General features: G+C 42.7%; 1 protein-coding gene and 1 long non-coding RNA gene across 3 annotated transcripts; one reads left to right on the top strand and one right to left on the bottom strand.

The window, feature by feature from the left end:
* Positions 1-25,451: 25,451 nt before the first annotated feature.
* PAG1 (phosphoprotein membrane anchor with glycosphingolipid microdomains 1) lies at positions 25,452-142,217 on the bottom strand. 2 transcript variants are annotated; one of them, XM_076329496.1, is made up of 9 exons: positions 142,174-142,217; positions 116,365-116,424; positions 74,791-74,855; positions 48,702-48,913; positions 46,124-46,175; positions 45,498-45,594; positions 41,917-42,515; positions 37,168-37,227; positions 25,452-35,225 (listed from the first exon to the last, which is right to left on the bottom strand). In XM_076329496.1, the coding sequence occupies exons 4-9, from the start codon at positions 48,824-48,826 to the stop codon at positions 34,875-34,877; spliced, it is 1,284 nt and encodes a 427-aa protein (XP_076185611.1). In that variant the 5' UTR covers positions 48,827-48,913; positions 74,791-74,855; positions 116,365-116,424; positions 142,174-142,217; the 3' UTR covers positions 25,452-34,874. The 2 variants fall into 2 exon arrangements, with proteins under 2 accessions (XP_076185611.1, XP_076185612.1); XM_076329497.1 differs by lacking the exons at positions 116,365-116,424; positions 142,174-142,217 and adding an exon at positions 77,334-77,447.
* LOC143157355 (uncharacterized) lies at positions 49,207-50,082 on the top strand. The gene is made up of 3 exons (XR_012994766.1): positions 49,207-49,397; positions 49,544-49,646; positions 50,027-50,082. It is a non-coding gene; the product is annotated as an uncharacterized LOC143157355 (long non-coding RNA).
* Positions 142,218-142,743: the final 526 nt, after the last annotated feature.

The raw sequence follows: 142,743 nt of genomic DNA, 5'->3' as shown, positions 1-142,743 counted from the left end.
CCCATTCCTATCTGCCACATACTGGGATAAATGCTGGGAGACTTCCTTGAGGTTTTCAAAGGTCTGTATGTTTTAATTGTAGCGAGAACAGAATCAAAATTAGAAATTATATACACCGAATGTGTTACCACTGAATTGGATTATATGTGCTAGAATGAACTCCGCAAATAACAGGATGGAGACCAAGGGATCTCTTGTAGAAAACAGTGATAATAAAGGATAGCTGGGCTTGCACAGACATCGCTGTTAACCTCCATGACACTTCACACTTCAGCCTCTATTTGAACTCTGCATTCAGCCCTTTCGTCAGGTTAGTTCCGGGACCCGCTGTAAGATACAGCTGACTTGATGCCTCTTGCCCTGAGGTTTTGGGGGATGAACATAAAAGCAGAGATTTTTAAGCAATAATCAGGCTTTTAGTTGTCAGTTTAACAACAATTGTTTCAAAAATTACTAACTGGGCTCTCTGATTTGGGAGCATGGTGGCAGGAGGCAAAGAAGAGAGGCTCAGACAGGTTCTTAGGGACACATAAAACATCCCAGGCCTGCCTGCCTGCCTGCCTGCCTGCAGGAGGTTGCTCCATCCTCTGGGATGCTGCCTCTTCCTTGGGACTCTGGCAGGTCATGGCCCCTCAGCTCTCAAAGTAGAGCAGGACAGCAGGTGAGCCCTGCAAAAGTTGGGGAGGGTGACAGAGGAAGAGCGTAACCAAATTCTGGTGGAAGGAGAGGAGGCAAAATAGTTTTGGGATCAGGAGGCAAAAGGAAGAGTAGTCCAGAGTTCACTGGGCTGGTGGGCAGGGCAATCCCGGGAAGGGGTTTAGAGAAGAATACTGACTTTTGATTAGTAATCTGAGCTGCTAATGCTTTTTACTCCTGCTGGGTTATCAAATGCAATGAGAAGCCAGTGTTGACAACTCTACAACAGATTGGTTAAAGATTTCTAGCACTTCCCAGGCAAGCCAGATTGGAGCTGTAGTAAGAATAACTTCGCTCACAATATTTGATACAAACAAAAGATAGAAATGTTTGCTCCATTTCTTGCAGTCTGTCTGACTTGCAGTATGAACGGAGCTGAAGCTGAACCCCTATTGCCCTTTCAGTGCTTCCCAGAGGAGTTAAATTATGGAGAAAGTTTTCTAAGGACAGTCAGGGAGTCCTAGATACAGTTCTCTTCAGTATCTTTACATTCACAAATAGTTAAGAGTCAAACACAAGCCATAATCCACTATCACCCATCAACATTTTTTCCCTGAGACTCAGTCTTAGCACTCTTGGGGTGAACTGCTGAACAACTCTGGCCCATAGCCATGTCCTGACATCGAGTAAATTCTTGTGATATACGGGGTAATATGGTAACACTTAGCTAAACAGAGGTATCTCATGATTGTACTACAGCATAATATGCCTCTAACGAAAGTACAGGCTTTGGCTGTAATAATAACTGTTTACATGTCAATGAATTCCAAGCTTATTAAAAGTTAATGTGCACATTCGCACTCCCTTTATGTATACAGCTTTCCAACACAGCAGAAGTGTTTCCGATCCTTCTTTCCCTCTAACCTTAGCAATCAGTTCGTATTTCCAAAACAGAAATGTCTCTCTCTCTAAAGACATACGCGACAATTCGAAGATAAGTATATATAAGCATATATCCCTCCAGAAGTTCTTCTAGAACAATCTGTGAAGGTCAATTACAGTGACAGCTTTGCAGTTCATCTTGACTAATTATTGTCTAACTCCTTTCAGTAAATCCACGGGGCAGTTCCATGCACTAGCCACAGAAAAAATCTAGCTTTCCCTGGCACTGCCTTAACTAGTCTATACTGATTAATGTCTGGTGGAGTTTTCTTATGATACATACTTTTCCCAAACATTTTATACAGCCCATCTCTCAGTTAAGTATTCCTCTCATTTTTAATATAATTATTTCCTGATCTTTTTGACACCTTGTTCCATTCAGCTACTGCTACTTTACACTGTGATCGTGACTGCAGGCAAAGCTTGCCTGACACCAAGTTGGGGAAAGAGTCCCTTTTGCTTTGAAAAGTGGAGATTCTTCCATAATGCTCGGGGAGGCACTACTCTGTAACCACGTCGCTTGCCGGTCCCAGGACTGCTTCCTTCAAGGACGATCAGTCAGCAATGCAGCTGCCAGCAGCAAGAAGCACTAGCCACGGCTAACAAGCACTAGAGCCGGTGTGCTTTAGTTTGCCTCACGGGAGCAGGTGGATACATTGCAGCGTGCATTTTGCTGGACCACCCAGAATCCTGCCTCAGCTATCGCCGCTTTTTTTTCCCCCTTCTTTTCTCCTGATGTGCCTGCAAGGAAAGAATACATTTCTTGATTTATTTTCTTTAGTCTCTGAATATTTCTTCCCCTTGTCCATGAATGCCACCATTTTATCACTAGAGGTGAGATCCCCTCCGCTCCTACCTCCTCCCACACTGATGCTACACTTCAGTTCCTTACCTTTAAATAAAGTCTAGCAGCAATAGGAAGCAAAGAAACCCTCAATTTTCCGCGCATTTAATCAACACTTTTTTTAAAAACATAACCTGCTCGAGTAGTTGTTCACTTTTCACTTTTTAGTGTGCAACAAATGTATTTGTGTGAGCTTTAGTATTCAAACCAGCATGTGCACTAACCATGTGTGTGTTCCACTTCTCTCATAATCCCAGGCATTTGAGCCCCTGCCAACTTCTTTATTTGGGGACCTGCCTTCTCCACACTCCCTTTGTAAACTTTGCATTTGTTTTGCTTTATAGTGATCATTGAAGTTCTCACTCCAGCTGGGAGGACAGTCAGGCACCTTCAAGAACAAGGCAATGATTGACAATATTAGGCAGAAAATTGTCTACCAGATGCTGCTCAAAAGGAGAGGTGGCAACCTTCCGACCCCCTTCTCGGGAAGCGAAATCGTCGCTTCTGTGACATGCCTCTGCCCCACTCATCAACTGCGCGGGGAGCAAAAGGTCACTTCTGCGTCTGGCTGTTGTGCAGCAAAATGCCACCCTGCAGACAAGGCTACGCCTTCTGCTTGAAGGAGGTTCCAGTGCCAGCCATGCATTGGAATGAAGTGGCAAAATTCATCAGCCATTACGCGTTACTCTTTTCAGTTACTGCTCTGAAACATTTACCAGTTCTGAATAATCTTACTGGTACGGAAAGGAATTCCGGATAGTCCATCCTTGGAATGTGAGAGAACGAACATCAACCAGAACTGCACAGCTTTTTTAAGAACCCTCCCCAAAGTTTTTGCTGTTGTCCAGAAGTAATTTCATGCAATTCACATGTTTATGTCTCTTAAAAGGCTTTGTTTCCCAGAGAAAGAGGTCAGCTCATCTGAGTTTCATGCTAGTACTAACACAATACTTACAGTTCCCCTTTTTTCAAATTGACTTGTCTGAGGAAGACAAAGGGATGCATTTGAAAAAAAATAACACTAACATTTTCCTACTTAATTAGCCCAGAGTGACCATCACGGGGGGGGGGGGGGGGGGGGGGGTAGGAGAGGGGAGGGAGAGAGAACAATTCTCCTTAACAAAAGCAGCACAGGGGAAAAAAAAATAATCGGTCTACACTGAGGGCAGAAACACAAAAAGCACAGGCCACTGTCATGCAAATGCTTGAGCACATACTAGAATTAATTTTTTTCTTTTTTTACACAAAAAAAAACTATTTGGGGGAATTTCAAAGTTGTTTGTGCTCACTCATATGTGGTAACAGCAACGTGGTGAATAATGACCCCTAAAATGACACCAGAATTAAAGGAAGGATATAGAAAAGGAACAATGATAATTGAAATATTATTTTAAGTAAGTGTATTCATTAATTGTCTTAATTTAGGTGGAACTTTCTCTGTAAGTTAGATTAAACATAAATCAAGAAAAATGCAAGACTGGCATGTTAACTTCCTCTTTCTCAGTGAAGTGTCAAAGAACTCAGCTTGATTTCTTAAGAGTCAAGGCTGAATTTGCAGAGGTAGCAATTACGAAGAAAATAACTAGCTGTTCCTTTCAAACTGAACAAATTAGATCAGGCACTCAGGAAAACATAAATATTACAGGACCATATAAAACAGTACTTACAGACTCACTTTTCACACGGAAACTCCACTGTAAACCTTGTGGAACCAAGAAAAAAAATTCTATAGCTGTCCATCAATGCCAGCAATAAAAATATTTACTCCAATAAATTAAGCAATGGGTACAATTTTATTTTTATCTTGCTACCTATCATAAGATAGCATAGTTTTACTTGCATAAATTCTTAATGTTGGCGATGAATACTCTGCTTTGAAAAGGGCACTCCACATTTTTTTGGCTTGCATACCACACTGACATTAACCCTAAAGGCTCTTTAATTAAATACCACTGCAACCAAAATTTAAGGGGAACACCAGCCAGCCAGAAAACTTGAGGATCACCCACACCTCGAAGATTTTTTCATTAATCAGCTGAAAGCCAGGTCACTAGCTTGAGATGTAGGAGCCATTTTCTGTGTTGTGCATGTTCCTATTTTCTAGTGAGAACAGAGTTCATAAAAGCTAATTTTTGGTTTGGTTTTTTTTTCGGGAAGTTCCCTGATGGCAGTTTCTGGGGCGGTGCTGCTTCCAGTGAACTCCTTAGGAGTCTTCATAAAAATTGACACTTTTGATGGCCCGTTTTCCCCTAATAAAGCTGAAAAGGACAACTCTAGATTGTTTGTTGTGCTTTTCTCCTCTGTCCCCTTGCAGGAACGAGCCGCCCCATTCTCCATGGGGAAATCCGGCCGACCTCTTCCTGCCTCTCCCACCCTGCTCTCCTCCATAACCCCCCCCAAATGAAGAAATAAAAAAACCCTCCGCTCCCCCCCCCTCACACCCTCGCCCCCCCCCCCCGGAGCTGGAAAGGCGCAGATAAAGCGGACTCGCTTGGAAAACGGACTTTTCCCCTCCAGGAACGTGCCCTTTGCTGCCACACCGAAGATGAACTGAGGCAGGCACCCGGGTTACTGACAGGCCGCTCTTCCCGCACAGCCCCGCTCGCCAGCCGCTCGCAGCGCTGACCCTGGGCGTGTGAGGGCCGGGCGAGCTCCCACAGCCCTTGCTCCATGCTCCCGCCCGCGATCCTGTTCAGCTTTTGCCTCAGATTTCTCCTCCTGCCGGCAGAGCGCGGCCCGTAAACATGTGCGGCCCTGTCAGCGGGGTCCGCCATGCCCGGCCTCCCGCCCGCCCTCGGCACCGCGGCCAGGCTGCCGCCGGCGGGGCGCGGGGCGCTCGTTGCGCAGCAACACGGGGGAGAGGAGAAGGAGCGGGGGACGGGGGGGGCGGGGGGGGCGCGCTGAGGGGAAGGAGGCGGCGCCCCGCAGGGCCGCGGGCTGGGGCGGTGGGGAGGGCGGGCAGCGCCCCGGCACAGGCGGCGGGACGCCCCCGGCACCGCCCAGTCGTTCCGAAAGGGGAGGCGTTAGGGCTTGGGCTGCCGAGGGCGAGGGGGGCGGGCTCGCCTTGGGCGCCCGAAGGGTGCTGTCCCGCCGTGATTAGTAACTGCGTGTTTCCTACGCGATGGCGGAGGTGGGCGGCCAGGCTCTGCTCCTGGCTCCGGCCCGCCCCTCCTCTGCAAACGGCGTTCCTTTAACCCCGCTTCGTTTTCCTCCTAAAGTACGGTCTCTGCAATAATCAGTTTTACGCTTGGTTATAAATAAGCATCTTAAAGCCCCCATTACCGAAATCGGAGGATTGTGTAAGACTTTCGGCTTCCTTAAAAAAATACCCAAATAAACCTTTGTAATCTTCCTCTGTGGAAGGGAAGTTGGGAAACCTGATACAACTAAACGGCTCATAAATCAGCAAATACATGAAGTGACCCAAACTTGGCTCAATCACACCTAATGATTGTTGAGCTAAAATTGATTAACTGGGAACCGATGGCTTGAATTAGGTTGGGACAATTTGTACACCAGCACTTACCTGTTCTACAGACATAATACAAATGTAAGCATGTACTATTAAACACATTGTGGGTTTTGGGTAGAATACACTTAGTATAAAATGCAGTCAAGGTCGCAACTAACTGCTCTGGAAAGTTCAGTTCTTCAACTGCAGCAACCCCCCCAGGAAATAGCAAAAGCTCTTAAATTTCACATACTAAATCGTATTTATTTTTCTGGCTGCTGGTTGGGGCTTTGGTTTTGTTTTGAGAGGGAAGATGTAGTAAAACTCAAAAACTGAATTTTGAAGTGGCAGTGTTGTAAGTATTTTCTTGTGATTATTTTTTCAAGTGTAATGTTTTGGCTTGAATTTCTAAGTTCTTTTAATTAACTTTTGGTTTCTAAATGGTTGGGTTTTGTTTAGAAACGCTAGAGCTATTCTGTTTTGCTGGCTTCCTTTGGTAGAGGTGTGTTGTATTTCAATCTATGATTTGTGTAAGCAAAAAGAAAACCTTGCGGGTACTGAAAGTGTTACTAAATACAAAGGGTTCTTTTCCAGTGTTTATAGAACAAACTTATTTGTGTATAAACATATTTTTTTTTTTTAATGTGAATGAACTGCTACTCCAGGCTTTGTTGTGGGAGGAATGGAGCAGCAGGGTGGTGGAAGGAAGAGGGGAGCACAGGGAGAAGCCAACCCGAGTCCTCCTGAAGGCTTTCCCTCCTCTTGGTGTTAAAGATACTCGGTCAAAAGGTGCTAACACAATGCAGAAGTTTGGTGTAGATGGCAAGATAATGAATTTCACTTGAGCTACAGTTTAATGAAGCATCTACTGCCTTGTCTGAGTTAGTCATTTGGAAAACGTTACTTAGATAAACACAGTCTCAAAGCAGAAAACAAAGGCAGAGTGAAGTGGCTCAGGGAAACACAACATAGAGAAGGAGTAACAAGAACGGCAGAAGATGGCTATAGTCACAGAGGAAGGACAGCAAAAGGTGGGGGTGAGGGCAGGGTGATCAAGTAGTAGGAATGGGAGAGTAGCCCCGGGGCAGTGAATGATAGCAGAGATATTGATGAAACCAAGTATTTTGTCTCTAATTATTTCCTCGCAATGTTCCCTTGAACACAACTCTTCTTCACAGGCAGTTTACTGGGACAGGAGAGAAGTCGGTAATGAAACTGACATTACACCCTTGTGAAAGAGGCTTGGGATAATTACGCATGACACAGGTAAGTGTCCTGAAGATACCTGATACAGCTTCTTGTTAAAAATTTGGATTATTTTCTTTCTGTGTCTCTATTTCTGTGGTCACATTGCCCCTCGTGCTGCTCACAAGTTCAGCTGTCTGCAAAACCCAAACTTACAAGACTTGGGACCTAGATTACTGTTTTCCTACAGTAGCATGAAGTTCTTCTTACAGAATAACAGGCACTGATTTTAGAGGAGAATTAACCTCTTCTGCCACAGAGCATTAGGTGAGTAGCCTGTCACATGAATTATTATTTTGAGTATTTTAAGTTTAATAACTAAAGTGTAGCATAGTTCTTTCAAAAAGGAGATTAGTTAACCGACACCATCTATCCTTGCTAGTTATCTGCAAGTAGATTACAGAGAATGATACTCCGTTTGCACATGCATTTTGCAAACTTACTCCTCGTTTGTACTCTTTATTTTGCAAATCACAGACATTGAGATGAAGGGTCTATAATTTCCTAGCTTGCCTTTCTCTTGGAACATTGGTGCTGCACTGGCACACATCCACTTTGCTGTGACTTCATTTGAATACAGCAAATTCTTTATTATGATTAACAAAGGGTTGCTCTCTGGTCTGCTTTGAATCTCAGTCTGCTCATGGAGATTAGTGGGTTTTGAGCAATGCCAACTCACTAAATATCTCCGCTTCACTGATCTCAAAGACATTTGTGACAATGGATTTAGTAGTCATTTTCATGCATGTTCTTGCCTTTGAATGGATAATACCTTAGTAGTTCTGCTTTCCGTTGCTGTTTGATTCTCCATCCCATTCAAAAGGTTTTAAATTCAAAACCTCGCTTTTCTCTTATGTTGCTTCTTTGAGATACATAAACACATCTGTTTGTGGTTTTAAGCCTTGAATGCAACCCCCCCTCTTTGATTTTCTTTTGGGTGAATACATTGCAAATGTCTATGTATTATCTCCCTCTTCACGGTAGAAACAAAACTTTGTCTCCCAAGGCAAGATTAACAGAAATTGTTCTTCAGTTGAGCAGGAAGAGGCCAGTGGCTTTAAAGTAGGGGCATCCCAGTTACATGTCCTGATGTGGCCATATGTCTCATTTGGCCACAAGAATTAGAGAATGGGCAACAGTAAAACCTTAGGTGACATCAGACCAGCAGCACCTTTTATTTTTTCATGCCAGTGTCTCCATTAATCTCTTCACCTGTTAGCAGGTAACACATACAGACCTCATTTAGCTGTTAAGTCTGACTGAAGTATTTGTGTCAAGTATGCTTTTTAAACTGGGATCATTTATCTTCAAATCATCTGTTCAGTATTGTTTTCTTGTAAAGGTTTCTCTCAATTCCACTGCAACATAACAAAATAATCTTCTTCCTGCCCCAGACACATGCCTCAACTTTGTCTGAATTACACAGAAAGAGAGAGATTAGAAATAGATGGGTATTTATTTTTTATGATGTAATCACAAAATACATGCAGTGGAATCTAGAAACATTAGAGATATCCATCATCTTAATTTCTCATTTTCCAATTAAGGTCATGGGCATGAGCCACATTGTATGTTGCCACTTACAGAGGCTTTCTTTAATACTTGCAGTCCCTAGTCTTCTCTAGGGACTCCTGACCACTAGAACATTTGGATTTTAAAGTTGTTCTTACCCCCGGTTTTAAGATTTATTTCTTTTCTGAAATGAAGATACTTAACAGGTAAAGTGCTCTTGTGTAATCAGAGCTCAGTGGTTCTGAATAGCTTACATTTAAAAATAAAACAATTGTTAGCAAACTCATCCCTGTTTTATACTACTCGCTGCAAAACAGTCACACAGGTAGGATTTTCTAATGGGTAATTATGGTATGGTATGGTGGTCTAGGTACAAAAAGATTTTCCATTTGTATTTCTCTTACTCCAGGTGGAGCAGGGCATCAACATTATCATTACCTAAATCATGAAAATGTGTTCATTTAGAGAAATCATGTGTGGAAACAGGGCCTTATGATGCTCATTTATTTCAATGAACAGAACTAATAATAGAGAAGTAGTAATAGAGAAGTAAACCAGGAGTTAAGCTTTTCTGAAGAAGGAGTATTTGCAGTTTGGGGTTTATTTTCATTCATGTTAGTAAGAAATACCATGTGGCTAAACAATATCTTATATTGATGTTTATCACATTACTTCTGTCAATGCATTGAACACAACCTTGTATAATAAAGCAGGATCCTGGAATGACAAATTTTAAATTTTGTCAAAGGTGATCAGCTTCTTTCTCCTTCCCAAAATTTTCTTGAGACAAGGAGTATTATCTTATCTTGATGTATTAGACAGAAAATTATAAACCCTTCAAAAATACTGGGGTTAAATTTCTGAAAGCAAACAGACCCCAAAAGCCTTGTGTTGCTGCCAGGTCGAACTGTAGACTTCTCTTTTAATTGCTTCAGGAGAACAGCAATTAATCTCCAAAGCTGGGTTTGGTTTCAGAAAATGGATGAGCACAGTGAATTCTTTATTAAACTAAAGAAATTTACTAAACCAACTTTCTCAATAAAAGCAAAAGTGTTCCAAGATTTTAGTTCACAGAAAATCCAGATCCACCAACACAGACATAAAATGGGTAAGAGAAGTAGAAAGTATTAAGTAATGCTGAAAAAAACCCCAAATAGACCTTGATGGTAGTTTCTCTACAGGGAAGTTGCTCCCAGTTCAGGATTTGGCTGTTGTACTCCCAATCCATGTGCAGCAAAGGATATAATTTATTCATAGTATTTCAGAGGCTTCTTCTAGGCCAATCTTTGAAGATCTGTCCTACTCAGTATCTTTACCTGCATTCCAAAGGGCTATACTGTCCTCTGAGGTACAATTTCCCACTGATGAATCCAGTGGATCAGTCAGGGCATTTGCTTCTGTACGTAACACACACTCTGGCATCAGCAGCACAAAACCGAAGGTGGTGGCATAAAAATCTTGCAAGAAAGCTATGTCAGTGCTGTGCTACACTCACAGCAATAAGCCATGAAGAACATGCTCACCGGTAACAGCCTGCCTGGGAGAATTGCTGTCACTTCTCTCTCGCTCCAGGTGCCAGATCAGCCTGAGCTGTGAGCCACTGATCACTTCCACCAGATGCTCATGATGTTGGGTAGGAAAGATACTGTAACCTTGGACTGTTAAATCTAGGGCAAGGTTTCAGTAAAGGCAGTGTCTGAACTGCCACCCAGCAATGTGAGGTCGCCCCTGCGTCCTTACTTGCCCAGGGATGTACTAAATCTTACCATAGAATGGTTTTGGTTGGAAGGGACCTCTAAAGGTCATCTAGTCCAACCCCCCTGCAATGAGCAGGGGCATCATCAACTAGATCAGGTTGCTCAGAGCCCCGTCCAACCTGACCTTAAATATGTCCAGGGATGGGGCAAATCTTGCTCAGTGGGATTTATAATCATATCATTATAAAGTGTTAAAAAACTGGCTTTTGGTTTTGTACTCAAATAGATGTTTTCCTGCAGTGTGCCCCTGGTCTTTGCTATTCAGGTAGCCACCTCCAGCTCTTTTTACCAGACGCAGTGTTTCCACATACTTGTTTTGGGCTGTGCTCCACTGGGATCACACCACCTTACAGGTTTACATAGCTTCCAGCACAAGTCACAGTGTAGCTAAAGCATTTTTCAGCTGCCAGCATTTCCATCTGAGGTAAAAAACATACAGACCTCTAGTCCTTGAGTTCTAATTATGCTGCAGCCACCTTGATTCTGGTACGCTGACCTGGCCTGAAGATACCAGCAATGGCAGGAGATATTATTGTTTTGGTGCATTTGTTCCCCCAAAGCATAATTAAGCTACAAGTTTTGCATATAGACGTGCACCAACAGGGGCTGGCCCTGTTGAAATTTTTCATTGATCAAACCTGAATTCCATTCAGAGTTACAATTAGGGAAGCAGCTTCCAATGCATGCACAGAACATTTGCTTGATAATGAAGAACTTTGAAACCTGTCCATGAAACTAGGTAGCACTAGATGAAGCCAGAAGGATTGTTAGTGAATCCGCCCAAAATTCCCACTGCTGAAAAAGAGCAAGATGATTGAATAAAAGGCAAGATTTTCCAGTTTGCCTGTCAGCAATTGTGAGGAACAGGAGATAACGAGGAAGAAACTAATGGCATTATTTTGGGGCCAGAGCTAAAAAAAAACAGTGCAGGTTCATCACAGGGCTAATACTGTATAATGGTTGGTGATTCTGTAATCAGAGCCCACATAGAGGCTGTAAATTAAATGATGGAATATTTCACAAATGGCTTGGAATTGTAATGCAATGATCAAGAATTTACAGAGGAAGACTTTATGCCCCTTTCTTAACAAGCTGCAGCATTTCTAACAGAAATAATTAGGATTCTGACAATGTATTCATTTGAATGAAGGATTGAGTTTGACAATAAAAAATAGCCTGTAATCTGTGTGTCACATGCACCTTTCTACTGACACACAACCTCATGGTCTAGTGCACCAGCATTCACAGCAAATTAGTCTCAGTTTTACTGTATTCTTTAACCACACCAAGTGGTACCTGGAGAAATAAAGTTCTTTTACTATGTCACTGCTAGTTAGGTAGCTCTTACAACTGAAAAATTGGAGAATGATTCAGTGATAGACTTAAAAATCAATGTCTCACTGTGGTTAGAAGTTTCTTTTTTTAGACTTAGTAGCAAAGAAAAAGGAGGAGGAGGAGGAATCCATTTCTCTTTCCCTTTTGAAATCCTCAGGTTGGCAAGCCAATTGGCAAGCCAATGGTTCCTCGAGCAATTCATTGCAATTCCTTCCTGGAAATCTCCTCTCTAGAAGCAAAGCACCCCCCCTAGCTTTCCACAGAAGTGGAAAAGTGCATATTGAAAGCAAATTACAGCATGCATTTGGGGAGATGAGTAGAATTATGGTTAGGAAACTGGACTAACGTGAGCAAACATGCACCAAAGAGTCCATGCTGATTTGAGCTAAACAAAACTTCTCCTCTTTTGGTCAAAGTCAGCTATATCCATCACATGGGCAGATCAGCCATGCAGTACACATAATGCCTCTGACACCTCTAGGAAACACAGGGTCTGTTGCAGCCTTCCAGAAAATTTGAGATGTCCATGAAGTTTTGAGTTTCTTGCCTGTGTTTCACATGGCATATGTACATATTCTATTTGGGAAATCCCACTGTCAGCAGCCCTAATTCTTTCTAACGTTAGGTGGCACAGTGCAGCTGACCTCTTTCTGGAGGCAATGTAAGATGCACTACAACTGCCAGTTCTCAGAGGTTCTGGACACAGTTTTTCACCAGCTCATCAGAAAACTAGACAGTGTTATTAACCATCTCTTAAGCAATTGGCAAATAGAAAGGGATCTTCCTTTCTGTGATGGCTTGTGTAATCACGCAGTCTACCAAACACCATTTCTGAGTTATTTAACCATTTTTGGAGCCAGCCTAATCGTTTCAGATTCAGGGGGAGGTAATTCCAGCAATGACTACTTCTGGGCATTCAGAAATTGCTCTCAAAGAAGTCTGAGTGTGTGTTCAAGTTGGGGCAGCTCTTACCTTGGGGACAGTGGCATCCATCCTAATGAGAAATTTATAAGCCTGGTTAATACCTTCCTTTGTCATTCTGTTGTAATAATGACTTGTAAAAAATTTCCTAGCTCTTAAATACATGACAGTGTTCTTGTCCATTTGTGGTGGCATATTTGAGTCAGATTTTTCTCTAACGCTGAGAAGAAGGTGCACGTTACCATGTAGAGGAAATGAGACGCCCATTCAAAAGACCTGTGTTTCTTGGCTAGCTTTTACACCGGTGTGGTTATGACAACAAATGAAAACGTGTCTGTGTAGTAGCCATCAGTGAGGATTTCAGTGGCTGTTCCCAAGCTTGCAGGGATGAGCATGTGACAACTCTAACTGTGAAAAGGAGCACACAGGAGAATGTCACAAGCTCCTGTCTGCTGGCCCCTGATTTTGGTCATGAAGCTAGTAGGGAGAATTTACAGTATAACTGTATGCTTCAGTGCTCTAAAGATGATTTTTAAAAAATATTATTTTTGTGCAATATTCTTCTCTTAAATCTCCCTTGTGTTATACATATACACTTGCATGCATGTACCAAATTTTCTGTTGAGATACCCACTAGATAAGAAGAACTAGAGCTGTCACTGGTCAGGGTAACGCATCCATTAAGTAGCATTCCTTTTCATGTAGACTGGTTGAGGAGGCCTTCTGGGCCACACTCTTCTAACTTGAAGATATTCAGCAGTTCACATGTGGCCCTCTCATGGACAATTTTGCCTTGCATGCTTGTTTTAATCTTTTTCAGTATTACTGTACTCAGCTTTGTTGTACCATACACACACTCACCAAATAATAAGTATACCATAGAGTTAGGGAGATAAATGCCATTAATGTTCATGAAACAATCAAATGCTCTAATGATGGGTAGGACAGAAGCACCCGACAAGGGACTTAATCATTAGGTTTTCATAGCAGGATTTGAGCAGTGTGTGGTAAATAAAGGATGGGGCCACATGCTAAGCAGCAAGCAAAAAATAAAATAGTGACTAGCTGCTCATTGAGTATTGTCCATTCTGTGCACTGAATGAAACAAAGGGCTAGTGGGAAAAGACAGCACGTGACTGTACAGACTTCTATATGACATAGGCACACAAGGAGGCCAAATTAAGGTTGCACAGGCAACTTTACTTCAGGCTTCTTCTGACTTTCCAGTGTTCAGCTTAGAATCACTACAATGCTCTTCTGATACAAGGTTGTGTATGATGCATTCAGTACGTGTGGATCCCTCAGAGACATCCTGGCTGGAGCTTTCTACTAGCAGTACTAGTAGTAAACTGCTAGATTTGCTTCACCTTGAATTTGTTTGTCTGCTCACCAGTGACTGAGTGGCTTATCTGGTTGGAGGATTAGGAGATAAGCCATAGTGGGTGGTGAAGAGATGACAATGATATGTGATCCCCAGCGCAGCATGTGCAAATGGATGGGACATGATGGGCAGAGTCTGCCAAACCCAATGAGAAAAGAGCAACTCTGGCACGTGATGCAACTCATCCTTCCCTTATAGCCTAAGTGGTGGGTTTGCCCAGCCACAGACTGACCCTCTTTGGTACTGTATTTGGTACATAGATTGGCTGTGTTCATTACAGCGCCTTCCAGGAGCAGTTTTAGGTAGCAAAGAATGGCTAGCAAGGGATGGTCCTAGCCAGGGGATGGTCCTTACTGGCGAGTATTACAATGGTGGTGGTGGCAGTAGGGCGTTGGGGAGCAGAAGCATTCAGTAATTTGTGTATGCCCATTGTGAACCACTTTGTGAACTGTGCTTGGTCTTATGTTGGTCTTTCTGAAGCAAGGAGACAAAGTTCTTCAGTGCAGCTTACTAAGTTAACAAGCACCAACTTCACTGTGCTTTGAAGCCCAAATCCTGGAAACACGTCAGAGCTAATGATGCAGAATCCTTGTGCCACCTGCAGAACCGTTCTCTAGGGCTACAATCGGGGAGCAACTAGAAAGCAGCAGCTCAAGATCTACATAAACTGCCCTGTTCAGTTCCTGGGAACCACCTGTAGGATATGTTGTGGGAGCTGGCCTACTATCACCACCAATAACTGGTTTACTGGTATGTGTGCTGTTAGCCCAGGGAGATTCTTCTTTTCCAGTCCTGCATTGTCCCCACTCTTCTGTGGTGCTGGAAAACATTTTTTCCCCTTTTAACCTTCAGACAGTGGTTCTCAAAACTTCTTTTCCTCGCAGAAGTAGTGTCTGATGAGGGGACCACAGTGCAGGACTGGACTGGTGGATGTGCCTGATGTGTGTGTGGTGGATTACATGGCTGGGGACAGGCCATGGTGCTGTGCTGTAGCCACCTACCAAGCCATCTTTGAGGGTGAGGGAACTGATAACAAGAGCACTCCCCGTTGCTTCACTCTGCTTGTTTCTTTGGAGAACCCCTGTCACAGTGAGGCATTGTATTGCTTAACCCTCTCCCAGGGAAGTTTAATTAAAAAGTTAGCAAGCCACTGTCTTATGACCATAAGGCACTCCCAGGTGTGCATCGAGTGAGCTAGATAGGCCTTTGTAGAGAACATGAAAGCACCATGGAACAAAGCACTGCTGCCACTGTTAGGTCCCAGATGTGGCCAGCTGGGCATGGCTGCCCCAGAAAAACAGTTTCCAGCTACTGCAACCTGAGAAGTATCTTCCAGCCCTGAAATCAGTGGTCTCAGTCATGTCGGTGGCAACAACAGCTGTGACCGCAGTGTGCTCAGCAGAGTCAGAGTGAAATCTGGGTAACTACCAGAGTCTATCCTAAAGACACTGAAATTAGAGAAATCTGTTCAATTCCAGATTTGCACAAATAAAACAATCCTTTAACATTGAATCCAAGTAGGTACCTACTGTGCTTCTGACTTGTCATGCGTGTTTCATGCTCTCCTGACGGTTTTAGGGCTAGAGACAGTTTTGAGGGGTGTTGAGCCAACACTTTTCACACATATTAAGTTTATTTACACTGCAGCTTGTTTTGTACGTTGCCTACAAAATTATGCTTCATAGAAGAAAAGCCTGGCAACACGAGGGAAATTGTTGTAAACAACCAGAGCAAGCGCTCCAGCCTGTGTACAATAGACATGCTAGAACTCAAAATAGCACCAGAGGACAAAAAAAAACCCCAACCCTTAACAAACAGTAAGAACATTGTTTGTTTTTAAGAAACACTGAGCATTGTTTTCAGTTTCTAGATTAAGCCCAATTGCCAAAAAAGCCTTTGTTACTGCCTAAGCCAAACTCAAACTGGGAAGCATAGTCAATAATTATTTCACTTATGAATGTACCGCCAAAAACCTAGGGGTGGGAATACAAGAAGTGAACAGTTGTTTGAAATGAAGAGCCTCATCCTCTCCCTGTCCTTTGTCTCTCTGTTTTTCCAGGTGTAGGAATAGCAGCTTTAATGAACAGCAATAGAAACTGAGTTTCTGAGAGAAACTGAGTTCAAAACGGAGAGCTTTTGGCAGCAGTCCCCCTCCCCCCTCTTTTTGAGATCTTTAACACATGCCAAAGCTTTCCTCTCAACGCTTGCCAGGGCTATTGAATACTGAAGTCAGTGTTTTGAACTTAAAACCTCCCAGAACTCTGAGACATCTGTATGGAGGGTGCTTGCTGCCCTGCATATCTGCCAGAACCCAAGACTAAAATTTTAATTGTAGATTCAGCTTTGGAATCTTAGAAATGAAAATTAATCCTGACCGTGTTCTGTCTCCTGTCCTTTTCCCTCCCCTCCTGGCTCTTCCACCTCATCAGGCACAAACAATTCAGTTTCTTGTACCCTCCAGTACTCACCTTCTTCCCGTTAGGAACAGAAGACTTGGCAGTCTCCCTGGATGGCCATGCTGGTCCAAAATTGTCTCTGGGATGCATGCTTTCTTTTATGCTTAGTGGAGTGAGGGGTACATCCCTTGCAGCACAAATATTGCTCACAATAAAATGGGCGGGACCAGAAGTTGTTCACTAGCGGCTGTTACTGCAAGCAGATGTATGTTGTATAAACAGTAAGTACACTAAAGCTGTCCAAGACCATGGACTCTGGGGATTGCCTCTTTTCATCCTTTTGCTACAGAAACAGTTCCTCAGGTACAGAAATGGGTTAGGAAATTATTGGCAGCTTAATGGCAAGCTTTTTATTGCTGCCCCAACATGGAGCACAATTCATGAATTAAACAGCCAAGGTACCTTTCTAGTGCATGAGGAAAGCTATGTGGGGGCCCCAAAGCCTACATAACAAGGAGGGTACCACCCTCAGGATTGCATTGAGAAGAGCATCTGAAGTCCCGGAGCCTGTGGAGACCATTGATGGATTCAGAGCCAATCATGCCAAGGGCTTTCAGCTGTCTAGGAAAGACAGAGCACTTTTTCAGTATGGTGAGGAAAGGCAAACATACAACAGCAGTTACTGGTTAGGCCTTTAGTGTCAAATCCACAAGCTGTGGATGTAGTAACATGGCCTTGTTTCAACAGGAGAGGTGAAGCATTCCCTCATGTCGGGTAACACAGAGGTTGGAGATCTCTTCTGGAGGCAGGGAGGTGGGTTTAAAGCCTCTTTGCCTGGGAATAGAGCACATCACCTTGCCTAGCATTTAACCAGAAAACGTCCCGCCTTCTCTGAATGTGCCTGTGGCTGTTTTTATGCTGAACTCCATGACATTGAGTTGCATTAGGTGTGCTCAGAGCATGCCTGCTGGATCAGTGCCCTCAGAATAGGATCTGTCTAGGTTCTGGAACCCAATGGCACCAACATAATTAAATCAGGCACCTAATTACTTGAATTAGATTACTGCTGGGATGGTCCATTTGGTGTGCAAGCAAGTGCTCAGAGGACTTGCAGGTCATACAGGGGAGCATGTAGTGAATTTATGTATTTCTAGGGCTAACCAAACAGCTGCTAAACAGCAGTAGGTCTGGATTACACTTCCAGATCTGGGGCGATTTTTGACATCTAAGTCATTCCTTGGCTCTAGCCCCAAGCCTAACATGACTGAAGTCTACCAAACTGGATCTCTCAAGCCAAGAACAGGAGCTGCCAGGTTAGCAGTCCCCCTCAGTGAATGTGTACTTAAAAAAAAAAAAAAAAAAATCAAGCAGATGTAGGCAAAGTCTGTCTGAAGAAAATTCCTGTAGTTTGTTCACCTACCTCAAACTGTCCTCTCTGGCCGTGAAGAGTAAGTGTAGCAGTAGCAAGAACCCCTTGTGATGTGATAGCATTCTCATTCTTTCTCCTCTGTTGAAAATGTACTTTACAGAGGAACAGGTGAATTAACTTCATCATTAATTAACTACACTTCAAATGGCACTATTTGACTTGCCTGGCTTTCAGTGCTGCAATTTTCTTCTTCCTGCAGTATGAAAATTGCGTGCGCATCACTGGGGACAAGTCCCTCAATGGGCAGTTTCTGTTGTTAGTTCTGAAACACTAGAGGGAAATGTGGACTTCATTGAAATCAATGAGGGATGTCCTGGCTTGACCAGATCTTTGTCTCGAATGAGTTCAAGCACTCCTCTAAATCAATTATGAATGCAGTCTGAAGTGTTACATAGCACTTTACATTTCTCGATATACTATAATGGAGATGACACGTGCTTTAAAGCGTTGGGTTTATGCAGATTTGCCAAGAGGGCGAGGGTGCACAAATAGAGATGTTTTTAACTGAAAGGACATGTGCTCCCCATACGGATGCAGTCATGGTTGTTTAGTCTATGAATGAGTTCATATTTGCATTTTTCCAGAAGAGAATATGTGCTAAGTATTTCTTCAGGCTAATTTTTTCATGCTACAAATAGTAGTTGTCATCATCTCACCCAACACACAGGTTTCAAGACACAAGCTGTCAAAACAAACTGGAATGGTTTGTGTCTATGAAAGATGACTACCAGGAAGTACCTACCTATCTTAGGTTGGTCCCTGAAAGGGGCTGGCAAACCCTTAATATTGTCCTCTGTGTTCCCCACTGACTACCTCAAGCAGTTTGTTCTCAGTACATTGCCTGTTTGAGACTCCTTTGAAGGCACCTAACTCCTTTAATGCTACAGAAGATCCAGACACTTAACTCTTCTTTTGTGTTAGACATCTAGGGCTATAACATCCTCACAAGTATCCACCATACATGGTAAAGTATTTTTTCATGAATGCAAATGGAAAGTTGCTCAGCTTGGGTCCAACAAGTGATAATTTGCATTTTGAGGATTTTTTAGATTAACCTAAAATTACTTAATTTGTTAAGAACGTGCCTGTAAGCCCCCTCAGGCACCGGGATGGTCATGTTGGTTTTAATTTTGCCATATATGTGGCTGAAGGGTGCAGGATAACCCCCAGGCCATCTTCCATTCATGAATGGGGTTTCTTTTGCTGTAGCACCTCATGGTGGTGGTGCCTCCAGCTCACACATTTCCAGTGGTAGAGTTCTGTGCTTCCAAACTCTCTTCTGTGAACCACACTGAACTGACCACAAACAACCAGGAATCTTTCTCAGGATGGGAGGCTCTTCCCCCATTTTCATGCTATCTTGAGTTTTCTGACAATTTTCACTATAGGCCATTGCTCAGACAATTCAAAGTGGAAAAGTGCGTAAGAAAAGCTTTGAAAAGGGAAGTTACGTGCTATCAAACCTGTGATTGCCTGTCTTCTCCCCTCCCCCTTGACATACATGCATAATTAAACAGATAAAACCAAACCACCTAATTATCTCCCTTATGTGTGGTAATTACCTAGTTTGTGGCCAAACCACAATGCTGGTGCAGAGACATACCAGTACCCTCTGCACAGGCTTGCTTGGCTCCAAGGAGGCTCATTAGCTGGGGCTTGGTGCTAGACCTGCAGGATGAGGCTGGAGCTTTGCTGAGGCAGCTCAGAGGATGTTATGCTGTGTGCCAGAGCCGACTGTATGTTCTGGTAACATGGGCTGCAAAAGCAGGCTGTGTCTGAGCTAGGATGCTCTCTAGACACCACATGTATTGGAGAGCACTGTAGATGATCCCAGGAGGACCTAGCAAGGATTTGGAAGCCATGGAAAAAAATAATCTCACTGTCTAGAGTATCATAAGGATCCTATTACAATGAACAATGGAGAATGGACTTTACTCCCACTCATCTCTTCACACTTATCTGCCCAATGAGTATTTTAGTTGCAAATTACTAAGGACAGGATCCTTGTCATCTTCTCTTTCCACTTAGTAGTCTTTATAGTGTCACCTACAGACATGTCACAGGCATGTGGCAATCAACATCTTTCAATCATGTACCAAACCTTTATGTGATACCTAGGCTGCAAAATCTGGAGGGAAAGAAATTTCAGGTTTACATATACCTTTACACACTTCATACAGTTTCTTGCTGTTTTTATGCTTAAAACTCACTGACGCAGTTTCTATGGCTAAAAAAACCCCACACCTGATCAAGCAATTAAAGACGAAGTCATTGAAAATAAGGTTACAGTACTACTTTTCCACAAGAATCCCCTTATTTGGTGAATGAAGTGGCTGGATGGGATCTGCTTGAAAGACTCCAATGTGATAAGGCCCTGGAGGGAATAGGGGTCCAAGAAAGCTGATTCTTTCCAAGAATTCCAAGACCCAATAGGGGTCCAAGAAAGGTCCAATTCAAGCCTCACCTCCTCCAAGCTCAAGAGTCGTCCATCCCGAGGAGTGGAAAGTCAGACAAAAATGCCAGGAGGCCTGCATGGATGAACAAGGAGCTCCTGGAAAGCTCAAACACAAAAAGGAAGCATATAGAAGGTGGAAGCAGGGACAAGTAACCTGGGAGGAATATAGACATACTGTCCAAGCATGCAGAGAGACAGTTAGGAAAGCCAAAGACCAACTGGAATTAAATCTGGTGAGGGATGTCAAAGGCAACAAGAAGGGCTTCTGTAAATATATTAGTGGCAAAAGGAAGTACTAGGGAAAATGTGGGCCCGCTGCTGAAAGTGGCAGGGGCTCTGGTGACACAGGACATGGAAAAGGCTGAGGTACTGAATGCCTTCTTCACCTCAGTCTTTATCAGTAAGACCGTCCTTCAGCAATCCAAGGACCTGGAGACAGAGGGAAAGCTTGGAACGAGGAAGACATACCCTTGGTGGAAGAGGATCAGGTTACAGAATACCTAAGTGAACTGGACATACGTGAATCCATTGGGCCCAAAAGTGCTGAGGGAGCTGGCTGATGTCATTGCAAGGCCACTGTTGATTATTTTCGAATGATCATGTTGACTTGGAGAGGTGCATGAAGAGTAGGGGAAAGCAAATGTCACTCCTGTGTTCAAAAATAACCTGAAGGAGGACTGTCGTGGTTTAACCCCAGCCAGCAACTAAGCACCACACAGCCGCTCGCTCACCCTCCCCCCGCCCGGTGGGCTGGGGGAGAGAATTGGAAGAGCAAAAGTAAGAAAACTCGTGGGTTGAGATAAGAACAGTTTAATACCTGAAATAAAACAACAACAATAATAATAATAATAATAAATTCTAATGAAAAGTAAAACAATGAGAGAGAGAGAGGAACAAAACGAGGGGGGGGAAACCCAAAAAGCAAGTGATGCAACCGCTCACTGCCTGCCAACCAATGCTCAGCCTGTCCCCGAGCACCGACTGCTGCCCCCTGGCCAACTCCCCTCAGTTCATATACTGAGCATGACGTCATATGGTATGGAATATCCCTTTGGCCAGTTTGGGTCAGCTGTCCCAGCTGTGCCCCCTCCCAGCTTCTTGTGAACCTCCAGCCTTCTCAGTTGGTAGAGCATGGGAAGCTGAAAAGTCCTTGACTTAGTATAAACACTGCTGAGCAACAACTAAAACATCGGTGTGTTATCACATTATTCTCATCCTAAATACAAAACACAGCACTGTACCAGCTACTAGGAAGGAAATTAACTCTATCCCTGCCGAAACCAGGACAAGTACCCAGGGAACTACAGGCTGATCAGCCTCACCTTGATCCCTGGGTGATTTATCCTAGAAATGTGTTCCAGGCACATGAAGGACAGGAAAGTGATTGGGAGTAGTTTGCAGATGACACAAAACTGGGAGGAGTGGCTGGTACACCAGACAGTCATGCTGCCACCCAAAGGGACCTTGACAGGCTAGAGAAATGAGCCAACAGGAACCTCATGAAGTTCAACAAGGGGAAATGTGAAGTCTGGCCCCTGGGGAGGAACAACCCCAGGCACCAGTACATGCTGGGGGCTGCCCATCTGGGAAGCAGCTTTGCAGAAAAGGCGCGGGGGCCTTGCTGGACACCAAGTTGAACATGAGCCAGCAATGTGCCCTTGTGGAAAGAAGGTGAATGGCGTCCTGGGCTGCATTAGACAAAGCATTGCCAGCAGGTGGAGGGAGGTGATCCTGCCCCTCTGCTCAGCACTGGTGAGGCCACACCTGGAGTGCTGGGTCCAGTTCTGGGATCCCCAGTTCAAGAGACAGTCCAGTGAAGGGCCCCAAAGATGATGAAGGGACTGGAGCATCTCTCCTGTGAGGAAAGGCTGAGAAAGCTGGGACTGTTCAGCCTGGAGAAGAGAAGGCTCAGAGGGGATCTTATAAATGTGTAGAAATACCTGAAGGGAGGGGTAAAGAGGACAGAGCCAGGCTCTTTTCAGTGGTGCCCAGTGACAGGACCAGAGGCAATGGGCACACGCTGAAATACAGGAGGTTCCCTCTGAACATCAGGAAACACTTTTTCACAGTGAGGGTGACCGAGCGCTGGCACAAGTTGCCCAGGGAGGTTGTGGAGTCTCCATCCTCAGAGACATTCAAACACCGTCTGGACATGGTCCTGGGCAGCCTGCTCTGGGTGTCCCTGCTTGAGCAGGGAGGTTGGACCAGATGACCTCCAGAGGTCCCTTCCAATCTCAACCATTCTGTGAATGCATTGTAGAAGGAATTAAGCTTATATGAACAACTGGAAACCTAGTATTTCCTCATGTCTTGGATGATTGAATTTGAGACTTAAATTTTAATACAGGCCTTTTTCATATCAGTTCCTAGGTGTTTTAAAGACAGAAGCTACTGATAACTGTTCTCCAACCTGTTACAGCCTCAGCCCTCTAACCCAGAAACAGCACAATGCTGGTTCCACTGCTGGATTACAAGACTAATTACATTACTTGGAACAGCAGCTGTTTGCTCCTTTCAGATCCAATTCAGACTTCTTTTTGCCCAGATCTTCTTTAATTTGTACTTTGCTGCTGAAAATAAGCTGCAGGAAAGAGAGGAAAAATACCTCTGAATGCTAGTTTGAGTGTTAGCCTTCGAGTATCTGCTGGAGAAGGCTTGGTTCTCTGCTGTTTGATTTGAGGCACAAGCGCAGCCTTAGAAAGTTCAGGTTCAGGGGGTTTTTTTTGGAGCATCCCATCATTTCCAAGAAAAACTAAAGAAGGGAAACAAGGACTTTTATGATAATCTGGCTTTTGTAGCTCAGCCAAACCCTTGCAGAATTTTATGGGACAAAGGGAAACCACAAAGCTAGCCTTAGAGTTTTGTCCTTGCCAGATTTCAAAGATTAACTACATAAATGTGGAGCATGTATGTGCTTCTCAAAACAGGTCACAAAAACCTTTTGCATAATAGAAATTGTCCAGCAGTCTAAATATAGAGGTTGCTACCAGATCTTCCTTAATTTTTCTTCATCTTATGGCAACTGTAAACCTTAATAATAATGATCCTTGTTATTATTATATTATCCTAATAATCCTTAATTCCATTAACTGATAATGGGATTTACATTCCATTTCAGTCACATCTGTAAATATGCAGATCTTGACTACTTCGGTCAATAAGCTCTTTAGCAGGGACAATTTCAGAAGTATCTATTGTAGCTCTAATATGCTTTCTAGCACCATGACACACATGGGATCCCTGGTTTGTGTCTGAACTGGCAGTTCTCTGTTCTTGCCTATCAGTCCTTCCACAAAGGCTGCACGGAAATTCCGGTTGATGTGAGTTACAAGAAGGGTCAATCTCACTTGTGTAATAACCAACTGAGAAGAAGTAGTGGTAAAGTATCTCGTCAGCTAGAGTGCTAGGAAGAACAGCCATTCATGAAAGATCATGTCACTGCAATTTTCGGCTTTTGAAACAAATCTGTCAGATACATTTTCTACCAAGTAATGTCAAGCCACTCTTTAGCTCCAACCCTTTGTAGTTCAATATAATGTTATGCTCCATGAACACAGGGTGAACTGCGAGTCTTTGAGTGAATATCTGCCCAATTAAAAATAAATTGAGAGTCACACTTCACAAGGAATAATTCTATTTTAAACACCAGGTGTCACTGCAGTATACTCCTGATTGCATACCAAGCTCCCGTTAGGTTAAAGCTTTACTTTTAAGCGATGTCAAAGATCAGTGGAGAACAAAGATGCTCATACTTTCTATTCCCAAGTGTGTGCATGCAGCTACATGATTAGCCAGAATCTGGGCAAATTGTTCAATACTTCAACCAGCCACATTTATAGTTCTGCATGGTTGGCCTCAAGCGTGAAGCTAGCCATTGTAACAGAACTATTTTATGGTTGATAGCAACTGTTTGGAATGAAGAATGAAAAAAAATTAGTAGCTGTGATACAGTTCTCTTGATAATAACAATGCATGCATTTTTCAGCAGAACAGCCTGTATTGGGTAATATTCAACAAGTTACTTCATAAAAAAATTATATCAAATTACATATTTTGCAGCTTCTTGGTCCATGAATGAATGTTCAGTAAAAAGCAATCTTCTTTTAAACTTATCAGATCCTGAATGATTTTTCACATTAAATTTTCCTTATTTTTACAAGTCCCCTATTTGACCTATAACCTTATAACTTTGAGTATTAAAATATACTTACCCAGATTAAACATTAACGAGACATTACCTTGACAGTGAACAGATACTATTTGTCTGCGCCAGTCTAATTTTTTAGCCTCCCAGCTCAGCATAACTAATCTGTGGCTGCACTGTGAATTTTCCAGGAACCTGTTATCAGTAACTACTTGGTATTAAATGCGTGAAGCTGCTCTTCTCTTATCTGTAATTAAAGATAATGAGGGGGAAGGTGCAACTCATGGAGAATCCAGGTCCCAGCAGGCTAGGTACCATTTCAGCCTCATGCTGTAGTGTACAAAGAAGCCTTACTCCAGTGGCATGCTTAAAAGATGACATTTCCTTGTGTTAGACTTACATGCAGAATCTGTGTTATATATTCAGCAGTGGTCCTAACTGAGCTGCCTCTGAAATGCTTCAGGATGTTCTCAAAGTATTTCTACAGAAATTAGAGCCTTGCCATTGACAGAGCTGTGCAGCAAATGGCTGGGGAACGTTGCCTAGAGAGCATCTTTAGCAAAGAAAAAGGAATCAAATGCCCTGGCAATTTCAGAAGATGATCCGTAAGGCTGGTAATTGCAGCCCCTTAAAAATGCTGAAAGCTGCACAACTTTCAAAGGCTCAAATCCAATATTCTTACCTGCATTAAAGAGCACAGTGCCACTATATTCATGGGAGTTTCGGCTTTAGTCTAGAGACAACTTAAAATTGGTGCTGTTCTGTGCATGCTTGAATCTTGACAGGATTGTGGCTTTGGGAGGAGTAAGGTGCTATATAACACAAAGAAGACTTAATAGTTCTTGTCATATAATGAAATCAGCACAAAATACCTGGAATAGACAAAATTCTATCAAATAATGCAGATTTTAGGATCTGCAGGAGGAAGCGACTACAAGGACAGAATAAAACGTTTGTTAAGAAAACAACAAAAAGAGGCACAGGTTAAAAACAAACAAACAAAAACAATAGACAAAGCTTATTTATTGTGTTTTATTCTGTCTGGCTATTGAATTTATATATAGATTTCAATCCACTGAATTTTGCCAGGATTTTTGAATTGAATTCATTTCATTGCAATGTAACGTGTTTCCCATTTGAAATCATTTACATGGATTTCCAATCAATTCAAAAGTTATTTGCAAATATATTAACCAGAGAAAATGGCAGAGCCTCTCTTAAAAGCTTTCAGAGAATACAGTACAGAATCTTAAGACTTTTTTCTGCATATAAGCAAGTAAATATTAGGATACTACTGTACATAAATAAAACCTGTATTTTATATTATTGACCTATGTTCTTACTTTTAGATAACTGCCTCACTTGTTTAAGTAGCATTTTTTCCCCTGAAATATTTACATAAAACTTGTCTACATTTACAGTAAATAACAATAATTACCTGCTGTGCTTTCAGCAGCCAAAAGCTGAATTGGCTCGAAACATCAGATGAAGATTCTTGGAATAACGGTATGACTAAATTACATCACCTGGTATATACTACTACAAAATGTTGAGAGGAATTTCATGGCATTTATCAATTTACAAAATGCAACTTAGTGTTGGATCTGAACTGCTCTACCAGTAGGATAAACCCTGCAATTACAGTCAAGCTACAATTTATGGAACATACATTCTGCAAAACTACAGTATTTCAGTGTCTACAGTGGTGTTAATAAAACTATGTTGATTTCAAAAAGGTAGAAAGCCAAATAACCCATCATGTAGCAAACAAGCCTCAGCTAGTGCCATCTCAGAAGTCTGCATGCACTGACTTCAGGTTTATATAGTAGTCATTTCTTTGAACTGCTGTCACTGCCTACAGATCTGAACTACACAGTATATTTAACTGTATCAACACTAAGATAGCCGTAGACAGTTCTAATCCTCTCTTTTTAGAAGATCATACTGGTTCGAGGATGTTTTGCAGTTCTGCGTCAGTGACTGGAGAATCAAATGGTTGTCCAGAAAACACAGTTTGTTGCTAGAACATTATGTAAGAGAACATTGCTAGAAAACCATTCCACTAATAAATATTTTTTCCATTATAAAACAATGGATAAAATAAATGAAAGTGTCTGTAATTACAAATATTTATCCAGTATGTTCTAAGTATGCAGTGTTCTATATATAAAGCATTTTTATGCTAAAGCTCCTACAGCATCCAATTTAAAGTGACTCCTACTGAGGCATGATTTTAATAATAGCTATTAGAGATAATTATCCATATACTAGACTATTTTTTGTTGTTCCTATGGAAGTCATATCAATTCACTAACATAAAAGAAAGAAAATATATTTCACTGAAAATACAAACAAAAATACCTAGCACCAAACCAAACTTCTTTTAAACTTTGTGTTAGGGTCCAATCCTGCACCCTTGTCTCATGCAAATAATTCTATTTAAATAAAGTGATCCAGGTTTTGGTTTGTTTTGTTTTTCTAAAAACCATCTGTGCAACTCTAGATCTGCACATGGTACTTACATTAGTGCATCTACATTTGTCCATTTTGTGTTTATGATAGAATAAAAACATGTATTTAGAATTTATCATTTCATTTCTGTTGCTATGGAGGCCTGATAAAAGATCAGCAAACTGTATCATGGTGGGGCAGAGAGGACTTGCCCCTGCCTCTTTGGGTATAGGTAATACTGAGAATAAACAATTCCATCCATCTCCTGTGAGATTCTCGTCAACATGTCCCTTAACTGTAACCTCTTCTACTGTAAAAATCTTTCTAAACAGGTAGTCTGTGACATGGCTGAAGTGCAAATGAAACTTAGCTATTGTTCCTTTCACCTCTCTCTTCCTAGCTGCTGCAGTAGGCTATACCTGTCTTGCCCTGACAGTAAATGCTCTTTTCTGAGTTTGCAGGTGGGCTCTTAGCACACTTTCATCTGGAAAGACTAGTCAGACTGAGGAGAAGCGGCTCACATTCCCCTTTCTTAAATTAAAGGGGTCAGGACTGTGAAGCAAAGGGCCGTTCCTAAGTAGTCATCGCCACAGAGCAGAGACAGGCCCTGCTGGAAATCATGAAGGCGGTACATGTGGAAACTCAGGAGCCACCAGTGATCCAGATGCTCATTCAAAGACTTGTCTGCTGGTAGGATGTTCTTTGGAGACTGGTTACGTGACCGTTCTCAAATAGCCTCAGAGATAAAGACCAAATTCCAATATCCTCAGGCATCTGAGAAAGAAGGTTCTTGTGCTCTTAGGTGGTTTTTTACTAATAACATTGAAACATTGTACCAGTTTACCTCTTACATACATCTTTCCATGTCAGTTGAGTGCTTGCAAGCTACAGAACTTCTTGCCTTGAAAGAAAGTGAAGACCTCAACAGAAGTCTGCAAGACGGGATGCGATTTCCCCAAAACATCATAGAATCATAGAATCATAGAATAGTTTGGGTTGGAAGGGACCTCTAAAGGTCATCTAGTCCAACCCCCCTGCCGTGGGCAGGGACATCTTAAACTAGATCAGGTTGCTCAGAGCCCCATCCAACCTGACCTGGAATGTTTCCAGGGATGGGGCATCCACCACCTCTCTGGGCAACCTGTGCCAGTGTTTCACCACCCTCAGCGTAAAAAATTTCTTCCTTCTATCTAGTCTATATCTACTCCCCTTTAGTTTAAAGCCATTCCCCCTTGTCCTGTCGCAACAGGCCCTGCTACAAAGTTTGTCGCCATCTTTTTTATAAGCCCCCTTGAGGTACTGATAGGCTGCAATAAGGTCTCCCCAAAGCCTTCTCTTCTCTAGGCTGAACAACCCCAACTCTCTCAGCCTTGTTCAGGCTCCTAAATCCCACAGGCACATTAAAAAGGTCCCATTCAGAAGTGTTACGTGATGCAGTTTCTGTGCCCTCTGTTGCCGTATTTCATCAAGGACAAAAGAGATACTCAGATGGTGTCAGCTGAAGATGGCAGGGAGGAGCAGTTCCATAAATAAGAGGGTAGTCCAAGTCCAACCTATGCTGAAAGTTAAAATATGAGAGTCTCTTCACAGACATTAGGAAGTCAAAACATTAGCCCTGTATTTTTTTTTAAAGTAGTAAGATTTGTAAGGTTTATAAACCGCTCCCCAATATTACAAGATATTGTAATTTTAACAAGAGTTGGTAACATTGTCTTGTAGTGAACGGGAGGCATTCTGAAATCTCAGGTGAAACATTTTAAAGTCAAGTGATACTTAACATACTTTGTAAATCATCTTAAGAAGGTTGTTGCATTATCATAACCTGTAACATAGGTAACATAAAGCTAATAACATAGCTGCCCTCTAAACTGAACAAAGAATCTTGTTTTATATTTTCTGTAACAAACATATGCTAGTTAAAATTAGACAACGAATTTGCAGAGACAGAAACCTTGTCAGACTGCTATTATAACAATAAATGAACATCACAAATGAAAGCCAATATTTAGGAACGTGTATGGCAAGAGGTTACCACATACAGTAGACAAGTTGTTGTGCAGTAACAGTAAGCATCTTTACCTTACAAAAACATCTTTATTTTTAGGCACTTTGCTATCATGTTTGTAGTGACTGTCCTTCTGGCCAGTTTGAAACTGAAGACCTCCAGAAACAAGCTTGAAAAAACAGAACTGTAAGTTTTATGTTGTCTATAGACTGGGCACAGGCCAATGGGTATGTAATACAAAGATAACCCATGCATTTGCTATGGAAATTGGGGTGCTAGAGTTAGCTATGTGAGCAGGTCAGACCAAGTAGAGCATTAAATTGTTCTAGTGATTCTGCTTACAACACCTGAGCTGGGTCATTTAGAGTTAGCTTAAATATATCTACATGGTGTAGACACTCTTGCTGATATTCGACTTACATGTAAAGTAAGTTTTATCAGTTTATCAATGGGAACCTTGTATTACAAATAAGCTTTCATCTTTCTGTTGTCCATAGGAAAAGAACAGTGTCTAGTGTATGTGATACCCTAATGCACTCCTGGAAAATTACCACATAGGCAATTAATTTGTTTAATACTTTTGTTGTTTAATACTTTTTGTAAGCCTGGGATCTTTCATACTGACCCAACCAAAGGGGGTTCTCTCTCCTTGAAGAAAGGGAACCCTGTGTTTTTTATCTCTGTTATGTTCCATCCATAGCATTTAGCATAATCCTCAACATATGTTGCTAGCTAGCAAGGGATATAAAAATACTTTTTTTGATTTTTTTTTTTTTTTTGAGGCTGAGATCTGCTCTGGCAATGTCTTCAGCCATGACCATCCCAAAAGAGATGCTACAAATCAACTTCAGCACCAGGGTATGAAATCGTATTGATAGCAATTATGTTCCCTGCTCCCAGGAAGAGACTTGCCCTTGAAAGTCTTCAGCACATCACCACAGGAGCATCTGTCAGGCTGAGCATCTTTCTGCATTCTCCTGTTTTGCAGTAGACTACACACACCAAGTTACTTGTGAGGCACATAACAGCCTTATTCAGGCATGTTCCAACCTAAATAAATAACACTCGTCTGAAATAACTGGTAATTTGCCTAAGAGCAAAAATCCCTCATTGGAGTGTGGCCCAAATTAAAATGTTTGTTGCAGAAACAAATTTCTTACAGTCATATTGCAAACAAATATATATGCACAATAGGAGACAGAAAAAAGTCCTTGAGCTGGGCTCTACGATGTTTCCAATCCCACACTGCTGGGACAGGGCAGCACTGTCAGCCTTTTGTAGTCAGAATAACACAGTTAACACTAAGTTCTGGGAAGTAGACAATACTAGAGAGTCTGTGTCACAACTTTACACGTCAACTTCCAGAAAGCACATTGAAACCATTTATCCAGCATCTTATAAAAGCACCATTGAAAGGTTGAACAGAGAGCACCGCTTATATAGAATTGTGATCAACACAGCGGACAGGAGCTGTTCAGGGAGCTATGGAGACGCACGAAGCCCAGAAGAATCCCTGCAGGATGGATTCCCTGAAGGCATGATAGACAAGGGCTTAGAGAACAAGGCAGCTGGTCCTCAGCCAGTTGCTGCTGTGGGGATGGTCCACCTCTGGGTGACTCATGAATATGAATCCCCGCACCTACTCATCCCTCACCCCATGAATCCTGCTACACGTAAGCAAGCCTGCAATTGATATTAATACAACGACTGAAGCAACTAATTGTTCACAGTTGACATGGACAAAGACCACCACCTCCCTGAATGCTCACTGTTGAAAAACTTAGGTTCTTCAAAAGAAGATTGATAATTCTTATTGCAAAGCTTAGTCATCGTAGCTACATTACTGGGCTTTTTAAAGGACGTTTGTGAGAAACTTGCTATTGTAGGGCTAACTGAGGTCCAGTACAGTTAATGTGTCTCTATAAAGCTGTTTCCAGCTTAGACAAAGTGGGGGTTGCCTTTTTGTAGTTTTGTATTAAACAAACACAGTATGGAAAAGAGTATGGAAGTACTAGCTACTTAGTGAAAAAGGCACTATAACTGATCTAACTGTGGTAATTAGGTACCTGCCTGTGTTACAAATATCTGTAAAGAATCTATTTCTCTCCGTGACTGAGAAAGCAATTCTGCGCCATGGTAGAAAGGGGCAACTGGTTTAGGTATGGGGTTAGAGCTGGTTTAGGTATGGGGTTAGCACTGGTTTAGGTATGTGGTGAGAATAGGTATGTGGGTAGAAAAACTCTCACAGGAGACACAGATTCATGGAAGAGACATCCAAACTGCATTTCCTATTTCTACCAGTTCCCAGAAAGAAATCAGAAAAGACCTTTACACTAGTGTAGTTATACACACATTACAGCTTGTCTTGGCCTTACTATGGCAATTTGATGTGAGATCTTATTATATAGTTGTACCAAAAAATGGAGGCAAAGAAATAGATTGTGAAGCTTCCCTAGAAAAGATCACCAGGTAACAAATACTTCAATTTAGACGTTGACATTTTATTTAGAGATATGGTGAAAGAGAAAAAATAGCAATGAAGAGACAAGTAAAAGAGACTCCGTTTTCTTTACAGTCAGATTAATCTGTTCGGGAATTACTGTTGGAAAAATCTTTCCATCCAATATATTAGTGAAAAGGAAGCATTGGCAACAGCCATAAAGGAACAGATCTTCTGGGAAGAGGGAACTAAAACAGAAGCTCGATTCTTTGTCAAGAGATGTAATTATTCACTTAAGAACCTTGGACTGAATTCTAAAACATTTTTCTTTAGCATTAGACTATATAATGGAGACTGTAGAGGAGTTATGGATTCCTCCATGCATCCTTGTTCAGGAGGGCAATTCCTATTTGGAGCTCCCAAGAGTCCAATGTGAGGGGGTCTCAATGGCTGAGGGCAGATACACATTACAAGCAGCAGTCCAGAATCTGAGCTCCTTCCCCACCAGACTGAGGGTCTGATGGATGCTGAAAAGGTTGTGTCCAGCCTGAGAGTCATTTAAATGGGAAGGAATGTGCCAGCACCACAGGACTGCAAACTCAGTACCAGTGCCCAGTGCAAGGCTCTATGAGGCAGGTTAAAAATAGAAATAAAAGAAAAAAGAGAGGGGGAGGGATTTCACTGTGGAAAAGGGACATCTGGGGGTCTCAAGGAGCAGCTGTCACAACAGCGGAAACAAAGGAAGGAGCTGAGTCTCGTGTCCCTTCCTCTAAAACAACATTCTTGATTCTGCTCTGAAAGACCGCAAAGCACGACCAGGCAGCCCTCCTCCTTCCTTTGACTTGCTGATCTTGATGGGGGCGCTTCTACAGTGATGTTTGATTTTCTTCTTTTGCACCTTAAAATTTTACAATCAAGGGTTCAGTGTTACTCTTTGCTGTCATAAACTGGCATTATCTTTTATCTTTAAACTGGTCTTGAAATTGCATCTGGTAGCAACCTCATATTGCTACTGTTTCTCCAAAAGCAGTTATCCATGTAATGAGTAAGACAATCCTTAAGGATTGTAGATGTGTTTGGGAATTTCAGGAGTTGGGGTATGCCTGCCACTAAGTTGCAGGAGTCAGACTGAGGACTACATATATAAACCCGTACCCCTGAGCAAGGAACAGACAGCAAACACATAGTTAAAGACTTCAGAAATTCTCCAGACTTAGCACAAAAGATCTTCTGAAACATGGTGCATCTTATCTTTGGCCTTAAACAGTGTGAAGTAGAAGGGAGAGAACAGTCAAAGGCGAACTTAATGAATTCACATTCAAGGGAACAGAAACAGAAACTTTTTTTGAGGGAAAAACTCCAGAAAGGAAGACCGAAGTCAGCTTTAAAAAGCACTGCAATGAAGTGGAAGCAAAGGGTTTGCTGCAGCTATGGAAGCATGGCAGCATGGTCAAGAACATGAAGGATGTAGAACTGATCTGAACTGCTTTTCCTTGAAAGAAGAGAGTCACAGATCAAGTGTGCTGCGCTGTCGCATGAGGTCAGGATCCACAAAGTCTGAATCACCCTGCGGGCAGAGTTTGCCTGCACACTTGCACTGCTCAGAGCCGTACTACTTACAGGCGAAGCCCATAAATTAGTACACTTCCTTCAGTTATGAAGTAATTTCTAATAAATGTGTGTAACCAGATCTGTATTTGCACTTTATCGTACCAAGTAATGTCGAGCGCCGGCCAGTGATCTGAGAAGGACTCAGTCCAATATATCAAAACCCAGCACCAACTGAACTGAAACTAAACCCCTTCTAGGCTACTATGGAATAAGCCAGCCTCAGTTTATGTACTGTTTATTTCGAATTGAAAATAAACTACTCTTCAAGCACATGCCAAATATTATGTATGTGAATGTTATTTGAATGCTACCAAGTTCGGACCATAGTTTATACTTGTGTCCAAATTACATGTGTATGCTTATATACATGGGGATATATGCAGGTGTGTACACATAACTGTGTACAAATGCATATCACACAATGCCAGTTCGCTACTGTTGGGCTATTCTTGTACTATTGTACTATTCATTGTACTATTCTTGAAGAAAACAGAAGTATCAACCCGGTACCTACTTATTTCATCTAAGCACTGTACTTTGTTTTTAACAGTAACAGAATAACTTAGTATCTTGGAAAGATGGTGGCTTTCAAACTGCTTGTCAGAGCCCCAAGAAGTTCTTGGTTGCCCCCCCTGCTCCTTTTAGCAGAGGAACAAGGAGGGCCAGTGGCTATCCCAGACTAAATCCCACTCTCTCTGCCTCTTTTTTGCCCTTTGGCAGTGTTCTTTTACACAGACTCCATGACTTTGAGCTTAAAAACAGCAAGGCATGTTCCACATCCCTGCTCAAGAAGACCAAAGAAACCCCGAAGTTCATTTACATACTTCTAAAATAGGAAAAAAAAAATAAAGGAAAACCAAATAAAGCCCAATCAAAGAATGAGATTCCTCCTGTTACATAAACCAGAAAGTTAATCTACAAAAACTTTGAAGATGAAAAATATGTTGTAAGAATAAAAAATATCCACGCAACACAGTACATAAACTTTCCTATATAATAAACTAGACAAACATATTAAAATATTTTAAGTCTTAAAAAAGGGCAAAATTCTTCAAAAGATGACTCAACACTATTAAGGTTAGACTAAACATTATGCCAACCCATCCATTTGCGCAACTTGACAATTGTCTGGTGTGTGTATGCATAGGTATATCTGTGCACACGAGGGGAATAGAGCATGAACGCTAAGGATGTGACTTGCCATTTTAAAGCAGTATTTCACAAATAATCAAACAAAAACCCTACAAATACCAGTACACATCTCAAATATTGCAAGTCACATTCTACAGCACTTGACATTAAAAAAGAAAAAAAAGCCAACAGAATTAATTCAAGTACATTTGGAGTAGGTCCCTTGTGAAATGAAGTACTGTTGTTTGCACTTTAGTTGCAATGAACGTGGACAGAGCTCCCCAAAAGACACAGAAGTGAGCCCTGCAACGTAAGTCTGAGTTGAGGCACGATGATCCGTGATTTGCTCAACAAAGTGGATGCCCAAACTTGAATGAAAAATGATGCTTGAAAAACACTTTGAAGCAAATGACATAAAACAGTCTTTTAAAACGAAAAGCTAGCTTTGTGTAAAGGCAGTCTTTTTGGTATGTAATCCTATCGGGACGACAAGCCCGCAGTCCTTCCCAAATTCTGGTTGTCGTGGAGCTAACAATAAAGAAGCCTTTATGTTGTCCTGGTCGTCATTCTGACCTGACGTACCCTTTCCTGTGAGCTTCCACCCACCACCCAGAATAACCTAGTGGCTATCACACCCCGGCTGAAATGTACGCTGCTTCTTCACAACTTTTGTTCTCTACTTAGCTTTGTTCCTCAAAAGGAGAAGCACTTCCCTCTCCACATTTCACATGTTCCTTTGAAAATAACCAGCGGATCAGATAAATGCTGAAATCTGCCTGCCAGAGTAGTTAAAGTCTGGTGAAATCCCTGTGGTGCTGCAAGTCCCCTATGCTCTCATAGTCATTCTCTCCCGAAAGAGCAGTGTGGTTTGTGTTAGGCACAGACAAGGTCCTGTCTTCTTCTTGGCTCACTGACTGGATAGCTTCATAGTCAGGCTCCAGCTCCCCGTTTGGTCTGTCCGCTGATTGAGGCACAGTGGTAATATTTAGGGTGTTTTCGAAGTCCTTCACACTTGCGTAGAGGCCACTGCAAATAGATGGGGACCTCTGAGATGCAATTTCTTGAATACAGGTGTAAGGAGAATCCAGTGCCTTGATGGCCTGTCCCGGCTTACTCACCGTCGAGTACATGGCTGAGATCTAGGAAAAGGAGACACCTGCTGAGTATTTAAGCACGGCATAAAGCTTGTGTGCCAGTTTGTACCCCTTCCATCACAAGGATATCGGTTACTTAAGAAAAGACAGGATCTTCTAATAAAAACATATCCTTTCTTACAAAAAAAAGGATTTCTTACAAATCCTTTCTTTTTTTGGCATGCATTTATAAATTGATTTTCTTTCAAAAAAGAATGCTTTATAAAATGCCTTACGAAAGAAGTTTATAAATGTAAAAATTCTTTGAACATAAATCCCCTGCAGGCAAATTAGGCCCAGGACAAAAGGGAATGGCTTTGTGAGCAGCTCTTCCAAGTTCTGCTACGGTCCTGGAGCCAGCTTGGGCTCAATGGGGAGACAGGCATCAAAGGGATGATCAGGTTTAGCTGCTGTAATGTAGGAGAAGGATGCTGTCTGATCCTTGGGGTTATTATTTTTAATGGTAGCAGCTACTTTTCTGCTTTTAGAGACACCCCAATAGGAGAGTAGTAGTTTGTTGTGTTTATAGGCAGGACCAACGAGGCACCAAGTCATGTGAAGAGAACATTAAAAATCAGGAGATAAATTACCCACACCAGAAAATAGCAAATAGTCAGTGCCAATCTTGATACGCAAGGTCTGTTCTGTTGACTAAACTCTGCGTGCAAAAAGGAGCTGCATCTCAGTCACTGCGTATCAGAACTTAAGACTAGAGACTGAAACCTACTTTAAACACAAGAGAGGGAGCCGGAGTCTCACTCCTAGCTCTAAAAATCCCCTCTGAGGAGGTGGTATGCTTAAACAAGTGGACGAAGGTGGCCCTTAACGAAGAGGTGAAGGAGAAGCCCATGTCCACACATGTCCCTCCGCCCAGGGCTCGCCGGAGCTGGCGCCAAGCGCAGGGAGCCACTCTGGACTCCCTCTCCCAGTCCAAGTGGATACTACCCCTTGCACAGGTCAGACAGCTGAAATTCCCTGCACTGCTTCTCTGGTACCTAATAGCACAATTGCAACATAGCTCTTTTGTTACATTTAAAGTCTTTCCCAGGCATGCGAGGCCACTCTGGATTCGTATCAATCCAATTAAAATAGTAGATTGGCATGAAAATGTCCATTACCATTAAGCAACACTGACTGATGCAGATGAACCAGATCGCTTCTGTTAATTCTGTATTTTTAAAGTTTTTTTTATAAAGAGAGACATCCAATTGCAGATGGCAATACTTCTTACTTTTTACTGATTTCAGCCAACCAAACAAAAAATGGCTTTTCTGCTCATCCATACTTCAACCCTTTCCAGCATTAAATTACACGAACCCAGTTCAAGGATCAATTTATTCATTAATGTTTGGGAGTGCTTCTGCCAGCAGAAAGCAGTAGCTCACTCAGCTCATTGACAAGTTTGTGTTTACTTTTATGTCTGGAGAACGTATTTATAAATTGCATGGGTGTATTGGAGATGATCACAAGCAACCTTATTTCTGTTTAACTTTTATGTCTTTGTTTCAATCTCCTCAATTTATTTGACTAACAGACATTTTAAAGAACAGTTTATGTTCCAGTGCTTTTATTGTGCTTCCGTTTAATTCCCAGAGCCCCAAACACTTTGCATAGGGAAGGTGGAGCATGTTTCAAAAGGCTGCTGATTATTATTAAGTAGAGCTTCTCATCCAAATCAAGAAGCTGCCCTAACGATCAGCTAATTGTGGCCTCCCATTATTTTCTGACACCATTTTTTAACCTATTGGCCTGATATAGCCATATGCTAGAATACTTCTGATTTTAGGAATGTGGCAGTACAAACTGTGCAGACAAACTTCGGCTTTCATTTTCCCTTCAGACAAATTTCACCTTTCTTAGATCTTGCTTAATCATGCAGAGCTTATGCTAATTTCTGCCTGAAAAAAAGGTCTCTAGTTAGTTATTGAATTTTGCGCAAGAAACCTACCTCATCTTCTGTAAGAGATGGATCTTCCTCTCGAGACTTGTAAGACATCGAACTAAGCCTCTGTAAAAAAGGAAGGAAGGAAGGAAGGAAGGAAGGAAGGAAGGAAGGAAGGAAGGAAGGAAGAGAAAGAAAGAGAGAAAGAGAGAAAGAAAGAAGGAAAGGAAGAAAGAAAGAAAGAAAGAAAGAAAAACAAAGAGAAAGAATGAAAGAAAGAAAAAGGCTCATTACCAGTCAACAGTGTGAAACCTATAATAAAACCCTCCCATTACAATCAATACATTATATTTTATGGTCATTTGCTCACTAGTTCCATTTTACATAGCTAATATCCCTAATATCCAGAGTACATCTCTGAAGATAACAGCCTTGAGGTTAGTAGAGCTTTTTAATGTATCTCCTCCTGTCCTGACCTGAAAAGGGTAAAAATAATGTCATGGTTAAAACAAACTCTGCTCCACTGTATCCCCACCTTTACACTTCTAATGAAGCAAGAAAGAGTCTGCAAAGTCTTTTGAACAATTACAAGTAAGCTGTGACACACTAGTTGGCCTTCCACGTGATTTTCAGATATGCTTTTAGATGACAAAAGAACAATACTCAACTGGCACCTTCTTGATGATTGTTATCCTTCATTCAGTGGATCCTGGAAGTGCTGCACGGGAGGCGCTGTGTCGTCCTCCCCCACGAAATGCAGCAGCTGTGCAGAGGTGCACAGCAGCACTGCCTCACAACCACTCAGACTGCAAACATGGGAAAGACCTGCTGCAACCCACCCAGAGATGGGCAGCTCAACCCTCAAAGCATCTGGCTGGATCCAGTTCACCACAGCAAAGTTACTAAAGGATGGAGGGCTTGGTTTTGTATCAAGTCTAACTTCAAGCACGTAAAGCATCATGTAGAAATTAGGTCGCGAAACACTGGGGGAAAAGCATTTTGCTCTTACGAAAAATGTCTTAGGATCTTTATGGCAACAAAGACCCTGGCTACCTCACAGCAGCTGTGTGATTCCTCCCCCTTGGGGCGAGAAGGCTTTGCTGGACTCCTGCTCCACAGTGATTCAGAGGGAGCCTTCGAGCATTGTTTGTAACAGGCCGTATTTTGGAGTTTCATGCAAATTCTGCACCTAAAATACTTCAGACCTCCTTCAGTGCAGACCAGGGTGGAGAAGTAAAGCTATTTTTGGCACCGTCAATCAAATACTGCTTCCAGACACATACTAGACACACAAGACTTTTTTTTTGACAGAGGCTCATTACAACAGATTCTTTCCTACTTCCATTTTTCTTGGTGTTTTTACTTCTGGTAAATACCAAGCTTTGAACCCCTGGGGCACTTCTGATGAAGACCCTGACCCAAAGCACATTTAGGTCTGCCTGCTGCTCCCCGGGGGGTTTCCCTCACACCTAAAAACTCCTTTGCTTCTTTCTCACTGCCTGGAGAATGCGCTCTTTAACCTGTGGTTTGTTTACTCACCAAAAAAAAAAAAAAAGAAAAAGGAGAAGTTCAAACGTATTTTGGCCCTTTATTAGATCTGTTTCACTACAGCAGCTCAGTTCAGTCTTTCTTATTTGCAGGATATTTTTTGTGTTGAGTAATTTACTAATTTCATCCTCACACATTAAAACAAACGTGCTTGCAAAATTCTTCAGTGAAATTATTTTCTCTCATCAGTGTGTCTGTGAGCACCACGTGTCAGGACCCCTTCTACAGTTTCCCACTCAAGTATTGACAAATACCCCAGGGTGTTGGCAATCCTGTTCTTGTTTCCCTGGGACCTAGTGTTCTTTCTTCTAAATGTGAAACCTGTGACACATCAATTTTGAAGGATATCGTCATCTTGGAAACAGAAAAATACTTGCTCCTAAACATTTTGTACCTAGCAATATTATAAATTATGCTTGAAACTTCAACAGCAGCAAACAGCATGTGTCCTTATTTGCCTTCCACTTTCCTTTTGTTCCTCGACAGCACTTGATTTTTTGCTCTTTGGCTCAGCTGCTGCTCCTAACTTGGGCACCAGAACAAGAAGACCATTCTCCTCTGGTGCATTTGTAAGAGATGCTTTGCCCATCCTCAGGCTGCGCAAGTCTGAAATCAGATGGTAGCAGCCAGATGTACACGTGGAGAGCATTTCTACCAGTGCTCACTCTCGAAAGACCTGGGTGAAAAAGGAGATCCATACTTCTTTTTTTTTTTAATTAAAAAGGAAGAACTAAAGAAAAACTATTCTGCCTCTCCAGTTTTATTAGAAGAACTATGCCCAAGTTTTTCCAGGTGATAGAGGCCTAGAAGAGGCCTCATACTGTTAAAGGTGTCTTTCTTCACCAAAACCTTCCAAAGGATTTGGCTGGGTCATGGCAAATAACCAATTCAGGTAATTAATTTTCACCCATTTATTGCACGTCTGGCTCTTGAAAGGATCCTTTATCCTTTTCATGCTGTTATATACTGGAACGGTCTCTGGCTTGGTCCACCTAGCTCTCTCCCAAATGACTGTGCTTCAGGAACTGGCAAGGGCTGGGGATCATCCTGGCTGCCCTCTTTTACAGGGTGAGACTGAAACAGCCTGGACACGATCTGTTCTCTGTCTGTTGGCAGGTACAAGTCTCGGTTACACAAGCAGCCTCCCTGCCTGTCCCTTCTTTGTGCCCTACTAAAGCAAAGCCTAATTGTAGTGAGAGAGACTCGCACAACTTACGCCCAACCTCTTGCTTCATCAGGGTCAGGGCAGAAGGTTGAAAAGTTTGGTATATGGATGTCATGTTAAGCAAGGCAGCTAAGTAGCCTCACAAGAGAGGAAGCAAAAAGAGACACCTATGGAGTCTGTTTAACTAAAAGAGTTATCAATACAACATACATTTCCATAAACATCGTGATTTTGGTTGCCACACTGGAAAAAGCAGGCATTGCTCTGCATTGTTTGAAGCAGCAAAATAGAGGGAAAAATTATCATCATCACAACAGAAAAACAATCCCGCAACCACCTCCCCACACAATGCCAACAATAATGACATTTATATATTCCATCAATTACCATTTCCAACTCTGCTGCAGCTGTAGCTCTCAAGGACAGGACAGGCACATGCTTCGATGCATAATGCATGTACCTAGCAGCGAACGCGGGAATGATCTGATGCTGCCGAAGCTTTAACTCAGGATGGCTTTAGCTCTGAATAAATTTTAATTAGACAAACACCTTTTTTCTGGCACTTAGGGGACTGCATGTGTCATCTCTTGATTAATCCTTCAAAACCTGAACCATTTTAATCAATTCCCACTCCTTGCAGTTACTGACACTGTATACATGGTGAGCTGGGGAGCTACAGAGCAGCAAATGCTTTTCCTTTGTATCGTGCCTGGGAAATACAATGATTTTCTGGAAGTCTTTTCACACCTGGTAGGAAAAATGTCACTGTTACGGAAAGCTGTTTTTCTAAAAGTTTAATTAGAAATTACATATGGCCTGAATCTGGGAGGGGGGAGTGCTGGTGGGTTATTGTTGACAATCACATCTTAATTTTTTACTTAACGAGCTCATTATTTGTAAGAATGTGCACTGAAGAGTCCGGATATATTATGAGTAGTCTTCAGTTTATTCATTTTGACTCTGTTGTGCTTTATAGGTTATATGGTTAGTCAGTTATTTAACAAGGTATTTTTCTGCCCTCTGCCTGGATTACTGAAATACTTCACATAAGAGAACAACCAGAAACAAGTAGCAATACCTCAGTTCTGCTATGATTTTTCAGGTAAATGTTTACGTTAAAATGTCACATCGCATCTTAAGGATTTTTTGGAAGTCTTCATCAATACCTAATATTATTTGATGACTCAGACACCAAAGTTATATTAATCTGCTAAAATTGCAGTTCTTCTATTCACAATTACTGTTACCTAAACAAGTCTGAAAAATGCAAACTCAACAGTTTATGAAAACTCAGTGCAATGATCTGAAAACATCCTTAAAATTAATTCTAGTGAAAACCTAAAAATGGGAAAATAACTTGTTGAAAATGTCATCATTCTAGTTTTCAAGGAGTTCACCACTAACTTGTCCCTAGGCTGGGAGAAAGAATAAGCTGCTAAGAAAACATAACTTTTGGCCATGATTTCAGTAGGTAGAAATTCATTACTTTGTTTATGTGTGACATACAAGATTTGACAAATATAAAAGCCTACAGTTGCAATCTCTCTCTCTTTCTGTCCCTCTCTCCTACAGAGAGAGACAAGACAAGTGGCTTTGAGCAGATGCCTAACCCTTGCACAGCTAAGTCAAGGTGGCCCAACAGAGCAGGCACATCTAAAGTTAGGGCATCCACCAAGAATGCCCCCCCTCTCCTTTTTGTAAATTGAGATTTCATTAGAAAAAAACAAGGGGGAGATTCTGAACAAGATACAGATGCTGACAGAGATACTGGATACCTATTGTAATAGCTCCCACAAGTATAATACCATTAAACAAAGAAGCAGAGGCCTCCTATGCAATTTCTGGATAGTATTTGGGAAAAGCCTTATGAAGTGCATACTGCAACAGTCCAAAATATAGGCTCCAATAGAATGAGTACATGCCTATAATGCAAACACTATACTGTACATTTTCATATTTTCATAATTTACAGTCTTGCATCACCTTGAATGTTTTTTTTTTCCTTGGCATTTTTTTGTTATTAAAAAAAAAATCCTCTCCCACCCATATGTTCTCTATCAGTATTTGGCTGTTTGACAAGGACAAGTATTTGCAGTATTTACCTTCTCTGGTTTACTTGCTCCTTCTGTCACTTCTTCTTCTTCCACTTCTTTTTCTTGCACATTCTCATTTTCATCAAGAAGTTTCATGGGTACCGGAGGGGGAAGCTCATCCTCTACATCTGGTGTGTTGTCAAGAGGGCTTTCTGAATTAGCACTTTGGCGACTTTTTTTATTTCGGTCAACAGATGCATATTCTGCTGATTCAATTCTGCACTCAGGAATCTGATTCTGACCTTCAGAAACTGTCGCCGAAGCCTCTGATTTGCTGTTACAGCTCCCTTCCATGCTGGCTACTGCTCCAACATCTTTAATTTCCTTCACAGTTTCATACAAGCAGTCTTCAACTATGTTCTCCTGAGAGGAGCTGTCTTTCAAGACTTCGTAAGGCCCTTCCATTCCAAGACCTTGATCATTTTCTGCATTTCTAGCCGAGATGATGGTTTCCATGGTGTTGTTAGGGGGAATACTGGGTAGTTCCCGGCTCTGGTGACATTTTATAGACTTTCCAAGACTATCCTGTTGATCTAGCAGATCAGAGACAGACGTCTGTACTTCTTCATAAGGCTGGATACAAGCAGTTGTACTGTCCTCTGAGAGTACTAGAGAAAATTATAAAGAAGTATTTAAAACAAATGCGTAACTATAAGGTGAGTGCGATTTGGTACTCTACATCACTTTGGTTTTGTGTCTCACTAGAAAGGATAAATGATACTAATGCCTGGAAATGTCTAGCGGTCATCATGCTTTTTGTTTATCAAAAGGTTTCAGTTACAGAGATTTCTGCTCTCTACTGTTAAAATATCTTTCTCACAGCATCTTAAATACACTGTGCACCCCCAAGTCACATTACATAGCAACAGCATTCACAGTAAGAACAGGGGATGGGTGGGTAGGTGCAGGTGTGCATGGATGTTCAGCTGTAGTTGGTTATATTGAATGCTTACAGACTGCTCAGTAGTCTCAGATGGGCAACACTGGTGGGAGGCCTCAAACCAAGTGCCTTTAAAAAAAGCCTCTTTTTCTCTTTCCATGTCCTTATCCTTTGGAATCAGAAAGGAAAGTGTTCCTGCTTCCTCCCTACCCAGCCCTCACCTTGTTTAACATGCTGGCCAAATTCTCGTCTGAATCACACCTCGCTCAGCCCTGCCGCAGTCAGCCTCACTGCACGCTACGCCAGAAGCTCCTCACTGGAAGGCTATGCCATACTTCTCTTAGTCTCGCAGCACATAATGTAGGTTGACAACCTACTAACGAGTCAGCCATATGCACAAAAGAGAAGACTAGACTTCAGAAAGTAGTGTTAGGCAGAACATGTTATTTTAAGTCCCAGAAGCAGGTCATGTGTCACTGTCACTAGAGGGTATTACAGACTGAAATCTATGGGACTTCTCATCTTACAGTGCGCACGTATGACATTTGCCTGCATTCAGGGATGTATACATGGGCACATACAAGCAGGTTTCAGGTAGTATATGGTATGTTACTTTCTGTGACACCATTTCTTTGAAAAATCGCTTCTGAATAGCTTTACTTTTCTTAGTACAATTCCTATGGTACCCTCTCAGCAAAATCAACCCATTCTTCTATTTCCTTCAGTGTGTTTGACATGATGACATAAAGTGTTGCCGAAGCAATCGGTACCCTTGATTTGGTCGTTGTCATGGACATTGCTTTGTGTTGTGCTCAGGGCATGCAGACTCATGCAGTCAGCACCCGCAGGGAGCCGTACCCTGACAGTAAAACTCAGGATGGAACTGGAGGCGTGAGATGGTAATTGCTGTCTGAATGGGAGATGGGAGAAGAAGAAAAGGAAAACATCCTTCTCCATTCACTTGGCTCCTGCATACAACTGGGGAGGAATAGGTAGAATAGGAAGAAGTGTCCTATTGTGTCCTGACTAGGACTCAAGGTGTCCTAGTCACTACCCAGGATGGCTGCAGACTTCCTGAGGAACATCAGGAACTGGCCTGGAGAAGCTGGAACATGTTTTCCCCTTCTTGTGCTTGCTCTCAGGGATTTCTCTGCTATGCAGAGCACCACCACAGGCTCCAGGGAACACCCACCCCGTCCAGCCTAGCGGGGATAATCAGAAGCAACGAGAGCTCATGTTTCTGTACTCCTGTGGTTATGGGTAGTAGCACAGAAGGGGTTGGTGTAGATAAGGGGTTGGTGTAGATAAACACAGCACTGGCAGATTGGACAAAGGAATAAAAAATACATTTGATGGTGCTGCTTCCATAGCCCTGCCCCTGCTCAAAAGGCTAGCAGAAACAGCAAAAGAAAGAACTATTATCAAAAAGAATGCATAAAGTATAAATAAGAAATTAAAGCACACTGGTTCCTGTTATTCAGAAGGGTTGTTGTGCAGAGTGTAAGCTGAGTAATACCAGACAGTCTGAAAACTGTCTGCTGGTTGACAGTACGCCTTTTAGTAGCAGCTTTGACAGCTGCATGTGTGGTGACTCGTGGCAAAGAGAAATGCTTCCTTTCTGCAGGGCTTTGCTCTGCGCATCGAGTCCCTTGGTGAGCCACACACACCTACATACGCAACAAGCCAACAGATGGGAGCAGCGATTAGCTGCAAAAACAAAGTTTAAAAATTCCTTTGGATACTTGTCTCTGAGGGGTAAAGACTGAATAGCTTAGCCTCCGGCTGCACAGTGAGATGAGGAGATGAGCTGTAAGTCGGGAGCGCAGCCCCCGGTGTTGGTGCCTACTGTGGAGACAACAGTTGGCTCCTGGCAGCTCTGAGCTGAGACCGAGTTTATTTTTAGGTGCAGCTGAGTAAAATATTTTCCAGCGATACTTCAGTGTGAATCATTTTGAGAGTTCAACAAAGCAAAGACTAAGGAAAAAAAAGGAAGCCTATTTATGTTGCCTGTTTTCTAAAATACAAAAATACAAGTGACAGTCTCGCACAGCACGGGACTATGATCCAAACCTGTAGTCCCTGGAGGAGGACCTGAAATATTTCCACAGCCTCCAGGAGTGAAGCTCCGAAGTGCAACTGCATCTTCTGGTCACATCCCAACTCTGTAGCTGGCTGAGATTAGGGAACGCCGCAGTCTTTGCCTGATGGCCTCGTCTATCTGCAGGTGGAGCTTGGTGGCCCAGAGGAGGACCTCAGCACCTTCCCAGTGTTGGCTGGCATGGAGGACTGGGAGCCGGGGTGCAGGGCTGTGCTAGACCACACCCACCAGGGAAGTGAGGATGCAGCCTAAAATGCCAACATCTCCATGGGGTGGGCTGCTGACTTGCCAGCAAGGCAAATGTGCTCACTGCATTTCTTACTTGAGCATAAGTTTTGTGTGAATTATGTTTTGTACAAAAAGAACTGCCCTCCAGAGAGCTGCATGCCTGGCCACTGCCCTGGGATACAGCAGCCGATCTGGTGTCAGACCTCCAGAAGTGAGCAGAGGGAAACGCAGGGTATTCAGACAAACGGCATGACCGTGTGCTTGGAAAGCTGATGGCTAGAAACGTAGGACGTGAGGGATCACCAATGTGCAGCTACCGTGGGAGCTATGAGCAAGGGGACGGCACTGCTCGTTCATCCTGCCTGCAGCGGCTGCGTTACTCACCCTCGCCATTGCTGAGTGCTCCGTTATGGTCACTGCTTGGAGGAGGGTCTGTAGCCGAACTTGTGATCGAGTGGCTGAACACCTCCTTATCGGAAGGCTGCAACACAAATTAGTGAGATCTAATCACCGTTGGATCAGAACAAATGTTTGCATAAATAGATACGTGACAAATTTCATTCTCATCTTGGGAGCTCTGACTCACAGGTATTATTGGCAGGAGAGTCAAACCACACTGATGACACTCAAAGATTTAGGTGCTTGTTTTTACAGATGTTAAAACAAATAAATGCAAGTCTGTCCAGGGTGATCTCCCTTCCAACTTTTATGGTAATAGACATTACCACGGCTTCAACCCATGAGAAGACAGCAGCTGACAAATGCTTGCACTGCGAATGGAGTGAAAGAAAGGCAGGCGATCTGGAGTGACAACGGTGGCAGAAAGAGCATTGAGAAAGTGCAGATTATCGGGGTCTACACAAGTTCTCTTCCTGTTCTGCAACTTTTAAAGTTTCCCTTGCTCAACCATCTCCAAATTCCTGAGCTTTTTTCCAACCTGCAGTATTTTGCAAGGAGCTTGGTCCAAGCCAACAACAAGACAGACACAGCTGCTAGAAATAAATACTTACCACATTCATCAGATTTTCATGATCTCCGTTCTGCTGTTTGGCCTTCTTTTCCCTTAATGAAAAAGACGTATGAACTGTTACTACAGATTATGCTAATATACAAATGCCAGTCATTAATAGACCTTACACACCTGCAAGGAGCAGAACTGTGATTCACAATAATATTGAAAATGGAGTAACTGAAAATTATTACAGGGACTGGTATGACCTCTGTGTAAGGTCGCCATTAAGGTAGGGCGGTGAACAAATCTGAAGAGGTACAACAAACACACACAACCCTTTTTCTTGTTCAGTAGAAGATCGCAGTAAGGACTAACTGATGATAATCAAAATATTATCCTCAATTTAATCGTATCTGAAATGTTAGGAGATACATGAGATACGTGTTTTGGTGACAGACTATCTGGGGAGTTCCTTAAACTGTGTCAGTAAAAATTATTTATCCTATGACGAAGTAGAAAAGGCCCACAAAATCCAGCCTTGTCCCACTCAGGATGCTAGTTACAATTAATAATAGGCATGAGCGGTTCAAGAAGGCCTACAAATTTCATAGCAGCAGATGCCTTGAACTTAATTTTAAAATGAATCCTGCTTCACTGGGTACTTCATAGGTCTCAAAGTATGGATCATGTTTCCAGTTTCTACCATTTTGGAAATGGCAGAAATTACAGCTCTTATTCTGAAATACTGTAATAAACCATGAGTTTAAAATAATAAGTCCCTCCCCTAGATGAAAAGGCAAGTAAAAAGGTGAGAAAATATTGACGATATGAAATCTGTGCTTCTTCTGAAGTCTGCAATGCACCGTACTTCCCACATTAGCAACTGTTAAAATTGTACCCAATTAGGAAATAAGAAAATGGAGCAAGTGAGTCTGCGCCAATGCAGAGCATAGTTAAAGTTTACAAATACTTAATTTCCTCTCTGGAAAGTTTTTCTGACTCTGACATTTTAAAAAAGAGCAGATTTTGTTCAGTTTTCTGTGTCCTCAACCATTTTTGAACAGTAAGCTAGGAAGAAATTTTGCATAATTGCATTTATGCATAAACAACCTGCCCTACAGAATGACCTGAAATAAAAGATACCGCATCCAGAGCAACACAAGAATTTATTAAAGAGCATCACCAGATAGTTTCTGACAATGAATCTCTGCGACTGCAAAGACATACTCAGTGGTGTGATTCTGTCTTAAAAACATCTTTCTAAAGATGTTTCAAGGTCTGGAGCGTTACGAGACAAAACATGGTACCTAACTGCAGTGTTTGTTGTGGGCTTAAGGGTTTTTAAAATAGGTTTTATGCTTTTAAATAAATAAAAAGCCCCAAACACATTTCTACTCTTTTTACACAGGTATCACAGGAAACTGTGATGAATAGGAAGATACTGAAATGTCATCTAACAGCTTACAGTGCAACAAAAGCATTTCACCTGAATCATATGAAATTACATGTTCCAGCTTATGCTTTTTAGGGTTTCAACCAACTTCTGGGGTCTGGTCTTGCCCATGACTGTTTTTTGCAGTGTGGGCATTAGAGAAATCCTGCTGGAAAACAGGGCCTTCCAATAGACATACATTATGTCAATATAGGGCATTTTATGGCTGCACAGCTTCCTCAACACTCTCGATGCTGAAAGAACATGCTCCTATAGGCATAAGGGTCCAAAACAAAGATTTTGCTGCTGTACTGAGTTATGGATAGGGTTTTTTCCCCATACACTTGGCTGATTGAGCTATGCTGGCAAACTGTAGCAATATGGACCAAAGCAGTCCCTCTCCTCGTCGTGAAGGGTCTGACCGGTCTGACGTCTTGGAAGGGCACCCTCCATTGAGCCAGGCTGCCCAGCTCCCCTGTACAATCAGCAGGGCTGAGCTTACGCATCATGAAGGGGCCATGAAATGTGAATAAACAAAGTCAGTAGAAGTGTCTGTATTGGTGAAATCTTATGGAGAAGAAAATAAGGATAGGGTATGAGTACAAGCCATTAATTAGTATCATCATCTGATTCTTACTCATTCTGGCTTGAACGGCAGGATCAATTTCCTAGTCTCCAGGAGTGGCCAAAGCAAAGCTGAAATGCATCAAAATTGCTTTCCTTTCCTTTCTACCTATACTTTTTTGGTCCTGTTTGGCCCATCTAATTTTCTCAGTTTCAGGTGAGTGGTGTGATCTGCTATCCAGAAGAATGCACCAAGCCTAGCTCTGCCAGCTAAGGGATCTGGCAGCGACACACAGGAGGGATGGGGGCTCAGTACTACCACCGCTCCCCTTCCCGCGCACCACGGGTCGTGACAGCCAGCATCCTCCTGTGCTCCAGGCTTCAGCTTAGGATAAAGCACCTAGCAAGATCAATAGTATTTTTCCTTCACAGCAAAAAAAAATTTTAAAAAAATTTAGATTTTAGAAAAAAAAGAACTGTTCAAATTCAGGTTTGCTCTGAAAACAGATTTTGTACTGTACTTTTTTTGTTTCTGTACCTAAGTCCTCAGTATTTCTTGCTAACTATTAGTGAAGCTATTTCAATCCCGACACTATTTGACTCAAGCAACATTACTGCGTGTTAAGCTCCTGAGCCTTACCTGTTGCAGCTGGAGCAGAGGAAGATGAGGAACGTGAGGAACAAGAGTGTTGTCATGGCTGCCAAACTTCCCCACAGGATGACGTGGACCTGTCCACTGCCTAAGAAACCACCCTCTGGCCCCATGGTACTAGCAGGAGCTGGCGTCACTTGGGGATGAAGAGGTTATTCCTTGGAGAAGGCTGGCATCTGTGCTGCATGCACCTTCTGTTTCTGCAGAAAGCAAAACACTATTAGAGGTTAGTATAAATTTTGAAGATAATGAACCTGACAGCTACAAATCTGGCAGGAGAGATTTTCAAATCCAGATCTTACAAAAAAAAACAGTTTCAAGTATAAGTCAGCCAGCCAAAGAGCTTTTCAGCTACATTTCTGACGGTGACACAGAACAAACCTTGTCAAATATTAATGCAAGCTGTTACCTATCTACAATCTCAACACGAATAAAAGGTAGTACAGTATCTCTGTACTCGTATTTTGAGGAAAAAGTTTACAGATGCACTTCGAGGGACAGAGCAGTCTATTTTGCAGTAATATTTGTTAACTTCATTGAAAAGTGAGCTTTCAAAACCGACTACAACTTCTGCCAAGTTATCAAGCCAAAAAGAGAGCTGCAGCAGGCGTTCACCAGCTTCCCTCTCAAGGTCTCTGGCCTGCACGTGATTCGGTGCTTAAAGTACAGTGACAAATAAGCTAGGTAAGTCTTTGAAAGAAATACCACAAAAACCTTTCTTGCAGCAGATCAAATCTAATCTTATTTCTATGTGAAATGCTTATTTTCGTAATAGTATGTCTGGAGAATAATAATACTGAACTTTCTTCTTTTGCTTCTCCCCACCTGAGTCTAAGAAAACAACTAATGAGAAAAGTAGACAGAGTGGTTTTTAAGAACTTGAATAAACACAACTTTTGCTACAGCACAGCAGCCCCTGGAGAAACATCCCAGGTAAACAGTATTTATGATATATAAGTTTTGGTATACAATATATTCTAAAATTTTATACATATTTTTCATGTAATACATTGTTGACATGGCAAAATTAAAAAGAAGTCTTTCATTCTGCACTGCTGAAGGTATCAATTTCTCTGTAATTTAGGAATAGGTTATGCAAAGTCTATTTACAGGCTTTCAGCCAGACTTCGAGATTGATAAACACTGAAATAGAATACAATGGCTAAGAAATAAGCAGTTATCTTTTGGGAATGAAAAAGTAGCACAAACATAAGATTGAATAATGTCCAAAGCCACTAAGACTTACTTTAATTTTATACATATATTTTCATATATAAAACATGTATGTACATATATATTTTTTTTCTTTGCAGCAGAAGCACACTTTGTAATAGCAAATTCAATTAGGTACCAATACCATAGCTGTATGTAAAAACACCGTGTCACCATTTTGTTATTAAAATCTTATGAGAAGAAAGATTAATTTCCAGAAAAAGACCATTCACATCAATGGAAATTTGGTGAGTCGGCAGAAGAAACTTAAGTAAGCTATGTGACTGGGTAGCTCTTACAAGTAACATTTCTGTTCCTCCATAAAATGGGCTCATTGGTTTCTACTATGCAGGATCAGACTTCTGGACACCTTCCAAGAAGAACCAATTCTTACTAATTTATCCATGGTGGATAAAAGCTTTTTTTTTCTTTTAGATATTAATGGCATTGCAATAACTCGAAATGGGAAGAAACAAACAAAAGATGGAAAAAGACAAACTTCAAAGTGTAGTTAAGTATTTCCAGCTTGGCCAAGTTATAAGAAAGCCAGATAATCTGTAACTTCTCCAAGCCCATAAATACACAGGATGGGAAGAGCAGGTGTTGCACACCTTGCCACACAGATATGTCTTACTGGTAGCCTTGAGCACCAACACCAAAGAGCCACCGCTCTTTGGGGACGACCACTGCCGAGCAATGTGCCTCTGTGGTTATCTTGGTAGAGCTTGAAATATTAAACATTTAAAAGGAATGGCAGACCACTCTAAAAATTATGTATATTGCAGATGTCAATCTGATACTGCCCTGCCTCATCCCTATTTTAAAGCAAAACTCATGTTATTTCTACACTGAGTCATAGTCACATCACTGACTGTGAAATGGAGAGACCATAAGAGAAGCTGAATCAGATTTAGTCAGGAGAAAACTTCATATGGTGTCTGCGAAGACCTCTTTGATTAGGTGCAAGGGCACTGTGCACTGGGATGGATTCCTGTAGACGTGATGGACTGTTCTAATTTAGAAAACACTACAAAGCACACTGCACTGGCTGCCTTAACTAGCTCAAAACCTTTGTTACGTGTTTTGAATAGAAACTATTTTTCTTTTCAACTTTTATTTTTTATGAATTTTCAAAGACATTTTCTGCCCTGTTAAAGCTTTTAAAAATTATTCTTAAAAGATCTTTTACCTTCTTTTGTCCCATCCTTTTTCTTTTAAAAAATACTAATTTTCTTCCTTCCATGGGAAAAAAGGATGAAACGAAAATGAAATGTGAAAAAAATGAAAACTGAATAAAATCTTTTTTCAGCATTTTTGTTGTCTTTTCTTCCTTAGTTTTCCCAAGAAATAAAGAGAGAATGCAAATGAAAAAGAAACCTTTTTTCTTTTTTTCTTTTTTCCCAAATATTGGGCAAAGAAAAATAAAACAAAAAGAATAGAGTTTTCAAAAATTTTTTTTTTCTTAAAACAGAATCTCGTTTTTTTTTTTCAAAGCAGACACAAAGTTGTCTTGAAAGATATAATTTAAATTATTTCTACTACTAAGTTCATGATTTTATACCTACTCTGAAGAACAATACTACACTCCTCTCAGAAGACTAAGTAATGTACCAATAGCTAATACGGTAGGAAAAGTTATTCTTTTATGCTACACATATATTCTTAAGGCTGCTGGCCTTTAAATAAAGATAATATTTGAGCTAAGGAAAGCTAAGGATGCATGGGGAGCAGCCCCATGGAAAAGCCGCATCTTTGAAGACTTCAGTACAGAGTTGGGAAGTGTTGGGATGAGCAGGAGCGGATAGAGTTGAGGCTGAGCTTAAAAAGGAGTGAGATCAGAGGGAGAGAGCTGAGGGAGACCTACGTGTGAATGTCAAGAGTGAAGTGCAAGACTGAAGCTAGACATGAGACATCCCACCAGGCAGAAGCTAAATGGAGCAAAGAGAACGACCAAGGACAGAAGATGTAGTTAATGTACAACAAAAGCAAAGAGCAAGAATTCAGATACCAAAGCTTTGACTGTAAGTTGAGAGAAAGAGGTCAGAAAAGGTTGGAAAAGTACAGTGGCACTTGAACCAGGGGAGGCAACTGCTGGAGACACCAGTTACCTGTGCAAGCAGAATAGAACAGTAAATTGGAACAGATTGATGACAGATGAAGCCCTGCATGAGGGAAGCTGTGACCAGTGACTCCTCTTAGCTCCTTGAAAGGCGAGAGTTTGGCGTAAGTGCTAGAGAACCTAGAAGCTGCTCAGCATATGGGACAACCAGAAGTAAATATAATGATAATACAAAAAAAGCATGCCTACATTCACCCTCTGTGAACCCTTCTCATGAAGTGCCATCAGAGGGCTTACTCCTACTGTTTAATGCCTCCCAAACGATGAGGCTGAAATAGTATTCACTCGGGCTGGTGCCTTTAACACAGGAGAGCTTCTGAAATACTTGAAGCTGGACAAGCACCCATCAGCTGCCCTGACCAGCCCTGGACAGAAACTTGGCAGAGAGATACATTGAAAATACAACTATCTGGACTCCCTCTGCTTCCACTTGGTGAATGCCTGGACAGTAAAATGTTAATGTGTGCCTAATATAATGGATTTTGGAGCTGCTTCAGAGGCTAGCTTTAAAGAGAAACTTATTTGCAATCATAACTATGGAACAACAAGCAGCTAATTTCAAAGAGCTCTTAAGACAGCTGAAATGGTAAACTCCTGCTTTTACAATAAAAAGTGATACTGTGCTGCCCTCTGGTGAATCTCTCCGTTCGGGGACAGGGATTTGTGGCTCTTGCGAGGGTGCTTCAGAGCTGAATGCAAACCCTGCTGCTAAAGATGGAGCTTACACAGGGCCTTTCATCTGCTGGGCTTGAAAAAAGTCCTACCTTCACCCTTGAAAGACTGCCAGACTTGAATAGTTTAACCTTGCAGAGAGACATCGCTGAGACAGAGTAACAGTCAATTGAACTGTTGGGTTTTTTTTCGTATGTGATGATCTTTTTAAGATGAAGATTTCTTTCGTTGTACCCTTTCCACAGAAATCTCCACAGAAGTTGCTGGTGATGCCGAACTCCAAAAATGAGTAATAGAGACAGGCCTGGAATACCTGGATAAGAAAACTGGCTATTTCATCTAAGGCAAAATGCAAACCACGGTTTGCGTTCACATTTCAAAGCCATTATCAGTTCAGAAAACTAATCCTTACACTATATTGAATAAAATTTCTCCTTCTTGTGGCAACTTTCTCTTGCTTTTTAGCCATCAATATTTGCCATTAGTGGCCCGTAGCCATTTCCTCAAAATTGCATTTAAATGCACAACTACATTTGCAGTTTCAAAAAGACGGATATTTCATTGCATGACCCACACTTTCACAGTGAATAATGTGTTATTTTTCCTTACAGCTGTTGCAGGGATAAAGCAGAGCTGAGGCAGTTCAGCCTGAGTCAGTGATGATAGGGGTGCAGGATGTGCAAGTGCAAATTCGTTGCCAAACTGAAGGATAAAAAACTGTATCTGGCGTGAAGCAGTTTTGTGCATAAGATGCAGGGTGCAATTTTAGGCAGCACCTGGAGTGACAATTTCAACAACTGAGGAAAAGCTTGGACTGAGACCTGAACTCCTTTGAAGCCCAGGAACAGACAGATCCAGTGTGCTTTGGGTCCAGGATCTGACCTGGGTTTTCTGAGCAAAGATCTGCCCGAGCTTACAGCGAAACGCATAGGGGATGTGCTTTGCAAGAGGCGGACGCCATGCCCCCCTGGTGGCCCAGGAGGCCTGGCAGGAGGTGGCAGCGTGTCCCTCTCCCACCACCTTCCCCTTGGCTTCTGGGTTTTATAGCCATTTCATTCATGTACTGCTGCAAACCACGCTCGTCCCACGCTTTCCAGAGGGGAAAGAGCGGGAAAAGCTGACGGCTTCACCTCTGTGGGTTTCTTAATGAATTATAGATGGAGCATAGGCAAGAGAAGAAATTGTTCTGACAACTGAGGGACTTTGAAAGCGAGAAGCCAAATGCGACAGGACAGGAGAGATTCGAGGAAGGCTGCGGGATCATGACTCCCTGTCCTGGGCTGTCAGGCTGGATTCAGCTAACAGGGGGACTGCCGAGGAGCTTCATGTGCTTGCCTCTGTGCTGAGCTTTGGTTACAGGGCTCCTTCTCGAGCTGCTCGGTCTCCTACTGCTCTCTTCTCATTCCCACCCCTCCTGCTCCCAGTGCCTTCAGTTATCTGCTGCTAAACTGCAAAACAGATCAGTCAGATCATCGTTTGGAAGATCCCCTCCACCCCAACAGTGAAGACCTGGGAGGGAGAGGGGAGAGCAGGGAAGAAGGTCTTAATTTTTAAATGAAATTTTTATTGCTCTGGTAGCAAGCCCCCAGAGAGCTGCGTTAAACCAGAAAATGGTGAAGTACAAGATATGTGAAACCACAAACTGAGACAGGGGCTGAGAAGTATGAAACTAATGTCCTCTTGTCTACATCCAGCTGCAAACACTGTCATTCAAACACAAAACTGGAACAGAAACCTGGGCTACAACAAACAGGCAGCAGCAGAAACAGTCCTGCAGGTGCAAGTTACACCCCTGGACATAGATCCTTTTATCTTCTATTCCTCCAAATCCTGAAAACAGACTTTCGCTATGAAGCCAGCATCCTACAGGAGACGTAATGAGGTCCTGCTACCTTACTGCCTCTCCAGAAAACTCCCTCTGCAACTTCAGACCCAGCTCAGGCATCAGCGGGTGCAGTGTTTCTCCAAGTGCCCAAAGACTGAGCACGTCCCTTGTATGTAACATCCTCAGGCCACCCTAAAGAAAACATCCAAAGGAAGGCAATCCATCACCACAACTTCTGCACCAACAAGAGTTCACACCAAACTACGCACTTGATTTAGAGAAGAGGGAGGACATGGCAGATGCACTTTACTCAATCCAGAACCATTTCCATGTCAGGACTGTTCTCTGCATGCATGGAAATACCACGCTGCTGGCAGGGAAATGCCATTCATCCTCCTGGCACGAGATTAAGTGTAGCACTATGGTGAACTGGGTTAAAATGAACTTAAAGCACCCTTCCTTCACCCAAACATCCCTTCTCTAAACCTCTTGATTTTAAATTGAAACTGTTTTCTGACCTTTTCCACCATGTGGCCTCACCATGCTTTAATGGCAGAGCAGCTGGAGGCAGCTCCTGAGCGTCTCCTTTCTGTAGCTTGCCACAGCTGGTGGATTCCTGACAGCATAACCTGATACAGCGTTACACCCAAATGTTGTGACACCATCAGGGCTGCATTTGTCCCTGCATGGGCAAAACACTTGGGCCAAATTTTTCAAAGGTATCTCCTAGTGCAAGTCCTGGTTTGGAGCCTGTCTGCAGAAGTTGGTGGGAGTTGTGCTCTGAACATTAAGGTTACATGCATAGCAATAAATTAAACATGTCAGGGATCATTGTCTTGTACTGCAGCCAGTTGGCATGGTACAGCCCGAGCCCATACTGTTAAACTTTCTTATTCTCCACAGAATGGTGGTTGTATCCAAATTGTCTTCCAGGAGTGGTCCCTGACCAGAGTTAACTCCTGAATGGTGCTTGGGATTAGTTTGGGAAAGAGCCTTTTGACTGCTGCCAAAACTGCCAGGCTGTTCTAACCTGGCAAAACCAGATCCTTCGTATCTCAGACTGAGAATCTGATAACAGTGGGTCACTTTGACCTTGATCCCCCTGTGCTCTGGCTCCTTCTCTTCTCTCTAGTACTCCTCCACCACAGGACATGCCCAGCTTTCTACCCACTCCAGCTCCTCTCACCAGCTCCTGTCTCTCTCCCAGTTCTGTTTGCTGCCTGGGGCAATCGCTTCTGTTATAGGTGACAAAACCTCTGAAAGATATCAAAATAGCAATAAGCATGTACGAGTACCTAATAAAGTAAGTACAAAGATGTTAAAATGTTATCAAAAAGAGAAAATTCAGATAATTCTCAGGCATTGTTACATTAAAATAGATGATACTATGGAACAGCCTGAATACACAAACATTGTCTTTGCTTTAAATTGGTGCTAGGTGCATAAGAACAATTGCAATGAAATGCTTCTGGAGACAAGAAGTGACAGGACGGCTGTCTGGACTGAGGTCCTGCTTGGCAGAACCTCTCCTAACACCACACTGTCACCAGAATCAAGATTGTGAATTTCCTCCAAATGCACTGTAAAAAAGTTGTAAGACCGATTTGTGTTACTGCTTCTGCATCTGTGTTGCCTTGTTTCAGCTTTTAGCTGTTTATATGTAGATCCAGTACTGAACTATGCAAACCTTAAGACCAAGATCACCTTTCTCATGCAGTACCTACTGCAGTTCACTTTTGGGGTTCTAAATCAGGACAAATCCTTTCCTGCAACAGATTAAAGCTCTTCTGGTGCAGTTGTGTTTTGAGCTGCTTGGCTTGGCAGCACCCATTTAATGAGAACAGTTAAAGACAGACACGTCTTATACCAAGCAGTGAAGAACTGCTGCAGGAGACCAGATGTGCACATAATTAAGGCCTGGTCCTGAAAACCTGATGCTGGAAGGAATTACTGACATGGACTGTGTTGCTGTTGCAGGCTGTCAGACGAGCCTTGCAGAGACTGTGCATGCCATAAGCCTTCAAAATAGTTCATGTTTCTGCTTTGTGAAGCAGCAGAATAATGAGGTTCTGATCTAATTCCCCACTGTATCTACTTCTACAGAAATCATAGCTGGCTTATCAAAGGATGTATGTGCTCTATAATGCAAAAACAGATCTAAGACAAAACTGAACAGTCCCAAACCACCGGTCACTTTTAACCCCTTCCAAGTCTTAACATCTCCTAAAGAGAAACCAAGTCTCTCAGAAACCATCTATCTGTGGCATTGCAGAAAAATTAAAAAAGGCTTTTGCAGCAGTAAATGCTGATCGACACCGCAATCTGTATTCATACTCCTATCAACTCATTCATGCCTTGTCAGACCACGTCACCTGAAGGTCAACATATTCAGAGTTGACCTGACTTCTCCTCCCACGCTTTCCTCTCTATTCCTACTAGAATTTTAGCAATTCCACACAAGCCTGCATTGCAGGCTGCCTCTCCTCCTCAGACAGACATTTGGGAAAGTGGGAAGAATCAGGAAAGTCGTATGAACAATTAAGTGTGTGAATGCAAAAGCTTGCTTCAAGGCGGTGGAATAGTTTCTATTAAAATAGTGGAGAATTTTAGAAAATGAGATTTCACTAGCAAGGTTTTCTAGCAGACTGTGAAACTAGATTTTCAAAGGAAGGTGAGCATAATTGCATGTGAACATGATTATGTCCCAGTGAAACACAGTCTGCATCCCGGGGTTAATACATGTGCATCATTATGCACCTAACTTGTCACGTAGCTAGCACATTTATTTCCCACATTCACAAGGTCTTTCTGCGTATAAACCACATGCTCACAAATCTCCACCAAAGGTATCTTCCATTATAAATCAGGTCCTGAGCAAACAGGTTTTTGAACCAGTAACTTAAAGCTCGCAAGTTCATTCCATGCTGGGTAATAACGTTACCCTCATTTCACTACCAGCAGTACAAACCCCCCCCAGCACAAGCAGGGAAAAGCGGAGCGCTGCAGACACAGCTTGCAAATGCAGAGCATCGGCTGGGCTTGGCCAGCTGCTGAGGAAGAAACTGATAATGAAGTCTCTGTGAAACAGCTCCCAGGAACACCACCACATATTTTCCCCAGGCTTTAGCAGCTAAATAATGACTGTCTCGAATGCGACAGCAGAAAAGCTTTATCTGATGAGTGACCATGCCAAAGATTACAGCTTAATTGTAGCATATTATTCTCTTTCCCACACCCCCACAACATCCCATATTCCTTTCTGGCTGCAGTGAGGTAATTAGACCACGATTACTGCATACTTTAGAGCGTATAGAAATCAAAGCTGTCTTTGTGAAGTGTTTTCCAGCTCTGACACAACTACTCCTGATATCTTTGCTGTTCCTGGAACTAGATGCTATTTCATATTAAACACAGCCTGTTTATAATTGCACTTTGCTGTTTATGTAATTCTACCATGCCAAGTCCCCTTTCGGTCTTTGCAGTGCAACATTTCGAGCAACCCTTTTGCAAACTCAGGTAATAATAATGGAAACAGAGAAATTCCCCCAAGCCCGGGAAGTGGGCGCACACAGAGATTGCCTCTGTCATCTGAAAAAGTCCATGGCAATCGTACTGGTCTTTGAATCAGGCCCATGAAACACAACGGATAGATAGTGCTTTTCCAGAGGCTACTTCCAATTTCCAAAGGACCCTGAACTTACAAAAATTGCAAAATATGCAGCAGCAAAACACAATGCTCTGATTATCCCCAATGAAATGCTGCTAAAGAAGAAGTTTTTTTTAAAAAAACAAGACTCCTACTTAGAGTGGGATTCAACTTCTCTATGTTTACATCTCTAAAACCAGGCTTCTATTCACCCAGGTGCTATCCATGGGATCCCACCTGAGAGATCTCACCTCTGTTCTCATCACAGGAGAAGACTAAATTACTTCCACTGATACTTAACTTTTAGATTGCTAAAATTTTAGTACTTACAGTGAGATCAACTCTACCTAAACTGAGAAATTTAAAAAATGCCTTGTATCCAACTGTCAGGACATTACAACCTTTTCATACGCCTTGAGTGAGATCCCCCCAAAATGAAGCACACCAAAATAATTCCAATTTTGAAAAACCTAATCAAAAGAATTTTAAATCTAAAAAGCCCAGATTACTGAGCATCAACACTAGCATATAATCTATAGATATAAAAGTCTGGAAGACTTTAGGAACACATTAGGAGTGTTCCAGGGAAGCTAAGTGATGGTCCTTGGAGGCAGAGCACAAATTACATCAGAAGGGCCTGTTATATTTAAGATTAAATAATCTTGAAGCAAAAGGAATTAGTAAGAATTGAGCCGTGTAATATCCCACATCAAGAGAGGCAGCAGTCAGTCATTTAACTTGGCGACAGACGAATTTTAAGAAAACAGTGTTATCTTGTGATGTGCTTTGTAAAGGTGAAGAGCTATTTCAAGCTCAAATTTCTCATTATTCACTCTTAATTGATTCAATAAAGTGATTTTTAACTTTTTAGCATTTGTTTTTCATTAGGAATGTCAACTTTTCTTAAATATTTGGTGCATAGATGCAGAGCCTTCTTCATCGCTGGAGACAGTCCCTGTCCTGAAGAGTTTACATTTTATCTAGATAAGACCAAGGCAGCACATGAGAGAATCCCTGTGTAAATAACTTCCATTTCATGGAAAAAAATGTCCAAGACAGAGAAGGATTTGCTGGTTTTTGAAGAGCTCTTTGGCAGAGGTGAGAACTGATCCCAGACACCCGGTGTCCCCAGCCAGTGCTGTTATCTATGTGATCTTCCTTTTCTCCTTCGAGTTGGAAACACAGCTGTGTGGTCCTTGAGGGGAGGTGCTGCCTTAACTTCAGTCATCTAAAAATAATCTAAACTGGCTGCCTGTATGCTCTGCATGGTCAGTAAAGACTAACTTCTACCTGTGGAGAGAGGGGTACCTTCAAAGGTAGAGGAGACTAGGTATGACCTTCAAAGCTGGTCATACCTAGTCTCCTCTTACAGACCAGTGAACTTTCAGACACCTAGAATTAGGGGAGGAGATATCTATAAATCATGGACAAAAGCAGGGGAGGTTAATGTGTGGTGACCCTCTGAGAAAGGCAATGTACAACAGACACGGTTTGAATTCTTGTCTTCAGACACACTCCTTTGAGTTGACTTTCTTGGTTGACACATCAGAATGGAAAACGTGGCTAAGCCTTTGCGCGGTGGGAGCAGCACTGACAGACCAGGTCTTTTCATGGCCTCACATTGTTGCACCATTTCATTGCAATTTCCCTCTGAGACTAGCATTATCATGTCATTCTGTCCTTTCAGTTGGAAGCAGAGCTGGGGCAAATGAACACACCACTTGCTTGTGACAGTCCAGCATATCCTGCGGCTTCACCTCCCCACCGAGGTGCCAGTGCTGCCACACTTGCCAGCTGGAACAGCGTGGGGTAGCGAGGCAAAATAAACCCAACTGTTTCCTGCCCCCCCCTCAAAATTCTGGCACGTGGTGCATTTTATCCGCCTGCTCTCCTGCTGTGGAGAGGGAAATAGAAAGCTCGGGGCTCGATCCCGATGGACTGAGGCAGTAGAAGCTAATCAGAGGTCCTGTGGGAATGATCTACGAGCTGGGTTCTCCCCACGCACACCCAAACCCCTCACTCCCTCATCATGACACAGCAAATATGATTATAAGATCTAATGAACTGCAACTAATGTAATTCTGAAAGTCTTCACAGCTAATGAAAACCAGGTCTTCCCCTTCTCCATTTAATTGAGAAGTTTGGTTCATATTCAGTGGAAAAGAAACCCTCCATAAAGCTATGTATGAATATTACATATCCAGCAAATAAAGTTGCCTGTCACAGTTTTGGGCTCTTTCTCCTGACTGCTGGATATTTAATGGTAGGAAACTATCTGTGAAGGGAAATGGACTTCAGAAAATAAATACTTTCTCATGTTGTTTCAAGGGAAATCTCTAGCCTAAATGTCATCTACTAACTACCACTTTGCATCTGAGCTTGGTATAAGCAGAACATTTCCTCAACATGAATACGTCCTGATCCCTAATAAAAATACACTCCTCTTGCACCTAAGCAAGAATCAGAAGACAGAATTTGGCCTGTAGCTTGTAAACTTGAATTTGTTGAACAACAAATGACAAAAAAAAAAAATCCTTTTTTCCCCTTCCTCCAGTCTGTTCTTTTTGCTGCCTGTTGGCATCAGGTTTTCCGCAATTTAAGCATCACTAATGCTGTGAGATTTCCCCTGCCTCTGTACTTTCCCATGTTACTATCATTAGCACTACTTTAGCAGGAAGCGTTACAATATGGGTAGCACTGCAGAGAGGATACATACATCATGCCTGCTGCAAGAAGCTTTGCTACTACTTTGAGTTAAGAGCTGCCAAAGCATGATGACAGAGAAGCAATTGCTGGTAGGCAGGACAAGCAGAGCATCACATCACTTCACACAATCAATAACCAGCCTGGCTCTTCTTCTTCCAGGTTTTGGTTTTGTGCTGACTCAAATCTTTTTCCACACAGAACTTGGTCCTGTTAAGGTTTTGAAGGAGAAGAATAAGACTGGAATTTGACAAAAACCCGTACTGGATATAGGATAACTGCTCTCCAGGGATAGGAGAGACAGTCAAAACAGACCAGGTAAGAAGCAGAACAGTCTTACACTGGTGATGTACCAGGGGAGGAGCAGACAGCAAGCTCGAAACCTTTGTATGACTGGTCAGTAGTAAGCATGTCTCACTCACACAGCAGCTGAGAAGAGTCTTTCAGCTGTGCAGATGTGATCACAGCATGCACACACACGTGCACCAAAGGCCTGAGCCCACGTTCACGTGCACACACACCACAAAGGCAGCTACTGCCTCCACTCCCGCACGGCCAGGAGGCCTCCGCCTCTGCTGTCTTGCCGCCTTCTGGTACCTTCACCCACCCTCTGCCACCCGCAGAGCCTCATTCCTCCTTCCACAGCTGCCTCCTCCTCCTTTCTGGAGGCCACGCTGGTGTTGCCACAGCTTACCTCTGCCTCACAGCTCCATGAGCTGCCATCAGTTCTCCACCCACCTCGAGGCTTGGTCCTTCTAGCAGGGCACTGTCATCCTTGCCATTAGCTGCGTATTTCTCACTCTGGGCAACATTTTTGTTTTAGCACTTCTTCCCCCCTGAATTATTTTTCTATAATCATATACCAGTCAAACATACTCACACAAACGCCTTATAAAATTACCAGTACTGATATCAACATCTATTGATTACTTTGGTTACGGCCTATTAAAATTAGGATGCCCAAGTGGTGAGACAAGGCAGAGCATGTCAGAAATACAAAGGGCAGATGACAAGACATACATGAAAACACTCTAGGAAAGAGAATGAAATGATAGGAATGAAGTAATAGGACTGCTTACCTAAAATGTGATAAATAACATTAAGTAACATACACAACACAAACATATATGCGATAATGAGATGTCAGCTCAAGAATGTATACAGCTACAATACACTCCCCCGTCCCCCCAGCAATTTCAACAGCTAGTTATCTTTTACAATTTACTGTTACATCACTGTTATAACACCCTGTTCAGGTCTGTTTTTCCTTCAGCAAGCAGTCTGGACTTCATCTGCTTTATCTTTATTCTTTGAGAAATTTGCCATGCTCAGGCCTGCTGTAACACCCTCCTGAACGTGGCTCATTTTAAAGGATAACCTAACACTATACGGTGAACAAACCTCTTTTTATCCTTCTCCATTGCTTAGGGAGACAGTTTTACTGTAAAGCAATCAGATTCTGCAGGAGGAAACAGTTTAATGGGACAGTTTTCAAAGAAACCCCTCACAAATCAAGAGGGTGACCATTAGTTATTGAAAGCTGAAACACTTACAGGTTAATTTGATGGCAGCAATAGTAAATTATTTTTTCCTTTTGTTGAAAGATTTTCTTGACTACGACAAATAGCTGGCTAACTGCCTGAAGAGCAGAGGTAATCCACCTCTGCATTTACTTAGACGCAATATCAAATTGACGTGCTACTTTCAGAAAAACAACCACGCCATCCTTCTAGAGAATCCTTTTCCAATTTTCAGCTGACTTGTAACACATGACCATAAACCTTAGTTTGGGGCAGCTGCTAAACTACTTGCTTTGCTATGTATTTCCATGAGTTATTCAACTAACAGGAGAAACGCAAGACTGAGTTCAGCTGGAAGAAAGCAAAAACAACAGAAAGACTCATCACTCTCTTTACCCCAGTTTCACAAGTCTAAAAATAGCAGAAGGGAGCTAGCAGATATTGTGTGGGCAAGAATGAGAACCAGATTGGTCAGGGAGAATTTATTCTTAGAAAATCCCTCATTTTGGAATGGTTACAAACAGGCATGCACTGACCCAAATAGATCGTGGCTCCTATCATTCCCTAGTGCATGCAAACAGATAAAATGCTGACGTGCACCAAAAAGGTTTGGGGCAAAAAAGCAAGCAAAATCTGCATGGAAACTGCCAAAAAAAGAAAAAGCACAGCAGCTGGTACACAACTGCTAATAGGCAAAGACAGCACTGCTGGCAAATGCAGGTGAAGCGAAGGCAAGGAAAAGGCAAAATGATGATGGAAAATTCAAAGGTCAGCCCAAACGGATGGAGAAAATAAGCCAGTTACCATAGAGTACCTACTGCTGTCTCAGAAGGACAGTCACTTGACCCATTTCAGGACATCCAATTCATTCCACTGTCCTGGTGATGCCCAGTGATCAAGCCTCAGGGCCACTGATTTCCCCCTGGTGCAGCTTTCTGACTTGGCTTGATTGCCCAGATTGCTGTTCTCTGGCTCTGCAGAGGACACTGGAGGACTGGGAGACCATGGGTCAAATCCACAGTGCGTCCCACCGGCTGAGTTACAGAGCACAGCAGAGCAGTAACACGGGTAGCAACTACAGTTTTCTTTCTTCCTCTCAGCCCTTCCATGGTTTTTTCATTTTCTATCAACGAAGTCCCAGGTGGCACTGCAGGCTCAGTGAAATGTCACACACGTGTGACATGATGGGTGGGAGTCAGCCACCCATCATGAGATGCATGAGATGCCCAAGTGTGTCTATGTGTGAATGATGTGTGAATGAGCCTCCTGAATTCCCAGGGGCTGCCAGGCAATGGAGCCGGACAAGGGATGCAGCTGACCAGCCCACAGGGATGCCATTTAGTTGCCTAAACACAGGCAGCTAGGACCACTTGAGTTGCCTGAAGACATCCAGGCTATCTGAATGTCTATGCAGATATGTCCACGGAGATGGACAACTTGATGCAGGAGATGTGTCCTTCTGGAGTGACAGCTGGAGGCCAAGGGGCATAGCCTATGGCATTTAAAACAGCATTCAATGCCCTCTCTTTAGGCAGATGAAACCTGCATCTGGATGTGGTTGGCAGACATGGCACAGGACCTACAGAAAACTCTCATGCTTCTCAAATAGCGATTAGAGACTATGAAAAAAGTCCCAGGGCATCTCAAATGGCACCAGCTGCTCCTGGGTGGGCAGCTGAAGGGGGCCCTGATCTCCACTGACTATAATGGGGCCCGAAGGTGCCTTGCAGGTATTTGCCTAAATTTAGGAGTTTTCATTTGCAGTTGAATCTCATACCAGTAACATCATAGAATCAAAGAATCATAGAATCGTTAAGGTTGGAAAAGACCTCTAAGATCATCGAGTCCAACCGTCAACCCAACACCACCATGCCCACTAAACCATGTCCCTAAGCGCCTCATCTACACGTCTTTTAAATACTTCCAGGGATGGGGACTCAACCACTTCCCTGGGCAGCCTCTTCCAATGTTTCACCACTCTTTCAGTAAAGACATTTTTCCTTACATCCAATCTAAACCTCCCCTGGCGCAACTTGAGGCCATTTCCTCTCGTCCTATCACTAGTTACTTGGGAGAAGAGTCCGACACCCACCTCGCTACAACCTCCTTTCAGGTAGTTGTAGAGAGCGATGAGGTCTCCCCTCAGCCTCCTTTTCTCCAGGCTAAACAACCCCAGTTCCCTCAGCCGCTCCTCATAAGACTTGTTCTCCAGACCCCTCACCAGCCTCGTTGCCCTTCTCTGGACACGCTCCAGCACCTCAATGTCCTTCTTGTAGCGAGGGGCCCAAAACTGAACACAGTATTCGAGGTGCGGCCTCACCAGTGCTGAGTACAGCCTACTACACTTCCCTACTCCTGCTGGCCACACTATTTCTGATAACAGGCCAGGATGCCATTGGCCTTGGCTGCCTGGGCACACTGCCGGCTCATGTTCAGCCGGCTGTCAACCAGCACCCCCAGGTCCTTTTCCGCCGGGCAGCTTTCCAGCCACTCTTCCCCAAGCCTGTAGCGTTGCATGGGGTTGTTGTGGCCAAAGTGCAATCGAAGTGCCATCATGCTTAATTGTTACAGAGATACAAGCATCTTCCTCTACAATCATTTCCTACACAAGGGCTGAGTGCTTTTAGGACAAAATCCTTCTCAGAAAGCTGTAAGGATTTATGTAAGGATGAAACATTTTAGCCTAATATCAAAAGAACGCTCTTCTCCAAGGAGAACAACAACAGAGCATCACACACCTTCCAGCTGGCAGGACAAAAAATGAATGTCCAGATTTTCAGAAATGTTTACTACCACAGACCCTATAATGTTTAATTATCTGATGGTGCTTAGGACTCCCAGTAGAGAAGAAAAGAAGCAAATAAAACCACATGAATCTAGTCATCATATGAATATTTAAGATCCCTCTGCTGGAGCATCAATGTGTGGGCTCATATCAACATTGTGTTAAATGTCCCTATGCAGCTACAGAATGCATGTGTAAGCATAAGATTAGCAAACAACCGTCAAAAGACCCATATTCAGAAAAAAAAAAGAAAAGTTATTCTCCCTTCATGAACATTTTTAAACAAAGTGTTCATTTCCCTGTAATTTTTCCCCATTAAAATTTTATGTTACTGCAAAGAGATGCAGGGAACTTCTGGCCCAATTCTGTTCCCAGTTGCTCTCATATAATAACTGCAGGCAGAACGGTGTCCCCTCTGTGGAATTATGTGCAACTCTAGGTTTCTTTTTATTTAATGCAACATTAACATACACATCTACACGCTAAAATATTAAACCTGCATTACAGGCAACTATTTGCCCAACTAATTTACATAGAAGTAGAATAAATAATAAAGCCTTTTATTACCCAGTGAAAGAGACCAGCAACATTTATAAAGTTACAAGAAAATGCAGAGACCCTAAGAAAAATACAAAAGCATTCTTGCTGCAACAGAAAGTTTCCAGGAATATCAAAAACTGTACGTCAAGTCATGGGCTTCTTTTGTAGGCTATTCTTGCTTCGTCTTTAATACTGGTGTGCTGCTATGAATAAAATAACTAAGTGTCCTGCAGTTAGTGCTAAGCATTAGTTACTATTTTGTGAAAGTAAGTTGAAACTTGTATGTCAGCCTTCAGTGTAAATCTGCTGAGATTTAGTCTCTTTCCAGAGTAAATCTATTATACTTCAGTAAATAGATGGGATATAAATACAGTAGGAGCTCTGCAGAGTTTAAAACAGGAATTGCCACTGTATTAACAGGCTTATGGCAATGTTACTTAGAAGTATTTGTTTTAAAGTCTCAGCAGTCTTGTCCTGATGCCTATTGTGTAAAACCATCTGCCGAACAGACAGAATCGATCTCCGAGTGTGTCCTGCTTGGTTTGTAAATTTACCTACTGTGACTAAGTACATAGCTCATTATTAAAAACAGTCAGACCTGGTCTTTCCTGAGGGTAAACTAACGTTTCTCATCATCCTTAAAAAAACCCACACAACAAGAGATAAGGAACAGGTAAGGCATTTAAGTAAGAGCTGTTATTTGAAAGGCTTACTCCCATGGCCTGAATCAACATGCAAACGTGGACTCCCAGTCATCCTCACAAGATAATTATAATTCATAATTGGCACTTCTAAAGCATTTTCACAGAGCTGTGCAAATATTGACTAATTAGCCACACCAGAATCCTGTGGGGTAGGTGAGCAGCTACACTTAACCCCCTTTCGTATCTGAGCAGATTGCTGGGGAGAAAAACCCCAACCCTCGCCACCGAAGGGGCTGAGAAGGTGGGGACGTTTCCAGCCCCATGCCCCTCGCCCAGCCCATGTTGCTCCCATCGCCGGCGTGTTACCTGCTCCTCTCTTCCGGAGAGCAGATGAGATGAGCTCTATTTTAGCAGAGCTCTGGAAATAGTGGCCAAACCTCAGTTCGTTATCCAAAGTCCTGTTAAACAAAATGTCTAGATATTCAAATGTCAGAATAAAGCCTGATGATTTGATACAAGTACATGCAGTATTTACATGAGGATGATAGCCTCTTCTGCTGAGGAACACTCAAAACAATGATGCATTCCGCAATTACGGCTTATTCCCAGAAACAAAATATTACACAGGTACTTGTAACTAAATGGTAGAAAAAGAGCTCTACATGTATGGAGTAAGACACTCCTTTACTTAAAATTCAGAGAAATCTTATTATCCACTGTGTACCCACAATGAAGGGTGAAGAAAGCGTGGAAGTCCTGATAGAGCCTCCGAGAGGCTCTACCTTCATCATGTAATAAAACACAGAAGGCAAACGTAATGTCATTAGCTTAGAAGAACGGTTTAAAAATGGAGTGAAGGTCCTTGGAGGCCACAGCATCCAGAAAGTCAAATACGCCACTGAATATTGCCTCCATTAAATCCAGCTTTTCAATTAAATCGCCCTTAGGAAAGCAATGATTAGTCATTAGTGTCTCAAGTTTTCTGGTTTAAACCAGCAAACACTAATGATGGCTTTATTTCAGAGCTTTGTTATTAATCACCACATTCAGGGGTGACAAACGGGTCTTTTCCAAATAATTGTATTATCACAAGCTTACAACGTATACAATATACACAATATGAATCATTTTTATTTGGTGTAATCCTGCTTTGTCTATTGAAGCCATTGGTTATAAGTTGTGTCTAATTTCAGCTACAATCTCTTTAGGGCAAAGATTGTGTCCCTGTGGTTTTGTAAAGCCTCATTCACAGTTATAATGGCATATAAATTAAATAAATAAGGAACTGTGGGAATTTATTCTCCACTTATCAGGAATTCACAAGTGAGGATTTACATATTTTTAAATGGATTTTATTAAGATAGTATCTTCCAGAGATCTGGTTCACTTCTCTTGTTTAGAAATTGGGAAATGGCTTTTAATTTAACTGCAGCAACTATCTAGATAAAAATAGTAACAGGCCAAATCCAGTTAGTGTGGTGACTGGTTGAACGCTAAATCCAGCGTTATTCCACTCTGAAGCTCATTCTTCAGCCTGGTTCATGTGTAACTGCTTCTGAGACAAGCAGTTTTCCATCTCTGGTATGGAGCATTAACAGGATGGTATTTTAACTACTGCATTAGTTATCTACTCTGCACAAGGCTAGACGAAACAAATAGTAGGAATAGAGCAGAACTGGATGCTCTAGTGAGCAAAATTCATCAAAAAATGGCCAAACCAAAGGAGTACAGATTAGGTGGCTTGGGCTGCAATACGATAAAAGGGCAGAAAGGGCTTCTGTGCTCAGAAGGTTTATATTGATGGAAAGAACAGAGAAACAGTCCAACAAAAATTACTAGCATTTTCTAAATTTGGCACTCCTGGTCACTCGTCCCCCACACGCCAGAGCTGGGGCTGGGGGATCACGGCCACCGCCAGAAACACACTGTCGGTAGTAATACAGTAGAGTCATAAGCCAAAGCAAGTCTATAATAAAGCTACGTATGCCACACCTTTTTTGTGCACACTTTTTTTTCCTCTTCAGGAGGAAGAGAGAAAAAAAAAAGCGGCAATTTTTATCTCTGTGTAGAAATATGTTCACAAAAACAAGCATTCAGCCTGCTCTGAGGCTTTGATGAGCAGCTTAAAGGACCTCAGGAGGCTGCTGGGCTCTCGCACCTGGAGCTGGCAAGTTAGTGAAAACACAAGGTGACTTCGGTCTGTAAGAATAAAGGGTGAAGACTACGGTGAGCGCCTCTTTTCAGGTACACCAGTGTTCATCTACAGTAGATAAAACGCAATACCGGTAAAATGAGTCGGCTGTGTTATTAGAAATGTTAATTGTCCTGGCTAGCCTACTGTCCTTACAGACCTGCAACTTCACGTGCCTGTAAGGTGAGGGGTCTGGTCCCTACTGCTGGAGTGTGTAATTACAGATGGACATTCCCCATCCTTCAAGATGCCAAGCCCAACTCGTCAAACTCATAATTTTTCTTGTTTCTCTTTTTGGTTAACAAAACTAAAACCTGTAAAGGGAACAGCATGTGAGGTCAACTCTGTACACCAGGATGGAAAATGCACCCATTTGCACAGAGTTAATAACATGTCCTAAAATGGCCATTCACCCTCAAAAGACATTAGCGTGTAATAGCAGCTGCTCATCCTCTGAGTGCAGACGAGTGCCGGAAAGAGGTGCTGAGAGGCTTTGTCCTAGAATTACATGTCACTGGTTTAAACATCATGTGAGGAAATTACTTTAATTGCCCGTATCAGTCCGGCATTGAAATGGTCCTATATTAGTCGCTATCTTGGTAGGAGTGGTGCAAATGTCTTTCTCTGGTCAGGGTGTTGTTTGAGAAGAACATGTACGTACCTGAATGTCTAGAAAGCCTCAGCACAAAATAAAATGAAAGAAAATCGACCAAATAAACTAGCTTTGCAAAATATTAGCTAGTAATGATAGTTTTTGACCACAAGTCTTACATACAAAGATCCGATTTCTTGCAGGTATGAGCACTGAAAGAGCAGGAATTGTTATTTTTGAGATAAATGTTACAGTTCAAATGCCACAGACCATATTAAAGGCATTCACAATTGGCTCTGGGATTTAAAGAGAAAAAAACAAAATACTTACACTGTTGTAGGAAGGTTGGTGGCGATCAGAGTGCTAATGACCATGAGAGAAACACAAAATTTTTTTTTTAAGCATCATTATCTAGTGGCCTTGAGTGCTAATCAGAACAAGGACTATAATGCCTGCTTTAATGGGGTTTGTCTCAGTAATGCTCCTAAATGGAATAAACTACATTAAACCCAGACAAGCTACAAAGAGAGATAAATGGCAAAACAATACACTGAAAACCTAAAGATTCTTTTAATCTACTATTAACTGAGTTACCATCCATGGCATTCACAGTTAACCGCGGTTTTGTAATCCATTTGCTGAATTGTACAACTAAAATAGAAATGTTGCTGTCCTTCTGTGTAAAACAACAGATTAAATAAGGCCCAAATTAACCTCCAGAATGGCTGGTTTGGCAAATACTGTACTAGAACAGGCTGCATATCTATTTTCTTCTTTAAAAACAAGGAAAGCAGCTCCCCTGGAGTTTTTTCCTACAGTAAATAGAGGGAATCTGTCCCCACCAAGGTAGTCCTGCACATAAGCTGAGCCTCTGCACATCACAAGAAGGATGCCCCGGCAGACCAAGGACCTCGCACGCTCCCTCACCGACCGCTGCCATTCCCCATGGCTGCAGTGCTGCAGGGACAGACGCTAACTGATCTCAGTAGGCTTCTGATCGTCCTCTTAATGTTTATGGGAAGGGGCACTGAATGCCAGGAAGATTAATTCATCGTCATTGTCCTCCTTCTCCTTGTTCCTTTGGCCTTGCCCATCTCTCCCCTGCATATGCTGCCCCAAAGCATAGCCACGCTGAATTTCTTCAGCTTGATACCCCAGAAGATCAGCTACATCTGAATCCCTCGCAATTAAATAGGTTTTTCTGATGTATCTATTTTGCTGTACCTCTCACACTGAGATGGGAGGATCCTCAGCAGCTGAGGGGGGAAAGCAGACTATAGGATTTGGGGCAGATTCTGCAGGAAGAGGTGACAATTTAGAGATAAAATGACAGCCAAGGTATAGAGGTAGCGATACTTTTATGTTCATTTAGAGGCAAGAGTAAAATGTTTCCAGGGGTCTAGTCTTGGAAAGATGGATTAGCTCTTTGTTCATGGTGTACACAAAATGTAGGATCGTGCACCTTATCTTGAGGAAATTTTTAATAAAGGTCTTTAAAAACTGAAGCTGTGGCTTAGGGAACATATAAGTCATTCCGTAATTAATGGGTTCCCCCCAGTATTATAGAGAAAAAATTCCTACGGTTTGTATTGCTTTTGTAAAACAGTTGCTCTCCTGCTCTCAAGGGACTGCAAAAGGTCAGTGGTGTTGAATACACATGATTTATAAAGTACTCTGGGATGAGAGGTGCTGCGTAAATGTAAAATATTGTTAGAGCGTACTCTCCTTAATTGACATACACTGAAATGGAACTGGCTGTGCCACAAGAGCAGAACTAAAGAAACCAAGTTAGTCTGATGATAGCGGATTGTCTAAGGCTACTGACAGTCTACGACAGAGCAAGTATAAATTCATCTCACAGACAGATTTACCTAACGCTGAAAGTTATTGCTGTTCATCTGGAATAGCTGATACGTAGATACGAATTTGAAGACTGTGTTACACAGAAATGACTAAGCAGGCAAAGATCACAGATTACTCTGTAACACAATGAAAAAGCAGCTTCTGAAGCAGCTGTAGGCATGGGAGCTCCCGTGTAGCCCATCCACCTTCTGCAGAAACACTGCCTTACACAAGTCAGTTCTCAAGTGTATGCCAGAGATGCTTGGGATGCCACGGTCCTCACGTGCTTTGCAAAGCCACCCTGATGGCACTTTCAGACTAAAATATGCATCCTATTTATCCCTGGCTTTGATGGAGGCTTCCAAGTTCCCCTTGCCGATCTGAACCTTGAGATTTGTTCACTTACAGCTATATCCAAAGAGGCTTCCTAAAAACCAGTATCTTACCAAACTGAGCAAGAATGAGCTGGACTGGACTAGAGGTCCCATCCCCTCTCAGGGAAGCATAAATTATGCTTTCACCCCACTTTTTGGGATCAATTCCAATTTCTCTCTTTCTTCTGACCACAACAGTCTATACTTTAACACTGCAATAAATAATCAGTTTGAAGTAGATTTTAAAATATTTTAACAGCTGGGGCAATGACATTATTACTCCACTTTACCATAAATGGAAAAACTCCCATTCCCCCTCCCAAACAAAGACAGAGATTGCAGATCATATTCTGAATTCTTTTCAAAACCTAGGCCAAAAGATCTCACCAGCAGTCTGTTCCCCTTCACATTATTATTCCCACTCTCACAGATTCTTTTATCTAATTCCCTTTCTCCCTGAAGTTTACACTGTCATTCCAAACATTTTTCAACTGCACTTCCCTTCCCTCCTCTTAAATTCCCCATCTTGCATCAGCCATCTAAAACTCTTCTTCAAATAACGTTATTTCCTTTTAGAAAAACAACGCTATGAATTCAGCACTACGAAGTCATCTGTTCCTACCTTTTCTCCTGTGCTAAACCAAGCCATTTTAGATCCTTTTTTTTTTTTGGGGGGGGGAGGGGAAGCACAGTACAGCACTTTAGCAAAAGTATATGAGCTTCCTGCTCCTAAAGGGAAAAAATGAAGTTCTTACTTTTGAATGTATTCATGCTTTCCCATGAAAATTGACACATCTGTCTGGGGGTTAAAGAAGATTTGGATTATCTATAGTTGAGAGAATAGTTACATGAAGTTATTGCATAAAATGGTTGTTTTTCTAACAACAGAAGTTTTATTCAAGGATAACATCAAAGTTATTCTCATCTATGCAAAACACTTCTCATTCACACAAAAAAAGCTCTTAATTTCCTCTATACTGAAAAAAATGCTATTGTATTTTTCTCTTCACTGATGACTTAAGTATTTGGTTTCTTCTACTTTCCTTGCATAATTTTTACTCTTAATAGAGTTGCTCATTTGGCTACAGCTAAATTGCTGTAGTAATGGCAGACAATGACACTCTTAGGCTACACTACACATGATTAATCTGTGCTCCAACTGAAAGCATTTATCATCTGGGGGTTACCCTTCCCGGTTTTTTGTCTTTTCCCTGCGTTTCCAGTTCTCCTTTCCAAACAAGGAGAATGACAAAAATCAGTATGGGTTTTTAACCTAGGGAATGACATTTTTAGCTCTGAGGCCAATGTGCAAATGTAAATTTCCAGCTGTTAGAACAAAGAAATAGCAAATGTGAGGCAGATGTTAATATATTACCCATTGTTGGTAATACAAGCAAAAATCAACTTTAAAAAATCCCCCAGCTATTCCAGTAATGACAGCTTACTTGCTTGGGCATTTACATAGACCTGTGCCTACAGAAATAAGATCTAACTAGTTTCTCGCAATCCATGGAGTCTAGTCAAATCCTCTGGGTTGTTTCTTCCTCTTCTGATATTAACAATCCACGGGATAGAACATATAGCCAATGAAATAATCTCCAGGTGTTTCTTCTGCTTAGCAATCTGATGAACGCCCAAAGACCATTCAGGGTCTCTACTTCTTAGCATCTACTGCACGGTAAAGTCAAGTGGTATCTGGAGGATTCTGTATCCTATGCTATAGCACTATTTTTCAGGACCATATTCAGCACCAAAAGTTAAATCCCATGTCTGGTTTCTATCAAGTACCACTTGACCATATGTCTTCAAGCACTTATGAAGCCAGTGTAGGCAGAGCTAATGAGCAACAGCTCTGAGCTCCCTAAGAACTCTGCTTTCCTTTGAATCCACCAGCTGAAAACCCCACAGCACATCTGTGAATGAAATAAGGTGCTTCTTGTTCTATCTAGTATCTTTGTTGCTTCTACCATCTTCCAACCCTTGGAAACTTCTGAATTAGCTGTCCTGGCATGGTGAACACAAGTCATAGCCAGAGGCACGGAGGAGCATGGATATTCAGAGCATACTTACAGTTTAGATTCTCCTCCAGGGTCTCCAGCCTCTCTCTAGCTCTTACCATCTCACATCTCTCATCATCTCACCTCTCTCATCTCACATCATCTCTCCCGTGGACCTCGGATCCCCATGAATCCTGAAAGTCCTTCATTCTAACGTTAATACAGCGCGACTTCCAATCATCTTGTGTAAGGCACATTTGTGTTTGTAATTCCTTTCACACTAGGCAATTCATTAAGGGCTCTGTTTTCATTACCAAAATGTGTGAACGCAATTTTGTATCTCATCTATACAGGGTCACTCTTATGTCAGCTCATTTTTGACTGTGACAGTCTTTTCCAATCCTAAAGGCAAAACAGTGTTTACATTTGGTTAGTTAAAATATTTACATTGCACATTCAAATGATGCATTTTCCCAGTGACAGGGCTCTCTGTGGTATTTCCTCCTGTACCTACTATGCAGCGGAAATAGATGATTAAGATGAATATTCCGGGTGTCTCTAAACAAACAGATTAAGGAAACAAGCACCACAGCTATACTATACTAACACTGCTGGACTTTGTAATACCCATGCGGGCTGTGTAATCTACCTAGCACTGCATGAAAGCCTATCTTTTAGGACACCAAATCGGAAGAGCTACACAATTTCCAGCCATCGTATTTCAAATAGATTCTTCATTTATTGACCATTTATTTGTTCACTCGGTGCGTGAGGTAGAGTAAAACACGACAGACGTAGGTCCTGGGAGAGGAGGTAAGAATGATGCTGTTTGCTGATCATCAGTCTGCCTGCAGATAAAAGCCTCGAGCGCACCGCGTCTGAAAGGATGCAGAGATGATGGGGGCTGCTATCCGGCAGGAGAAGAGAGAAGTGAAGTTGAGAAGGAAAGGTGACATTAAAGCTGGCAGGGGAAGGCCACAAAGCAACGGTATTTCTGGGAATCAGAAAACACACCGGACTCTCCTGTTTTAATTTAACACTTCAAAGTTGAATAAAATACTGCAAGTGATGCTGCACAGGGACCTGCTGCACCAAGAGGTACACCAGACACACAGCATGATCCTTTCCCCAAAGGGACTGTTTGAGGCTCGCGGGAGAGAAAGAGTATGCAGATAAAACTTCATACGACAGTGAAATTCAACATCATTTAAGACATATTATCATCTACACAGTAAACAGTTAATTTTGCTCATGTATTTGTTACTACAGAACAACAAAGGACCACCATATGCAAGTCCTTCTGAGAAGAAATCAGATGCAGAGTGAAGCAACTTCTCACATGGGAACTCTGTAGCAGTGCAAAATTAAGAAGAAGAGCTTAAAAAACCCTGGCTCTCAGTGGGGGTATTCCTTACCTTACAGCACCATCCACGCAGGTCTTCATACAGGCTCTCCCAGTGAGGAGGCAAAAACTTCTGTGCTGAAAAAAACGATGAAGTGCCGGTTAAGAAGTTACTGCAAAGGCCCTGCCTGTGCTTATGTCCATCACAAACTCTGCTGCATCTTTTTGTTTACAGAAACATATACAATAGATGAAAGTTGACTGTGTAAGCAAAAGCTATCTATTTTAAATTGACCCTGCCCGCTTAGTGTCATATACTCCAGAGGAAATGGGTTATAAAAGTCACTGTATAAACAAGGCACACAGCATTTAGCAAACGAACTTTAAGCAGGGTAATTTTATGTGTGGGAGATGTACTTGCTCTACTTTTTTAAACTAACAGCGAATGAAACTTGGTGTTTGTCAGTTAAAACACAGCAGTAAAAGTAAAGTAACAGGCTCTACACCAGTGTAAGCCAGTGTATTCACAATGATAAATGACCAATTTTGATTTAACGCAAAACCACATTTATCCAGATATATCTTTATTTCCTGATAAGAGTGCCTAAAGCATCCACTGAAAAACGGGTGTGAATTGCAAACCCTTTAATTATTCTGGTTCCATTTTTTTGCTTGTGTAGACAAGCTCTGATTTGGGATTTCCACACTTGCTGGTCAAGCGCAAGAAAATCATTCAGACGCACAGAATCTAATCTAGGGTCTCACTTCTCTCTTTCCTGGAGGTAATGACCATAAATATCTCTCATTTGATAGATAAAAAAAAAAATTAAACAGGTATAAATATGCTTATTATTACTTTTAAATGTCCTTCTTTACTGTAGCAGGTGTTGTCTGGCACATGTCTCTGATGAGAAGGGCATCGTCAAAATGCTGATGTCCAAACGGCAGGATGAGGGGTCCAGCATCATCCCTCCAGCCCTGCTGCACAGCCGAGGAGCCCTCTCTCAGCGAGGAGGGGCGCACGGGGAAAGCCTCCGTGGAGGGAGCGAACAGGCTCATTACCTGCCCGCCCGGTGCCCGACAGGGCCCCGCCGCCGAGCAGCCTGGGGGGCTGCGTACAGATTAGCGGGGCTGACACGCCTGCACGAAGGGGATGCTGTAAACCCCCGGGCCGAGGGCCAGGATAAACCCAGGTACGGCGTTTTGAGCGAGCAGTTAGCAGCCTCGCGGCTTCCCATGGATAAACGTTATTTCCTCTGGCCATCCTCACTCGCTGGTCCACTGTGCCAATCACCGTGTGGTTATACAGCTTGCAGCTCCGGGCCTTTGGCTGGCCAGCTAGCAAAGCCCCGCCGGTTTTGGCAGAGGGACGTCCAGCATGATCGGCAGCGGCTGCCACTGTCACTAGCAGGATGTTTTCGAGAGTTTCTCCTACAAGGCAATGTGTTTATTCTTTGAAACAGTTGCTCCCTAAAGACTAAAACCGAACAGGAGCACAAAAGCAGCGTGTGTCCTCTGGGGCCGCTACATGCCATCGGCAAACAGGAGGTACGAGCTGTGTTCTCCCGAATTACATGCAACAAACAGTCTTGCTACATGCACACACTGGCAGAAGAGAGTAAGGCCCTTCAGTTCACGAATGACACTCTTCTCTTTTTTATCTCCCCTTAGAAAAAATCAACAAAAACCCTCCAATATCTTTCAAACGCCACTTGTGACATTAAGTACCCAAATCTGCAGTTGTGCTGGGGGGTCCCGACCACAACCCCAAAAGCACGTCAACCTGGGCACTCAACAGGAACAACCGCCACAGCTCCAAGGCATGCACATTTAAGACCACGTTCGTTATCACCCCCAAATAGCAGTACAAACTCTCAAAAATATAGTTAACAATTACAAGGGACAGACAGCAGTAAGAACAGCAAAGAGACCTGGAGAAGCGCTCAGACAAAATATATCTTTACTTTAAAACTAGAAAAATAATAGTAATTTAAAAGCTACTAAAAACATCACCGAAGGAGTAAGAACACAGGAGAAATATCTGCACAACAACATAAAATCTGTTTAGCACCGTCTGTGTAATCTTAGTTATTACAAAGAGACTGAAAAAATAAATGCAACAATGATTTTTCTTTCTGCTGAGGTGTGTGGAACAAATGTTAATTTTTTAAACACTGTACAGGATGTTTTCTACTTCAGGGAGTACCTGCAGGGGGGAGGAACTGTCTCTGGTAATAGGAAGAAGCATTTACCTTGCCTAATGGCTATATGTTAATGTATTTCTATTAGCAAAATCCATTTAATGTTGCATATATGTAGTAGCTTCTGGCTTAAAAAGTAAGAAAGCTGGAGAAGGAGACTAAATGGTCTTCTTCTTCCTCTGATGGGAACACATACAGATTTTCTCAATACTGGTAATGCGAACTAAGCCCACATAAAGGGGAACAGACAAACTTCAATAACCCTCAGCTGCAGCATGGTGCCACCATGAAGCTTTATTCTCCTAAGGAGTACGGCGGACTTCACAACTTCTTCTCCAGTCATATCACCCATATTTTAATTAATAACCGAATAGCAGCAATCGCTACCGTGCTACTATAAAGATAAAAACCTTACCTTTGATTAACAAGGACTCCTCATGCCAGACCCCGTTTGCATTGTGCAGAAGACACCAGGGGAAACTATCAGCGAGGTGCTATGAAAACTCCCTCTTGTCGTTAATGCAGCTCTAGGAGTTTCTCGACCCCTGTCCTCGGCCGCTCGCCGATTCCGTATGCACGGCACAGATCCCCACCTTCTCTGGCTGCCAAGCCGGCCACAGCCTGCGAACAATGCCGCCTCTGTCAGCCCGCTGAACGAACAGTGGCACAAAGACACGCTCATGTACAGCCCCGGACTTTTTTTTTTCTTCTTCTTGGAGTACAGGCTGATGAGAACGGATGGGAGAAAAATGCTTATGTATTTGTGATTAGCCAAAGCTTCGTTATGTTCAGGAGGAGTAAGACGGCGTCGGCGCAGGACGGGCACCCTGGCGCCTAGAGGGGAGATGAAATCTGCACTGGTGAAAGAGCTCCCTGCCTTGCTTCGCACATTTTTGTTTCAGATCCGTGGGTGGCTGCGTGAGCAAGCAGCCGAAATAGGGAGGAGTTACACGAAATGCAATTTATGACTTGAAGCCTTGTCTGCCTTTTCGAGAGCAGGACGGAGAGGCGAAATCGCAGTGCGATGACACAGCAGCGTGCTTTACACATCCCACCTGCCACCACCCGCCCTCCCAAACTGGCTGGGAAAGCTCCCCTCCCTGCTGAGGCGTTATCCCCGGGACGAAGCACGGACGCGGCGGCTGCTCTTGCACTGCTCAGAAACCACACTCCAGAGAGCCTCTGAGCATGCTGGCTGTTCGCTCCCTCCCCACAGCACTACCAGTTTAATTTTCAAGGAGGCACGATGGTTCACAATCTTAACGAGCAACTGTAGGATGAGACAATGAATGACATCCTCAGCAGATGTTTACAGCTGTCACTAGGAAGAGGGGAAGACAGCAGCATCTTAAATCCCAGTTTTCTGTAAAGCTCCCCTTGGAAATCAGAGCGGCAAAGCAGAAAGCCCTTTTAAAATCAGACGTGTGTATTTTTCTTGTTTTGAAAGGACTATCGTGCATGTTGCACACATTTCACGTAACTTCAGCTTTGCTTTCTTTCCTATCAGAAAACGAGAAGTGATCTGGCCCGGCTCCAGAGGAGTCGGTGATGATCCCTGCTGAAACCAATTGGAATTTTACAGTTTAACTCAAATATTCCCAAGCCAAGCTCCACGATAGATGGTAGCTGTTTCAGATTTCTCCACATTAATTATAGTTCAGATCTTAAAACACTGCAACCGAACAGAGCGGCAAGCAACAATGCATTTTCTTCTAGAAGCAAACACCAAGGGACACGCAGCCCTAGGGTGCAGCACAGCTATGAACTCATTCCAGGTCCCCGATGAACCATCGCAGCATTACAATAATTTCCCATGCAATTAGTATTAATTGGTGACTTGCTGGCAATCCCCCAGGGGCCCTATCTCACCCTTTTAGGAGGTCCTACCAGGTCAGGCTTGAAGATCATCAGCGGGGCCAGGGAGCTATCACTGGTGCCCCAGCTCTCGGGGGCTCGTTTTTGCCGTTAAATTTTTGGGGAACTGGCAAGGGTTATCTTGAGTAACGAACAATCACAGACATGCCACTTCTGAATTAATGCATATGAGTTTGTAACATGAGACAGCAAAATAAGAGGGAGATTTTTAGGGCGAATTTATAAACACTTTTTGAAAATAACTTGTTTCAAAGCATTTCACTGAGGCCAAACTCCAACATCGTTTTCAGGAGAACTGAGCGGCAGTGCCAGTGGATAGTAACAGCACAGTAAGACTCTGCATCTCGTACTCAAAATTAAGCTGAGAAAGGAGAGCTGTAAATGAGCAACCACCTCTTCTAATTTTATTCTTTAATAACAGTTCTTAAGGAAACTTCTTCCTTTTATCTATCAATAAGATCAAGTTATTTGTCTTAAGCACCTTGCCAAATGGACTTAAGCAGGATCAGGATTGCTTTATATCAGCAGAGCCCCATGACTCTGTGGCAATAAACAAAATCAGATGTTCTTTGACAGAACATCGTAAATATCTAAAACATATTTCAGAGTAGCTTCCAGGGTCAGTATCACAGCTGATGGATCTCAAATGTGATCTCTTTTTGCTCTGCAGAATTACATAAGTAATCGCAAAAATCCATGTATTTCTACCCTTTAAAAAAAAAGTGCCGAGGCAGTTATTTAGAGTCAAAAGGATGCCCTGAACGAGAACTGCATGAGGCCAGCCTACACACACCATTCAATAACTAGTAAAGGATGCAACATCTAATGGTAAAATACATTAGGAAATGCTTGTTGCTAGAGGCAAGCAGAATTACTTCAACTAAAACAGGTCAAGTATAATCAAGAGCAATGTCCTACAGGCTACCTTTATTCCTCCTCCCTTTTCTGCTTCTCCTAAGATTCTAGTCCACATGAATCAGTGGTCCTCAGCATTACTCTTCTCGCACCATTTTCCTCCTTTACTGTGCAACATTTGGGAACTGCAACATAGCATCAATAGGCTGCCTAATGCAATATGTCTAATACATGGTATACTTTGGCTTGGAGGTAGTCGAGAACATTAATGATGGTTACTTCTCTTGGCAATCTTGGGTCTGGAGCAGAGGAGAGTGCTACAGCCTGCCTGTGCCATCTCACTTCATCTCTACCAGTTTGCACCTCTATATTTTACTTAAGGGCTCATGTTGTACTTAGTGTACACAAACTCAAATGTGAAAACTGAAATTCATAGTATTCTGTTCTATTCTCACAATTATTTTAAAAGTACAGAAGATGACCTCATTTTCACTGGTGTAACCCCACAGCAATTCCATTAACTTCCAGTATCTTTGGATGTACACCATCCATCTGAGATGTCCCTCACCTCTATCTCACACATCCTTGGCTCTCAAGGAGTATAAACCCACGAAAATATTGCTCAGGGCAGTTTAGGTGGCAAAAGAGTTTTGTCATTCACTGGAGGGATGGGTTAAGGAACCACAGAATGAAAGTTTCAGAGAAGACCTTTTCCGTAAAAAACATGCAAAAGGAAGGAGCATAGCGCACGCTCTGGCAGGGACTGCAGTAAGGTGCAGTATGTGTCTTGGAGTTGCAGAAGGATTATTAGATTTCTTAGCATACTGCTACTCTGAAAAATCTGGTTTGCTCCCAGGCTTTTGCAACACACACACATTCACACTCCTACTTTACATCTACAACTAAGAGACAGAGGGATACAACATTCAGTTTTCAGAAAACACAAGACCAAGAGTTTCCTTCTCCAGTGAAGAATGCCAAGACTTAGTCACTGCCACTCTAATACCCTGATATCAAATTCAATCTTTACAAATATAAAGCAAACATCTTCAAGCAAATTATGAACAACTCTGTCCGTAGAGATGAGAGTTACACTTGTAAATTACTTCCTTAAATAGGTGTTACATCAAATCTTCAACTAGTCAGATAGACGTGTTCAGCCTGCATCAGGTGATAATGAAGCCTTAACCCTAGAGATCTTAGTTAAATTTGGATTAGCTGTTGATGAAAACCAATTTGATAATGCTGTTTATTCTAGACTTCCTTTAGTTACAGTTTTTCCAGCCAAACTTGTCACTGCTATTCCTTCCTGCATTAACTTTTTAAGAGAGTTACTTCCACTGACAGTTTTATTTGTAGCACTGCATGGCATCGGTACGTGCACCTCATCAGGTCCTTCCACCTGCCTGAGCCCAATGCTGGATGGCACCATGTTCTCTCCATCTACGGGAGATCCAGGGACTAAATACATAATTACACTTAATCAAGCATCACCTTTTGCTCTGGCTGGGAGCTTGTCAGTCCTGGGAGGTACTTGTGTATCTCCTACGCATACTGAAGAAACGCACACGCCAGGCTGCATCCACTGCTGAAGAGGGCTGTATTTCATTTTGAGCTATCTATCTTACTGAAATATTTTACTTGGACACAGATCATTTGGGTTTATGGTCTGTTCTCTGCTAAAAGCTCTTGACTAGCTCAGGTGAAGACATCATCTATACAAGTTACAGAAGACTTATGGCCATGTGGATTTTAATTTGGCATACCTATCATGTGTCTAAAGCCCCTTCTTAGAGCAGGCAAGTCAAAGCCTTATAAAGATTTAAAGTGTACCAATACAATCTCAGTTTAATATTCTGTATTACAAGAATGCAAATAATTTCCTTAAATCTTTTTTTTATGGAAGTTGGTTTGCAGCATTATAATAATTATGAACTACTATACAGTCAGCAACGCATTTTTGTAAGAACACCTGATGTCATTTGCAAATTTCTTTCTTCTCTTTCCACCTGTCAGATTAGCACTGATAATAGAACTGAAACTTTCACCTCATCTGCTTCCAGCATTTATCAAGCATTTGAGCATGGCTTTTTGGTTTCCATTTGTAGTAACCACAATTTCCAACTGTTTTTTCGCCCAAATACTTGATAGATTCAGGCTTGCTTAGTCCAGACAAGACCAAATGTATTCAATCTGCTACAGTCAAGACTAAATACTTACATATGGTTTCCTAATGCTACTCATTAGGACATGGATGGCTACAAATATGCTTGCTTCGACTTCAGCTTGCCTTTTAGTCTTCCCTGCAGCTTGCTCATTTTTATTAAAAATGAAGAAAGAAATCACATTACTAAGTTTTCATTTTCCACTCTTCCTAATCTGCAAATTTATCCCATTTATAAGGCCCAACTATTCTATGACAAGAGCTCTTTAGACCATTTAACAGGAGCAAAGCCTTGAATGACCAGGGATTTTCTTTTTTGTTTAACCCTTTCCTGCATCCTCCCACTTTTCCTATTGTCCACTCTTCAATTAAGTTTCAGGTCAAAGCTCTTTCTGACTCACAACATTCAAATGTTTTCAGATTTGGTTAAAATATCGTGCAAATCCATTATCCTACATTGTCATAGCTAACCAGGAGAAACTCTCCTGAATTATTTGGATATATGGACAAGATCTGATTATCTAAATCAAATTGCTAAACTCCAAATGCACAAGGGAATATAATTTTTTTAAAAAAATGTCAAATCTGATTAAAGTGTGCTCAAAATAATTGGCCAGACTATAGGATACTAGTGGACAGAGGTTCTGGAAATGGAAGTGACACCATGCTAATTGGCAAAACAGCCACCAGAAGATATAAATCTATTTATGATTAGAGGATTTCATTTTGAGCTTATAAATGCAAGAGACCAAGAATGACATCCTCCTGTCATTTGTTGACAAGTTGCGATAGAGCAGCTGAGAAGGAGGATACCTGTGTCACTACTTCATCACCAGCCCCGACTGTTCTGCATCCTGCCTCCCGCAGCTGACTTGCATTTCCAAGTCCTGATCCTGTCAGACCTGTCTGCATTATCCCGGTTTTGCTGCCAGGAGTGGTGGCATCATACTCAGCAAAAGCATACCAGATAAAACTGTTTGTATTCAGGAAATTGCATTATATGAAAAGTAATTATTAAGATGCAATTTTCTCTGTACAAGCATTTGCACAAACTATACCAGTCCTCCTACCAGAGCTACTGGTCTGTAGAAACTGTTGGAAGCACATTTAAGCATTGAATCAGCGCTGAAGATGTCTGTAGCATTTATTTATTCATAAAACCAGGGATATACAAAAAAGAAAAAGAAACCACTCTTAGAAACTTTTATTTAACCACAGTAAATGGAGATAGTGTTTAATACTGGAAGATTCATTTCAGGAAAAACAGGATGGGATGTAGACTGTCAGCTAGCAGTTCTTGGTCTCTTTGATTATCACTATATCCTTCACAATGAAAACTGGTTTAAAAAGCAGGAAAAACAAGATGAACAACCTTAATCCCCTTCAAAACATAAAGATGGTTAATTACATCAAACTTTTCTTAGTGCAGCCACGGCTGTTTGTGCTGTCCTCCTAAGTACCCACAGGACAGAGCAGAGAGCTGACTGTCCGTGCACCTACTTCATGTGGCACCAGCCTGAAATCTAGCAACACTGCCCAAAGTTTGACCTATGTTACTGGTAGAAAAGAAAAAAAACAGCCTAAAGAAGCTGCTGGCACCTCAAATTCATAGAGCTCCTGAAGCAGATAAACAACAGATCGGTAAGAGAAGACATTTCCAGCTTCTTTCTGCTACTGTTGTCTTGGGATTTCATGCTTTTTGCCTGGACTCCACACTACCTGTGAGAGATCAGACCTGGTTTTATACCTAATATTACATTGCCCTTCAATACTTTGTTCTCCCTTGGACATACTCGCCATGGATGGATTGGCACGTATCTGAAAGCCTCACCCAAACGTGGTTCACAAGGCTGGACTGAAAGAATTTAGAGAGTAATTAAAAAGGAAACTTAAAAGAGCAAATCTCTCAAGTGTCTGATAAAGCCAGGCTTATGCAAGGGTGCTGAGAAACTGGACCCTGCCCTGATTTTCAAGTATACTTTCAACAAACACTTCTGAGAGTGAAGTGGCCCAGTAAGCCAGAGGTGCCTGACCACCAGGGGAGCTCTCTGAGAGCTCTGAAAGTATCTGTTCATAAAGGTTTTGCCCTGATCACGCAGCACGGTCGCGACAGAAGCTGGTTGTTTTGGTTTTCTTTTAATAACTAACAACAACATCATGAAAACTATCTCAAGCATTAAGAATCAATCACAGCCAGGAAGCAGAGGCTCAGCCTTCTGCGTGCCTCCACTCCACCAGCCTTTGATACATGAAAGCCAGTATCTGCAATGGAGACTTTACCCTGTAATTATCAAGAAAGCCTCTACAGGACCACGGCTCAATAAAGCACACGACACCAAATCAAAGCTGCTGAGACAGACCACCACCGACAAGCCTTCATCTACCATGATGCCTTCATTTCAGTGGATGAGTTTTGCAGCTACCTGCTGCTTGTGTGCCATCACCTACCACCTTCATCCTGTGCCTGGGAGGTGGCAGATGGAGTGGACTGACGGACAGAGTGCACAGCATCACCGCTCTGACTAGCACCCGGACAAGGAGGACTTCCCAGAACATTTGTATGTCTCTGTCTTTGGAAAATAACCTTTAAATCACTCTGCCAGTGGGACCTGAACATGATGCTTAAGGAATCCCGCAATAACTTGTGGATGGCAAGATTCTTTTTTTAATCTTTGCATGTGTCCTCTGTCATTTTTACATAAGTTGCTGAGACAGCCTGTGGGTTAGCAGAAGCCTGTTCACCACCTCCAGACTCCGTGCTGGACAAAATACACTGGACAAGATAGAATCATAGAATCATAGAATCATTAAGGTTGGAAAAGACCTCTAAGATTGAGTCCAACCGTCGACCCAACACCACCATGCCCACTAAACCACGTCCCTAAGTGCCGCATCTAAACGTCTTTTAAATACTTCCAGGGATGGTGACTCAACCACTTCCCTGGGCAGCCTCTTCCAATGTTTAACCACTCCTTCAGTAAAGAAATTTTTCTTAAGTGTACTTTTTAAAGAAATAGTAAACAGTATTGCCTATGCCAACTTATTGAACTGGGAGAGATGCTAGCATAAAAGCCTAAAACAGACATCAGAGATGGGATTTGCTTAATTGAGCAAGCTTTGCCAGAAGAAGTACTTGCACACTGCAGAGGATCACATTAGCCTACCTTTAGAAAAAAACCCACACTTAACCAAATCCTGAAATTCTTCTTCAGTATTTGCATTAAATCCATGGGAATTGTATGGGCTTCAGCATGTGTTTTCTCCCACACCAAAGCAGCCAGATGGACAGACAGGGATGTGAGAAAAACATTTTCCGTTAAGCCTGAGGGGAGATGAACAAGTAAAGAAGCCCCCATGTGCTTCCCCCCCGCCCAAAGCATACACCCCCCCTCCTATACTGCAAGCCTGGCTTTCACAGGGCTCCCTACCCTTGAGTGCGGAGAAAGCAGTGGCTGGGCAGCCAGTGGGGCAGTACTCCTGCCAGCACTTCTGCCACAGCCGGGAAGTGTTCCTGGGGTGCTCCATGCCATGTTGGAGCAGGGAGCAAGCCTGGGGCTCCCCATTTCCATTGCCCTGCTATCCAGCACGGCCCTGGGAAGAGAGGTCACCCTGTTTTGTAGCTGTCAGTTATTGCAACACAGAAGGTGGCTTTGTATAAATAGTTTTTGTTCTACTAAAATTCATCTTCCCTAGCTTGTTTCCTTCCTAACGGTTGTTAATGGATTTCATTACAGTTTTTCTTCTTTTTCATGCGCATTCCTCCCTTTGCAAGGAAGGCGTCGGAGCAGCTGCAGCCAGCTGTGAACTTCCCCACGGGGACCCTGACTGCTGCCTCTGAGACATCGGTGACAGCCCCGCGATGATGGAGAGCATCTTAACTTCAGACAAGATCACTTGCCGCTGTCGTGGGAATCCGGGCAGCAAAGTGCTGCTCACCTTACAGCCGGGGAGATGAGTGTGCCTTACACACTGCAAGCAGGAGAAACATTTCACTTGAAATCAGTGGGGCAGAGGAAACAAATTAATCACGCAGTATGTTTAGGAAAGCCTCACCTTCTCTGAAGTGTTTCAGGAATAATGTTTGACAAGTGGTAATTGTACCCTCCCCACCTTTGCTTTTACTGTCTGAGGAGGGGAAAGACAAAATATTAGTTCTCTTTTTCCATCACTTTTAAAATCAGATTTTTGGGGTGGCTGTTAGCATCCTCTCTGTACTAGACACCAGAAGTCATGGTGAGTCAAAGCCTGAATCTTTGCTCAGACCAATCTCCTAGGAACATCAGCTTGGACAGCATGCCCTGGGAAATCAATTCCTATTCCCTGCCACTGGAAGCATCACAGTGGATAATCCCAATTGGGCCAACTAATGAGGGTCTCTTGAATTTTTTACTTTCCTGATTTTATAGAACATAGAGAAAATAAACTCAAATAAGGGTGGGTTATCTCACACGTGTAGCCCCTTCAAAATTAAAACACAGACATTAAGAACGTGAAATACTAGCCATATACAGATGTTCTCCAAGAGATCCTATTAGCACAGAGAGATAACTGGGCTGGCAGATACGCTTTCAAAAATTACAGGTCTTGCAGACACAGAGAAATCTCTTTGTCTTTTTTTATGAAGCAGCTTTTTTTTTTTTAAGTTCAGTCTTTCCATTAATTCCAAAACCTGACAAAACAAAACTTATTTTGCTTGTGTTTTATAAGCTTATGACCAAGAAGAGCTTCATGCAAAAAATGTGAATAAGTTAGGCAGTCATTTAGATATTTGCTCATTTAAATAGGAGGCCATTCTTTGCATGAATTTAATATTGTCAGTAAGCACAGGAGGCGTCAAATGCTTTGGCCTTTATGTTGCTTCTTTCTGATATAATAATAATTGCCGATAGCTCCTTTTTTAAAAAGTAAAACACTCACAGTGCTATTTGGGGTTTTTATAACAATATTTAACGTGGAGGAGGGCATAAAAGGATAAGCAGCTGAAGTCATGCCTCCAGACAAAGTACGTATTTACCACCCAGTATAATTGCAGATACAAAGACAAGACCAGTTAAGGTCTGCTGTTACCTGTGACCTACCATCTCCGACTTCTGCTCTGTGCTTCCATTCTTCAGTCACCCCTTTGCTGCAGCCGCATCCCCGTTCCTTCCCCGCCGGCTGCTCCAGCCCTCTCCTCTGACAGCGTTAGCAGTACCACTCACAGCACTGGATATTGCCTACTTGATTCATCACTGAATCAACACAACATAAATCCCCCAGGCACGCCAAAGCAACACTACATTAATGCTTCATCTATGCTGCAAGAGCATCTCTCAAAATGCCTAGAAAATTGTTTCAGATGACCACAGCTTTGTTCTCGCTGCACTCTGGCCAGGAAGTGGTTAAAACGGATGGGGAAAACCACTGCAAATAACCTGAAAGACTGTATTCCCATCATGTTCGCCACTTTAAATCCTATTTTTGCCTATATAAATCTTTGTGCAATACTGCTCTGTTGAAATAATTAGAAACGCTTTGGCTTCGTGCCGGTGGAAAAGCCCAGAACCTGGGCACCACTTTGCCTGCCACGAGCCTGCAGTGCCGTGTCAGTCATTCATTTCTCCAGACATCTGCCTGCTTAGGAAGAAGCTTTTACAGGAATTGTTTTAACTACATTCTGTCCCATGCAAGCGTGCAGCCAAAAATATTTAAACCCTGCTCTTGACATAGGCTTTTTCAATACAGATGGAGTTCATAGGAACCATTTATCCTTCACATTTGTGTTTTCAGCCTTATGATTTCCATTTGCTCAAGACGCCTTGTTATGTCTCATTCTTATTTTGGCGCTAGCCCTAAAAGAGTTACAGACGTGATTATTTTGACCAAGCATCATCTTGCTATCCTCAATTCTGCCTTAACGTAAAAAAGACAAAAGCAAAAGCCCTACCCCTCCATATAATTTTATGTTCTTACATAAAATGTAATGTTCTTATTGTTGCTATTATTGTTGTTATTATTATTATTATTTTATTATTTCAAGTATTAAATTGGTCTTATCTCAACCCACGAGTTTTCTTACTTTCGCTTTTCCGATTCTCTCCCCCATCCCACTGCGGGGGGGAGGGTGAGCGAATGGCTGTGCGGTGCTTAGTTGCCGACTGGGGTTAAACCATGACATTCACATAAATACTTAGGCAAATATTTAACATTCACATTACATGAAATAATGTACTTACATTAATGTAATATATTGACATTAATCTCAATACATATGTAAAATGTTAATTGCATGTACTTGAATATTCTCACTGCAGCACTGTATTAGCTTAAGGATGCTATCAGAGGGGAGCAGTGTTCCCAAAACTCCTTGACCTGGTTCACTGCAAGAAAGCAGTTAAAAGCCAAACGAGGAGATGAAAATATCTTTCACAGCTGTGACAGCACAACATATGTTACTACTTTGTGTGAAAATGAGCAGAGACAATTTAAACTCTGCATTTGGCCGATTAGTTTTATGGTGTCTTTTCTTTGACAATAAAGATGCCGTTGGCAAAACCTATCCAGAAAGGATGAAGTGGGTATTCCTGCAGAGACTGCCTAGTAGATTGGGATGCTTCTGGCATACAGATATTTGTAGCAGATGTTTCCAATTAACTGTAATAATTCTGAAAAATAAATGAACTTTCTTCAGGACCTCCTCTACGAATATTGATGTGGCAGCGGTCTCCTCAGCCTGGAAGGGCTCACAGTATTGGCACTGAGGGTGGAGAGGATAAAAAATTGAAAAGCGACGATTTGGCTCAGAAGCTGAAGGTCCAGGTCCTTGTATGGGGGGAGAATGAGGAGAGAACTCCTCAGTTTCTCTGTATTTCCTGGCTTTTCTCCTCCAGCGAGCCCTCCCTCCCAGTCAGCGCCGAGCGCCTGCCAAGGAGGGCAGCCTGGCTCCTGAGGCAGTGCCTGGGGAGGGCGGCACTGCCATCGCCTGTCCATGATCCACCGTGCCGGGGTGTCCCGCCCAGAAGAGATATTAATTTCTGCAGGCCGGTGTGGATGGTTGTGTTAAGCCCCTAGGTGAGCTTAGTGCCAAAATTAAAAGATGTTTTCCTTGGGTGCTGGTGCTTCTGAAGAGCGCTCTGTCTGTAGAGACTTGTGAGCTCCTGAAGGGTCCAGCAGCTCTCCACGCGGAGCTGCACGGTTTGCTCAGAAGCATTTTCAACGACATGTGGAGAGCTGAACTTGGTGTGGCTGTGCTATGGGACAGCAGAGTGAGTGTGGAGGTTTCTGGTACAGATCTCTTCAGGGCCTCGGGACTCTTGTTGTCTGCTGTCCACAAGCAGATGGGAAGCTGTACTATTAAAAAAAAAAAAAAAAAAAAAGCAGAGAGTCTTTCTCAACTTGCACACAATTTCATATGGCTTTATTTTAGCATAATTACGTTTCTTGTCAAGTCCATATTGCTTTATTTTCTTCCTTATAGGTGTGTTTCTTTTCATACCTCTAGCTAAGTCTAAGTAGTTTTAATTTGAACTTGATGATTTAAATATTTTTATTGTTTTTATTTTTTTGAGTGCACCAGTATTTTTGCCAGTTGTATTTATTACGCTTTTCATAGCTTTGTTGCAAGAGACATCTTTGCTCTGATTTCACCTAGTTCTTCCTACACTCTTAAACTCTTAAGTTGTATTTTTAATTTTTCAGCTCATATGGTAGATTCCACTTTTTGGCAGTGATTGCAAGCATCACTAGTGTCATTTCATTGCTTTTATTTTTGCTCCTTTCAAAAGTTAAAGCCATGAATGAGATTATTTGAACTAGGCATGCTCTGTTTTAAGATTCCCAATGCAGGCTTCACGAGAGGACGTGAAAGCTTTGGCCTTGTGGAGCTCCTGAGCGTTTACCAGGCAGAAGCTGGATCTCACTGGAGAAGGGGAACTGGTGCAAGGTTATCTTGAGGTTTCTGAACTTTTGTTCCAGTGGAAAGATACTAAATCTTGTTTCAGGGCACTTTTTCCTAAACTCTGTCTGGAAGGCTACTGGACAGAAAACTCTGGCCTGGCAAATCTCAGGTGGCCATCCAGCCTAGCCACCAAATGCATTGATCTCACTGCTTGTCATTTTAGCACAGATAACCTGCTTATCCTGAGTTGCCTCTATCTTTCCAGAGGCTTGAAGACCCATCTTTCTCTTTTCCAGCTGCCAGACCCTCCTGCAGTGCTCCGGGGAGCGTGAGCCTGCAGGAAATGTTTCCACACTGACAATGGAGAAGTGATGAGCTGGTCCAATGGCCAGAATCAGGTATCCTCAAGCAACGAGCAGAGTGCTGCATCCTTATATATTTTTCACAGTCAGCTCTCCGAAGCCTCCTCATCTGTAGCGTTTGCAAGGTGTCCTGCTTGCGGTGCCGCAGAGTCAAGGTCCCAATTCGGAGAGGGGACCAACCTAGCCATGGGGAGCAAAACTTCCTGGAAAAGTAATGGAAATTGTAAAAAATTGTAATGGAAAGTAAAGGGGGGGGGGGGAGAGAGGGAGGGAGGAACAAAACCCAGGAAGGAAAAAAAACCCTAGAGGTGATGCAACCACTCACCGCCCGCCGACCGATGCCCAGCCAGCCCCTGAGCAGCGATCGCTGACCCCTGGCCAACTCCCCCCAGCTTATATACTGAGCATGACGTCATATGGTATGGAATATCCTTTTGGCCAGTTTGGGTCAGCTGTCCTGGCTGTGCCCCCTCCCAGCTTCTTGTGCACCTCCTCGCTGGCAGAGTATGAGAAGCTGAAAAGTCCTTGACTTAGTATAAACACTGCTTAGCAACAACTAAAACATCGGTGTGTTATCATGTTATTCTCACGCTAAATCCAAAACACAGCACTGTACCAGCTCCTAGGAAGAAAATTAACTCTATCCCAGCTGAAACCAGGACAGTGAATAAAGGATAATTATTTGGATGTCCAGCAGAAAAAAGTTCCTGTGGGGACAGAATACAGTCAAAGTACAAAGTATTTGTAAATCCCAATAAATATATTCGTTGAGACCTACTGAAAATCTGGGCTGGAACTTACAAACACAGAATTTCTAAACAGGTCATCAAAGATAATGAAAAATTTAAGCGCAGACTGGACTTTCTAAATATTATTAGCCCTCTGTCTGATTGTGCTGTAATTTTCTTTTTAATAGGCTGAAATGTGAGACAGGACCATTTTTAGTAGAAGGAATCCATCAAAATTGTGAATAATGAAAGAAAATCACAGTGTCAAATTTATTTTTTTTTAGGGAAAATGATGAACAAAGACATTGATATTAAGGAGTGAAGTGTGGTTATATCTCTAATCTGTAATGAAGTCAGGCCAAACCAGACAATGTCTATACTATAGAGCTTGCTCACAACAGCTGGAGACTTCTTACTGGCTGTATGAGGCAGCATGATGGAAAAACTTGTTTAAAAAGGTTAAGAGTAGTAAATTACAACCTCCAAAGACATCTTTGAAGCAGATGCTCTTCCCTGAGATGCCAGACTAGGAAACTTTATTCAGGGAGAAAAAAAAAAAAAAGCTGAGATTTTGAGCCAGATTTTTTTTTTTATTAAATTACTATGGGTAAAATTTTCATGCAGATGGTCACTATGAATTCTTATCTCAAACCAGATTAGAAACAGATTTCCCTTTTACATGAAGAGCAGAAATCAATCTCTTGTAATATAATCTTCTTAGATCCTCTCCCACCCCAAGGGTAAGAATAGCCACAAATTTCTCTTTTAACAGTGTGGGAATGGACATTTCTTTATCAACACCATTAAGAAGTTCCAAATCATGGTGAAGGAACTTGCACTCATCGACAGAGAGGAAAAATGAACTGTGAAAAGCAGAAGACCACGTAATGTCTGGATACATATTTTCATTTGGCAGAATCATGATGCTGATAGTAATAATGCAAAAATAATAAGGCCTCTGACTGAAAGAGCAAGCATTCCCTTATTCCCTGAAACAGAATAGTTCCCACACTACATTATTACTGCAGCAATAATTAGGATGTGAACTTTTGGGCCAGTTTTCTTCATCTTGTATAATGAGTTTATGAGGACCGTCATCACTTCATCTCTCACGTTTGAACAAGCTAGTTTGTACTTCTTTCTGCTTTCCTCAAGAAAAGGCAATGATAAGGCTGGCAGTGATCTGTACTAATTCAAGAGATATTAAGTGAATAAACCCATGAACCTCAGTATTCAAGTTCAATACCGGTTCAACAGTATTCTTGAACCTCACCATACTGCTATATAAAAATTAATACATCTGCTCTACAATTTTAAGGCACCATCAACCAGAAAATTATACAGTGAAGTGTATAGTTCCTGAGCACATTCATAGGTCCTGATGCCACAAAAAATAAAATGATGCACTTTTGCTCATTTGGACTGTGAAGCAGCTTTCTCTCAGAGAAGTGGTGGGTTTGGTGGACAGTGCCACAGCTTCCTCTGTCCCCCTGGGGAAAGCCCTGATGGATTCACTGCAGAGATGCAGAAGCTGTACTCACACGAAGGTGGGAGATGTGCCATTTAAGAAAGGGTATAATCACACATTCTTGTTTGTAGCATCAAGTCACTCTCAATTCTCACGTCTGTTGGCCTGCCATGCTGCACGTCTGACACAAAATACATCATCTTACTCTCAAAGCAGAGTACATCAGCAAGTAAAATTCTTGGAATAACAAGAAATCTTTCCAAATCTATTCACAAGAATAACAGTGAAATCTTTCCAATACTTTCCCCAAAATGCATATTAAACCAGCTTCAGCCATGAAAACTTGATTAATGTGTTTAATATATTTGGAAGAAATAGTCATTCATGTCAAGGGTAAACAATGTATGCATGGAAACTGGGTGAGAATAATCTTAAGGAAAAAAATGAAGCAGATGCTTCAGGATACAACCCCACTAAGGATAAGCATTGTTATGGCTGATCCAAAAAGCAAGTTTCACGTGCCCTAAGTGAAATAAACTGTCATCTCCACTCTTTCCTTGTGTGGAAGTTAAGGAAACACGAGCATTAGCATATGAATGGACAAAACAAATGGCTGGATTTCCTGCAAAATCTTAAGTTCTGCTTTTTCAAGATTAGAGAGAACAGAAATCGTGACACATGCTTTCTCCCAAAATGCACAGAGCCCTACGAACCTCGGAGGACCACGTGAAATGAGGGAAGACAAGCAGTGACAAGAACGGAGAAGAAGCAGCACCAGCACTGACCCACGCATCACAAGCATGGCCCTGGCCCTAACTGCCGTCCCGCAGGTGTGCTCGTATGGCTGCGGGCTGACCCCAGGGCCCAGCAAACCACCCGCTATGTCCTCCTCTCATGTGCAAGCTGCCTCCTTCACGTGTCCAAGGTCCTCTCCCAATGGCAGTATTTAAGCAGCAGAGAAGCCATGCTTTGCTCAGAGCACTGATGGCACAACTACAGTATCTAAGGGCACCTATATGCCTGCTTTTGGCAGCACGTGCTGCTGGTAGGTGACACAGCAGAGCTGGTTACCCGTAGTGTGCCTGGCGTGGAAAGTCAAAGTGGCCACAGACTCAGTTTAAGAGCTCCAGCCTGCCTTTGGGAATGCAACCAGGTAAACCCGGGATGCAGCACTTACTGCACTGACTCAGGACTCGGCTCTCTCTCATCTCCTGCATCTTAGCTACCTAAACCTCACTGCAACCCCAAACCTTCCTGCAACTGCCAGCAATCTTCCTGTCTAATGCCCGTCTGCATGGCCCCTGTACTCGGCCCTGGTGAGGCCGCACCTCAAATACTGTGTTCAGTTTTGGGCCCCTCACTACAAGAAAGACATTGAGGTGCTGGAGCGTGTGCAGAGAAGGGCAACGAGGCTGGTGAGGGGTCTGGAGAACAAGTCTTATGAGGAGTGGCTGAGGGAACTGGGACTGTTTAGCCTGGAGAAAAGGAGGCTGAGGGGAGACCTCATTGCTCTCTACAACTACCTGAAAGGAGGTTGTAGCAAGGTGGGTGTCGGTCTCTTCTTCCAAGTAACCAGCGATAGGACGAGAGGAAATGGCCTCAAGTTGCGCCAGGGGAGGTTTAGATTGGATGTAAGGAAAAATGTCTTTACTGAAAGAGTGGTGAAACATTGGAACAGGCTGCCCAGGGATGTGGTTGAGTCCCCATCCCTGGAGGTATTTAAAAGACGAGTAGATGAGGCGCTTAGGGACATGGTTTAGTGGACATGGTGGTGTTGGGTCAACGGTTGGACTCGATGATCTTAGAGGTCTTTTCCAACCTCAATGATTCTATGATTCTATGATTCTATGATTTCAACCCACTTCCACAGAGAAACTTCCACAGGTAGTGGAGTCTCCATCCTTGGGGATATTCAAAAGCTGTCTGGACACGGTCCTGGGCAACCAGCTCCAGGTGGCTCTGCCTGAGCAAGGGGTTGGACCAGATAACTTCCAGAGGTCCCTTCCCACCTCAACCCTCCTGTGATTCTGTGAAATTGCTGAAGTTTCCTTCACAGCCGAAGAAGTCTACCAAGAGGGAAACCTATGTGCTGTAGGAAAGGAGATTTTCTGATTTTTTTTAGGGTGGTGAAGCACTGGCACAGGTTGCCCAGAGAGATGGTGGACGCCCCATCCCTGGAAACATTTAAGGTCAGGTTGGACAAGGCTCTGAGCAACCTGATCTAGTTGAAGATGTCCCTGCCCACAGCAGGGGGGTTGGACTAGATGACCTTTAGAGGTCCCTTCCAACCCAAACTATTCTATGATTCTATTTCTCTGAAGGCAGGTCAATATTTAGGTCGTGCTCATGAGCAGTGATCACTGCTTATCAAAAAAGGAGCAGAAACGCAGCACATTCCCACAATAGCAAAGGACTTGAGATAAGTGGATGCAACTGACGACTGTCCCTTCAGGAGATGCAGAATTTGTGGTCTCTGAAGTGTTCCCCTTTTCTGCTGCGCGCACAAGAACACATCTTTTATGCTGCCCGCAGCACACAGACACATACACCACCAGGGAATGCTTCAAACACACGGAAGCAGCTAGCAATTTAATTAAAACATTCACACACAGAGAGGTGCATGCACATACCGTTCCTCAAGAGAAACACCTTAAATAAACACAGGAGCACAGGACTGCAAGAAAACTCCTGAGTCCCTTCCATCAACTGAAGAAACTCCATCCCAGAGCTGCTCTTTATTTTTACCTTTGCTGCACCAGCAAAGGGCTGTTCATGAACCTCAGAGATAACCAGGGACTGTCTTCTATTGCCTGGCCCCGCTTCACCCACGGTCCACCTGCTTTATGGATGCCCACTCTGTCATTTAACCTAAAATTTAGCTCTTTTCACTCCCTGGTGTTTACCCAGGAGTTCATACCTCCTGTATATTTACCCTCCTGAAGACAGCAGTATCTCAGCCTCTGCTTTAGTATCTGAACAAGCCAAAGTTTTTACAGTGCCTTCTTGTACAACATGAGATTCATTGTCCCCCTGATTGTCCTGACAGTCCCTCTGTGAACCTGTTCCCCGTTGAACCTGTCTTTCTTTAATGTGAATGGTACACACTATTGTCACTGTGCTTTGTCAACACTTCAAAGTATGTTGTTAATACTTTCTTTCCCTGCTGGAAATACCTCACCCGCTATCCTCTTGGCATGCATTTATCTTATTAACAGCAGCATCACACTGGTAGCTTGATCCTAGATAGGGTAGGTCCTAGGATCCTAGATCTACAATAGGGCATAGATCTAGGATCCTGGTCCTAGATGACCTAATATAGCTGTATTTGTTTCTTCCTGTTTTTCAGCTGATAAGTTCCTAGCTCACAGACTAAATTCAGATGATGATTCCCTGAAAGCACGACCTTGCACTTTGCACAATTACATTTCATGCCATATCCATTACACCAACTTGGAAGAAAATCTATTCCCTCTTGTATGATGTTATGATCCTCTTCTGAAACATCAGTGACTCCTACCTTTGAGTTATCTGCAAATTCATAAGCTCACTACTGCTTATTTGTGACAATGATAGGAAGATATTAAATATGTTTCATCTCCTTTAAGGAACTTAATTAGCAGCCTCCCTTTGGCCCAACACTCCAGTTTCAAGACTAATGTTGCCATCTCCTCTTTATTCAATTCTCTACCTATTTAGAATTTCTTCTGTAAATCTCCTTTTTCTCTTACCATACTGATAAATCTCCATGTGGGTGTCATATTCAAATTCTTTATCAAAATTGAGATGGATTACATCTATTGCCTTTCTTCAGCAACAGAACTGAAGAAGATGAAACAGCTACCTTTGGCACAAAGTATTTATTAATAATTTTTTATCTCATTTTCTGTTTGCTTCCCTGACTTTATTATCTTGTTCAAAATTTGCTCTAAAATATTACATACTTTAGAGGTTGGCCTAACAGGCTGTTATTTGCCCAAATCCACTTCCCCTGGCTCTATCTCATAATCTGAAGTATAAATTTTATATTTCTCATTCTCATGCCCCATTGTTCAATATATTCATTAGATACTCTGCAATCTCATATAACAATAAATGTATTTTCAGGGAGGAGCAGAAATGTTTTTAGAAATAAAATCTGATGCCCTGTCACTGCTAGTGTCTGGGAAAGAAGTGCTGGATATTATGTTTCTCTAACTTGTCCCTGAAACTGCACTGCTGTTCTTAATGTCACACTGTACTGTGGGGTTTTTTATAGCTAATAAGGGAAATGTGGTTCCTCTTTAAAGAGGCCTCCCAAATCAAACTTAAAATCAAATACCTCCCCATAACTTAATTTAAAAGGTTAAAAAGGTCAAGATTCTCTTCACCACCAAAGTACTTGTCCAATTCTCAATAAGAAATTTAATTTCTCTCATCTGGAGCAAACGTGTATAATGCAAATGGCATTCTGAAACTCTACTGCACTTTGGAATTAAACCCACTTTTTGCAGCTGCTGTTTTAAACATCATCAGAGTCTTCAAATGAAACAAAGCCTTGTCTCATTGACATATCCCTGTATTAATATTAACTTCAACAAATGAGTTTAAGTGTTTTCAGCCACCAACTGTTTAACTCCGCTGTATATTCCACTGTACAGTAGCCCACAACCTAATTAGCAGCACCGCAAATATTCTAGATATCTACTGACATTATGCACAAAGATGTAATTAGAAGTGTGTGTGTACGCAGATACATTTGAAAAAAGAACAAACGTACAGCTCCAACTGCTATCTTTATTAACTCGTTCTCAGTGGCAGTATCATATACAGGGTTAGCATGAGGTTAATGTATACCCCACACTGTGACCTTTCAGGCTGAATTTAATTGCATCCCTACCAAGGATATAGAAAAATGATAAGGCACATGCTGACTGATTTTCTTCCTTGCAGACCACAAGAGCTCATTTCAACAAAACCTTGCCATTAAATTTACAGCACAACTGAATCAGAGTTTCAAATTATATACACCCTAATCTAATTTTTGAAACTGTTCTATCAAAGACTCTCCATCATAAGCCGCAAAATCCCCATTTACCTCTTCTGTAAACCCTCTGTACTGCGTACAGCATTATTCTTCAATTGTTAGCGTGCTTAAAATCTGTGTATAACACTGTCAGAGCCTTGCTGTCAAGTGTTAAAGAGCACTTTTAGGCATTCTGTCCCTGTAATCTCTGGGGACTTCAGTAACTACAAGTCAGGGGAAAATCAAAGTGAAAAGAAAAGACAGGTCATCATGAATCTAAATGCAATGTAATCTCATGATAGACATTTCTACTACAGATGCACAACACATTTAGGTTCTACCGGAATTTCACTGTCCTTACTTTAGTAAAGCTGGGACAAGTATCCTTCTCAACATACCAGTGCATGGCGAACTATCTGAACTGGGAAATTTTGCCAGAATATTTTATACACTGTGATTGCTGTGTAAAATATTATATGCCTCATTATAGAGGGTTTTCTTCTAAGCTTTAGTTTCTTTTCTTTGATACCAACTTAGATTTTTTGCTAATTTTTCATTATTCTTTTAAATAAAATTTTTGTCTATTTTCAGATATTCAATAGTAACACTATATTCTGCACTAAAAGTGCCCACGGGGAACTTTGAGATATGTGTTTGTTTAAACCAGTTTCCACTTGCAGTGGATGAAAGTAACAGCGAACCACACTGGGGTTTCAGGTTTTTTTAAGGAGGTGATAGTAGGCACATGTTATTATTAATGTATAGAGGTTTTAGCTATTGCACTCATCATCACGGTCAGAACAACTCACCTGCATTAAAGTACTGAAGAGCACTGTGCACAGCTGAACCACCACTTGGATCAGCTGCATTTAGAGGAACAGAAACTTGGATGAGCCCCAAATTATGGCAGACCTAACGTCTCATTTGCCAGCAAATAATCTGTATCAGAAATGACTTTAAGTGACAATACTAAAGTTAAATTCGTCCCACGTTTAACATGCCCATTAAAAAGAAATCCTTCAATGCCATTCACTGAGGCTCAGACGTGGATAGTCAAAATGACCATGTGGCTGGTCACAGCCCACCCTGAGCAATATCCCTGACTTAGACAATCTGCAATGGCTGTGGAGTCAAGGCTGAACCTAGTCACTCAAAAATTCACCTTTACAGCTACGCTGTTTCCATGAGTCTCTGATGCACAAAGGCACTGGGAGTGCCAACAGGAGCCTCAGAAAACAAAACTCTTCATAGACTGGGATAGTCTGCCCTACGTGAGTTTTTTTGTTGCTTTACCAAGACTTGACTTCCATTTCACAGCAGCGCTGTACCAGAAACGATACTGGAGCCTCTTGAAGCCTTCAATCACCCATAGCTTCCCTTGGATGACCCTCAAGAAACAGAGCACACAGTGGCAGCAGCAAGCTGGTGTGGACCTGGGGCTGGGTGAGTTTCACAGGGCTTTGAGCAAGGAATCAGTGCTGTAACAAAGCAATCTCATGAGAGCCCATTGTGAACCTAAATTCATAATTTCTCATTTAATTCATCAGAATGGAAGCTCAGTGTGAACGACTCCATTAAGGCAAAGACAGAATTAGCCTCATCACACATGCGGCAGCATATGTTTCTTTCAACATGCACTGCAAAACAGATACGGAATGGAAAACAGACAATTTTTAACTTCCTATTCTGTCTACTGGTAAAGAAAACATTCTCAAAACCCTGCATATCTTCATGTAAATTACTCTATTGCAAAGATAAATATCAAAGTTATGTGAGATGCTAGATAAGTAGCAAAAACGGCTTAAAAGAACAAGGAAGAAATAAAAACACCTACAAAATCTCCAAAGACAAAAAATAAACAACAGTTTATTTGTGTTCCCAGGAAAGCCTAAAGCTAAACATTAGCATTTTCTTTTGGAGGCAACTTTCTGCATATTGAGAGCCAGCTTAAATAAACGGCTGGCTTTTCTTCTTAGAATATTTGGGGAGTCTGCAAATTTTTTTCTCTTTTGAGAAAATAAACATGAAAACCAATGCAGGAAGAACTCCACACAGAAGTAGTGCAGAAGAAATTCAAATACCTTGTTATAATTATAAATGAGATCTTGGCCAGGCAGAAATGCATATGAAATGCTGTCAGGTGGAAGTGTTTGCCAGCCATCCTTCAGGAGCAACAATCACAGAAATCCACCCTTGTCATCTTCTTGTTGACCTCCTTTCCCCACCCCTCATGAATTTTATATGGCTTTTCATTTTTATTCCCATACTTCTCTCTTAATCTTGCCTTAGCCCATCCCCTGCTAGGTCCCAGGGCTCTTCTTCTGTACCCCAAAAACCTCAGCTGAGGATTTGCTGGTATCTAACATGACAGATTCAGGGGCTCTAGTCAGCTTTAAGCTGCAGTGACTTTTTCTACTTAGTAAAGCCTGGAGGGAAAGTACTTTTTCTTCCTTGCTAGATAGTAAACATTCCTCCTCCACTGGGCAAACAAATTACCTTCTGTTATTTGTAAAGACACTCAAGTAATATTCTTGTTTACCTTTAAACACGTCTTTGTGCTATCCCTAGTCTAGCTCAGGGAACTGAGATGAAGGTGTTGCAGCTAACATATGGTGAACAGGAGTAAGAGCCTCAACACTGGAGAGCAGTACCCAGAGAAATCTGTGCACAGGAAAATACAGAAACAGTCACTCTGAAGTCTGAGTTCGGGCTAAGATAGCAGCAGCAAAATGGATTTCAAGACAATAAGTACCTTCAGAGAGCAATTTCATTTTACTTATCAACTCAGCAGAAACATGGTTTTCTACCTCCAGGGAAGGGTGCAACATGTACTCATGACTGTTTGTACAGATCAACGCTACCGCTGTATCAATTCCTGCTCCCCCTTACATGAGGTATTTCATGATCAAAGTATTGAAATCAACACTGCCAAAGCAACATTATTTGAGCAGTCAAGTTAAGCACATGCACGTTTGAAGGATCAGATCTTAATGAGGTTTTTTGGTTGTTTTTTGGCATGAATACAACAAACACTTCAACACAAATATAACTCTGCCCATGCAAAGTGAAGGGCTCTGCTCTGGTAATTAGCATCTACAAGCACAAGTATTTGTTTATAAGAATTGAACAAATCATTAAATATTTATTAGATTATTTCATAAATAGACTAATTAGTTCTGAAATAGCTGCTTTCTTAAACTGCATGACCAATATGTAATCTGTTACCCTTCGTTCATCAGTGTTCATTGAAATGAATCCTGCGAATCTGACACAACTTCATTAAAACCACCAGACTGTTGGTCAAATCTTTGCAGGTGGTGCATGAAACTCAATGCATCTAAATGAAAACCAGTGAACTGCCATTCCAGTCAATAAGGCTGTAGACAAACCCGTATCTTTAACTTAGTCATCACAACCTCAACTGTTTGATGCACATCAGCATACACCTTAGAGAACGTAAAGCCTGTTAACCCATAGGGTCCTTCCGAAAATGAGAATATATCCAGTGCTCACCCAGGTTAGTTTAAATTACCAAAGCTGGCTCTAAATTTATCAAATTCGGTTTGAAACGGAAGGCAACTGGAATGTTTTGCAGTAATATGTCACTTCCTAAGAAAGCTGATGTTAGAAATATTTCCCAGATGTGGGCTGAGATTTCCAGGTTAATAGAGAGAGCAGGAGAAAGCGGGAGATACGTGTTCCTGACCAAAAGCCGCTGACTGTCTGCATTTGTCCAGGATGTGTCAGACAAGAGACCTGAGGCTGGGTTCTTGGTGCTACAGGAAAGTGCCTGGCCAAAATACGCTTGGCTGCTCTGGGGTGAATTTTTCTCCATATTGTTTCACTAATGTTTCCAAAAGGCCCAGTTTTGCTTCTATATGAAAAAACAGCAAGTTTCAAATCTAGCATTTTGCACCAAAATAAATTTGGGGTTTTGACCAGTCACAGACACGAGCAACCAGGCTTCCAGTGCATCTCCTGAACTACCAGTGCACAACAGAAGCTTAATAGGAACTTTTCATAACACCCAATATAAAGGCTTACCTAGGTATCTCCTTCAAACTCCTATTAGTATCTGCCGTATCTCAGATTACTTTTTTCTTTTTCTGAGCATTTTCCACACTCAGAACCATTTTTAACTTATTTATGGCATCAATAAGCTACATGAGGAACAAGATGACTGACATGGCAAAACCAAACCTAACACAAAAGGTCTCTAATATATACTGTAATGTCAGAAACAGACAATAACTACAGAAACATCATGGAAATAATAAAGGCAATAAACTGAAGCTATGTGAATATTTATTTTTATTTTCAAGACACCTCCTGAAATTATGAGATCAATTTGGCTTTGTTTTTCTCTCATCACTTACATCTTGTCAGAAGGTAGTGCAAAAACACTGCAATCAACACTCTCTTGCTAGCCGGGATTAATAGATTTACATTAATTGCAGCCATCTACATAAAAATACTCCTTAGTATTCTTCTTCCATAGGACTTTTACTGAGGATGAAGTTCTGAACACACAGATAAAGTAAAAATAAACAATTTTTTTTAAGAGAAAACTTACCTTGTAGCACACTTTCAGCAGATGTCATGAAGAGGTCTGATTGCTTCCAACAGCTTTGATCTTGCTATCATGCAGCGGCTCCTGATTGAAACAAGTGACCTCAGGGGGACTGGGAGGGAATGGGGATCACCGAGCTAGAAAGGGTCTCCTCACATCTGACAAGCTTTTTCATACTCTATTTACTTTCAGCCTGGGCTGTGTGAAAGATCAAGTCACTGCAGCTCTAGCTAATGGGATGGGAGTTATCAACTCCTCAAAGGTTCACGCTTCTCGGCTGCGGACAGGACGGCGGGATACCTGTTTCCACCAAGACCCTGCTGATGCTGGTGGGGCGATGCTGAACTTCACCTCGGTTCTGTGAAGAACACCCAACAGTGAAATAACAGAAGGGCAACTAGCCGACTATTGCTTCAGCTTCCAGACGGGGAGAAAACTAGGAGAAGAAAAAGCCTTAGCCACTCTATGTTCTTTTTGTGGCATCTGCCATTTCCTTCAACAGCATGAACTAAGCCCCGGTAAGCATAAAGTGATGAATGAGTTGCTTGTCCTGGCTAAGCGCTGAGTTTAGATCGTGGAATAGAAGCTAACAAGAAAAATCATTGAAAATGCAGCACCTGTTGACATTTTCCAATACGCACTGACCTTTCCAGTACCATTACATTTGGCTTTGCAGCACAATCACAGTTTCAGCTCTACGTATCAATAAGATCCTCATTATCTGAATCCTATAAAAATCTTTACACTTCTAGTGAAAGCAGAGAAAAGACATTACTGAGAAAGATCTGTCTGAAACAAGTGTCAGTTCAGTGACACCAGAAAGACCCCCACTTTGCTGCTGGGGTTAACCGTTCACACCATCATACTGTAACCTAGCCAGGTAAGTACCGTGCAGAGACTGACGACTAACGTGAGGATGACTTCTGGTAACAGTGACAGTAGTAGGTAGCTGAGGAGCACTAAATGCGGTATTCAAGGACAGGGTATAGAAAATGAACCTTGTAATCACCAGCACACCTGCAAACCAGAAATCATTCCATGATATGTGAGAATAGTCCATGATAATTTATCACACAGAACACAAACCCCCCTATTCTCCCTTGTTTAACTCACCTTATGAGGTTATAATGATTAGTTTTATTTCTAGCAAACCTACAAATTTGCTTTCTTTCACTTCCCCTCCTCCATTTACATTTGCTTAATATGCAAAAGTAATGCATTTTATTGAAGAAATAAGGAAGATCTGCATTAAGTCACGTCTGCTTCAGAACTCAGTTGACTCCCCACCAGCTGGAATCTATTATTTGATTAAAAATGCTGTTATGCCAGCTGCCATGCAGCACGTTTCACTACCCTGATTCCTGGTGGAATTAAATCCATACTAAAAATGTAGTCTAGCATGAATCAGCCTCTACTCAGTATTAATACATACCTGGAAAATAAAAGCATTTAAAAAAGAACCCAGCCCTCCTAGACCTGGCCACATCAATCTCTAATGGAGAAGGTGCTCAGTGGGGAAGAACTTCAAATTTCACATATTATAAGGTAGTAATTTCATAAGGCAATGTCCTAATTATACTCTTAGGCTTGTTTTTAAGAGTGATCTCTCTTACTATAAAACCAAACCAAACTCCTCTTCCAACAGAACCAGTCCTGAAGTAAAAGACAGTTGCTGAGTTTAAAGAATTAAAAGCTCTTGTATCTCACTGATAAGGTGAAGTATTTACTAGTGGAGGGTAATTATTAGGGAATGTGCGCAGAGCAAAAAATAATTTATAGTTAAGTCTGTTACTGCTAAATTACTTAGAATGAGAAACTGTGTCAGGCAAAAAGCCCATTTAATTTGAGGGGGATTTCTGCCTGATGTGGACTGCAGGAATATATGCCAAGAGTATATGCTGTGAATAAGAGCTGAAAATGTTGCTCAGCTTCTTGCAGCGCAAGAACATTAAAAGCTTTAAGGCAATCATTTGCAGAGGCATGCTTAAAAGGCCTCTAAATAGAAACATAACAATGGTATATTGATAAGACTGATTCTTCCCATTTTCTTTTTCAGTTACCTCAAAGCAAGTTGCACACTACAGCTTCACTAGCTCTGAAGAAAGTCCACTGGTAGCTCTGAAGAAAGTTTATGTTCAATGGGATATTTGCAGCTTTCTTTGTTCAATGGATAGCCGTGAAGTTAAGAAGTTAAAAGGTTTCGATAGCTTCAGACAAAATACAGTCTCTTAATATACGGACATAAGAACATGCAGAGGTAAGGCTGAAAGCCCAAGCCCAAATCCATTCCTGGCAGTGTCAAGGCAGAGAGTGCTCAATAGTTTCTTCAGAAGAACTAGGTAAGTAGTCTGTGGATATTTCACTGATTAAACTGATTAACAATAGTCAATCTAAATTCCCAAGTAATAGTTAAGTTATGCCACATATAAAATAGCTGGAAGAGAATATAGTAGGTTTTAGTCATTGTACTGAACATAATTGAGAGGTCAAGTCACTACTGAGCCAAGCTGCTACGATTTGACGGTTGCTTAAACTGAATGGATGGTCTGAGCACAGCAGAGTGTAGCCCAGCGCCCGCACTACAGAAAGGGCCATCGTAATGGGCAGCTTTGCTGACAGCGTCCACAGGGAGGCAAGTCCCTGCAGCTGGAGTCCTACAGGTACTGAACTCCTCTTCCGCTCTGAATATGGATGTCCAGGTCAGACTCTCTGGAGTAACAAAAATAAACTGACTTCGCTGCATCTTAAAGATCTTCCTTTCAAATATATTTTAATTCAGTTTGGAAAAGCTTGACCTAATACTTCTGATTTTGTGGTTTTAAATTATTTCTATTTCCAGATCCATTATATGACTTCCTCAATAATAAAGAAATGTATTATTTCGTATATTTTTAGAGACCGAGCTTTGTATATTTTAACTTTTCACTCTACAACCTCTTTCACTCCAGTAAAAAGTGTTGTAGTGTAGCCCCGTCTATGTTTGTTCAAGCACCAATTAGAAATGCATTACGCATGCACATACTGACAAACATCCTGCAAAGACAGAAGATATGTAAATAATGTTTATGTACTTCTCCTATTCACTAACTTTTCTGGCAGCATATGCCAGCAACCTCAATCCACCATCAGCAAATGAGTCAACGTGTCATGGATGCATTCCTCTTGTCTATCATGCAAAATGGAGATACTCTCCATGCCAAAGACGCAAAGTACCTGGACCTCCAACAGTACCTGCTTTACTGAGAGAGCGCAATGGCTCATCTAGAGACATCACAAATAGGATTTACACCACTGAACTCCTTGGTATATGCTACTTGTCTCAAAAGTGTCACAGACAGTGACATTTAAAATCATGATGTTCCTATACACCAAAAAAAGTCATACACTCAGATTTAGCATGATTTCAGGAAGGGAACACTATCAAACCTTGTATAGTAAGAGTACAATGCCCAGATTTGCCAACAGAGACATTAAAAAATAGATTCAATGGCAGTTACAATATTCCTATCCCAAATGGTAACTAAAACTTTATCCCACCCTATACTGGCATGTATTGTGTATAGGCCCGATATTTCAATAAAAGGAAGCAAATGCTTTTAACAGCACACTGGAGAGTTTTTATGAGATATGCAAACTACAGGAAGACTATTGTCCCCCAGTAAACATTTGTTGACTAAACATGCTATTCCGATTAACATAACCCTTACTGAAATTATAAAAGATACTGGTTTAAGTTAAATTTTAAGAAAACTACTGAGTAGTAACAGCAGTAAGGTATTTTATGTAAAAAAATTTCATTTATATTTATATTGTAATATTTATATTTTAATAGTACTTGTGTAAAAATTCTCCATACATGTGGCAGGTGTGGAGAAGCCTTTTGTGGTCCCAGTGCAAACCCACCCAAATCTGCCAAGGCTGACACTCTCCCAACAGGAGCAGCCACCCGGGCTCAGCCAAGCGCTGCAGCAGCGTGCGGATCCTGCGACTCTGCTACATGCACGTGCTGGCCTGCAGCAAAACACTTGCTGCCCCGAAAGCACAGCTCCTAATGCCTGCGGTCCAGCCTCAGCCTGTCCTTGCGGCCCAGGCACGCATCATGCCCTCATGTGAAAGCTGATGGTCTACACAGTAGGGGTATATGAACAGAGGTGTAGGGGAAGGCTCCAATATTACCGTTTTTCTGAGTTCTGCCAGCCCATAGGATTGTGTTGCCTTCATTTCATAACCTGGAAGGCATAAAGTCACCGTGGCAGGAGACCTGAGAAAGTGTTATGATTAAACTGGTGACATAGGTTCTGGCAAAGAGCCCCTGTGGATGCTTGGGAAAAAACTGAGCAGATGTCCCGTCCATACTCAAACCTCCCATTTCCCAAGCTCCTGATCTGCAGCAGTGCTGAACGTACAGCTGCAAATAGAAGCACTGGGAGATCTGATATTAAATACTAAGGAACGCCACAAGCCCTTAAGAAAAAAGGTATCTGTATTTCAGCTCAGACGTTCAAAATGAATAGAAATATTTTAAGAACGTTCCTTATTAAGGACATATGCCTTCATTTTTCACCTTTGCCATATGATAACAACATTCGTTTTCCTCACATGGTGCTGTGAAAAAGCCTATGAAAGTTGTGAAGCACTGAGCCATCACAGTTATTTTCTCTTCCTTGCGTTACAGTAGCAGCTAGGAGCCCCAGGCCAGGATACAGGCACACTGGAGGCTGTGCTCAGAGAGAACAAAAAAGATGGTTCTTGCCTCAGAGAGTCAGATTTAAACATAAAAAAAAGGCCAATAAATGGATATGGATGGTTGACAAGGAAGTAGGAGGAAACAAAGAGACAGCATCAGTCAACACAAGAGGCAGTGGCTGTAACACATCGCTAACCTACTTTTTTTTTTTTTTTGCAGGGATTATGGCAGAGGAGATTTTAAGAAGGGATTTAAAAGGAGAAAATGAGGTTAAGTGTGTTGATGTCTGCCCACAGCTCATCCTTAACTTCGGCAGTAGCAACGAATAAAGCCCACAGATGCTGGTTTGAATACATGGCAGGTCAGCGATGAAGCTGAAATTGCAGGTGAACTGGAGGGATGTGTGGATAGATGGGCCAGAAGGGCTTTGGATATGAAATCAGGCTGCTGCTTACTACCATTATTATAAGAGAGAGAGATGAATATTACAGAAATGCCCACAAGAAAACAAATTTCTTTTTACAGCAGGTTTGAACAAGGTGAAAGCTACACAAGCTATATGTGGACCATGCTTGACAGTGGACTGAGGGGTGGCATTGCTTCATGACCACAGGCATCCCTAGGGCTGGCTCCTAAACACCTCTCAGCCCACAGACATCTCTGAAGGAAGAAGCATGCCTTATTCAACATCCCTCACAGTTGATTTTTCAAGCCCATCATTAGCTAAGTTGGTTGTTTTCATGAGTTACTATCTTCTAATGACTCCTAAAATATCTGTATGCAACAGTTGGAAACTTCTGCGTTCCACCACTAATTTGGTCTTTTATAAATTGATTTACATATGTACTTGCTATTTAATTCGGTTAGAAAATATTTCAGGTATTTTATCTGTCATCTCCTTAGCTCAGCCATTTTACAAAGTTAAGACAGCAGAGGCACCTGGGGTCCATTTGAGCTCAGTAACAAACCTTGGTCTTAAAACACGTTTACCTTTCAGTAGATGACAGTCTCAACAGCAGTGCTGCCTTTTATCCAGCTGACCCATGAGATGGACTAGTATCTGCCAACCTCTTACTAAGCCTCTGAAAATATCTGTTTGTTTGGTGAGGCAAGGTGTTTCGCCAAAGACCTGCTGACATTAGGTAAATTATTGTTTAGGAAAAAAAAATTAAAAATAGAAAAAGGCAACAGACATCTTCCCATACACGACCTTTTTAACAGTGGTTTCCAAATCAACCAATTCTCATCAAAAGTTCCAGCAAAGCGTCAGAAGAAAGCAATTTTAGGAACACAACAACATCACAAAATTAAGGAAACTCTTTTTGCTGTACTGTATTCAGATAAATCTTAACAATGAAATGCCTGTTAAAAATATGGCTGATCTTTCATTTTTTTGCTTAGTGCTCTTCACTATGTCCCTTAAAAGCTAGCAAGAACCAACACCCAAAAGAAAGCCAGCAGGTAACGTACTAGCTTGCTAATGTATCACTGTCCTAAATAACTGTAGGTTGGAAGAGCACACTCAGTCCCAGCATCCTGATAACAAGAACACTGTGTCCAGCCTGGTCGGGTCATCTGTAGGAAGCAATCCCACAGAGCAGCACCTGACTCAGGGAGAGTGGCACTGCTTTCCAGGATCCACTGGCTACAGGGATGACATCTCCACTGATTCGAACGGGGATGCTGCGCTCACATGAGGACCCAGCTGCTCAGAAGTAACTCAACGTGCGTGTCTCGGCCTGAAGCTGAATTCTACCTCACAACTGGGTACCTACGCTCCCTTCAGACTAGAGCATCCTATAAGGCTCTTACAAGATGCATCTTACAGTACAACAAAATAAGCCTCCAAAATAAGTTAAATGGGCCATGTTGTAAAAGTAGCTACTTCCCTCCCCTGACTAGAGGGAGACCTCGAGTGACCAGCTCTGGTGCAGACATCTTCTGTCTGAGTGTCCTGAAGAGCGCTCCAAGCTGGTGAAGCAGAAAATGAGTGTATTCGTGTTTTAGTGCTTTATCTGGGGCTGGGTATTCTTCTGCTGTCAAAAGCAAAGAGTTATGTTCCTGACAACAGTAATGACAGAACTAAATTAAGAGAAGAGAGTTCAGAGAGGCAGCGAGATGCAGTTGAGCTTTGGATGAACGAACCTTACTAACTGACCAGCTACCAGCTATCTAAATAGATTAAAAGAATTATTATTACAGCTCTAGTTTAACAGTTTGGAAAAGTGACATTTAAACTTGCTACTTAACATTCAGACATCCTTAACGCTATGCAGTAAATTTGTTATTTAAAACCTACTTGTAAATACATGGTAACTAACTCTTGCGAGTTAACGGCAGCATTCAAAAGTATTGGCAAGAGCAAATCAAAATGCATCAATTTTTGAGAAATGAAGTATTTTCGTCACTTCATGTTCTCATCAGATAGCAACCATAAAAAATGTGTCCATTGCAACATGTACAATAGCCCAGAAAAATGTCATTTTTGGTACACTTCCTTCAGATTGAGTCCAATGAAAATAGATTTTCAAATCCATGTAGTTTTGGATGGATTTTCAAATTCGTCCAAATTTCAGTATTCTGAAAACACTGTAGTGCTTCCCCAATGCCATCTTCATATGTCAGAACACTAAATGTGAACATTCATACATTTGATTTCCTAGAAGATACCAATGAGGTAGCATATTTTCCCCTTCTTTTTAAAGACCACTTCCTGGGGAAAAAAATATAAACGTGTGCATGCTTCAGGCACTCTTACTTATTCTGGATGGTCGCAGATTATGCTGTCCCAGCTGAGTGATTTAAAATTGCGTTTATTGTGATGTTTCGTGATTGAAGAGGTCAAACCCTTCCCTGGGGAAAACAACTATAAGGTGTTCTGCAGACCAATTTGAGGAATGCGCGTTAACTTCTTAGCTTCGTGAGGTTAATGTGTACCTTGGTTTCACGGCAAATAACATGACCTTCTTATTAACCAAGAGAAAGACAGAAACTTTCATGTCTATAGAAATGAATTCTTTCCTTACATTTCCCCTCCCCCCTCAAAATATGCAAAGCAAATTTTGAAATTCCCAACCCTATATATCAAAGAACATTCAGGTTCAAAGTCCAGTATTAGAAAGTCAAGAAATGCCAGAACAAATTTAGTTCAGCTCCCTTTTGTTTATACATTAAGATGAAATATTTAATTACATGATGATGTGCTATTTTTTTGACTGCATTATCTGTGTTTTAAATAACAAGAAACAAATTCCATAGTGGCCTGATTTGACAAGATATTCAGATGTCTATCTCATTTCAAATATAGTACTTCAATAACTGAAGTTACTTATCTTGCTGAGAGAAGTATAAGGTCAGATAAAAATTTTCCTAAGAATACCTGTGAGTTCAATTTATTTTTTTTTTAGTAGACAAAACATTTTTGGAAATAAAATATATCTTTCACCAGCAAATACTGCTTGATAGTATGCTATGATCTAATTTTGAATGAACAAAACCAGAACAAATCTCCTTTTGCCTAATTTTTTTCAAACAGGTCTATCACAATGACTAGCTTATCAAAATATTTCAACTCACATTCTAAAAATGCCAGCTATTTATTATTTTAATCTGCTGTACAGACATCATTCTAACACTCAATTAGAGTAAGTGGTTATGAATCATGCACATTTTAGGAATATCTGGCTCTCTGAACAATGTTTGGGGTTTAAATCTTTATTGATAAAAATATCCTACTTCCAACAGAAATCTACATACAAATGTGCAAATTAGGGCTAGAGCAGTGAGCCTGCTTTATGGCTGAGAGGTGTCTGGGCTTGGCTAGTTGCCTTCCCTGCCTACTTCCACCTTGGCTCGGGTAATTGGAATAAAGATGAATGAAAATTTAGGCCTGCAGTTTTAATAGTAGCTATTTGTTATTTAAATTTCCTTTTCCACACTGAACGATTGCAAGAACGTGTGCTCAGAATTAAAAGGCTGCTCTTTAGCATCAGCACATTGATTTCTTGGGGTCCTTGCAAAGCTTTTCACATTGTTTCTGGACTACAGCTCTACACCCCTCTAACTGCCTGTCAGACATAATTTCTGCTTTATGAATAAGTAATATGATGCCCAGGGGAAACGTTGGGCTAAGACAAAAAAATCAATATGTGTCTAGCACGTGTTAGGCAGTTGTTCAGCTGAAATCTGTCTCAAATATGTAGAGTAATTTTAATAACAAAACAAATGCTTTCTAAACTGAGCTTAAAGGAGGGTTATTAAGAAAGGACTACCACTATGTCACTGCGTATCATAATTGAAGAATAATAATATTGTCCTCTTAAAATGTGAATAGATATTCTGATTGCAAAGTGTTTGGCGAGTACTTATCTACAAATTTCAAATATTCATGTCACAGAGATACAGTAGCAACTGATTTTTTACTCTGTTCCTCTTGGAGTAGTTTCGGTGCACATCTGCGTAGTAAAGCTGTTATAACAACTGACTTATTTTTTTATTTTAAAAACACCTTCTTCCAAAATTGCCTTTTTTTTTTTTTCTCAGATGGCCTGGGATCAAAAGTGAAACAAAAGCAGGGTAAATTAATCATTCATGCAGCTCCGTAATCGCTTTAGTCATTCCTGCAACGCTAGCCTATTTTCGCAGTCAGCGCAGTTTGTCGGTCTGCCACTGCCACTGTAGCCCCGAAGATGCAAACCTGCCACAGCAGTATTTGAATCACTTCACTTCTACAGGATGGGTCTATATAAAATGACCTTAACTCCTGTCACGAGGCGGTTCTTTAATTCCTTTACATTACGTCTGAGAAGGGGGGGGGTTTGTTAAATGCACCATATAGTGAGCAGCACTGGTAGGAATCACTGCTCGCTTGTTTTCCTGCACCTTATTGAAGGTGGTCCTGCACAAGCTTGACTCCTGCACCTCCTTCCTTCTACCTCTGTGTCCTCCAGCACCAGGAAAGCTTGGGCTGTGCCACGCGGCAGCGCTCAGTCCCTGCCGACGGCGTGCGTCACCTCCCTTCCCAGCTCACCGAGGGCCAGCGGGGCCGAAGTCTCATGGATCCTCACCTCCTCAAAAATGCCGCCTTCCCACCACGTTCCTCGCAAGCACTGCCCTCATGCTGGAAACCCATGAGGAGGTGGCTGGGTTATTTTGGGACAGAGGGCAAGCTGCCGGTGCTCGCTACCAGCAGTCCTCACAACTGCCACAGGCATCCAGGCTCAGCAGCATGGCCACGCAAACAGCAAAGGAGGAAGAAAACGAAGAGGTAAAGGCAAGCCGACAAGCCGTAGTCAGACCCATGGATGACCTGTGAGATCACTGACTCCAAGTCACTGACATCCAGCCCAGGGACATTGCTCTCAAAGGGTTTTTTTCGCCCCCCCTGCTGTTATGCAGACCTTTTAGTGCAGATCCTCCCCTTGGGAGCATTCTGACAAGGCGGCTCCTCCTGTTACATTCAGTGTAATGAAAAGCACAAACTTCATGTATTTATGACCCTTTCAGATTGAGGAGCCACAGCTGAGTGCCCTTGCCCGGGGGTGCTTACTCCGGCAGGAGAGCTGGCCATCTGGAAGGGCAATCTAAAGAAAGCAGAGGGAAAACCTGACATCTTGGGAAAGGAAACCTGCAGATGTGCAGAAGCTACCACTGACAGCGACGGAGATAAGAGATATCTTGAGGCTCACACTAGCCAACATGGTGGAGCCCATTAGCATCAACACAGATAGAAAATGCTTTTACCAACTCAAAGAAAGTGAAGTGCTAAAGACAGAGAGGGGGCTTTCCAGAAAAAAAGAAACCAAAAAAACCACCCAACAATAAAACCTCACAAACAAAAAAACCCCCAAAACCCCACACAAGCGAAAAGGAGAAGGCTCAGGCTTCTGTACGGTTTTTTATTCATGCTGAATATATACAAACCCCAACCCCTGGGCACGGTGGTGGACTGTTTGCATGTGAACATTATTAGGGAAACAGGCAGGATGGAAACTGAAAGCAGAGCAGCTATTCGTGAATTACTTCCAACACAGACAAGCTGTAAATTTTAAGCACCAAACCACATGTCCCGTGCACTGAAGTGGCTCTGAGAGAAGCGTCTCTCCATCCTTTCTTGCTTCCTTTCCGGTAGCCAGTACGGCCGGGCTCCTGACGGCGCTCCCCAGTCTTGATGCCAGCAAGCTCTCTCCTACCAGTACCAGGCTCACCACCCTTTCCTTCAGCCACACGCCTTGTGCCTCCGCCATGCCAACGCCAGGCCAGACAACCCAGAGCAGAGACACAAGGAACATGGCAGACCACTGCGAAGCCCAGACACAACCACCACACATGTCAAATCAGGCCTGCGTGTCCTGCACAAGACATAGGTTTGCAGGGGAGAGCCTCCAATCACCTCAGCTGTCCTGCTACAGAGACCTACCCAAGAGACCCCTGCCCTGCTCTTCACCCCTCACACATCCCTTGCCCCACAACACCTATCACAGGAAACCACCGTTCCTCCGCTTGTAACAAAATGACTACACAACACGTATTTTGTTATATATATATATATGTATTTTATTATATATATAAGTCTATGGGGCCGGATGGGATCCACCCGAGAGTGCTGAGGGAGCTGGCGGAGGAGCTCGCCAAGCCGCTCTCCATCATTTATCAGCAGTCCTGGCTAACGGGGGAGGTCCCGGACGACTGGAGGCTTGCCAATGTGACGCCCATCTACAAGAAGGGCCAGAAGGAGGATCCGGGGAACTACAGGCCTGTCAGCCTGACCTCGGTGCCGGGGAAGATTATGGAGCAGTTCATCTTGAGGGCGCTCACAAGGCATGAGCGGGACAACCAGGGGATCAGGCCCAGCCAGCACGGGTTCATGAGAGGCAGGTCCTGCTTGACCAACCTGATCTCCTTCTATGACCAGGTGACCTGCCTAGCGGATGAGGGAAAGGCTGTGGATGTGGTCTACCTGGACTTCAGCAAGGCCTTTGACACCGTCTCCCACAGCATTCTCCTAGAGAAGCTGGCGGCTCACGGCTTAGACAGGTGGACTCTGCGCTGGGTCAAAAACTGGCTGGACGGCCGGGCCCAGAGAGTTGTGGTGAATGGAGTTACATCCAGTTCGCGGCCAGTCACGAGCGGTGTTCCCCAGGGCTCAGTTTTGGGGCCGGTCTTGTTTAATATCTTTATCGATGATCTGGATGAGGGGATTGAGTGCACCCTCAGTAAGTTTGCAGACGACACCAAGTTGGGTGGGAGTGTGGATCTGCTCGAGGGTAGGAAGGCTCTGCAGAGGGACCTGGACAGGCTGGATCGATGGGCCCAGGCCAACTGTATGAGGTTCAACAAGGTCAAGTGCCGGGTCCTGCACTTCGGGGACAACAACCCCATGCAGCGCTACAGGCTTGGGGAAGAGTGGCTGGAAAGCTGCCTGGCGGAAAAGGACCTGGGGGTGCTGGTTGACAGCCGGCTGAATATGAGCCGGCAGTGTGCCCAGGCGGCCAAGAAGGCCAATGGCATCCTGGCCTGTATCAGAAATAGCGTGGCCAGCAGGAGTAGGGAAGTGATGGTGCCCCTGTACTCGGCCCTGGTGAGGCCGCACCTTGACTACTGTGTTCAGTTTTGGGCCCCTCACTACAAGAAGGACATCGAGGTGCTGGAGCGTGTCCAGAGAAGGGCAACGAGGCTGGTGAGGGGTCTGGAGAAGAAGTCTTAGGAGGAGTGGCTGAGGGAACTGGGGTTGTTTAGCCTGCAGAAAAGGAGGCTGAGGGGAGACCTCATCGCGCTCTACAACTCCCTGAAAGGAGGTTGTAGCGAGGTGGGTGTCGGTCTCTTCTCCCAAGTAACAAGCAATAGGACAAGAGGAAATGGCCTCAAGTTGCGCCAGGGGAGGTTTAGATTGGACGTGAGGAAAAATGTCTTTACTGAAAGAGTGGTTAAACATTGGAACAGGCTGCCCAGGGAAGTGGTGGAGTCCCCATCCCTGGAGGTATTTAAAAGACGAGTAGATGAGGCACTTAGGGACATGGTTTAGTGGACATGGTGGTGTTGGGTCGACGGTTGGACTCGATGATCTTAGAGGTCTTTTCCAACCTCAATGATTCTATGATTCTATGATTCTATGATTTTTGCCAACCCTCAGGTGACAGGACCACTTCACCTTGGACACTTCACCAACAACTACTTGACTCACACTTTCTTATGCTTTTTATGCTATTTAAATTAATAATTATGCTTCCTAAAACTGACACTGGTTGTAACCTCTCAACCTTGACATGGTAGAGCCATACCAACCTCAGGGGAGGAACCCCTCAGTGAAATACCCAGACCCTTGTGTGCATGCAGCACCTGGAGATGTGGTTCCACACTGAGAGACCCTCGGCAGCCTGACTGGCTGAAAGAAGTCCTCAGTCCACCCACCTCCTTTATCACCGGCCACACTTGCCTTCCCCACCTCCATCGGAAGGTACTTCCTTCAGCCACTCTCTAAACCATAGCTGTAAGGTGATCTATGGGAGAGTTGTTTTTTTATACAGTCAAAAATCACACACTGCCAGGCCAAAGTTTGATACTATTTCTCCACCAACAAAGCTGGTTGAAAGGATCCTGTCTTCACCTTCCAGCCTCACTGAAGGCCAAACAACTGTTTCTGGGTTGTACCATAAATGGGATCAGAGAAGTAAATCCAGATTTTTAAAAGATCCTAAAACCCCAGTAAAACAATCATCTTTTTTTCAGCTCTAAGATTCCCAACTTTTTTGAACCAGAATGAAAATTCGCTGGACCTACAGCTGTGCTCAGATGGCACCATGTGGCTGTCTGACGCTGATGGAGGATTACATGGCATGATAACCTGTTCACAATTTCTGATTTCCTGTGCAAGGGCTCAGGTTATCCAGGTCCTTTAGACATGCAGCAGAGTCATCAACACATTTTTATTGCAAACAGAATTTCCAAAATGATGAGCTATTCAACAGGGGAGAGAGAAAAACCCCTCAAGGGTTCTCACCAGATCTCCAGTGAATGAATGCAAGCAGCACCAGTCTACATACTGAAGACTGGATCTCATTGGTCTCCATGCAAAGGTACCAGATATGCCTTGCAGACTGCATGCTCAGACTAACTTCCTAACCACAACATTCTTTTCCGTACCCTCCGCAGTGGGATAGCTTTGTCACTTGAACATGAAATATGAACCCCCAGCTGTCTATTTTGTTATTTATTTTCTGTCCATACCGATGGAGATCTCATTTGCCAGGCTTTGAAACAAGCAAATGCTTATTATAGATCTGCGGCATCTACAGCAATTGCGACAGCAGAACCAGCTTTTAAGAACTTGGCAAAGTGAGCAAATAGAGCAATTTCCAATGAGGCAGCCATCGCTCTGCTTGACCAAAACAAATCCACTGACCAAAACTCCCATCATCTGGGGCAGGAAAGCCTGTGCCAGCGCTGCAGAGCACGTGGTGCCTCTCGCTCAGCTCCAGGAAGACAACCAGCTAGAAGACTGGGATGCTGAGGGGTAAGGAAAGGCTTTCTGAATGACCATATACAAACCCATACCCAGCTGATTTTACCTTTTGGCTGGGACTGGTACTGCTGCTTTTTAATACATGAAAACAACAACTGCATTTTCAAAATGGATCATGTCTCTATTTTATACACACACACACACTGGCATCTCACACAGCACATCATGGATCATGAAACTATAAGCGACAGCTTCTGTAAAAGCTACTTGTAACATTGCTGCTACCCAGTTTAATTGCTTAGCACTGGCACCTTCATAAATTACAGGGGTCTTCACAAAACTGAACTAAAGCCAAGCTGACCACCACAGGTAACAAAAAGCAGTTGCATAAATAATTACCTTGGAGTCTCTGTAGAGCTTGATGTTCAAGTGATATACAGTATTGACAAACGTTTCCTCCTAGGCAAAGAAAAAGAAAGAAGAATTCACTATTCTGAATTCAATTATGCCCCACTATGAGAATATAACAGACAATACATATTATCCCCTGTTTCTTCAAATTTAAAGTCATATCCAGAGAAAAGTACTTTAGAAAAAGGTCTCCTTCCTGTATTTAAAATGCCTGAGAGTAACTAATACAGTTTTTAAACTCCTTTTTATTATTTTTGTCTGTTTACTATCTTCTGATTTTCAAAGATCTGATAAAGAAGTTAGGCTGAGAATTAGGACATTTTTATTCTCTCACCTACGTAATGTTGCCAATAATATGGATTTTATGGACCAAATCAGAATTAAAGCCTCCTATATGTAAAGTTAGGGTAGTTTATACCCATGCCGTGACCGTATCTTCAGAGAGATTTCTGCAACTGCTTGAGTTCTATGAGCAGAAACTCATTGTTACTTAGTAATTGTATTGGTTTGGTATCTAAAGAAAGAGCATCCAAGTCAGTGATGAGAGATTTACTAGGAACAGAGAGAGGTAAAGAGGTTGCAAACTTTCCATTAGCACCAGCCTTGCAACACATACTTTTAGTTACAGGATAACAGAGTGGCCATGTGGTTGCAATCAATCCTGCAATGCCTGAATTAAAAAAAAAGTTGAACTTCTCAGACTGATTTTCTTTCCATTGCCTAAGTGAAAAATTAAAATAACTTGCTTTGTACATTGACTTAGCTAGAAGAAAGTACCTTCCTTTCCCTGGACGTTTATTTCAGATTTAAAGGGTCTTACACTGTTAACTTTGTAGGGAACTGGCTTGCTATAGTATTGTAAGACTAGTTTAAACCAAAGTTAAGAGCATATCTACAGCAAGTGGTTGCAAGAACTTATTTAAAGGACTTTCCAAATTAATTTAGTTAAAACTACTGTCCAACTTTTCAAATAAATTAGGCTGTACAGTGCTAACCGGTAAGATTAGGAAATCTAATCACCGCCAAAGTAAGCAGAAATAGATATAAAATAGACCATTTCCGAAGGAATATGCCATTTCTTCTACACCATTAATTTTCAGAAGAGACTCAAGTGTCTAAAGCAGCTTAAGAAATCAGGCATACTGACAGGCTATCTGCTTGTTCAGACCACAGAAGGATATACTAATTCAATTACTTTCTTTTGACGTAAACCTAAATTAAAATCGGTATAAGCGCGTATTACAACTCAAACTTTTTGCACAAAGACAGAAATAATTTCTTTTTTTGTAAGCATTAACCAGTTGCTTTACTCATTCAGCCTCCCCCCCCCCCCCCGCCTTACTGGTGTAGTCTACTAAAAATAAAGCAGTGCAAGCTCCTGGAGAACTGTTGCTTAGCTACATTCTCAATTATCACAATGCTGGCCTTACTCATTCAGTGTCAAGGTCAAAGCAATTGTTTCTTTACTTTAATGATGAAGTATCCTGTTTATAAAAATCTTATCTGTTTCCTACTTGGTAAAATATTGCACATTTCAGTCAATCATTGCTGGCTAGTCCTCCAGAAAGACAAAGTGTGAGAACATAACTGGTAATGTTAAGTTTTGCCCTTAATGGAGAGCTTTTTTCCCAACTCCACCCAGAATGCCAACTGCCTCACACTGACACACAGGCAAGCAATTATACCAACATTTCTTTCCTTCTTTGCTGTAGCCAGGCAAGTATGGCAGAAATGCAGTAGTTGTATATTTATTCTTATTCTTCCCCCCATCCAATGACAAGCATAAGTAAAGCGGCAGTTTTTAATTAGCATGCACCTCTAAGTCAGCATTGTGATAAAGCTAAAGCAGAGAAGGAATTTCCCCATCAGTTTTAAGCACGAGAAGTTTTTGGTTCCTCTTTGCCTTTGAGGGCGGGTGTTCAACTGCAAAGCCTGTGATTCTCCCCAGGCTAGTCCGGGCTGCTGAATATTTCATAGCCCCTGAGAAACGCAGCTGTAATCAACTTGCAAATAATGAAATGGGGAGTGATAATAGAGCAGAGGTAAAGTGCGCCATTAGAAAGCATCAGTGCTTTGGCTGCTGCTGCAGTCTTGCTGTAACAATTTATCAGGTTATTTGATAAAACAATAATGCTATCAACTATGAAATCAAAATGAATGCTATGCCAAAAAAATCAGAAAGTGTCTCAGGGGGCCAATGTGAACAGCAAAGAGAAAAAATCAGAAAGAGTGCCAAAGGAATCATATTCAAGAACAAAACTCCATTAAATGTATTCATCACATGCCAATTACACACAGCCATGTTAGGGTGTTAATAGAAAAGTAAGTTCACAAAAATTACTTAAGGCAGGAAAGGTTTTATAAATATCACAGTAAAACAAAGAAAATATTTAAGAAGCAGCAAACGTTCATTTTAATCAAAGCTTGTAGAGTAACCCAGCTGCTGTCCTATGTTCTTTGTAACAGGATCTTGAGGTTTGACATTTGGAACCTCAAATGTTTACAGTGTCCCCTCTGTATTGTTTAGCGCTGGCGAGCACCGAAAGACACCGAAAGACCCAACAGTGAGATTACTATAATGGCATTTCCTGAAGATATGACATGAGCTATGATTAAGAATCTCATGTTGAAAACCAGGATAGAGCAAGAGGTGAAATGAAACAGGCAGCGATCAGGTGGATAGCAAGATGTACCTGTGAATTATGCAGGGAAGCTCCACAGAAAGTAATTCTTCATCTCACTTCAGAACCGCCCCCCAAAACCTGACTGTTCCTGATCTGCCCCAGGTTTCTGAGGAACAAAGCACTGACTGCTTGTACAAACGTAAGCTAATGTCACAGATGAGGCTACAGTAGTTATGTGGTAAAAGGGGCAAGTTCATACATAATGATCCATGTGGATGGACAGTGAGAAACCCTACATGACTATTTCCTGTCAACAAAGATGACCTCTACCCATCTTTATGAATTTGGATGGAGGTGCGACTCAGACACTAACTCTTTACCCTGATCTGCAATGATAAGCATGGATAAGTCGGGAAATGCAGTCTGTATGTAGGAAAGGGCTACCTCAAATTACTTTCTCCTAACCTCCTCCAGAGCAAGGGGAGCGGTGACTGAGGCAAATGTAGTCTCACAGGTACGGCTTTTGTTAACCTCATGGTCTGCTGTGTATCATTAGCACAGGTGAATTCCACTGCACAGCCAGTGTCCAGACTGTAAAATAGTAGAATAGAATAGTTCAGTTGGAAGGGACCTAAAATGATCATCTAGTTCAACTGCCTGACCAATTCAGGGCTGACCAAAAGATAAAGCATGTTATTAAGGGCATTGTCCAAATGCCTCTTGAACAGGCTTGGGGCATTGACCACCTCTCTAGGAAGCCTGTTCCAGTGTCTGACCACCCTGTCGGTAAAGAAATGCTTCCTAATGTCCAGTCTAAACCTCCGCTGGTGCAGCTTTGAACCATTCCCACGCGTCCTATCACTGGATACCAGGGAGAAGAGATCAGCACCTCCCTCTCCACTTCCCCTCCTCAGGAAGCTGTACAGAGCAATGAGGTCGCCCCTCAGCCTCCTTTTCTCCAAACTAGACAAACCCAGAGTCCTCCGCTGCTCCTTATAGGACATGCCTTCCAGCCCTTTCACCAGCAAACAGCTGGCGAAACAGCTGTATTTCATGTGACTCTATGTGATGTGCAACTGCGGGGAAAAGCAGATGAGAAACAAGCACAGGCTGAAGAATAAACATAGTGCTCCAGTCTCACCTGTTGGAAACGCAGCCATCTCCCAAAAGTGCCATGTGGCAGGTGGACCCTCCTCCTATGGACCAGAACATGCTCTGGCGCAGGAAAGGGTAGAGACTGTCTTCCCCAGCCCACATTTCCCCAGGCACCAGACGAAACCCTGCTGAACCACGACTCCCACGGCTGCACAGTCCTTTCTTGTTCTCCCTCCGAGCAAGGACTGATGCGCATAGCTGCTTTCTGATGGTTACACACAGGTAACATGCCAAAGTGGTAGGCAATTCACAGAAGACTGATGTTGGCTCCATTAGTTAACTTCTCGTACTCACAAGAATAAGCTGAATCTTATTCCTAGAAATTAAAGGAAGGTCTGGATGCAGGACTGCTGGTAGGCTCACATGCAACACTGCATGTTGCAAAGAGGAGTCTTGACAGAAGTGTGAGGTTGCTCAATGGGATACTGCAAACACATGTGCAAGCACAGAGCCAACAGTAGTGGGAAATAAAAATTGCTACGCTCTCTGAGAAAGAATCTCTACGTTCAGGAAAGACTTTAATTAATGTCAGCCTAATCATTTTCTACATGTTTCAAAAAGTAGTTCACAAAAACTCCAAGAATCCAAGCAGATTGTAAAAGAAATATTAATGAAGTTGATAAACACATTCTTCTCCATCGGTCCCTTTGTACTTGCTATGTTCTCTACATGGATACTCTATTTTAATTTTTCTCCTCACCAGCAACAGATACAGAAGGTGGATAGGTTTAATATTGCCAAAGAAAATCTGGTGTACGCATGTTCAGTGCAGCAGGAGGAAATCAGCTCTAACATCCCAGAAACATCACCTGTCACTGAAAGAAAGTGGTGTCTCAGGGTGATACTGCACTGGAGTAATTCCCATGCTCTGATAATCAAAGAACTCCTCCTAGTGTTATCTTGAATCTGCTGGAGAAGAGATCACACAGATAGATCTTCCAGCCAGATGGAGTCACCAAAAATTCGCTTCACTGATCAGAAAGCTCAGACTTAACTGAGATGCACTCATTCATATTCTCCTACTGTCCCTCCTGCAAATACCCAAAGATAAATTACTCAGACAAACTCAGATTTAGACTTTAAATGTCACTGGCAAATCTTATGCAGCTCATTTTTCCTTTCACTTTTTTCCTGGCATGAAAGAATTATTCTTATTAACTCACTGGGGATCATGTCTTCCTTTTACTATCTGGGAAAAAGTACAACATGACAGACAGACCTCGTACAATATAAGGTTGGCAGAACTGCCCTCTGAGTTTATCCATTAAAAATCCAAAAATCTTTTTCAACAGTTGTGAATTTTCTACAGTATTGCCAACCCTCTGTCTGGATATCAGCATCCCAGTCTGACCCTTCTATAAAATGGGAAGGCTACAGTGATATAGGCTCCTGTAATTTGTGAGGTGTGTTTTATTTTTTTGATTTATGTATACAGAACTAGTCTTGGAGCAAGGATGATTAGGTCATACAGATATATATAAAATAAATAAATCAATATATATTTATACACACACACATGCAGTCCTACCATCAAGGGACTCGCAAACAATGTTGAACTCCAAAGTGGGGCTCTCACTCTCCAACTGACTCTTACAAGCCACCAAGGCAGACAGAAGTTCACTGCTCACGCACCTCCTTCTCCTTGGACAACTGACTCTGCTGGGAGCCTTGTAAAATTTGCAGAATCATATTAAATCTTCCCAAGACTACATATTTGCCAACATGTTGAGAAAAAGGACTTGGAAGACTGTAATGGCATTTCCTGATGATAAGTACTAGAGGTGAGGATGGCAGCAGCATTGCTTATTACAGCTGTCTGGCACTTCCCCCTTTCCAGAGCCACTTTCAACTGTTAAAAAATACAGTCTCTCGCTAAATGTCATTTTGGGTATCTCCATTAAAACGATGCACATGTTGCTGAAAATAAAGACAAAGAAAAGTACTTTTCACTGCAGTACTTTTCACTGCCCAAGTTAAAAGGTCTTGGCATCCTTTTTCTTTGAGAAGCTCTAGTATCTCTACTCTTTGAAGCAGGGACTTGACGTGACCCAGGAAAAAGCTTCATGTCTGAGAGATGCTTTTTACTGCCTTCTGAAATGGGAAAGGCGTAATCCTGTGAAAACAGGAACAAGAGTAAGGAAACAGGAGAAGAGTAAGAAAAAGAGGGGAAAATTGGGACTGAGAGAGACGTGGGGAAGATGATGGATGAGCATAGGCAAGGAAATTTGGCTGGGGAGTCAGAGAGAAAAGCTGAAGGAGGGCGAGAGTAGCGAGGAAGGAGGGTGAGAGAGTCCGTCACCCTAAGCAAAAGCTAAGGAGAAAAAAATGGGTGAAAAGGAGAGTGAGATCAGGAATTATTTGGATGAGAACAGGGTGAGCTGAGACCCATCCAACATGCAGCTGGTACAAAGGGAGACTGGCACTGGCTTGGCAGAGACAGGAGGACACAGCGCTGAGGCTGCAGTAACAGAGACCTGAGAGTTGCACGGGAGGCTGGCAACAGTGGGGAGTCAAGCGAAAGATAGGAAAATAATGTAAGTCCATTTGGGCAAAAAGGGAAAATGGACAGATTGCTAAGATAGGAAGAGTGGCTGTGGAGGGAAATACACTTAGGAGAGTTGTAAAAGTGAAGAAAAGAGGCAAGAATAAGGCTTAGGAAAAGACAAACAACATAGGAGAAGAAAGAAACAGGTCTAGTCAAAAGGAGAAGGTCAGAAGAGACCATCTTTCGGTAGAACTATGCAGAAGAATCTGTACCACCAAAGCATATTCCCCTCCAGAGTCAAGTCCATGAAGGAGTGCAGGTATGTAACCACAGCAAAACATACACTTTGGGGACAACTGGGCTAGAACATATCCTTTGCTTTACCTCATTTCTCAGCTCTGCTGGCACCAATAGCACAAAACAGTAGAGTAATAAAATGGACTGATACTACAGTATAGTTCTTTCAGACTATGAAACGATAACGCTCTGTGCCTGTTAAGGAGACTATACCAATTTACGTGAGCTGTGGATTTTGTTCAGATTGTCTTTCTTAGACACGTCAACGGCTCGAGGGTCTGCCGTAGGAAGTCCATACTCCTGTGGAAAACTGACAGGCCTGCCTCGTAATCTCTCCCACCCAGCGTCTGCTGGAGGCTGTGAGGAGTCAGCTGTAGCTCTGCAGGGTGTTGATGCCTCCCATCCTTGCACTGCCTCTAGCACAGCTAGTGCTCTCCAGGTACAACCATGGGGGTGGAATAAATGACCCTCAACTTCTGCTGGACAAGACAGGCACAAGGCTGGCAAACTGCATGAGAGGCAAGCAAGATGGATGGCCAGATCTTTTTGGTGCTTGTGATGGAAGGAGTAAAAACACCCACTGAAGTAAACAAAGGTCTGAAACCTGCCAGAAATACTCAGGCGCTCTTGTCACTACACCCCTCCCCAGGCTTCCAGAGGCTGGCAAGCGAAGCAGGGATGTGGGGGGCTCCCTTTGAACCCCACACCCAGGTGCTGTTCCTGCAGAAATGGTGCTGCTAGGGAGAGAGACAAGAAGAGGGGGGACACTAGTGCTCCGGAGTCCACTAGGCTCAGTGTGCCCTGAATTATTTCCATGGTAACTGGTAGGTACACAACCACCCCCCTTATGCTGTAATCTCTTTGTGCATTTTAATTCATGGAACTGGTGTGCAGAGCCCAGGAAAAATGACTGTGAGATTTATTTCTTTATTGAAAAAGCTGCAGAAGTGGTGCTGCTGATGGCTGCTGCTAGAGTTATAGATGCATCAGGGTAAAATACTGCGCTGAAAACCTTTCCCATGACCCAGTACGGAAGTAGTTTTTAAAGTAACTCAGCAATACACTTAGATGTCGACAGCAGCCTCTTAGCTACTGGAAAAAAGTGTGTGTGGGAGGCTTCACCGCTGCCTGATGCAGTAATTCCAATAAAGTCTAATTTCATATATTCGGCTAGAGCAAGATCAAGGGAAGATCTGGGGTGGGGGAGAGATAGGAAAAGCCAGATAATAAGCAGCAGTCATCCAAAACCATAAAATCCAATTTCCTGGTATTCCACCTACCCATGAACTGGGGGTTCTGTGCCCAAATCACCCTTAAAGCCTAGGCAACGTTTTTTTCAGTCCTCACCTTAGCTAGAGAAGTCCAACTGTTACAGATACTGAAACTTATGATACAAGAAGGTATCTGGCAAGAGTTTACTATATGCACCTTGAAAGAAGTGCAGGAGAACTTGAGCCTCACCTCTCACTCGGAACACTGAACAGTATAAAACACACACTATTAATAGCGGTATCTAATTTATGAATTTTCAGAATAAATCAGAATAAACTTATAAAAGCTTTTTCCCAGAATTTCCCTACGTCCTGCAGAGTACTCTCCAACAATGTGTGATCTGGTTTGCAGCTTTCGAGCCAAAGAAAGAGGTGAGGTTACTGCCTCCTATCTCCAGAGACCTTTCTGTAGCAATATCCCAGTAAATTCACGCCACTCCTTGCCTTGGGGCTGCACTGGTTACTTCTAAACAAAGAAACGAAGTTCAAAAGCTCTGGTAATTTTAGGAGTGTTTTATATTAGCTAGGGATTAGATGATTTCCTCCAGATTCAGGAATATTGTTGCTACAGCTTCTACCACTTTCTGCTTTTTTTCCTTCTTCATCCGAAGGCTGACCTGCTACCTCAGGCTGCTCCTTTGCCTACATAGTCCCAGTGTAACAGTAGTAAGTATGAAAGACGAAAGGTCTCCATGTTCCTCTGTAGTAATCTCCCATACCGACCACATTTTAGAAGAAAATAAATACTGGAAAGAACTCTCTTCATCACAGAGGGATCCGTGGGCTGCAAATTATTCCTTTAAAAGTGAGATACAGCAAGATGCAACTAATAAAATGGCTAGTGGCATAACAGCCAAAGTGTTCTCTTCCCCATTAGTCTAGACCCAACTGCAAGGCATGGAGGGTATGTGATATATTTAAGAATATTACCCAAACACAGTTCTCTTTACCTTCCTCCTAATGGCCCAGCACAGACCGGCGCTAAGTTGCCTGTGGAATAGAGAGCACAGCAGATGATCATCACATGCTACGATCTTAGCAGACTTGCCTTTAATCAGGCAGCACAGTTCAGAGCCAGTTCAAAAAAAGGCGTCTCGCTAAGAAAATACCCTGCATCTCAGCCACAGAGAGCTTGCTTCAGGAAATCTGCAGACAAAGCTGAAAAATGTAGCAATTTAAAAGGAGCAAAATTGGACAGTAAAAGCATTTACCTTTTATCTGAAAATGATTCATGAGACACCTCTACAAAGTTTCAGACAACAGCAAAGCAGTTCATCAACTATTGATAACCCAGCATTCCCAAGCCATCAATAGCCATTTGAGTACTCCTAAAGTAAATTTAGCTTCATCTTCATTATTTTCTGTATTGAAAGACGGTGGACATATTCATGGATGTTTACGCAATGGCAAGAGAGCACAGTATTGTATGTTTTATTACACTAGCAAAGCAGAATCTCGTTCAGACACTGCTAGTATATAATTTCTGTCTCTCTAAAAGCTGGAAGGCAATCATTAGCATGTTGGATCTGGCAAGTTCATATTATCTATCTGGTAATTATAGAAAGATGGAGAAGCCTTCAAAAAAAATACCCTCCAACTTCTGCATTTACTACACACCTGATAAAATACTATCACCATTACCTAAATTAGCACATCCTTCCCATAAACCATTATTCAGAACACATTAACATTAGTATAAAAAGCATTAAATAATTATTAGAGGTCGTACTGACTATATTTTATCTCTCCTTCCAACTCCAAAATATAAAACTATGCAACGACAACCTGAACGCAGGAAAACATTTTATTGACGGTGATGACAAGCTAGGCTACATGGTAATTTGTTAGGCTTTACTAGCTCAAATGAACACTACAATACAGCTCTAGTTTTTCAAAGTATGTATACCGTTAGCCAATGCTAGTCATACTGCGGCAGCGTCAACACGATAAATACACACCAAAAGATAATCCCACCCTCCAGAGACTGCTGTAGAAAATGACAGAAAGATGAGAGACAAGGGAGCAGGTTAGGGCATACATATGCATACGTATACAAAGTAATTGTGACGACTGGCCTGTGTCTCATTATCTCATTTATTCATGCTTCAGGTAAAGGGGAGACAAGGAGGTGCCAGGAAGATCACAGAAGCTGGGATAAGATGGCTACAAAAGGAGCTGGAAGAATAGAAAGAGAAGTCAAACAGAGTATGGAAAGTGACGCCAGGGAGGAGAGACCATGAGTGAAGAAGTTCAGCCAAAAACAGTGAATGGGAGTAAAACAAATACTCCACGTTGTATAAATGCAAGGCTAAGACCGCTGGGAGCAGAGGGGCGCAGGAAAGGTCTGTGAGGTGCTTTGGTTCCTCTGTTCTTGGGCAGGGGCTTCACACACCCCGGCATCTCACGGACCCCCGGCAGGCCCTGCGTCATAAGCTGAATGACACCGACTGAAACGGCAGGGCTCCTTATCTCTCTGGCTTACGCAACATTTTAATTACATCAGTTGTGTGGGTCCTGGGTGGGTTGTCCCCGTGGGGGCCGGCTGCCTGGCTCGGGGCCAGTGCAGATAATTGGGGTGTCCTTGGGGAGCCCTCTTCAGCCCCTGGCTCTCGCCCCGGCTCCCGCCTGAGCTGCAGCACTGCTGACCCCTGTCTGTTGTTTTTTCAAAGATGCCTTAGGATAAGGTAAGGCTACAAAGACCGCAGTAAAAGCACACCAGTGCATGCATCCTGCTCCCCGCTAATTCCCAAAACTACAGCAACAAACAAATAGATTCAGTTACTGAGGTAGGTGCTAGCCCAGTTCAAGGGGATTGGTACATATGTTATAACAAGATGCTGGAGCCGCAGCCCGATTGCATTTACATGAAGAAATCATTTTATGTACATCTCTTATCTACGAGTGAAAGCCATACAGGAGAGGAGAAACAGCGCTGTATGGAGATTCACAATGCATGGCAGATGGGCAATTTAAGGTAAATCATACAGTTCAGTTATACAAGACATATAACCTGGGGAGAAAGTGTGTAGCTTCAAAGTCATAAATTATTTATAAATAATACAGCCTTCTCATGAAATATCCAAAAGGCCAAGCACCCATTTTTCCCATTATTTTTTTCCACTTTCACAAATCAGAGGGAAGCTGAAGATAAATACCTTGTCAAGAATGAGCTCGTTTTGGGGGAGGATGGACTTAGATGGTGGAGTTAGTTACGGGCTTGCAGGCAGGACGGCAGGATCCGAAGGCAGCAGGACTACTGTGCCCACCCACCTGGGAGCAAAGCAGCAGAAGTTCAAAGGAGGGAGCTGGAGTGGGCTGAGGAGAGAAACTGTCCCTCTGGGAGCTCACACCCTCCCAGGACTGTCACTGCCAGCCTGTTCAAAATTACCACTTGCTTTCTCTGAAAAATTTCAGGGTTTTTTAAGTGAAATCCAATGCTCAGATTCACAAATCACAACTGCGGCATTCACGTGCGTGGCGTGTTTTCTGTCAGCAGTGCTGACTGTGCTCTGTACCACATACGGTGACACCTCCGTATTCAATTCTCCAGCTTCTTTCAGCACTTCTGTTGTGATACCTCAGCAGTCTGACACTTTCTCATCTTCGTTACTCGACGCAGCACCTGCCCAAATTCCCCTGCAATGACCAATTCAACTAGCTTCTCATTTTTCTGATGTCCTGCCTGGTGATCCTGCATGCCCACCAGTGCTTTTACAGGTATCCACCTTTTGATAGATATATACACAGTTCATCATTTACTTTTATGTTGCAGACTCCTTGCTCTTCGAAGTCCTTTTCAGATCTTCATGCTCAGTTTGCATGCAATTCAACACAGTCTGGCTGGTTTTTTTGTTGGAATCATTAGGTGCAGATGCCCATATGCTCGAGGATATCCTTTGTAGTCTGAATAACTCCTAACATTTGTGCTTTCAGCAGATCACTGTTTCTGCTTGCTTATATACGGATACAGATGCCTTATATGACTTTTACAATGTGTTCAAGCAGCCTCCCATGCCAAGTCTGAGTACATCCATTTTCTCCCTCCTGACTTTCTCCTGTTTTCACCTGGTCTGCTGTTATTTGGGTGTGGGAAAGGTACCTCAGTGTCTAAAAAGCCCTAAAAGTTAAGATATGTACACGCTGTAATTCAGACATTTTCTGAAGCTCTTTGAAGTCTTAGTGTCTATTTTCTTTGTATTACAAATGGTAAGTTTGCCTAAATGCAACAGGAGTGTAATTCTTGAGTTTACTGCTCATGCCACCTGTGCAGTATAAGACAAATAAAATATATGACAGAAAAAAAGATCTGATTTATTTTCTTATTAGCTACAGATATTAGCATCACTGTCTCATATCAATTAGCTGCAATAAAAAGATTGAAATACCAGAATATTTCTTCTCAGTTTTAGGAGCATCGCATTTTTTACATAAGCAAAACTAAAAATAAACATACCTCTTGTATAATAAAGAGCAAACATAGTACCAAGTGTCACTCTATACATGCAGTCACCTCTCTGCACCAGGGGTTTGCATGTATAATCCCTCTGAAGCCACAACGGAGTATGAACATGCAAATTCCAAAGTGGTAAGAAATCCACATTTTCACTTATCATGGAAATCTTCTCAACAGCTATTGTTCATGTACACTTTGGCCTGTCAACCTTTGCAACCTTTTGGTTAATAATGAGGTTTGTTTCTGAACCTTCCTAAATACTCTAAAAATACTTAAAATGCCGTATGAACTCCAATCCTCCCAAGCACTTTTTCTTCCCACACAGAAGACTTTGCGTACCAAATCCAAAGAACAAAATCTCTTTTTCTGTAGGAAGGAATATCTGCCTCTCTCTTGGTTAAACTTGTTCCCACCTAAGTCTACATCCACTTCCCAGGTCACATTTTAAAAGAAGAAACTTTCACCCATTTTGCAGCTCACTAAGGCCACTCTATTCACGCATGCAGCTGTTTCTCTTTTGAAGTCTCTAATATTGCAAGTATATTCAAAACTTAAACAGTACCTAAGCTCTAGTGCATACCTTTAATTTGGGGAGTGTAAAGGTTTGGATTTCGTCCTCTCCTAAAATGACACCTTTCCTTCTCCTTCAGGAAAATCAAACAACTTATGCTAAGACTGCTCCTCTTTCACCTCAAAAAACTTTCTCCCTGACCTGGAAACCCACCTGTGGTCTCCAAGGATCACACTAGAGCAATAGTATTTACACTGAGAAGGCAGTACCAGTATATCTAAGATCAGGCTCTTTGTGAATTTTAAAAATCGTTAATAGGAAATAAATTTATATGAAAAATGCTTCAGTCTTTATTTTGCAAACAGAGAGTCAGGGGATAGAAACAAATTGGACATCAACAGTCAAAGGATAACTCTACTGTTGCTGCTCCACTGTCAAAGATTAAAGCTATGCCTGTAATTAATACAAAATTAGCTTGCAAGCCAAGAAGAGAAGGCTAAGGTCACCGATAACAGCTCCACTGCTCCCGCGTGCATAAAAAGCAGCACATTTGGTGGGGTTTGTTTCCAGGAAGAAACTCGCCAGGAGGAGGGAACACACACAGTGGCACACCGTACCGTTGTGGTTTACAACAAAAGGCCTCTCTGTAGGCTTGTGTTGATAAAAGTCTCCTGCCTTAAGTCTAGGATATGATACCGCTTAAGGCCCATTAGTACAACAGCTAAGCTCAGCACCTCGTCTGCTATTCCATGGAGGCACATGGGACACGATGCTAGCTACAAATGGCTCGGAAATGGAGCTAGTAAGAACCAGGCTTTAAAGGACAGGAAATACTTAGAAATAGCAAGACAAGAGGCTTGCACAATAAGCAGTATTTGTCCAACATTTAGAGGCTCAAGTTGCTGCCAAGAATGAGATTTTTCCTTATGTTTCACATACATGGTCAGAACAGAGATGAAATAACTGCTCTTTTGCACACATCCTGCAGGAACAGGAGACAATGACAGATACCGCGTCCCTGCTGAACAATCCAGGGAGCATATAAGAGATGAAGGTGAAAAAGCGGGAGTGAACTGAGGATGCAGACATAAGCTGCCAAGAATATGTTGATATCCTTTTTTCAGAGGAGAATGGAGAATCTTTTTCAAATTTTTAAAGAACAAACTAGAGAACTGTTATTTTAGAACAGGCTCTCTTAAAAAAAGTCTGTCTGCACAGAAGGTGGCACAGAGGTGGTCCTACCACCCATCCAGCACAGCCACTTAAGAGTGTAGTTGGTGCTGTCACAGAATCCTACTTTGTCTAATGCAGCCCAGGACATCACTCGCCTTCTTTGCTGCAAGGGCACATTGCTGTTCATGTTCAACTCGGTGTCCACCAGGACCCCTAGGGCCTTTTCTGCAAAGCTGCTTTCCAGCCAGTCGGCCCCCAGCACATACTGGTGCCTGGGGTTGTTCCCCCACAGAGGCAGGGCTCTGCACTTCCCCTTGTTCCCAGTCTCTCCCACTCACCTGTTCAAATTTTGGATGCGAGATACCTCCTAGCTGCTCTCCATAGCAGGGCCAAAGGTGACATCCCCAGGACACAGCGCTGATCAGATGGGGCCAGCCACAGGTACAGCTGCCCCACCAGAATTCAGACTCTTCTGTCAGCATATAACTGACCTGTGGTCCTCAATCCCACGTTGGCGAGATCCTCCCTACAAGCTCCACTTTACAATCTGCACTGTATCAGCATCCCCTAATTTAAAGTTTGGTACACACCTATTTGCCAGACTATGCTTTTGGAAGTTAACGCTTTCCTGTATCGAACTGCCAGGGCTGAGGGACAAAAATCCACCAGAGCATCATGCAGGAGAGTGAGAAAAAGGCAAGTTTTAAGTTTGCAGCACGTGCCTTCAGCCACAACACCCCTCTACTGCCAAACTGAAACACCAGTTGCAGGAAGAGAAAGCAGCACTGCACTTCTCCCTGCCACCGAAACCTCGCTCTTTAGCATATGACTGACTTAATAGCACTAATTTTTTTTGCAAGAACTTGCTTCAATCTGCATAAAATCAGGCTGATACCGACACACATCACAGATACTGGAGTGTTAATAAAACCAGGTAGCTAGGTGTTTAAAAGGTATAAATCTCTCAGCTCTGGTCATTCACCTACACCAATCTTCACACTTATTTTTTCTGAATTCAGTCTTTCTAAGTGCCAGCTGCTGATGAACTGCAGGGAGCATGATTTTTATTAAATGAACACTAACATTTCAGAGTTACACCTCAGAAAACCCATTACTATCTATTGACAGATAGCTTAAGCACAGAAATTCCTGAGGGTTTTTTTTTCTTTATTCCTCTAGACTCCAGTGAAAGGAAGCCTTTTCTGTTTAAAGCTGTTGCTTTTTTTAAGCATCAATGTAATTAAGTATACAGGCTAATACTTAATATAGAAAGTACTACTGCTCTGTGGAGCAGGGCACACATCATGCCGCATGGAACACAGAAACTGCAAAATCTTGGAAATTCTCCTTCCCAGGGAGTCACAGCACTGCAGCACATACTTTCTGCCTAGTTTTCTTGGTTACTGCATTTCCTGAATAAAACATTATTTACTGCTGATTAAAACTGACAACTCGTGCTAATTTTACCACTGTCCAAGAACTAATATTTCAGTAATTCCCACAGTTGGGAGAAGCAAAGAAGTGACAAAAATCAACCAAGGGTTTCCAGGTTCCCAGACTGTCAACCATGAGGTCCAAACCTCCAGGGCTGTGGCATCCCAGGGTAGCTACAACCACCTCCTTGGGCCACCTCGCTTCTGCACGGAGCTGTGTTCCATGGTGCTGGATGACTCCAGCACTTCCAGGCTCCATGGTCCACAGCTGGGGATGAAACCCCCAGGTTGCCTACCTCCAGAAAACCTCTAAGAGAAGACTCCCGTTGGTCCGTGGTCTGGCACCTGCCCTCCCCTGCCAACATCTCTGCAGGTGCTGGAAACCAGGACATGGCCAGGCAGGTCTGTCAAGGCCACCCCCACGGGAGTTTGGGGGTCCCATCACTTGTTTCACAGACCAGGCTTCCCCTCCCAGGCCAACTACAGGTGTTGATGTGCCTGTCGGGAACCAACCGCACCACGCTATTTGGGCACACTGCCTGAGTGCTGAATAAATGGGAAACACATAAATGCTGAGTTACTGGCTGCCTGCTTTGCCGAGTAAATAATTTAGCTAATTTCCTCATAATAACGACCTCCCATTTTGGGGGGAAATCAATCCTCTGCTTCTGGGCTAGATTGCTTTCTCCAGTACTTCTTTAGGGCTGTTTTTAACTAAACCTGTTGAGGAGGATGATAACGGAAGTCACCTGGAAACCAGCATCTATCAATTCCATCGTAACTGGTCAGACCCCACAGCATAACGCACTCCTGTAACCAGACCCAGACATCACTTCTTTCCCTACCATTTACCCGACTGTTAACACTGATCAATTCCTGGTGAATGTGCTTTTCAGAAATGAGATGGACTTGTTAGGCAAAATTAAAGATGGAGTCACAACTGAATCAGGGCTTCAAGGTTCACTCACACAAATTAAAATACACAATTGATACTGAAATGTAAATCAAGAGTATGAAATTAAATCTTCAAGTTAGGAATGGAAAAAAAAGATTAATTCTTGCTTTCACTTCAGTCAATATAATTGACTGGAACAACAATTTAAAAGATTTGACAGACTATCCACCAAGATACCCTGGAAAACTGAACTGTTGTACCATACTTCTACACAATTAGCATAAAAAACATTTCCCAATGCATTGGCAAATTTCATGTACTAAATTGCCAGGAATATTTTTTTCCAAATTTGGCTACACTGGCAGCATGAGAAGGTGACTGTATGTGTGCATCCCATTTGATTACCAAGGACGCAGTTAAGAAAAGAGATAAAACAAAAAGGAAAGAAAATCATATAAAAAAATCAAACTTCATTAACAGATAGTATTTGAAGGACAGATTCATTATAGGTGGCCTATAGGTAACTGTTTACCTCAGGTCCACACACATAATGTCACGTGCTACTACGCCCTTGAGTGATAAATTAATCCACACAGAAAAGCTCTGTGACAAGTCACATCACAAGAGTCACGAAATGGAGGTCACTGAGCCAGCTAGCAAATGACACATTAAAAAGGGAAAAAAAAGGCAGAAAATGCTCTTTATACTTTCCACTTCACTATGAACGTGACGGATTTATTTCACTAATCCATGGCTGGCAGTGTCGGGGCTACTTGGAGCTGCAGAGGCAGAGAGAAACATCCAATTTTCAAATCCCCTCCAGCTACATAAAGGTAAGAAAGAAGAGCACTTCTGCCACCACTGAGCTGTTACTGCACCGTTGCCTATATTAGGCCAATACCATTTTCTGAAAAGGCTAAATTAGGGGAAGGCACACGTCACAAACGGCTTCCTCCTGTAACTAGGACAGTCAATTAAGATGGTCAAGATAGTGCCAAAACATACCTTTTTACAGCATGCTCATTTGTAGTTTATTTTGCCTGCCCAATTACAACGTTAGATCCTTACATGAAGAGTGTGAGGGGCAGGAACTGCACAAGCGACCTTGCCTATCCGAACATGAGCTTATTCAGACTATTTAAGCATTAGGTGACAATTTACCATTCTGGGGGAAAATCAGTTTCCTTTCTTAGAAAATGTACTAAAAATGAGGCAATACTTGACAGTACCTCAAAGGGTGAGACAGAATACAGATATCTAGTTTGGCCTTTATATATTTTCTTCTTCTTTTTCCTTAGGCAAGCCAATCTATAAAGCCTCTCATCTAATGTGTTAGATGAATAAATGATGAAGCTACAAACAAGAGAGCCCCAACCTTCCATGATGTGTGCTCAATTATTTTGCATTTAACAAGAGTAAAGGAAAATGAAATTAATTTAATCTCTGTAATTGCCAAACTAAATGACACAATCTTGCCTACTATAACAGATCAAGACATTTACCAAATCATTGTAAAAAGTGTAATTTTTACTCTGAATAGTTTTTTGTGATGTATTAGCTTCCATCCCTGGAAAAGTACCTACCAAATGTTGCAGCAGAGGTCATGGACACCATGTTTTTCACCACAATGAGGCTCTGGATCACAGTTACTTTTAAGCTAAGCTCTATGACAGCATTTCAGAAGAAAGTGAAATTATATTTCAGAATGTGCTTGGTGAATATCCCTTACTAAAGTAAGTGTGGAACCACAGGTTTTCTTATAGTTTGCAGACTCTAACAGTCTGAATGTCAGTCTATGCACCCTACAAGAAGGAAAAGCAGCTATTATTTATTAAAGGAAGAAACCTCTGCAGGCAGTGCGATTTGTTAGGATATCACCCTCAACACCATCAGTAACAAATTCTTTAGCAATTTCTTCAGCAATTTCTTCCTGCATCTCCTTTACACTCCAGTCTCCTAAACCAACGTCCCTGGGTGGCAGCCTGAGTGGCAGCAGGTAAGAGAGCGTGGTGTAGGCACCAGTCCTCCTCTGCACCCCTCACCCCCAAATCTGCGCCTCTCTTCCACTGCTCTTCCTAACTCCTGCTCCCATTGCACATCTGACCTCCTCATTAACTCTTCCCCACCATGGCACAATCCCTAGAAGAGGACTTCAGGTCATGTTTCTCTGTGTACCTCTTCCACTCTGAAATCATCTTGCTTGGACATGAGTAACAACTCACTACCAGCAGGACCCCAGGTAAGGTTTCTCTCCAGCCTGTACTGTACAAGTGGCACTAACCCCTTCATACATCTCTGGAAATAGCCTGCCTGAGGCAACTTAAGATTTTCCTTTGCCATTTTTTGTGGCCACACTCCAATGGTGGCTCACAGCCATGTGGCAACAAGCATATCCAGGTCTTTCTCTCCTTCAGTCACTCCCAACGACGAGTCTCTAATCCCTTTGGCTTCAGCTGCAGAATTCCCATTGATTGATAATGGATTTTCCACTGATGTAGAATCAGGCACCTCGACTACACCACTACGAATTAACAGAAGAGAGGTCTGTTAATCCTTTATAAGCAAGCTTAATCTTTTGGTTTCTAGAAGAAGGAGCAAAGGCCCCCTTTTCTCCAATATCAGGCAGAATGTGACTATTATTTCAGAGAATTTTTCTCATTTTATTTGATTGAAACCAGTATTTTTTTGGAAGACACAAATCCAGACAACACCACAGATGCACACTTCTGCCAGGTAAAAAAGGAAGAGTTTGAGCTGAAAGCTGGGATCAGTGCTCTAGGACTTACATTTATGCCATAGAAAGTGCCGTCATCAGGAAACAGCAGACTGACAGAGCCTTTATAGCATTCACCTTTCAATTAAACAAGAGTAACATCTGAAACCTCACATTAAAATAGCTGTAAGATTTGTTAGGGTTCTCTCTCAATGATCTGATTTGAACATTTCCTGTACATTAGCAATAGTTAGGGCTATTAAACTGCAAGCAAGTATTAGCAACTTTAAAGACTCTTACAGAACTTGGCTAATAACTCTAAAGCAATCAAGTCATCAGAAAGATGAACTGATCTTACATTAAGACACTTTTTCCATTAAAATGAGATTTTGTTAGATCAACTCAAATACACTTTGTTAAGTCAGTGGGCAGTAGAACGGCTCTTCTTTTTTGCAGGAAAGGAAATTCATCACTACACTTCAATGTCTGGTAAACAGGAGCTCAATCACGCAAATCCTTCCTCAACTGAGAAACCACTGATCACAAAGACTTCTCCCATTGCAGTCAACAGTTTGAGCAAGGATACTTAACCGCAGTAAAATCCTGAAAGATCAAGCCCAAATATCACAGTTGTAATTGGCACTGCACATCAAATGGCCCTTAAATTGATGTCCTATCCTGCCGTGCACTAGATGCAAAATTTTAATTGAATTAGTAATTCATCATAGGCACTGCTTCTATGATAAGATGAAAAGAAGTCTTAAGTATAGCAGCTAAGTGGTTCCTCTAAAGCACTGCAATGCCACATATCTCCGTAGGACAATAAAATGTTTATCTTTTGTCATGCATTTCATTGTCACTGTTTAGTTGGGTGACCTTTTGAAAGGAGCAGTGGAGGCTGACGTACACCTTCATTAAAGCAGCGCCTCCTTCTTCCCCCTCGCCTGTGAGAACAACGAGCACGGGAGGGAAGAGGTGAGCGATCCACAGAGTAACAAAGAGATTTTGTTTCAGAGGGTTTTTAATACGTTTCACTTCTGTACACATGGCACAACACAACCAGACACTAGCTAAATTGGATGTCTGAGTATTCAACGCGTCAAATAGTGATTTGAATCTGGACTTTAGTAAATCACTGTTGTGTTTTTTAAAGTACAACAGTCTGCTAGATCTAAAGCTCTTTCACAAAATTCCTCCAACACTCACAGAAATAATTCTTTATAGTATTTCCCACTCATCGAGATCTCAGCAAAGAAAAAGCTCATACTGAAGAATTTCTGTAATTATGCTGACATACTTGTCTAAATAGTCTAATATTCAAACTCTTATAAGCATATCACCCAGCTTTGAATGGAATTTTATTCCACAATGGAATGAAATGGACCTGAACTTTTCCTATTAAGAGAAGATAAGACCAAGTTATGGTCTTTTTCTCCAAAACAGGGTTTATCCTTTTCAAAACAAAGCACTTGTCTTTAAAGTAAATTGTTTTATAACTGTGCTTTTTAAAGAGAAGATCCAAAGACTCTTTCTGTGATAGGGAAAATACAAACATTACACATTGGTCTTCTTCATGAAGCAAGGACAGTGAAACCAAACAGTTGTATTTGCTAGGCACGCTTTCCACAAGAAGTCATTAATCTATTTACAAATGCTGCCATTGAAAACAGTCATCCTGCAAGTCTCGAAATGAAACCAAATCCACTGTCACGCAGTGAACGTCCAGATCTGCACAACTGTTCTTTGAGCTCCTCTTTCCCACAGCTTCCAACCAACAAGATGCTGCCAAAGTCAACACCACCGCTGCAGTCATACTTCAATGACTGTGTCTACAGCAGCTGTCACAATGGCCCTGAGGCCACCTTTAACACCAAATTCAAGTACTCTGTGAACCCAGGAACCAGGCTGGGGCACCACCACGACGTGTTCTGCAGAGCAAGCCTCCTAGGCACGTTAGCGTCCGGCCGAGCGCTGGCATGCCATGCGCAGGCTGCCCCTGAGGCGGGCTGCCAGCCGTCCTGCGCTTGGAGACGTGCTCTTGGTGCAGCCTGGGCTCAGCAATGGGGTGCTGAGCCAGGCCGCGGCTGAAGGGGAGCAGACAGCAGCCAATGCAGGTTCCCCTGCCTCTTGACGCCTCATCAGCAAGTTGCCTTCCAAAGGGATGAGTTCAGGGAGAAGCTCATCAAATAAAGTGTTTTAAACCACACATGGAACAAGCACTTTCTGCCTTTTTTGCACAACAACTGCAGGAGAAGAGCTGTTTAGTTCAGCACTCACCCCAGCACCTCCACAACTCCGGGAGCAAGCTCTACTCCCATCCTAGCCTGGCTAGACTAAACTGCTCCAGTACCAAAAAAAAGAAGCCACTTAGAAATACATTTTAGATTTGTTTGCATTACTTTGGAGGGTTTGTTATGTATTTGGATGAAAGGAGCCCATTAAGTACATCTATATTTACTTCATTACAGTGTGGCTCTTGAAGTTAGATGAAAAGATTTACTCTGGCCAAGTTTGTTTATTCATCAACATCAGCTAAGATATGTTTTCAAAGGCTCATCCTCATTGCATTTACATGAAAGCACACAGATTTTTTTTCAAGGGTTGTACCACATTCTGAGAGCTGGAAAAGGACAAAAGAAACTTTTGTGAGAATTAAGAAATCAAGGATCAGAACAGGAACATTTCCTACCATTTCCAGTTATTTATGGGGGGGAAAAAACCCCACCTCTTCCCACCTGGAGTCAGTCTTTCTCACCCTGCAGATGTATCAACAGCCACAAACTTTAAGTGGATGATCAATCACCATTCCCCTAGCCTAGATTACGGCAACTGGCACACTGCTTACCCAGGAACACCAGAAGTTAACCCCACCTGAAGCACACGAGTTTAAGCAAATGTAGTGTCCCAAGTTTCTAATTTTTTTATCTGCACTTTGACAAGAACAGTTGAATTTTTTTCACAGTGTACTGAAGAAGAGCTCTTCATAACTGCTAGCAAAGCATTATGTAGAAATACAAGCCCACCACCAACCAACCCCAGCTGTACAAATCCTAGTTATCTCCGACAGGAACCCAAACGTGACTTGGTACTTGCATGCCTTTAATATCAAAATTTTATCCCCACGTTATGTAAATATTTAAATCACATTTATGGACAGTATCCTTCCTCGTGAGTTTACACTTTCCCACGGAAGATTTCCAGAGTGATTAACAATGCTGATCTTTATCCTTCACACTGACTATTCATTCATCCTTTCTAAAACGAATACTGCTTACATACGACCCAAGAGGGCTGTAACAAGGCAGTATTTATCTGCCCTAATAATCTACCGCTGCTGCTTTAATTAAAACTTGGTTATATCACATCCACGAAGCGAAGGAATGCCTCCCATCACTCATCATCTTCACCTGACAGCTGTGCTTGGTGTACCTTTGCCGGAGCAACCTTTGAAGGTCCCACCACCCACAGCTTGCCTTCCCCAGCCCAGGTAACTGCAGGCACAGCGTTGTAAAAAACACTTCACCACAGAAGAAAAGCAGAGCAAAACTGCGGAGGGGTTTGCAGCTTGGGGCCTTGAGTGAGTCACCGAACACCTGCGGGTTGGTATTTACCCCGGTTCATGAGCAGGACAGTGCTGCCTGCGAGGCACACGGGGTTTTCGCGAGGTGAGGGGCCGGGGAGAAGGCGACATGGATGCGGCACACGTGCCTGTGAGAGACCTACGGAGAAGCCGCGGCACGGCAATTCAGAGCGTGAAGGATACCAGGATAGAGATGGAAGGGCATCTCAACTCCCTTCCATAAATTTGCAGCTGAATCTCCAGGCTTCAGCTTCCTCATCTGCGTAGCAAGATTTTACAGGGCCTCCAAGAGCCTGCATGAATGCACAGTGATTTCAAAATCTAGAGTTTATTACTAGCAGTATTACACAAATCAGTGCGCACTGCTTGCCCTTTCCATGTTTTAATCAATGTAAGCAGCATAAGCAGTATCTGATCATACGAACATTTAGAAACACACCATTTTCCCAAGGAAGAAGCCATCCTGAACTTCTTCGCTCACCAGAGCAGAAGTTTTTTGGCCTTGTTAGACACAGTGTTAAGACCTGCAACTGATAGCATCCTTGGGATGCAGGGATGGGCAGTGAGCAGCCAGGGTAGCCTGCCTGCAAGCTACAGGCTGTACAACCAGGGCCTCATCCAGCACAGTCTTCCCTGCCGGCTCCACGCGGGGCCTGGGCCAGCAGTTGCCATTCATTCAGCAGACACTCAAACTTGTGAGGGGGCTCTCTCAGTCCTAGCTTGGCAACCCGCAGGTGGGTGTGAGTCTCAGCATGCTGTGCCCCTTCACGCCGCCTGGGCTCCCTCCCAGCCACAGCATGGCCACCAGGCTGCAACATGCCTGTGCTCCCACCGCCACTCTGGGGCTGAGTTACCCTTGCACCTAGCGCCCGAAATCTGCTCCGTTCTCAACACCTGGAAGCAGAGGCATCACTATAGGAGCCTGGGTAATGTTATTTGAATGATTTATTGTTTCAATTAAGTGTTAAACAATGTTTTCAAGCCTTCTTGGTCTATTAATCTTATTCTTACATTATATTTTGCAGTTACAAATGATACAGTGTTGGAACTACTTTGAAAAAGCCCCTCCATTCTCCACCCCCATCCTTACTGGAAGGAAAAAGACCGTGTCCTGTTCCAGCCATTGCACTCTACAGCACTTTACCATCAACATCAATGAGCTGATAAACAGATTTAACCCCTGTGTGTCAATGAAGCCCACACCGCCCCAGGAAAGAGTGAGTGTTCCTTAACTAAATGCCACTGCACAGCCAGTAAGGAAAACTCAATTGCATTTCTTGTGGATTCCTCAGAAAAGTGCTTCTTAAAATATAAATTAGCTCTAGATTATTGAGCATTTCTTATTTAGGACTTGAAAACCAGTTGCCACTTTCTGATCAATATTACTTTAATAGTAGGATAAATTTAGAGCTTAAGTTATCTAGTAGCAGTCATTTGTACACAATACATGATCTAAAGCCACATTCACATTCAAGTGCCTGGCAATGAGGCTTATGAGGAGCACTGTGCCTTAAAATGCAATGGATTACCTGTTTCTTTTCCTCATTAAATGACATTTCATAAAAGGAACTGAACAAAAGATAGGTGAGCTTGCTGAGTGTCATATCCCACAACCTTTACTCAAATGAGCAACGTGTTGCCTTCAGACAAGCTTCTCATTCGAAAGTTGCAGATCCCCATTGCTGACCTGAATATTGATTTTATGTTAATAAAATCCTGTGTTGAAAAACTGGTTAAAGATAAAATTGCTCTTGTATTTCAGGCCTGCAAGATGTTGCGGCATACTGTACTCAATTTTTTTTCAGTGAGGGCTAAAGACACTCACCCCTTGCAGGAGGTGCTCCACAGGCTGCAGAATTTGGCCCTTGTTAAATAAGCTAACACCTGAATCAATCACTTTTCCAGTAAGGGAAGGGAAGCTATATTGAAGCTGCACACCTCAGGGCAAAATTTTTAAAGATGTAAAATAAGAAACCCTGGAATTTGAAATTTCTACTTCTGTATTATCTAAGAGAAACAAATACAACAACAAAGTACTTCCATTTACCTACCGGGTATCTTTAGCAGTGCTTGCTTCTGCAAATTCTCTTAACAGAGACTGCTCCGATCGTCATTTAACTGCAACACGGACAGACTTCAAGAGGACTAAGGAGGATTTGCTTCTGGTTTCACACAGCGCACTTATTTTTTTGAAGTTTAATTTAATAAAACAAGAACTCTGGATAAAAGTTAATCGAGCACGGCTGCTAGGAAGGGGAAAAGTCTTTTCTACCAAAATTTTATCTTCGCTCATTCTCTCTCTCTCTCTGCATTTGTTGCTTAGTGGCTCAGTATTATTTCAAAGGCCATTCCTTTTACAAATGTAATCAACTCAAGTATTCAGCACCACAGATGATATATTACTCTCCTTAAAACCAAATCTCTGAGGGACAGATTAGAAAGAAAGGTTAAAGAGCTCTATCATTCAAAGCATTATAGTTCAGACACCTATAAATCACTATGTTTGTTTATTTAGATAATTGGGTCCATTAGCGTATGTAACGTTCAAGCTACACCACTTTCTGGTATGACCGTTTGCCAGTTTTTTTCTTTCCCCTCTTAGAAGCACTAAGAGAAATAAATGCTCCAAGCAGCACACACGGCAAGCGATGCGTTAGGACTAATTTGTGCGTGCAGCTCTCTTCGAAAGGCTTTGAAAAGCAGCCCCTGCTCTCCCCTGGTGCTCCCTTCCTCTGAAAGAGTTTCCAAGACCAAGAGCAGATGCCACTGCGAAACAAACTGGAGTCTGTCACCATGTAATAGGATTTGAATGAAAATATAGTTAAGGGGCTGACTCGCAGCGGTCCGAGCCGGGAGGCGCGCAGAGCCCCGCCGCCGTGGGATGCCGGCGCGCTGCGCCCGGGAAGACGCACAATAACCCCAGCCGGGGGCCGGATCCTGCCCGCCTCGGACCGTACCCTGCACCTGTGACCGCTCCCGGCCAAATTATCCCCCAAATAACCAAAGGCCGCCGCGCCCGCAGCACGGACCGCGGCCGGACAGGGGCAGCCCTGCGGTGCGCGCCGCCCCGAGCCCCGCAGCCCTGCGGCGGCCCCGCCGCCAGCCTCCCGCAGCCGCGCTGCGACCCGCGCCCGCAGCGACAGCACACCCCACCCCCCACCCCCCAAAACACGGACACGCCAACTTCGCGCACCGTCCCCAACTCACCGGGAGCCGCCGGCCCCGCGGAGAGGCGCGCCCGGGGCTGCCGCCTCCCGCGGAGCGCTGCCCGCGGAGCGCAGCCCGCAGGGGCCGGGCAGCGGCGAGGGGAGGGGAGGGAGGAGCCGCAGCAAGTTGCGGCGCGTCTCTCTCCCCTCCCTCCTTCTCCTCCCTCCCTCCCTCCCCCCCCTCCTTCCCCCGGCAGGAGGGTCGGGGGGAGGCGGCGGAGAGGGACGGAGCGCGGCCGCGGAGCGCGGCGCGGGCGGGCGCGCGGCACTGCGCATGTCCCCGCGCCCGGCGCCGAGAGGCGACCCATGCGGCGGCGGCGGCGGCGCCACGGGCGGGCAGCGCGGGCCCGCCGCCCCCTGCGCGCCCCCCCGCGCACCGCAGCGCGCCTTTGCGGAGGCTGCGCGGGGCCACGGCGGCCGCCGCATCCCCTTGCTCCGCGGAGGCACGCCGGCCGGCGCCGGGCTGCCCGCCTTGCAGCGCTGCCGGCGGCCCCGGGGGGATCTCGGCCGCCCCCGAGCAGCGGGGAGCGCAGGCGGCCCGCCGGCAGCTGGCGGAGGGCTGGGGCCGGCG

Source organism: Aptenodytes patagonicus, chromosome 2, assembly GCF_965638725.1.
Source record: "Aptenodytes patagonicus chromosome 2, bAptPat1.pri.cur, whole genome shotgun sequence".
Taxonomy (NCBI): domain Eukaryota; kingdom Metazoa; phylum Chordata; class Aves; order Sphenisciformes; family Spheniscidae; genus Aptenodytes; species Aptenodytes patagonicus.
This window is presented reverse-complemented; position numbering and strand designations above follow the sequence as displayed.

Coding starts and splice junctions, on each gene's coding strand:
- PAG1 (XM_076329496.1), bottom strand. CDS start 48,826: ATGGGGCCAGAGGGTGGTTTCTTAGGCAGTGGACAGGTCCACGTCATC. Junction 46,176..48,701: donor CTCTGCTCCAGCTGCAACAG/GTAAGGCTCAGG, acceptor TTTTTCATTAAG/GGAAAAGAAGGCCAAACAGC. Junction 45,595..46,123: donor ATGAAAATCTGATGAATGTG/GTAAGTATTTAT, acceptor TTTGTGTTGCAG/CCTTCCGATAAGGAGGTGTT.